At 41.2% G+C, this 128,171-nt stretch overlaps 4 protein-coding genes across 9 annotated transcripts; 1 reads left to right on the plus strand and 3 right to left on the minus strand.

Annotated features, from left to right (window-relative positions):
- Positions 1-8,996: 8,996 nt before the first annotated feature.
- osbpl5 (oxysterol binding protein-like 5) lies at positions 8,997-49,193 on the minus strand. Of its 2 annotated transcripts, XM_083973205.1 has the most exons (23): positions 48,881-49,193; positions 37,013-37,074; positions 22,707-22,862; positions 22,374-22,447; positions 20,937-21,017; positions 20,497-20,598; positions 19,832-20,035; positions 18,894-18,978; positions 18,601-18,763; positions 14,761-14,974; positions 14,400-14,584; positions 14,179-14,260; positions 13,345-13,443; positions 13,040-13,136; positions 12,768-12,866; positions 12,245-12,342; positions 12,013-12,102; positions 11,519-11,655; positions 11,144-11,323; positions 10,920-11,049; positions 10,550-10,664; positions 10,352-10,454; positions 8,997-9,741 (listed from the first exon to the last, which is right to left on the minus strand). In XM_083973205.1, the coding sequence occupies exons 3-23, from the start codon at positions 22,840-22,842 to the stop codon at positions 9,606-9,608; spliced, it is 2,610 nt and encodes an 869-aa protein (XP_083829331.1). In that variant the 5' UTR covers positions 22,843-22,862; positions 37,013-37,074; positions 48,881-49,193; the 3' UTR covers positions 8,997-9,605. The 2 variants fall into 2 exon arrangements, with proteins under 2 accessions (XP_083829331.1, XP_083829332.1); XM_083973206.1 differs by lacking the exon at positions 22,374-22,447.
- A 1,789-nt stretch (positions 49,194-50,982) lies between these two features.
- LOC310987649 (receptor-type tyrosine-protein phosphatase eta-like) lies at positions 50,983-74,940 on the minus strand. Of its 5 annotated transcripts, XM_083973997.1 has the most exons (35): positions 71,775-72,016; positions 71,305-71,565; positions 70,917-71,174; positions 69,501-69,761; positions 69,113-69,370; positions 67,705-67,965; positions 65,511-65,771; positions 64,492-64,752; positions 63,980-64,240; positions 63,624-63,884; positions 61,808-62,062; positions 61,255-61,524; positions 60,755-61,027; positions 60,323-60,586; positions 59,491-59,751; positions 59,104-59,358; positions 58,468-58,728; positions 58,007-58,267; positions 57,651-57,914; positions 57,168-57,446; positions 56,792-57,055; positions 56,313-56,576; positions 55,949-56,098; positions 55,527-55,749; positions 55,259-55,374; positions 55,054-55,141; positions 54,920-54,964; positions 54,601-54,688; positions 54,206-54,296; positions 53,835-53,911; positions 53,506-53,640; positions 53,303-53,419; positions 53,054-53,214; positions 52,724-52,859; positions 50,983-52,613 (listed from the first exon to the last, which is right to left on the minus strand). In XM_083973997.1, the coding sequence occupies exons 1-35, from the start codon at positions 71,854-71,856 to the stop codon at positions 52,455-52,457; spliced, it is 7,182 nt and encodes a 2,393-aa protein (XP_083830123.1). In that variant the 5' UTR covers positions 71,857-72,016; the 3' UTR covers positions 50,983-52,454. The 5 variants fall into 5 exon arrangements, with proteins under 5 accessions (XP_083830123.1, XP_083830122.1, XP_083830119.1 ...); XM_083973996.1 differs by lacking the exons at positions 50,983-52,613; positions 52,724-52,859; positions 53,054-53,214; ... (3 more) ...; positions 54,206-54,296; positions 71,775-72,016 and adding exons at positions 72,721-72,978; positions 74,909-74,940 and having other exon boundaries at positions 54,673-54,820; XM_083973993.1 differs by lacking the exons at positions 50,983-52,613; positions 52,724-52,859; positions 53,054-53,214; ... (2 more) ...; positions 53,835-53,911; positions 54,206-54,296 and having other exon boundaries at positions 54,673-54,820.
- Positions 72,538-90,840, minus strand: LOC310987348 (receptor-type tyrosine-protein phosphatase eta-like; the record flags this gene model as incomplete). The annotated part of the gene is made up of 6 exons (XM_083973545.1): positions 90,630-90,840; positions 78,487-78,508; positions 78,143-78,310; positions 77,585-77,845; positions 73,109-73,369; positions 72,538-72,566 (listed from the first exon to the last, which is right to left on the minus strand). The coding sequence occupies exons 1-6, from the start codon at positions 90,693-90,695 to the stop codon at positions 72,538-72,540; spliced, it is 807 nt and encodes a 268-aa protein (XP_083829671.1). The 5' UTR covers positions 90,696-90,840.
- A 26,081-nt stretch (positions 90,841-116,921) lies between these two features.
- On the plus strand, positions 116,922-124,371 carry ptpn5 (protein tyrosine phosphatase non-receptor type 5; the record flags this gene model as incomplete). The annotated part of the gene is made up of 12 exons (XM_083974471.1): positions 116,922-117,194; positions 117,850-117,972; positions 118,107-118,202; positions 118,352-118,608; positions 119,442-119,634; positions 120,064-120,148; positions 120,503-120,582; positions 120,734-120,871; positions 121,000-121,110; positions 122,301-122,461; positions 122,826-122,939; positions 124,278-124,371. The coding sequence occupies 12 exons, from the start codon at positions 116,922-116,924 to the stop codon at positions 124,369-124,371; spliced, it is 1,725 nt and encodes a 574-aa protein (XP_083830597.1).
- Positions 124,372-128,171: the final 3,800 nt, after the last annotated feature.

The raw sequence follows: 128,171 nt of genomic DNA on the forward strand, positions 1-128,171 counted from the left end.
ACACACTTCAGCATTGTACACACAGATATTCTTCTACCGTACCATAAATCCACATTTTTACAAACAAGTTTTTTCCTTATTTATTTTTTAACTAGAAAGAAATTTAAAGGCAAAGCAAGTTACAAAAAAAAGTGACACTCAGCTCTGATCGGTGCCAGCAGCCTCAGTGACTCTTTGTCTCCTCCACCCTGTTTCACATTTCACATTAAATCAGACTGAAAACTGGGCGCAGGCTGTGAGCTTTGCAGTATTCTCCGTACTTATTTCAAAATCCATTACGTGTGACTCTGTCTGAAACATTTTCCCATGAAGGCAGAAACAAATTATTATTCTGTTTTGTGAATCAGTATGTATTTGAAAATGTAATTTTGCTCCTTGCGCTCCAGACGAGAAGTCCCTATGATGTCATCTCCTATGGATGTCATCTTTAATGAATGCTCTGTATGCCGACACCCTGCTGTATGTTAAAAACATACACATCCTGTGAACCAATTGCAAAAACATAGACGCAGATGTCTAGTTTTTCCCCATGAGGTGCACAGATCTGTGTTCACACCAGTCAAAGGTGGGTGTATGGCCCATGTGAGCAGTGGGAACAGGAGTTTGTGGTGTAGCTTTACACACTCCCCATGGACATTACTCCAGCAGGAGAGATGGAGCCAGAGATTAGGATTTCCCCCCTTTATTTTATACACATATGAAAAGTTGGAACATTTAAGTATGAAAGATGATATCTTGGCAAAAAAGTAGTTCCACATGCTCTTAAAACTGTGAAACATTAGATGACTTAATGCTGTGGCTTTTCACGTATGAATGTCATAGTGCACACTGACAGCACCACACATACACACACACACAGAGGGGTCTTTCACTGCGGGACAGCGGGAGTCTGCACAATCCCTGCTGAAACAGAATCTCCTTTTTTTCAGCCAGTTATCACATATGTGTGTGTGCGTGTGTGTATGTGTGTCCATGTCAGCTATGTGAGCCAAAGGACAAGGGGCAGGGACGAGGATGGAGATGTTCGGGGGGTGTAGAGGACATGAAGGGTGGGTGGATTGTTGGCTAATGAGTCACTGGAGCCTCCTTCAAAGCCGGCTCTCCTGCCCCAACAGCCCCTCCAACACCCGAGCAGGGAGGTCCACTGGAATCTGGGCCTATGGGCGGAAGAGCTGAGTGGGCAGGCCACATACAGTGTGTATATACATGGATGACAGTAACACACATACACACACACACACAGTCTCACACCCATACATACACTTATTGTGTCTATAACTAGGGTCAGAATCTCGCCACAGAGGACACGGCCCCTGTAACAAAGGCTCCTACTGTAGGATATCTGAAGGGTGCATGTACAGTGTGTGCTTGTCTGTACTTTGTGTAAGTGCAATGCAATTTATTATCTTTCCATAGTGAGCTGGCAGTGGCACACACACACTGTAAAACTGTGTGTGTGAGGAAGATGTCAAGGAAGATGTTTGGTGTTCTTGTGTATCTATATGTTTCTTATGTCAGTGCAATGTTCTTTCTTCTTTCAATTTCATTTTCCTATTACAGTAGAAGGGTTGCGTAAAAACTCGGTCCAGATGAATGCGTATGTTTGTTCATAAACATCACATCACAACCTGCTGGCAACAAACTGTCACATCTCTGTGCTAATGCTGATGCTGATCCTGGTAGCAAGTATGACGTCTGTGTAGGGTTTCAAACACACACACACACACACACACCAGCTGTGACCTCATGTCACAGCTTTCTCTCCTCTGCTTATTAGATCACCAGCAACTGTTTGACGAAGAGAAGAGAAGAGAAGAGAAGAGAAGAGAAGAGAAGAGAAGAGAAGAGAAGAGAAGAGAAGAGAAGAGAAGAGAAGAGAAGAGAAGAGAAGAGAAGAGAAGAGAAGAGAAGAGAAGAGATCTGTAAATACAGAGTTGATTTAGATACCATACAGAACATACTGTACAAGTAAAAGGTCATTTCTCCGTTCACGTGATAAAAAATTATGTATTGCTCTCTCTTGTTTGTGTTATGCACTCTGCTTTTGTTTGGGCAGAACACGATGGCCTTTTTTCTATGGGTGATTTAAAAGAGTGGTGTTGATGGGTGTGTGGTAATAAATACCCTTTGACTTAGTGTGTGATTGTCTTGTTAAACTGTGGGACAGGATAAGTGCTTAAGGACAAGACTCAACAAGTGCTGCAGCTCTGCATTAAAAAAAACCCACACACACAGGGCCAACATGGCAACAAATCAAAGCATGACAGTGCACTGCTTGTAATAACTGTATTTGTGGGTTGTGTAATGGGTGGTTAGTCTCTCACCGAGTTCAAGTACAGGTAAATCACTACTTGTTTTATAGGTTGGTGAGAGACTCACTATTTTTGACATTTCACAACTCCGCTACGATGAATCATTTATTTTATTAAAGTAAAGATGAAAAAGTTCTCATTGGCTGCCCTCGTTTTAACAGGTCACGTCTACCTGTCTGTACAAGAGGACCACCATGCATCCTTTGCATGATGTTGGTGGTTGGCATAGCGAGAGGTAGGCAGGGCATATAGTTACAGTCGTCCCAACAAATCAGTACTTGCCTAGAAGGGTTTTTTATAGTGAAGCCAGATGATTCATTCTTTGAATCATCAAAGGCCAAGTTTAACGAGTTATTTGAATTTGGTTTCATCACCCCTTCAAGGAAACAGAGCAGGTGAGGCTCAGTAAAAACGAAAGTTTACAGAGATTGTCTTACACTGACACCAAACAGGGTCTAAAATCAAATACAAGTAAATACATAGACTATTGGTTTATGTTATTTTGTATGGAAGTGTAAGGTTTAGCGTTAATTTTAAGCCAACAGTGACGCTAGGCTCCTTAAAGCAGAAGTAAGCGGAATGTTTGTGTTAATATAAGTCTTAAAGGGACAACGAGGAGTTTTGGAAAAGCGAAGCGTTTTCTTTTCACACTACACTTATGAGCCTCTTCGACCGGCGCAAGACAGACTCATGTTTTCATTCATCAAGAATTAAAGTCAGAGGTTCGAAGAGGTTCAGTTACCGTCGTAGTCCCGACCATAAACGGCAATACGGCGGCGTTATTCTCATGAGCGTCCGCAAAACCGAAAGTAAGGAAACGCTGGTCGGCTCGACCAGCATTTCCACCATTAATTAAAATAACAAAATAACGATAGAGACAAAACGATATATTTATCGAAAATGGAGCCATTAACAAGTGTGGGCATAGACTCATCCACATTAACGTGAGACTTTTTTATAACCAAATAGAAACTCCTCATTGTCCCTTTAAATAGTTAGCTATATCTTCCGACAGCAATCACTTATATAGAGTGTTTGGTCTGAAACACGGGTCTGTCAGTCACTCTGCTCTGCTGTAAGCCCAGGATAAAACTTTCGTTGTATCCTACAACCTTTATCCAATGAGGAGAGAGAACGGCATAAAGGGGCGGTCCTCTCTGTGTGTGCAGCCAAGGGATGCGCGTGAATGTGGTGACGTAGGGACGAGGGCGGGGACTGCAAACTCCATCGGCTGAAAAGGAAGTTAGCCAAAACGACCGGATCGCTTACTTCTGCTTTAAGTACACAGAATAATGGAAAGTTTTAGGGTCTGTGATTCCATGGCAACTAAGCAAACTTCACCTGCTAATGATGACCATGTGTTACTGTAAAAAGCTCAGCAACAAGCAAGCAAAATGACTTTAAGAGGATAACATTGAGTAAAACACAAACTGTTGTAAATGTGCAGTACTTAATTTACTGTACTTACTGGTTAAACGTTGCTCCCTACATTACACTACTGTTCAAATCAAGGGCGCACGGTGATTTAGAGGTTTATTTAGCGGAGCTAACCTGACAACATCTGATCTTGCGCAGCAGCAGAGATAAGCACACACATTGCCTCAGGGTGCCCCAGACTGCCAGTCCAGACTCCCTCCCTCGTCCTCTGGAAGACAAGTCCGGGCAAGTTCCCTGCCTCCCCCCCCCCCCCCCACCCCAACATGGTTCAGCCTCTGTGGGACGGGACAGGCCTTAACTGCTGCAACACAGCAACTGACAGTGCAAACGAACCAACCTGCCTCCTGCTGCACTTCAGCCAAAACAACCAGACACACCCAACTGCAGCTGGCCTCACACCGAGTTTACCTGGGGATAAACTACAGAGGAGGAGGAGGAGAGGGTGGAGAGGGCATAGATCACAGGGAGAGAGAATAAGAGGATTATTTTTGTCTCAGCGGGGCTTAGTAATGGGTAATATAAAGTCACCTCATGTTACTGTTCATAACATGACCAATTTCTGTTTCTGATTTAATGCAGCGGCTCAACATTTTTTTTGAAATACACTTGTTTTGTTTTCTTGCAATGTAAGACGAATAGATCAGCCCCACTCTCATGACCCTATGCTAAATTTGGAGATGTGAAATGTCATAAAATAGGTTACATAATACTTTAACACACAATCTTTCTTTGTTCAGAGGTCTTAAATACTTGTTCTATTTAAGTCTTCTGATGATCAGCTGAAGTAAACAGTGGAGCCTGTAAACATCATGAATGCATACATTGTATTTTATTGCTTGCTTTGTTAATTGGTTAATTTAAGATATTTGGATCCTAATCAGACAATATGAACCTTTTTATGTCACTGTTGTATAGGATGTGTTGGTTTATTAGGGGGAAACTTAAGTAAAGAGAAAAAAAAGGAGAAAGTCGAGGTGGCTGATGTCTCCTTCCGTCTGACACAGTGATGTTTGAACGTTTCCTGCACTGTGTCTGCTGAAGAGTTTGCACCCTTCATTCATCCAGTGCCAGGAGATGTAAACAGAGACCCACCAACACACATGGACAAAGACAAAGAGCCATCCACAGGAGGAGAAAGTGTTATAAACTAAATATGTCACACACAAGCTGAAATGAACCTCCTTTGACGGATTGCTTACTGCCTGGAAAATAAACACACACACACACACACACACACACACACACACACACACACACACACACACACACACACTCCAATGGCCTAATTCGGACTGTCACTCCTTCCATCAGCCCCACACATGCTGTCAGGCAGCACAATGGTCCAGTGTGCACCCACTCAAACATCCAGCTAACTCTGGGGAATGGAAACAAGCTACGGAGGAGGAGATCACCCCTTGATCTTTACCCTGCTACCAAACTGCCCACTCTGCTGCTTCCCCTCCCTGTCGTCACCATGTTTACCTCTTTTTTAGAGAGAAACAAATGATGGTACAAATATGGATTTTTGAGATATACAGTTGAATCTGGACTGCTATTGGCCCAGTGAAGTTTGGATATAAACCCTTTGCTTCAGTCAGTATTTGCCCCAATAAAGTGTCTTTGTGTAAGACACATTGTTCTGGCGCTGACCCCTGGCTCTGACCCCAACATAAAGTGGAGATTGAAATGAAAGTTCATCTAGAGTGGCTCAGGGAGTTTGAACCAAAATAGGGGGCAAAATCAATGCATGGCATTTTCTTTCATGGTGACTCTGGACTGTTACCCATTCTCATTCTCCACGATCTTAGTGCAGCCTTTGACACCATCTCTCATAACATCCTCCTTGACAGATGAGCCTCCGTTTGAATCACCACCACACGTCCCTGAACTGGTGTAAATCACATCTCTGTGGCTGCACTCAGTTCATCCAACTCAAATCTTCCCAATCCCACCCATTTCCAGTTACGTCCGGTGTTCTCCATGATCAGGTTCTGTCCTGGGGCCCCTGCTCTTCATCAACTAACCTCCTCCTGCTTAGTCATATATTCTGTAAATTTAATATCCATTTCCAATGCTATGTGGATGACACCCAGCTCTACGTGTCCACCAAACCTACCCCCACCCACTGTAAATTCATCCATTTCCAATGCTATGTGGATGACACCCAGCTCTACATGTTCACCCACTCGCCCACCTCCCTCTCCGACTGGGTACAAGAAATCAAAGCCTGGTTCTCAACAATGTGTAAAAAACAACATTCCCACCATTGGTACCAAACCAGCCTTGACAAAACTTGGCAGCTTTGCACCACTCATAACTGTTCAGTTTCCCCCTTCCCATCTGGTCATGAGTCTGGGTGTCATTCTCGACAGCACACTGCATTTCCAAGCACACCTTAACAATGTTGCTCGGTCTATTTTCATTTAACATTGATCACCTCCACCCATCTTTCAGACCAGTATTGCTGCAGTTCTTGTTCACACCCTGGTTACATCACGCATAGACTGCTGCAAATCTCTTCTCTTTAGTCTGCTTCACAAGTCCACACACTAACTTCAACTGCACCTGTATCATCACCCGAACCTCCTCCACTAATTACGTCACCCCTACTTCATCAACTTCCAGTAAAATACTTCAGACTTCAAGTTTCTGATCCTCACCTTTAACCAATAACATTGACTCTTCCCGTTTTCCAATCCTGCCTCAAAACTCTCTGGCATATGACCAGAAGGATTGTTTTTTTTTTCTTTTCTGGTCACCATATTCCTTTGTTTAATTGTGTTTTATTTATTTATTTATTTTTATTATGTTTTTTCCTTATTCATTGTAGTATTGTTTTAACTCTGCCTTGTAATGTGACATTTGGTGTTTCGAAATGTGCCTATATAAAATGTATTTTTTATCATTATTGTTGAATAATGACAGTGTAATGTAGCATCGCTGCAGGCTGTGTTGATGTTTAGATTATTAGTTTTAGTTGTGTAGCCTTCGGTGTATAAAAGTGTTTGTATGTGGTTAATAATACATAGAATGCTTTAGGTGACAGATGAAAAGTTAATATCAGGTTGAACCACACCAAAGGCTCCAAGTAGTTACAGTGAGCACTAAACCACAAGCACATTCCTCTTCAGTAGTTTAATCTCTGTTTGGATAGACCTGACTCTCTGATATGTCAGGTATTCACCTAATCACACTTCAAAGAGATTCTCTAGAAAGCAAAATGACACTCTGTTGTGCCATCGCTCACATCAACACACAGGATTAAAGAGGAAATAAAGGACTGTTTAACTTTATAAGTGTCACCCAAATCATTTTCTTTTCTTTTCTCTGTGATTTTACTTTTTGGGATATGTAATATGGTGCTGTTGTTTTAGTTAATGTTTATGGACAGTAGTGTAGTGGCATCACTAGTTGAAAAGTATTGGCGTCTTCCTCTAATAAAGCACCATGAAATGGGCAGCAGCAGGGCCATACACATACACTGTCATGACAGGCAGCAGAAATTTGCATACACATGAGCATTTTCTAAAATAAATTTCTAACCACTTAAACCAATTAAAATCCACACTTTGTAACTATGTTACAATAACATTATCTTAACATGTAGGCTACATACAGTACTTGTACTTCAGGACATCAATCACTCCTCAAACCTACTGCACTGTTACGAGACTCTTTAACACAACCCTGCTACCCCTCACTGGGGCTTAAATCTGTGTGTGGTAGATCTGTTGATCCATGTGGCGTCTACCAAGAGATTTTCACCTGCTCAGGTTCAACTCTCAGGCTCGTGCTCACGGCTCTACACAGTAACCACATCGGTCAACCACTCACCACAGTTCTCATGTAATTTACACCAAAAATGTTGCCTCCCCCGTCTAAAAAAGAAGTTGCTGAGTATTGTGTCTGTGTGTGTGTGTGTGGGCTGCTGCATGGATCTTTGTCACATCAAGGGATTCAAAGATCTTTGTGTAGTTTTGTCTAGTCTGACACTGTCTTTCATTTAAACCCAATATAATGCCTGGAATTAGCAGCCCGGCTGCTTCAGTCAAGATATGACGAATATTTTGCCCACGTCAACATCTCCCTCTGGTGGAGAATATTCAAATACTTTTTTTTTTTTTGAGGACAGTGGATGCACTTGTCCTTTTACAGTAAAGACACGAATGAGTCAAGTCAGCAGCAGGGTTAAAATGTTTTACTGTAGTGCTACAGTATGCAACAGGTATGAATGAAAACATCGGGCAACATCATTACTCTGTGGTTTTGTTCCATATGACAAAAATATCTGGCATGTAGAATCCCAACGACATGGCAGTAGAGTAGAAAAGAGGAAAATAAAGAAAAAATAATTAAAAATTAAAGTGTGAATAAAAGCATTCAAAGAGTCGACGTCCTTCTTGTGCTCTCCGATTCCCTCCCGTCAGGTAGATCAGTACTGGCAATGGCGACTGAAATTCTAGGGGCTAAAAACCAAGATCACAGACCCGGCTCTGTTTTAGCACAACTCGTAATGGCTTACTCGCACACATGTGCTCCCTCACACTGACGCATACGCACGCACATACATAAAGTATGATCAACCCCCTGCGACCACGGGAGAGTGATTGTCACCCCTGGTCTTTGTCCTCCAAGCTGAATTAGATTAGGAAAATCAAGGTTAATCACCCAATAAATACATTCTGAAATCTCTTTTTGAAACAATGACCGTCAGACAAATATATACAAACTGATTAAAAGAATAAACAAGCAACTCATTACTAAGTGTTTACATCTTCAAACAGTCACTTGAACATGGTGTGAACCAAGATGCACACACTCAAACTCCTTCTATTAGGCCAAAGAATCAACATTTTTTCTTGTTTTTTCCACTTGTTCTCTCTTTCTTCCCCCACATTCTGCTTCTTTACATAACTGATTGTACACACTAGTGTCGTGGTCTAGACCAAAGCAGTGCTATGCTATTATCCCTTCAGTTACAGCACTACAGGCACACAAATTCAAAGACACTCTGTTTGGCTCTCTGCCCTGCCTCTTTCCCATGATCCTTCCTTCCTGTGTGTCACTACGAACACACACAGTGCTCCCTGTAAACAAGTACTCTTTGATCTTTCAGATTATAAATACTGTTTTGGTAAAATCATCATCATCAAAAGACGAGACAGAGTGTATTTGAGCGTACATCGATACAAAACACAAAGAATTGCACTGTTGGAAGATTTTCCGTCTTCGTTTGTTTACGTTGTGTTTTTCTACTTCTTCTTCTTCTTCTTCTTCTTCTGCTTCTTCTTTTTTTTGGCTTCAGCGTTAAGGCCCAAAATCTGGAGTGGAAGGGGAGAAGGAGAAGTCCAAGCGGTGATCTGCCTGTGCCCATAGGGCCTACGGTAGGTATGAACAACACACATACAAGCACACTCACAGATAAACAGTATTGCAGGGCAATATAAAAAGACACTAAGGAATGGTGAAACATCCTCTCTGTCATTTCTTTTTTTTTTTTTCAAAATCATTCTTCATTTTAATCATACATTTCATCTTTTTTTTTTTTTTAGCCGCGCTTGCCTTTCATCCCTCCTTTCCTGTCCAAAGTGCATGGGTGCCGGTGGTGTTTCAGTCTGGCTACACTAGGGGGTGCCGTTCCTCTCTGCAGATGACTGACAGGCGGTGGCTGTGGCTGTGTTTATTGCTATAATGTCCGTGCTCTTCCCCTCTTAGAGGAAACAAAGGGACAAAGTTGCTCCCCTGACACTGATCCGAGGTCTGTCCGGCCCCCCTATGCTGATTAGAGTCTGTGCTTTATGGAGGGATCTAATGCCAGATCAGTGCCAGAGGGAAACTCCTCCCTGAGGAGTGGGCTCAGGTGAAGACGTAGTTGAGGAGGAGCTGCGAGAGGAGCAGAACGCAGAGGATGAGACAGTGACGGCCTGTTATCGACACGTTGTCTTCTGTCGCCCTCTGACGAGCCAGCTGACGACTCAGAGCCACCAGGTTCCTACAGGGAGAGAGAAGGGTCAGGAAGAACACGTGTTAGACCGTTCAGCTGCAGTTTATTTGACACGTCTTAAAGGATAAGGCATTTCGAGACTGTTTATTTTTCAGATTTGTGGTTATATTCTAAAGACTTAAGGAAAATCCTTCAGTTACAAAACTGATCTGAGAAGGAAAAGCCACCGTTTGGTTGACCGGCTCAGTTCTTGTCACAGTTAAATGAACATGTAAACACTGGAATTGTCCTTCAATCTAAGAAACTCACTACAATAGAAGCACAAAAAATCTCTCAAAACACAACCCGGTAGATCTACAAGGTTCTAATTACATCTTGAATCCAACAATTGAACGATTGATATGCATGCATGCAATAACAATAAAGGAATAAACACAAACTACTGTGCTTGTTCATGCCGTGAAACAAATAGTCATTTTATGAATTTAAATTGTTTGTCGATGCAAAATGAAGTCAGTCACCAGTCATGACACCTTATGCTTTAATTTGTGCACAACAGAAAAAGTAAATATTCAGTAACATCATTACTCTTTGGAAGGATATTTACTTCTGTCTTCTTCTGTCTTTACCAATGTATGTGTAAAAGTTTTATTCTCACCTCTGAATATCCTGCTGAGTCTTCTGTATAGACGTGATGGAAGCCTCGATCAGAGCGATGTCCTTCACCTCTTTACTGCACCGTGCACACTGGTTTGAAAAGCCTGGGCACAGAGCAGGTAGGCCATAAGACTTGGGCCATGCATTAAAAAAATGTGCATTAGCGAGGTGTGTGTTTGTGTGTGTGTATGCACCTCACCTTCATTGTCCGAGGACTCGTGTGTGGGCTCTGGCGTGGTGCTGCTGCTCTCTGTGTTCTGGCTGCAGCTGGACGGCTGGCTGCTGGCCTTCCTGTGCTTCCCATTCACCTCAGCCTGGGCAGAGGTAGAGGAGATTTTACTTTTAAGTAGTTCAAACTTCACATATGACAACACCTGGATCGGGATGAAATTTAACTCTCTGTGCATCGCTGTAGCAAATAACAAGTGAGGATGAAAAGGGCTGATGTCTGTGCTGAAATGTCAGCGGCAAAAGGAAGTGAAGCAGCCTTCACTATGACAAAATGTCAGTGACAAAGCAGTAATGATACAGAAATACAGCTCTGGTATTTTGTGACTAGTCTGTCTGACCTTCTGCTGGCTGGCCCAGCTGTGGCTGAAGGACAGTCCGTTGTGTTGTCTCTGGCTTCTCTCGTGTGTCTGAATCACTCCGTCCTTCTCGAACTGAACCAGGCAGCGCTCGGGGTCCCACGGTCGCGTGCTGCCAAACATGACAACATGTTAGTTAGTTCAATCTGTGCACATCACGTTTGGTTGAATGAGAACATGTTTGCTTGGTGTATGCGTGTTCATACTCCAGGTGCCTGTAGGTCCACTCTGAGGTGACGGGGTCCTGATGGAAAAGTCGTGAGATCCAGGGTTTCTCTCCTCTCTCCCTGGACTCTCTCCGCTGAGCTTCCTCCAGCACAAACTTCTCCTGGGTGGCCCGCAGCTGGTCCCGATCCATGATGGCACTGGTCACGTGCTGCCACAGTCTGCCAAGACAGTGAAATCAGATGCAAATGCGGTACATGTTGTTGAAGTAACGACTAATCCTACTAGTTACCAGTCCCGACCTTTGCAGGTAAAAATGTTTGTTGTGAAAATGCTCTTTTACAGCATTTCCATTGTTTGTTTACTCCAAAGATCCACTTTTAAATCAAGTGTTGACACAGTTGTGTGGTTTTTACCTTTCAGACTCAAACTCTCCCTGCTGCTCCATCTGTACCACTTGTCTCTTGAGGCGGCTGTTGCGGATGTCTGCACTAGGGTTCCACAGCGTCTCCTGGTGGCCCGAGCGCTTCTCGTGAATGAACACTTCGTTGTCCTGATTACAACAAAGGCAACAAAATGTTCAGTACCATCACACAGACACCACAGCTAACTATGTTAATTTATAGATAGACTTTATTAGATAGACAATATATATAATATAATGTTGATGTTAATTTTTTTCAGCTCGTGTAGTCAAATCTCCCTCTCTTTTTCAGACAACAACAGTCTCTGGTGAACTGTGAGAGCCCCTCTAAACCGTTACTGTGTGTCCCCGCTGCTCTTAAACCTTTAATTACCAATTCTGCCTCTAATTACTACTGAGAATTACCGAATTGTCATGGGCAGGGAGCGAGAGGCAGAGAGGGAAAGAGACTGGAGTCAGCAGGCAGAGACAGTGTTAAACTCTCACCCAGTGTCCGTCGACGTTGGCCATCAGCTCCTCTCCCACGAAGATCTTCCCGCTGATCTGATTCACGGAGCAGGAGCCTCCAAGGAAAGGCTGCAGAGACAGTCATCGAACACCTTCACTAAAACTGCTCTAACGCTATTAGACGCAAACTACTGAACCAGCAAAATCACAAAGCAAGAAAAAAAACAATTAGTCGAGCTAAATTTACACAGACAATTATTTGGAAATATACCTTTAGTTTGAATTCCAGCTCTGTGAAACATTTTGTTTTCTCACACTCAATGGTCACCTTCCCGCCGAGCTCTAGTGTCATAGTGCCATAGAGGATTCCTACAGGAGACAGTATTACAGTGTATCATCAGCACAGAATGCAAAACCCTCCTATTGGATGGATAAATGCCAGTTACAGTGTTGTAATATAATATATTAAAACCTTACAGCCCAAACTCAGCTTATCGTAATATCTGTGATAGGCGAGTTTATATATTAAGCAATGTATTAAGTGTATTGTATTAGAGCCATCTTTGGTTATGTAAGACTGTCATTAATGTAACAGCATCAATGGACCTTTTGTCCTGTTCTACAGTATCTTCTCCACACAATACAATTCACAGTAGTCGTATACAAAGAGATGAGGCAGAATGAAGGAGATTATATTTGTCATGGGAACATAGGGCCGGTGGTAACGTAGCAACGAGAGCATGAACAGATTTAGTGATGGTTATGGTCATCATTATCTTCTGTAAACCTGTTACCTTTGCAGTGAGCGTAGGGCATGGTGATGACATACTCCTCGTCCCTGCCAAAGAACAGCAGCCTGGCTTTGCCGTCCAGGATGGCCGACAGAGAGTTACCTGTCACAGCAGAAGGACGGAGACGCTCATGATGTAAGAGACACTGAGAGCCATTGATTTTGCCTCTGAAACCAGGCTGGGAATTTATCTCGACTCCAAAATGCTGTTCAAACCTTTAACCGCATTGTCGTGCATTGGTCTATACTGATTATATATTGTATAATACTGCGTACCATAGAACTTGGACTTGGCCAGGATGCTTCCACTGATTGAAAAACCATCCTTCCTGTTGCAGATATAAAAGGCAGAGATGGGCGGATGGTGCGACACCTGGCAGGGGGAAAGGAGGCAGACATTGGAGCAGCAGAGTGAGAAAGAGAGGTGTCATATATCCTCTGGCATGAATTGCATTTTACACGTGTTGCCGTTCACAGGTGTGTGTGTGTGCGCTCTGTGTGCTTGTCAAATTGTGCAGAACATTTCACACATGGGATGAATCACATCCGGGTGCACGTTTCAGTTATGAATCTGGTTTAACCTGTTCGGCTATGTAGAAAGTGCAGCTGTTGGTCTGAGGGTGAAGCCAGCAGCAACGAAATGTTTCTCCCAGAATTGGATTGTAAGGCTTCTTCAGACCCTGAGAGAAAAACAGAGACGGCAGCATTAGTATCAATGTAAGATCAATATTTGTTTTCATTTCTATCCAAGATTACTGTTTCTTTACAGTTAACCAACACCCGGTGATGTGGACCAATTACAATGCGGACAACCCACAGTGTCACAGATTAAAACAGTCAAGTCGCAGACATGAAGCATTATGGAAGACACTTGTCTGCACTCTGCACTTGGTAATTCAGCAGACAAACGCCAGTATAGATTAAGACTGGTCTCAACCTACTGCATGTCTCTCAGAGGTCATCAGCCCCAAAAATGTTGAATGTACAGGAACTATAATAAATAAATCCATAACAACTGGAAATGAGTTTTCATTGCAGAGACTGACCATGTACCAAATCATTTGTCAAGTGTCAGAGTAATGCAGTGTCACAGAATGTCATGTTAGAGGAAAGTGAACCTGAAAAAATGGTCTAAAAACTGCTAACACTAAGAAAAAATCATTCAGTGATCCCAGAGCATGACAGGAGAGAGTGACTACAAACTGAAAACCAGAATGAGGAAGCATCCATTGACAGGTCTGGTAATCAGCTGAAAACTGGGTCCTTAGGTCTCTTCTCTCCATACTTATACTAGATTTTATTTAATTGTAGTTAATTTAATCATCTTTAAAATAAAAGCCTTTATCCAAGAACAGGTGTTGCAGAAAACAAGGATGAGAATATTAACAAGCTATCTGGGCATGAACAAATCTTACCTTAGGCTTCTTATAGAAACCAGACAAGTACCATCTCAACACCTGCTTGATCCGACCATATGCGCTCTCCTCCAGCACAGCTCTGTGGTGAAGGGACAGCGAGACACAATTGTGAAGAGATTCTCCATCTGTCTTTCTTTGAAGAGAAATATTAAAATATGCACACACACACACACACGCTTTCTACTTTAAACTATTTATAAGACTCTTAAGTCACGAACTGTGAGAGCAGGTCAGCGTGGTAGTAGTAGTCAGACAGCTTGTCCAGGAAGGAGCGAGGCTCCAGGATGAAGGTGGGCAGCACCACCTTGGACAGATCCATGCCCGGCCGCAGCTGCTTCAGCAGGCCCCAGATCAGACCTTTGTTCTCCTCTGACACAGTTTCCACTTGGGACGCCTCACCGGCCTGAAGTAAGACACATAGACAGAGGAAGGGGCACATGAGTGAGGATGATGGTGTCCATACATAAACTAACATTGGCTACGACAACTACTGTACAATGTTCCTTGTTTTATTTAACAAAATGGGTCAAATTAAAGGCGGAGCTCTCTGCATACACATCTATGAACTTGAGGCCTCACCTCCGCCATCTCCTCTGTGCTCTGCTCTACGTAGGCTGTGGCCTGTGGCCCCGGGGACAGCTCGTCTGATTGGTCCATGTCGCTCTCCTCCGTCAGCCTCCCACCATTCTCATTGGCCGTAGTGTCCCAGTCGTCATGAGCCTCGCGCTCCGATTTGTCCGAAAAGCCGTCATGATCCATGTGGTGATTGCCCAGCAGCACTGTGTCATTCAACCTAATAGTAACAGAGGAGAAGTGAACAACAAGGTTAGAACTGTATTTAGCGACACTGATACTAAACCATTTCCCTGCTACTGCACATCCACTCGCTGATTAAGCCCTGAAATCCTACTGAGGAAATGCTGTTCAAGATCACATACCAAGACTAATAACATCAGAACTTAATGAGGTGCTTCCGGAGTTAACAATTTTACATCTTTAATGGTAGTGTTTCAATAGATTTTGATTGGCCACCATGACTTTTACATTTGGCCACCCAAATCTGATCAGTGCATCTCTGAGTGAAAGTGAATATTTGTTTAATTTGTTTAATCCGAAAAAAAAAAATCCCTTGTGACCCTGATGAAATGTAATCCCTACATCCTGTTTCAAATGGACGTTTGTTGGTCCCCAACGCCTTCACAAGGGGACAGACAGACCGCCTAAAAAAAACATAATACCTCTAACCCTGTTTGTCACGAGCACAGAGGTATAAAAAGCTTTTTGAATGAATTTGGTAAACCTGATCCGTCTGGTTGCCGGGACAACCAGGGCACTACCTCATCCTCATCATCCCATGATTCACACCTCCCATTAACCTGGTCTGAATGTGACGGGCTACAATCAGGGCACTGTACACAAAGATGGTAATGCATTCACATTCAGGTACTTTGCATACACACACACACACACACAGAGTACACACACGCCCACAAATGCACACATACACGCATACACACAAACCAAAGTTTAAGAACAGCAATTTCAAAACTGCATCTGGTGCAGAATTATTATTTTCTCACTGTGGAATTTTCCACTCTTGAACAGATCAAACCCAGACATCAGGTCAGTCAGCACTTTACCAAACCAGAGCAAAGTTAAAACAGAGAAACACAGTGAAGAAGAAAGCCACACATCAGCTTATAAACGGTCAAAGAAAGGAGAAGTGAGACTAGCAGAGGGAAAAGAGTGAAGGTTACATCGACAGCTATGAAGAAACATTGCTGTTCAAATCCTACAGCCGTTTCACAGATCCAGACAGTGGACGTCTGTACAAAGCACACTCAGTGTGTGACTCTCTCAAAGAGACTGTCACACACATTAAAGCCATTTTTAATAATAAGCATATCTAAGCCACGCTTAGAGTCCACACAAATACAGTCAAACATTATGACGTGCAAGACGACTGTAGTGTGTCATGTTGAACCACCATTCAGGGATGGGATTATTATGGTTACAGAAATCAAGGAATCGGCTTGTTTGAGCAAACAACAATGGAAAAGAGTTCAATTTTCAAAATGCTGGAGGGCTCAGCAGGGCAAACCTGCACAATCACATTCCTGCGTACTCTGTGAATCCCTAACCAACCAGTGATGTTACTTATTAACCCAAACACGCCCTGGAACAGAAGCAGATTGTCTTACCTCAGAGACATGCAGCATACAGACAAACTCTTCCCCCAGAAATCAACACACCATCAATGATGTTAGCAGATAGTCCAACCAGAGACACAGTCTGTCCTTATCTCTTCTCCAGAGTGGGTGGTTATGTTTTTAATCTACTGTCTAAAAAGGTGCAGTGCCGCTTCCGTCTCTCTGGCACACCTGCTTCCTGAATGTGTGTATGGGTGTGTGTGTGTGTGTGTTTCTGTCTGTGTGCAACTGTGCATGTGAGAGTGAGAGTGAGTGTGTGTGTGTGCAGGCTGGCAACGGTTGTGTTGCTGCCGTCTCTTTTCTGGGTGGGGAATGGCTCACACTCTACTCCATCTTCCTGCTCCTCTGTCTGTCATGTGACTGCACGGGCTGCTGCGATTGGATGCAGGCGGGAGGAGCAGGGGGAGGAGGGAAAGCTGGGATGGATGGAGGAGGTAACCAGGGGAGGAGAGGGGTGGGGAGAAAAAAGGACGTCTAATGTATGATGCAAACAGTACACAGACACTGATGCACACGTTCACGCAGAAATGGGGGAATAAGTGGTGCATGAAAAGACTGAATAATCCTCAGCAGAGGCACTTTAACCAATATTATTACAAATTCATGAGAAACAATACAATTCACAGCAACAAACAGCTGTACCTTAAGAGAGAGCTATCTTCACAGCAAACTAAAAATGGATGCTGTTCACGTTCGTAGTCAGAATTGCCACAGTCTCTCATTTCAAACTCTCCTTATAAAGCAGAAGATTTTACAGAGAACATAATTGTCAGCAGCAAATCCTGGCTGGAAGAGTTTCAGACACAGGGTTTTTTTGTACACTCAGTGAAGCTGAGCTCAATTCAAGGAGTTTACTGGATCCTAATGTTCTAATGCAAAAAAAGATGATTACATGAGGGGATCAAACTAGGACAACATCACACAATGCTCTGCACTGTTGAGCACAAGAGAGGAGTCACACTGCAATTCTATGCAATTATTCCACAACATTCGTCAACAAAAAACGACACACTTTTCCTCTCTATCATCACACACAGACATACATGCACCGACAACAGAGATCATACACACAGGTAAGGCCCACAGATATCCTGAAGTTGTGTATTTTACCTGCGCTAACAAAGCAAAATGAAACAATGTGAGACTGAGCACGGGGACACTGCTGAGATGTTCCATTTGCAGAGGAATTGATTCTCAAGGGTAAATCAGCTTTTGATTTTGTCGTTACAATGTGGCGACGTGCTGCTGGAAAGTTATTTTGATGCATTTCTATTTTGAAATGAGGACTCAGTTGTGTCGACTCTGTTGTACTCGACTTTGATTTTTCTGTTTGTTTATCATCATCAGACCTTTCAAGTCTTGGATAAGTTTCCACTTCACTTTCTATTTTAAACCAAAGAATTACTGCTAATTATTTTGAAGACGGGAAACATGGTTTTCAAAATGGGCCCCTTAACTTAATTAAATGTTTGATGGTCAGGAGCTGGTTGCCTTGGGCAACTGGGCAACTATTACGGTCAAACCTTGATTATGATTAATCATGGCAGGATCTTCTATTTCTAAATAATACTATCCCTGTCTAGTGTAAACATACATTACAGAGTGAGTAGCTTCCTAAAGACAGTGGTAAAAGAGTGTGATTATACTGAATTTGTCATTGCATTTTAAACTGTAATTTTGTTCAGTGGGTACATATTCAGATAATATTTTTGGAAACCTAGCTTTTCCTATCCTGCGTGTCATTCCCACCTTCTCTGCCTCCCATTTCCTGTCTCTCTCTCTCAACTATCTTGTCCATTAACGGTAAAAAAGCCCCAAAAAATATGAAAAAAAAGGAATTACATATGATGTTACTAGCACTACATAGCATAACATGGCTAACCTTCATCGGGGGCTGGTGTTTTGCATTTAGCAAAGAAAATCTCTGAGTGGTCACGTTTCCACAGATGTGATTCTGAGCATAGATATTCTATAGAGACTCTATTTTATATCTGGAAATTTCTGGATTCTGCATTAATAAGACAAGTGTCAATGTGTTTGGGAGCAATGCCAACAGTCTTGTGTGTAGATTGGCAAATGTAACAACTTGGAGTGTGATTACAGGAAATGTAGACAATGCAATAACAGCAAGTAATGAATGTGAAATGGAGTTGAATTACTTTACATTTGAGTGACTTTCGGTGTATGCAGCTGAGTGTATATTACTCACTGTAGCAGCTCCGTGTCAGTGAGTGCAGTAGACTGCAGCAGGTGGAGTATATGGGAAGACTCTGAAGACGTGCTGATGTCTCCTTCCCTCGCTGCTTTGGCTGTCAGCTTGTATAGACTTGAGCAGCTGAGAGCCAGCTCCAGGGCATCCATCCAGCACCGGCCTGAAGAGACAGATACATTTAAAAGATGGAAAGGATTGGAATACCTTGAATAAATCCTGCCTGTGAAAATAATGAATTAAATATGCGAGATCGTACACTTCCCGCTGAGGCAACCGCACACCAGACTCACCATCAGACTCTGAGGCAGCTCTGAAGATCAGGTAGTTGCTGGGTAGAGGCTGTGTGATGGAGCCAACATTTTCTCCTTTGGGACCCTGAGCATATGGATGAAAGAGTGACTCATGCTTCATGCAACTGCAGTTATGTTGTACCAACAGAAATAAATAGCTCTCTGAGGGGCCAGAATTGAGCACAATGGAGCACTGAACAGAAATATTATTACTTAAAAATTAAAACTATGAGTGGTGAGAGTTAACTCAAAGATAGATTTTTTTCGACTGCTGACAAAACAGCATTAAATTAATTGCTTTTTCATCCTGTGTTGCTTAACTGAAAAAAATTAAGTACCATCAGTTAGACAACAGCAAAAAAAATCTGTGGAAAAGAGCTTCTTTTTTTTTTAACAGCTCAGTGCTTGTTACACAACTGTATAATACAAAACAACCACTAGGTGGCACTCATGTCAGAATCTTTCTAATCTTAGATACATGTGTTTATACCTGGTTTATACAAGCAAAACCCCTCTTGCAAAAGAGCAAAATCAGACTTTCCTGACACTTACATCTTGACATAATAGTTGTACAGTTATCCTTGTGTTGAATAATTCTGTTTATTTATATCTTAGATGGTATAAGCAAGACCACTGAAGCAGTCCTGATTATCAGTTACGGTAACACTTTATAATAAGTACACACTATTGCGGTAAGCATTAGTATGTAGTTTATAAACACAGTTTAGAATGTTTTACTCATCATAGATAAGCACTAACTGTATTTATAAACTACATACTAGTGAGTATTCATGCATTATAAATGAAGAATTTAGTATTTATTAATGCTTAACTAATTCTTAACAGTGTGTAATATTATTATTATTATTATTACAAAGTGTTACCTCAGTTACTACTGGAGCCATGGAAATAATATTGAGCCTACAAACATGTCTGACCTTGACTGCCCAGATGGATTTGTCCAGTGGGTGGTAGAGCTTGAAGCAGAAACCGTCCTTCTTTGAGGGTCTCTCTATCAGCTTACATGCACTCAGGAGCACGGTGCCCACCCAGTGGTCCGTTTTGGGGGTCTTATAGATCAAAAGAACTCCAGGCTTTAGGGCACACCACAGCTTGGTCCAACCCTTTAAGGAGCCACGTATCTAAAGAGCAACATGGATAAAAAAAAAAAGAGAGAGATCATTTGATTTCAGTATGAGAATATCTAGGAAACCCAAGGAGTGGGATGTTATTTCACCATGAGATGAGATGTTTTGCAGAGTTGCAAAAGAATGTATAACAAATGATTTGCAAATTACATCAAGGCTGATAAATACCAAAAGGTTCACAAGATAGAATAGAATAGAGAATAGAGAATACTTTATTCATCCCTAGCAGGGAAATTCAAGATAGTCCAGTAGCTCACACAACAATGACAAAAAAGATGAACACAAAAATACATTTTAACAAGTGTTATATAAAACAATTGCAGCAGGAACAAATGATCTCTTAAATCTTTCAGTTCTGCAGGTCAGATGGATGATTTTTCTTTTTTTTTAAGTGTTATTAGTGTGTTGTTAATGTAACTGCTCTCTGTTACACTGTTGGGACAACGTAACTGTACCTTTAGCCAGTTGGACATGATGACAACACTGGGGTCCTTTAGTGCACTGAACATTTCTTTTGTTGCCCGTTTCTTCTCTTGCCTGTAATTCTGCTTTTGGACCTGTGAAAAAGAAAAAGAAAAGACACACACTCACATGAATGAGTCATCAGTCTCACAGGTTAGAGAACTGGGTCTGAAATGCGACACTAGATGGAAGCAGAGCCAAACAATCCAGTCATCATTTAGCCTGTGGTTTTAATCAACATGAAATATTGTTGCTTATTTTTAACACATTATTAAGGGTGACATGTTAAAAATATAATTTAGAAATTTGTCAAAAGATTCCCAGCTGGGGTATACTTTCCCCACTGAGTGCAGAGTAATAGTATGTGAGTGCTACAGTGCATAATAACGCAGGCAGTTCTCACAGCTGTCTCAAGCAAGGAAGGGACACGGACCTTGAGAGACTCCTTCCGGGCCAGCTTCTCTGTAGGGGAGGGACAGTCCTTCTCGACACCATTAAACATCCTGGACTCAGACTGAAGGAGAGAAGAGGGGAGATGATCAGAAAGGGTGAGGAGGAGGACGAAAAGAGAGTTGAAAATAAAGAAAAACACCATAAGCTATTAAAACTGATCCTGGCGTTATATTATGGAAACAAACGATTTAAAAATAATGGACCGTCAATGTTTTAATAAATAGTATACATAAATAGTTCCGTCTTATCAAATTTGAGAATAATGGTGATTAATTTCGGATTTACTGCACCAGGAGTTACCTAACTTGGCCCGCCTGCCTTTTGAACAGAGCATTATTCAATTGTTCCTGTTGCCATGTGGCACATCTGTTCGGCCATAAGTTTGTGTGAAACAGGTGGGTGGCCCCTTTCAGTCAGCAAGGCTACGTAGCAGGCAGCCAGCTCTGATGTTGCAGCCACAAACCCTCTGATCTCCTTGGTTAGACGGCTAAAGGCACCGGCTGATGGTCTCTCCACTAATCGGGTAAGCAGAGATCAGAATCTCAGTAGTAAGTTATCCTGTAATTTCACTGCAATGTGTAATTACATAACCACTTGTTCTTTATGCACTAAATCCAATATGACTCACAATATTATTTGAGGAGCCCACACAGGCACTTAGACTTATCTATTTGTGTGGAAAGAAGCTATTCTTCAGGAGTAGTAGACAGCTGCAACCCACTATAAATGACTATGTGCAAGCGTTTGGCTGTGCTCAGTCTGTCTCATTGTCCCAAAAGGACTCACAGGATGGACGAGGGGGGCAAAGGGCTACAGATGCAGCTGCGCCTGAGAATTATTCCACATATAAATAAGCAATATTGCAAGACAAGGCGAGGCAAAGCAGCAACGGGAGAAGAGACGAGACAATATGCGACCACATGGCTGCCACTGAGACATTTATTGACCACTCCTCATTAGTATTACCAAGGAATGGGCACAAGGTTGTCAGGACTAATGCAGCATATGCAAGAGAAGCAGCACCAGGACAACAAAAGTCCCAGCTGCCACATAAATGGCTTGTGGTGCTAAAGACACAGTTCCCACCATGGCGCTCAAATATAAAATTTCACAGCTTTTGCATGACTTTACTACACCGGTTTCAGCTTTTTGAGTTAAAAAATGTGTGATTCTGAGTTTATTAGTGCTGCTTTCTACAAGTCTACATCTCAAACAGTTCATGATCCACTTGTTAAACCACCCTTATATTTCAGGACCTCTACACACAAGGCCTCAACAATTGTAGTTTGCCGTTCTTTAACTTCTTGTATGTGTTTCAGGTTGTAGAAAATAAATCATCACAGATATCAAAAAGGTAGCTGCACCCTGACCCGACGAGTCAGTTACAGAGCTGCCCAATCGAAAACTCTCATCTTACCTTGCTGCCTGGTGATTGGGCAGGACTAAGTTCATTACTCAGCATGGAGAGACCGTTCCTGTCTGTCTCATTGCCTGGTGGGAACCCACAACACACAAGTCACATACAAATTAACTCATGTGAATAAACCTGCTGACAGACAATTAAAGCAAGGCAGCCCCAAAAGCAGTTAAAAAGCAGCAGCTGAGGTTCTTTGATTGGTATGAGATAAAAAAAAAAAAACAGTAACACATAGTACGACATGTCATTTAACAGACAATGGAATCACACGTCACTGTAATATCAGTCATATTCACATCCCATGTGTCAGGTGTGATGTCTCAGGTCTTTTACCTGGGCTGAGGTTGTAGAGGTCGTTGTCTCCTCCATAAGACAGGTTCCGCGTGAGGGTGCGGGGGTCAATTTTGGGTGGGGAGGTGGCATTGGGGCACAGAGAGAACCTCCGATGGAACAAATTCTCCTCCTTCATCCTGACAACCTGCTCGTCCTCTGCAGACGGAGAAGCAAAAAAAAAAAAAAAGGAGGGGAGGGATAAGGAGGAAAGGAAGAAGGAAACAGAGAGAATGAGAAAGAAAGTTCAGATAAAAACAAAAGAACATTTAACAAGTTCAAATATCAATCCGATGCTTTCATTCTGATGCACTGGAATAATAGAATTTACAAACATGTCAATGGAGCGATCCATCCTGCCTCAGTGTCCCTTTCCTTGAATCTGATCTTACTCGTTTCCACTCCCGTTTGACACCAACTGTGAGCTCTCAAACGCCATCCTCACTCCTCCGCTGTGTATATCCATCTCTCGGGAACCCCACACTTTCTCTCCTCCCCTCCACTAACAAAGACCTACTATGCCAGGACATGTCAGCCTGTCTACATAATGGCACTGTGCGTGGCAGTGACAAGCAGTTCAGACTGCACATTGTCAGAGTATATGACAGACAGAGGGCCCAACCACCCAGTCTACAGAGACTCACTGTCCGACACGACCCCCACCACCATTACCACTATTCCTCGATCCATCATCGCGCCGGTCGGCCTGCAACAACAGGCCTCCATCTACACCAGAGAGAAAATACTGGTTTCTTCCCTCATTCCCGTGGTATCCATCACAAGGATTCCTGTCCGCTAATGAGATGCGCATCTCGGCACACACACAAGAGGACAGATGCAGACATGTGCAGGATCAAGCTGTGGCTCTGCAGCTTAACATTGTCACTGTGCTGTAATTTGCAGAGGTGAGTGGATGAGTCATATTTTTAGGCTACTGTGTCTACAGAAAGAGGACAAAGATAAAGACACACATACACAAACTATAAATCCTGTACACAAGTCTGCACATAAAGTCAGAGTTGTGTCTTCTGCACCTTCTGTAAGGATGTTTTGTTCTCTGATACCCGGGACACGGTTTTCTCCTCTACTGAGCTCTGTCACTTCTGTCAAGTTGCCAAAAATTCATAGCGTGTTATAAATAACTGTCAGGGGTCACGGCCGTTTCCAGACGGATCATTCTGCTTGTTCAAATGGGTGCCGAGCTGATCATAGCAAATCAGGGCTGACGGTAAAACACTGAGGTTAATGGAGCGTAACTGTTACCACCTGGGACTGTCTGAACGGCCACACTGTGCTCCGCTCAGATCAATATAATCCTATTCATTTTCTCTCAGTGCGCAAACACACACAGTAGACACAAGACCCCTCTGACTCGCAGCCTACAGAGCAGTCTCGCCCACTGGTCCTCAATTACAACATCCAAGAAGAGCGCGTTACATAAAAATTCATTCATAGAATATTCTCACAGACCGATTCATCTCCCGACTCTTCCACGTTGTTGAGTTGGTGCATGAGGCGAGAGCAGAGGGCTTACTGCCACTGGTGAGTGACACAAGTAAAAACCTGTGGGTTGACAATGTTTGAAGTGGAAACTGCATGTGATGCTATAGGAGGCATGACTGTAAACAACTGAGCCCTCCCTCCACTGGGTCCTTACATATTTAATATACACAAGAACACTCACATCCGTATACTCGTCACGCCACTCCCTGCTTCCCTCTATTTTCCTTTTCTGCCTCTGTGACTCATTCCCTCAACTGCTTGACTCTCCTTTTTAATTTCTGATCTTGCAATCTCCTCTGTGCATTTCTTCCTCCCACCCTCTCTTCTCTTTTGTCCTCCCAAAGAACCAGCTATGAACAACCCAAGATATGACGGTGAAAAGGTAAATTTGTTCTTCCCGAAAAGGAGCCTTATTTGTCCTTGTGGGGCAGGTCTAAAAATAGAAGTCTATTGCTGCAGTGCATGTGCATGTGTAGCACAGTGCTGAACCCTGAGTGCGGTGCAGGCTGCATGGAAAAGAGCTTCGAGCTTCGGTATTACAGAGCAGATAGCACAAGCCGCGGCTGCCAAACTGTACAGGCACACACACATACATAGAATTAATACCACTTACAGTAGAGGCCCTAAGGCGGGTCAAGATGTGGGCAGACATGCAGACCGACAGGACCAACCAATCACAGCTGGTTCTGACAGCTGCAGGGCGGGATTTGTTGGGAAAACGACTGTGTCCGAGCACATTACGCAGTCTAGACTGAGCATGGGTGTGGCATCCCGGCATACTTAATGTGTTTGTGTTATGTGTAGGGCCCTTCAGTTGAGCCTATACAGTGGACATGCCGGTAGAGAGCGTGTGCACGTTGCGTGAGCGTGTAAGTGTTGAATGACGTAAGCGTAGAGAATGAGTGTGTGTCCTGTGCATACGTGACTGTGTGTGTGTGTGTGAGTGTGCCTGCCTCGTTGCTGCAGACTGGAGGATTACACATGCACACGATGTAGTTCCAAGGGCGAAGAGAAAGCCAATCTCAGCAGTAGCTAGTGGTGGAGCAGGCCACTGAGTACACGTAACACACAAACACACATACACACACAGGTGACGAATTAACAGCAAAACATGAATAAATGAGTCAAGAAACATAATAAATGTTACACTGATGCTGCACGGAGGTCATTTCTAAACGGCTTGATAAGTGTGCAATTAATATTAATTTTACAGTCGCCAGATCTCAATTTAACACACCTCCACATGGTCACACAGCAGTTTATCGACTAACATGACGGACGTATGGTGTGAAAAGTGAGTGTTATATTTTGATTGACTGGATGGTAAAAGCAGATGCCTACTCTTGTTGTGTGTACCTGTCTCATGGTAAACAAGCTGACGTTAGCTTGAGTGAACATTGCAAAAGCGTTGCAGAGCTGCCGTAATTCACAAACAACTGCTACATTTCAGGACATTAAGCACTGAAACTCACTCACCCTGAATTCTGCATACAGACCTGGATGCGTGTCTTTAAGCTGCTTGGATACATTTTTTTTACTGGCTTTTTATTGTCTATGACTTGAACTTGTAGATCCATGTCAAATACAAAGTATCTCCAAACACCAGGCTTGCTTGTTGTGTTAGTTTTTTTCCACAAGTCACTTATTGCTGCATCCGTGATTGCTGCTGCCATCAGCGTGTCGTTGTTATTGTTAACTGTGCCGCCTTCCTTCTCTATCATTTGCTTACTAAGATGCTTGCAGGGTGATTACACTTCCCACATCAGTCCCTGAAGAAGTCAGATCTCCTTATCTATTGCACTGTAGAAAAGCAAGGGGCATCACATTTATAATTTTGGCAGAGACTACCACTCTCCACATCATCATCCAAACACATAATGAGGAAACATCTTTCAGTGAAATGTTGCTCATTGAGTTCCTGAGAGTTTATGAAATACTATGCCCAGGAGCATTAAAACACATCCCCACAAATACCTGCAGATGCAGATACGTTTGCCCTTGAATGTTCGTAACAAAACGTAATAAAATCAAATGAATGTCAAAACATAAATCTAAATAGTTGGCGCCTATAATCCTCTGAGGGTAAGAAGTGCAGTGTTGGTCGTAACAGAAGTAAGAGAGGACTTAATAATGTGAAATGGAGAAGGTGCCACCGTGAGGGGAAACATAACTGGGCATCGGTAGCAAAAGGTCATTTACATATATCAGTGTGACCCTCATAAATACACATGGTGATGACGGTTTACCTTTTGTGGCCTGGTCAGGACACTGAAAACACTGAAATGGGAGGAGGAGCCCTCTTGTCTCTCCAGAGTAAAAAAAAAAGTAGGGTTTTTCCAGATCCCATTTATTTTAAATACGAAGAGAAAAATGTGAGAAGCTGTCCAGTGGAAATTCAAGGGCAGTCATTCTACCCTTTGGTTGCCCTTCTGTTAATATTGAAACGCCACATGCAATCATGCTTCACCTCAGCTCACAAGAGTTTGCCCAGCTAGGCTAACATTAACTTCATCTGTGCTATGCAGGTGCTAAACTAATGTTGACCAGGTGATATGAACATCTCGTGGAAAAGATAAGAGTAAAGTAGCAGCACCAGCACGGTCAATAACACACATTCCTGCGTCGCACATTAACCTTGAACTATGAGAGGGAGGACAGATAAAGCAACAACAACAACAGTGTGCGGCCCACAGCTACCTTATCAAGGTGGAAGCACTGTGCCCCATGTGACAGCAGGTCACATGGGGCACCCTTGATTTCAGTAATCACTACGCCAACTGGGAGAAAAGCAGAGGGAAAAAAGAGGGAGGTGTCTGGAAGGAAACATGTTGACATGTTCTAACCTGTATAATGTTAATACGCTTTACTAACTTTGAAAAACACAAGTTTTCCTGTCCATTTCATTCTCCTAGCCACACTGTGCCATAGCTTTTAACATCCCCTAACCAAAAAAATCTAATTACAAAAATCAATCCCAGTGTTTTTTCCAAAGCTCTGCTCCTGTCCACTATTCAATGTTTTCCTTCTGGGAAAAATTCAAACTTCACACATGATGATGTCCAGCAATCCTAAATAACGATGAAACCAAAGCTATCAACCCTTCCGCTATTTTTGGTGGAAAATGTCATATGGAGTTTAAGTTCCCCAATTTAGCACTCATGGTGGCCCTTCACCCTCTGTCCCCTCTGTCATTCCTCGCTAAGGTCAAACAGCAGACAGACGTGTGCGCCCAACACACACACACACACATTTCAGTAAAGTGGTGGTCTTCAAAAGCCACAAATGAACATACTACACACTATATCACCACCAGATTGAGCTGATATGGTGATGGTTAACTATCATCTACGATATTTGTTTACAATACATATGGGCAACTGCCTGTGGTAACTCGTGGGCTACAGAGCAGTATTATAGTAATATAGAGCAGTACTAAGTCATTTTTACTAATTTTGAGCTCAAAAACTGATGTTTAGTCATCTAATTACATGTAAAAGTAAATACACACACCAACACACATTCAAATCATCAAAACAGTTATAGTGCAACAGCTGCTCATAATAAATTTGTATGAATTATGAGGAAAAAGAATACATAAATAAAGGGTTGAGTGAGAATATACCATGGATTTATAATACATCCATGGAATATACCCACAACACCGCCATCAGAGTATCAATTTCAAAAGGATACTTTGTTTAGAGAGACTAAACAATGCTACTGCTACATAAATACACTCTCGACTCGATAAATACACAGAGGCCAAATAAGTTTCTGTGTGTGTGTGTGTGTGTACATGTGTGTCTCACAGTATGGATTCAGCTTGTGTGTGAGAGTGTGAGAGCCTTCTAATACCAGCAGCCAGCTGTTCCTAATATAATGGCACAGATTAAGTCCAGACGCTCCCTTCATCCTTCCATCTCTCCATCTCTCCTCCCTTCAGCACCCCCAACCCTGTTAACCCCCTCTCCCCGGTGACAACAGGACTAATGGATGGCCACATGACCTAGATATACACCAATGGGCTGTCGCCAAGCACTGTATGTGCATCAGCAATGAAGCTAGCAACACACTGTAGCAGACAGACTGTTTTTTTTTACTGTAAAAAAGAAGAAGAAAGAAAATAAATGGGAATCATTTCATCATCATGGGAAGAGTGCAGCACACGCACAAGAAGGATGTGCAGACATTTATTCTTTCATTTGCTCATCTGCAGTGCCTCTATACTCTTCTATTGCAGCACTTTGTTCAGACGCATTGATTCTATCCTCACAAGACCCACCTGTTCAGTTTCCTTTATTGGAACAATTATTATTGGGGGGAAAACACATCCCGTAATCAACAATAAAAGTTGACCCCGGGGCATGCATGGTGTTTAAGCATTATCCATAGTGTGGCTGAAAGCATTAAGAATCGAGGTCAAGGCACAAACAAAGCTGCCTGGGAGTGGGGACACATATGCTCATTCATCCGACTGCAGTAAATCAAACTTTTATAACAATCATTCCCAGGAAATGCATACATCCGCCTTGACCGAACCTAAGCAGCAGAAATATTTTAAGCAACTGTCACAGCTCCACCACTCCCGTGTTAGAAAAGTTGACCTGATTTTTTTTAAAGGCAGAGTTAGTCTTAGAAACTGGTACCGTCTACCATCCACTTTTATTTTTTATATTTAAAATATTTAAAGAATATCTTCTACCAAGTAAAAGGGAAGGAGAAATCTAAAAACTGTAAGTAGTGTGTCTAGGAGGACGTGCAGAAGGCAGAACTAGGTCTACTGTTACTGTTTAAAAAAAGCAGACACATGGTCTAATTTTGTGGCACTCTGTGGGAGGATGTGTGGTTTAGTCGTTCTATTCTGAGTCTTGCGGGGGGAGCAGGTATATTTTAAGGAATGCACATGGAGAAAATGCTTTCCACCAAGACTTCCCATTAGATCTTGCTTAAAATAGGAAACCCCCTTTTACATCTGCGGAGACTCGGGTGGTCCATAACCATGGTAAATGTTAACTACACCTTTGTAAACCCAACATCCATCCACCCTGTCCTACTCAGAGTTCCCGTCCCCTCCCCTCCCTAATAGAGGGGTTGGGACTGTTGAGATTGAGATGACGCTACCAAAAATGAAGAGAAGGGGAAACTTTTCTAAAATTAAGCACAACATTATTAGATGCACATTTTTAATCAGCTCTCTGCTATGTAGTTTGCTGCACTTATTGCAGCTCTTATCCTTCCCGTGAAATGAGAAAAGAGCCATTAGTGGAGGAGTTATTATTTACCCCCCTCCTTTGCCTTGATCTAGTTTAACTGGTCCTCTTTGAATTTTAATTGTATGCCCCTGAGCAAAGAATTTGTCACTTGGGCACAATGCTTTCACTATTCCTTGAGCTTCAGGTTAGACTGGCAGGGGAAACAGCCTCCCTCTGTACATAGAGCAGGTTTCTGAGAACAGAGAGTTTGGTCAGGGAGGAGGGAAGAGCAAGGTAAACATAGGCTGCAAATGATACCTTGGATTCCCTTCGAGGGGGTAGGAAAGGGGCTCGGATTCAGGTACAGGCTGCGGGTGAAACGCAGGGGTGCAAATACAATCAATTATGCATCTGAGAACAGAACCAGAGATACAGCTACATGAAAACACGAGCACAGATCCAAAACTAATCCTAATCAAAAAAAAAATCTCTCTGCTTCTGCTTGTGTGTGTTTGTACTCTCCCACCCCCCCCCAGACACCTTCCTGTTACAAATTATCACACTGTACAAAACGTCTGACACCATGCGCACAGGCTCTAAAGCAAGCTGTAGCGTATGAAACAAAAAAGAGTATCACCACAAAAAACACTAACCACACTGCAAAATGTAGAGCTGCTGCTTTCATTACAGGCTCGTCAGTATCATTTTGTATTGTTAGATGTAACATGTATCTGCATGCATACTGGATCATCGGAGAATGTCAGACACGCTTAGTGAAAAGTCAAGTTCAGTCACAGTCCATCAACAACAATGTTCAATGTGGTTATATTCCTAACTGATTGATGAGGCAGTTATGTCGCTCTTTGAAAAAAAAAATTGAAGTGAGAAAAAAGCTGTGTTCATTTATCCCAAATTTCTAAGACAGAAACTAATATCACTGAATTTCCTCCAACTCGTTACACATGGGCCTCCATTACTTTGCATTATCATTCCCTGAACAATAAATCATACAGCTGCAGCACCACTTGCTCGAACAGTCTTATTTATTTCAAAGACTTCAGACGTATTACATGCAAATCTAAAAATATAATTTGCTTTGCATTTTCTTCACATTTGCTTTCATAGAATAAATCTGAATTAGAGAGCATGCCCCCCCGGCACACACACTGGAGCCATGTTTGACCCGGCAGACCAAGCCAGCTGGCTGTCTATACGGTTGGATCCAGGCCAGGAGTGGTGTGTGTGTATGTGTGTGTGTGAAAACCGGCCTAGCCAGGCTGAGCTGATGAGAAGGGGTCCAGCAGTGGTGCCAGCATGGCTCCCTTCGTTTACATCAAAGTGCAACAGACAAGAACGCATGCACACACGTGTACACACAGAGAGACGATAGCAGAACATATAAAGTCTCCGTGGTGAGACTCTGCAGCCGTGACTTTGACTTGCACTGACGCATCCTCACTCGAATTCATTCTCATGTTGCTCCACTCGGAGCATTAAGGACACTCTGTGTGTGCAGCACCACTTCAACACCATTAAGGACATTCTCATCGTCAGCGGAGGGAACCTGATACAGAAACACATCTGACAGCACTTTCTGAACAAAAACATGCATCTGCCTGCACACTGTATCGCACATACAGTACAGTACATTGTGATGCAAACACACACTGATCCAGACTCCTAAACGTACTCAAGATTCACTAAATCAAGATTACAAACAGTCTGTGGGACCGGCTCAGCCATCTTTAACTTCTCCTCTTATCACCAGCGAGATAGAACAGAAAAGAAGTGGACTGTGAAGATAAAACTGCGGAGAGGACGTAGTAAATGATAGTTCAAAGAAGCATGACTAACTAAGAAATGTGGGCTGGTAACATCAAAGCGTGTGATCTGGATCTCCTGCCTGCCTGCCTGAGAGAATCTGATTGGTAGAAGTAGAGAGGTGATTTCCCTCTCTACCCAATTAATTTTCAGCCTTCAGAAAGGCACCCCGACCCCTAATTGCATCAAGGGAGAGTCAGAGGTCAACAGCAATTTCACAACCCTCAGTTTTCATTGTGCAGATGTTTGAGAGCCGAGCCGGGTGGGGCGTTATGAGAAAATGTTTGATGGATACATGAAGGTGAAAGTAGAAGAAATGTCTTGGCAGCAGATGACTGTGCTTATTTACCAGAACAGCAATTGCTTTATGACAATATCTAAGAGTTTGACAACAGCAACAATTTTCCTGTTAAAGTACCCCGAGTCTACACGACACCGCCTCACTGCTCTAAATGTCAGACCTGCATTTCCACTGTCAAAGCTTGAAAAAGTCAAGGCATGAAAAAGCAACATATCGGTTAATTTTACTTATCACATTGCACTTTAAATTATATATAAGGGCTATGTAAATTGGATTCCCTGCTCCACTTCAAATCGCTGCAGCATTTTAAAGGCCCTGTCTGGCCTTTTTATATAGCAGAGACCCTCTGTGACAGAAAAGGAAATAATGAGCTATAGAGGTAGCAGTGAAATAGATATAGACAAAGGGGAGAGAAAATGAGCTTGTGTTTGATTAAGCCAACTCAGACTAGAGCCTGGACAAAGTATGGTTCTCAGGGGAGGGGCTGTGGTGAGGGCAGGGGGGGGGGATCCCCTGCCTGTCTGCTGGAGAGACGAGGAAGTGTGAGGGGCTGGGAGGAAGATGTCAGCCAGCAGAGACCTAGAATCTGCCTGTATCCTGACTTGACAGAGGAAGGGTCATTAAGTAATGGATAATAGATGACAAGGTGTTGGATAAATGATTTTAATTAATGATGCTAAAGTAAAAAAGCAGCCCAGTGGGAGGCAGAGGGTGGGAGCCCATCATGGACGCCTTATATTAATATCACATTTAATCAACGACCAGCTTCTAAAGATGAGCATATTCTGGTTTTTATTTGGGATGTCCAGATCACCATTTTTGTCATGCAACTGAAGCGGTATTAAACTACACAGCACACAATATCAGTGTGACTACAAAACAAAAATGCTATTTATACTAAAGCTATCGGATTTTATGGATAAAAAAAACATAGTAAAAAGGTGAAGGATCTAATGAAAAACAAGCAGCAGATGTGTTCTTTATCATGTATACAGTGGGGAAAATAAGTATTTAATCCCCTGATTTCATTTGATCAAAACCACATTTACACTAGATCAAAACAACCTTTATATGATGATATTATTTCTGTTTATTGTTGATATTCTGTCCCTCTCTGTAAAAAATAGACTTGCAATAAAAACTTTAGACTGTGTCCATTCTTAGGGGAGCAAACTTACAAAATCAGTAGGGGATCAAATATTTATTTTCCCCATTGTATAAAACAATAATATATAAATGAGTCAAAGTCTGACCTATTGCATTTTCAGCATAGGTTTGGACACCAAAGAAAAATAAGTAGTTAAATCTGAAAGCACAACAAGGCCTGTTCTCCAGCACACAACTTTAAAACCTACTGTCCCGTCTTAGATGTCTGACAAGTCCCTGATTCTGCCTCAGGTGAAATACTTACATCTCCCTCTGTTCAAAACCATAAAGTGACCAGCAAGTCTTAAATAAGACACATTTTTAGAGTGTTTCGGTTTCAATCCTTTCAGAGCCTCTCGCAATATACCAACACAGCATACGAGCAGACCAATCACATACATTAATCTACACTTGTGATTAACTCCAATCACCTTCTGGAAACTGGTGAGATACATGAGCTGCTGCCCTCCTCCTCCCACCTGAGATCACAGCTTGGGGGGTTCTTCTCAATGAGAAACTGTGAGAGAGGGAACAAACCAGCTTCACACCACCTCTGTGACCGGCCAGAAACTCTTCAAAAACAAAAAAGCTGGCTAACCGCTCTGTATTGGACTGCTAGGTGCTCTCACACCCAAGATGAATGGATACTGCCACAGCGAGACTTGCTCATGATTTGTACATTTTATGGGAAGCAATTGGGTCGACCTGCAGAGAGTGCAAGCTCTCCCCTTTGTCTCCACACATACTTGATAGTCATGTCACAGGCTGGCAGAGGAGACAAATGAATTTAATATAATGAGGTTGGACTTTCTTTATAGATACAATGACTGAGCAGCCACGGTGTGTTACACAGAAGTGTGGTATACCAAAACATTTTGACAAGTCACTGTGTCTTGTAAAGTAGTAGACAAGAAGTCATGCAATATGGAAATAATAAAATAAAGAGGACTGCTGCGTCACAGTCAGACATCAGGAGTCTGTTAGCCCTTTGCAGCAGGTTTTACGTTCAGAGTACGCAGGACTTCCTGTGAGATTTTTTCAACAGCACGTGTGTCAACAACGGTAAAAACTGTCCAATGTTCTAAGTGTTAAAGCAAAGTTTAAGTTATCTATCCTGACTTTGATTATGTTTTGGTCTTATAGGGGAACCATGCATTTCATGTTTTTGTTTTCTCCAATCTTTTACATATTAAATTCTGAAAATATATCATAATAATTCATTTCATTTATTATGAGCAGGATGAAGAAAACTTATGATACCAACTGGCCCTTTCCAATTCTTATTGTCAAATGTTTTGTTTTTATGTAAAGCACATTGAGATGCCCCTTGGTATGAAATGCGCTATATAAATAAAGCTGCCTTGCCTTGCCTTTCTTAAAACAAAAGAGCACACATCAGATGAAATGCCAATTGACAGCCACCAATATACAAAGAAAAATAAAAAACAAAATCCACAACCAAAACCTTTCAAGACAAAATGTTTCTATATAAATTCCCCACCTTTTTCTTAACTGAAAAAAATCCTGAGAAGGTAACACAATTTAAAAGAAAGTCAGGCTTAGACTTGCATATTGTTTGTTTAAGATTATTATATATTTAAATGATGCTCCAGTAGTGATTAAGCAATTATAATTATGGTTTGGCTAAACAGATCAACACTTCCCACGGCCTGTCCATCCTCTTGCTCTCCCTGTCTGCCACCTGCCCTCTCTGTGTCCCGTCATCCACCACTGATGGATACGTTTATAGAGGCTGGCAGCAGCTCGCAGGCTTTTCATCGACAGACACATGGACTAATCAGAGTGCTAATCATACACACATTCTGGTGATAGGGTGGATCCTAATAAATAGTGATAGCTCTCCTAAAGATGCCACTTTGCTTTACCTTTAAGGGTCAGTGTGACCAAATGACATAAAAATATGTTTTCTCACTCTCCCTGGGTGGTATACTATCTACAGAGTCTTATTGCAGACCGTTTTGTTACACTTCTACTGCCCCGCCCCTTAATGAAATAAAGATCTACCTTTTCATATTGGTGTGTTGCACTTAGTGTCCTTATGCTGTTTCACAATAGGTTGTTTTTTCCAGGCATCACTAATATACTCAGAGACTCTCAGATCACACACAAAGATGGACGGAGCCACTCTGCAACCATCAGGAACACAATGCCTCCCTCAGTGTTGATCTCATTAAATTACACTTTGCTTTGCTGATCAAAAGGGACTGCTGGGTACTCTGTTTTCTGTGAATGGGTTTCTACAACACTCATTACAGATGATATTTAGCATTACTAACACCCCCTTTATTTGTTATACAACCAATTTGGACTTACTCAGACCATGAATGAATGACTAGATATTCATATCCTGGCTCCAGGATGATATTGTGTAACAACATATGTGTGCCTATGCTAATTAAGGGTATGACCCATAGACCTTATTATCCTGACCTAGATCAAGAAATGTATTGATGAAAATGATGATAAGCATTACACTCTTAGAAAAATAAACAAAGGAGAGCATTTCTACAACAGTACTAGATGAAATGAAAGCTGAATCAGTCCTCACGGCTTTAGCAAAGGTTGTCAAGTTGCTATTTTAACTTTGCAGTTTTAACACTGATGACCTCTGCACAGAATAAAAAGCTGAAGAAGTTTGCCAGATGTGTGAGATAAAGGGACAGAAAAAGGTTTTGGTATTTCAGTGTGTGAGTTGGAGGAGATGTATGACTATTTTCTGCTTGTTGTACTTTCCACTTGTGTTAACCTAACTGTGATGATCACAGTATAAAATTCAAAAAGTGTTGCTATTGGGTGACTGACACAAACAAAGCCGAGCCAGAGTGATTCACTGCTGATGTGCTAGACTGGACGCGTAGAAAAGAATAAGACATCCTCCATCTGTTGACTCACAGTACATGAACATTTTAGATTCCATGCTCAGTGAGTGGACGACGTGTGCGTGTGCACTGTGCACAACACCGTGCTACCGTGCCTTCAAACTGGAACACAGATAAGGAAGCTATGTAGAAAAGTGATTAAATCAGTCGACGGGGAAAATAAACTGTCAAGTATTTATGGCCATTATCTCACTGTCGTAGTAAATCAGATGGTCTGAATGTTTGTGGCTTTAAACGGTGGACAAAACTGAGATGAGAGAACAATCTGAGCGTGAGCTACTGGGTGCAAGTTCAGACCCATTTTGCCTGGTTAATGTGTAATTTACTGTTAAACCTCATATGTCTTCATGCCTCACACACATGCCAAGATAAACAGCTTGGGCAAGGCTGTATCCAAACACTTCCTGTCTGATATAAGCAGGCAACTTGCAAGTGATGCTTTTCTTTCTTTTTTCCCCCCAGAACTACTGCAGTACAGCCTGCAACTAATGGAGAGCTGGAAGGAACAGCAGAGCAAAAACATTTCTAACTGAATATAAGTTTCAGGTTACCAAAAGCAGAGATGTGATAGTAAGTGTCTGTTGATTGGTGTAATAAGAACACCTGGTTTCCACTGGACAGATGTGCTGAACAGCTGATTGCCTCTAGTATTGACCGACATACATAAAGACGCTTTATTCTTCCAGGAGAGACCAAAATACACAGAGTAATAAGGATGGTGGGCTGAAAAAAGAAACAGCAACTAGTCATTACACGTTTTCTGCCACTGAATGAAAGCTCAACATGTTCTCCAGGCGCACTGCCTGTTTTAAAGCTTTGTGTATCTCTCTGAAGTATCACTCTGTATCCAGCTGTCCTCAAACAACCCCAAACATTTACTCCCTTCTAACCCAAATGAATCTGACACACCCTGTAAGCTGCCGAGTTCTGTCAAACTGTTTCTTTTCTTACAACGCTGCACTGTGTGCCCTGCTCCGGCTTTGCAACACTGACACACAACTGCTCACAAGGACGAGCACACAGGTCTCCAAAACAGCTTTAATTTCACAGCTACTTTATCGACACAGGGATGGAATAGCTGCAGAAAGATAGCTGAAAAAATCTAATGAAACTTGGCATAAACAGAAACTACATCTGTTTCACACCTTAAGAGACATGTCCTAATTCCTCCTCCTGCTAAAAAAGTGAGTTAACCCTCCTGGTAACGCTGGGTAAAAACGTGTCCGTATTTGTGTCGAATTCTGAAAGTAGGCAGACGTCTAGGTTCACATATTAAACCTTAAGCAACATGAACTGCAACATGTAAACGGCACCAGCTGGCTCTGTAACTGAAGCTAAACAGGTAGCCCATTTAATTGAGCGTATATGCATTATTAAGGCATTAAACAGGGGTTGGGGATGGGGGGGAGGTGCTGTGGGGGCCCTGCAGGTGAGAGCTCAGCTTACCTTTCACCTGAGCCACAAGGGACACCGCATCCAGAAGCCTTTGTGGGAGCAGCCTGTCTCACCTGCAGCAGAGACAACACAAAGTTAGAGACAGGTTTCACCATTACTCACACGCTGTAGAAACAGACTAACCGCCGCGCTACCGGAGTCTCGCCTTCTTCTCCCTCGCTCCTCCTGGTCACACCACAGCGCTAAGGAGGGCGGGGCCCCGCACAGTCTCAGTCCTAAGAGAGCCACTGACATCACTCTGGGCTAAGTGCACACTTGTGTTTACACACACACCACTGTCAGTTACAATTAGTCCATGTAGCTTATGTAGGCTTGGTATGAAAGGCCCAACGGTAAGTGAAACAGTATAAAAGCATGATTACAGTATATGGTATTTCATGTAGAGAAAAAGGATTCTACTAAGTGCAAGTTTAGATAACAGAAACACAGCAGGAGTCACAACCAATCACAATCCATGAAGACTGGAGGTATCTGACAGGTGCATGGGAATCCATTTTTAATGAACACACTTCTTATTCCAATTTAAAAATTTGCCCTCTCATTCTGAATGGCTGTACTCGACATATAGTGTATTGTTTACAGCTAGAATACATTCTTATTTCAACATCCCATTCTGGTGTTTTGTTTTCCCTTGAAATGCCTCTTAATCCTGCCAGGGCAAAGAACAATGCATTCTCCAACAGCTGGGATGTGTGATAAGCCACAAATCCAAAAAAACCAAAAACAAAACAACGCACACATCAGTTCATACAACAACATCCACATTAACACACACACACACACACACACACACACACCCTAATATACAATAAACGCATTAATATGAGTCCCAGTCCTAGATTCAGAGTTGCTTCCACAAATGCAATATTGTACTCACTCAGGGCAAAGTGATAAATATATAAATCTTAAAAATCTGCATTGCACCGAAACATTTGCATAGTAGAAGTTTGTCTGTATAAAATTCCAGCTATATCTTCACAGAACCCATATATCATGGATATTTTTTGTTGGATTATTACCACTTCACACAGCCAGCAGAACTTCTGCCAACTAAAAGAGAAATCACAAATTCCCACTCCGACAGCCTCACTTTACCCAAGTTTTCAGTGACTCTGTTAACCCTGCATGACATGAAACTAAACTTTAACAGTTTAAAAAAAGGACTTGCATGAATCTCTGCAGATGACGACGAGTTAATGATCTGATAGGAAGCCAACAAGTGTAATGGGTTGGGGCATAGGGGTGTTATCCGTGCCTTTAAATCCAACTGCCGAGCTAAAGGAGGAAGCCATAACACTTGAGTATGTCTAACCTAAATAAGAAGTGAACTGAGAGAGAATCCCGGGGCTGACAGCGCTTGAGGGACAAAGACAAAGGGGGGAGGTATAGTGCAAAGGAGATGTGAGCCAAACGCAGACAGCAGCTAGAGGAAAACAGAAAGACACCGAGAGGGGAAAAAGATAAGATAGGCTAATTTATGACAATCTCTGGGGGCACGCCTTTATCAAAATAATAAAACACTACTGATGTGTATTTGTTTTTCTGCTCCAGACAGATTTGTATGACATCTGAAACATAACTCAAGAAAATGATAAAAATAAAAAACTGAACAAAATGTGAAATACAAAGAGAGAAAAGTGAAGGAAGACACTGTGACCCAGAATGTGACATGGTTTGGATGGAGGGACTCCAGATCTCCACCACTTTCTCTCACACACACAGTGTCCTACATTCACTTTCTCACTCACACCAGATGTGAAGTATCAGACGAAGCATGTGCCACGTAGAAACGACATTTGTGATATTGCATTCAGCACATGGCGAAGGATGAGGAGAAACGTGCACAGCACTGGCTCGAGGAAGCTATAACGTTCGAAACTATCACTTACTGCAGGGAGCTGTGGTGCTGCCAGTGTCTTTTATTTTTTAAATTCTACTTGTAGTCTCAGGGAAGCGAAGCCAAGTAAAACTCAGCAAGGACACAATTAGCCACACCGGCACTGCAAATTGAAAACTATATGGATTGCGGATGCGTGAAACACTGCCACATGCATATTGTATAACCAGCACTTTGCACGCTTCTCTCCAAGCATACAGCTAAGTAACATTTACATCAGAGCACCGAGCTGGCCAACTTTCCCAGGAGAGAGCCAAGACTGACTCATAGGAGTGGTCCAGGTCCAGGCCAGATCCTACCCACTGATTTATAGTTGTGTCTCTGGCTCAATTAGGGAAAACAATAGGAAGGATGTGTGAGTATTTGAGGCGAAATAGGTACTGCAACCAGTGAGAAACTCATGCAAAACTAACAACCAGCTGATCTTCAATAGTAGACATGATTGATGTGATGTGAGCAAAATATCATTACAAAATGTTTTGAATAACACAATATATAAAACTGTTTGTCATCTAATAACCTGGGGTTTGTTAACTGTTATCTGGTTAACACACTGCCACTGTGTTGTCTGCATGATTGTGGTTACAGTATGTCTTGTGCTTTGACTGATGACCTTTTTACTAAAAAGCCTGAAGATAAGTGCCTGGATAACGCCTGGATTTCTATTCATAACATTAAACCTTCAAAAGTCAAGCATCTCATCAGCCGTCAGCTCCACTTCCCTCTCCATCCATGCGTGGCCACTTATCTTAATGCAATTTCGAGCTAAGGTCACATATGGTTATGCAGTAAAGGTAGACAGTTGACAAGAGCCAGATATGAAGTCGGTGTCTGAGGTCTTTTCAATTAATTGATTATTAGGCAAAGTCCTTCATCTGCTTCTGGATCACAGACTCTAATCCAAGTGGACAATAAAAGCTGATAATTACAAAGTCCTGCGGTATAGAGTCGGGGTGGGCAAACTTTTTGGCTCAGGGGCTAAAATGAGTTTTAAAACTTGACAGACGTGCTGGGCCAGCATCAGATGGACGTTTGTGTGAACTAATATTAATTACATGTAAAAGACATTACCTAAAATTTAAAGAAGACTTACTGTACATTCAAATTACAGAGCAGTATTGTTGGTCACCCTTTTTTGCCAGTACATCAAAGTTTGTGGTATTTGCTATAACTTGATATTCAACTGGCCGGATTAAAAAGCAGGCCTTAGTATGTCCATGCCTGGTGCAGAGTGATTGTTTGTCCAGTTGAGCTAGGGCACACCGACGGGGAGAAGAGCATCAACCTAATCATTCTCCCTGCAAGGGTGCAGAGAAATCAGAGGCCTGAGACACCAAGGACCCAAAGTGAGCACTCACCGATCATAATGATGGCAGATTAGGCTAAATGCAGTGGCACTGGTTCCAAGAGCACTCTGCATTAAATGCACTCAAATGCCTTTGAGGCTAATTATTGCTCATCACTTGTTCTCCCAAACTGTTCTCCTGTTGTCAGGGGAACCAGGTTTAACTCCTAAACAGGTACCAACTCTTCTCAGGGATCCAACAAAAGGAGACGAGCAACAGATGGGCCCCACATCCAAATTATGAGGTTTAATTTGCATTTTGTGAAAGTTTTTGATGAAAAATTAAGTTTGTAACTGTGCTGTCTGAGGAACCTCACTTTGTACATTTGACACTGTGTCACCTGGCCTTTTTGCTTTGTACAAAGAGGCAAAGCCAATATTAATACAATATCTTGCGCTAAACATCAAGTCCATTTATGTTAGTCCTCTTCTCATTGTGGAGCTCATGCCTCTGTAAAAAATAATTGCCAAAATATTAACGGCAATTCATCTTCACAAGTGAACTGCTGCTCTGGGCGGCCAAGTTTTTAAATTTGGCTGCAATCTCCATTAAATGTTACAGAAGCCTTATTAGAGACAAAAACTGCAGCCAGAGGGAGGACACGGTGTCTTAATACCCCATTTTTAAAGGAGACACAGGTACGACGTGGTTCTACTGAACGTTATGTAAGTGCCAAATTTCAGTTTTAGTTTGCTCCGTTCGCTCTCTCTCCCACGCTTACCCACTCTTGCCAATGCTCTCATTTTAACATCAATATCATTAAATTAATTTTCCAGCTCGAACCGTTAACCAGTGTCTACCAGTGTCAACCAGGGACACTGTGGATCCAATCACATCGACCACCAATCCACTTCACTGTGTCAATCTGGATGGGCTAGATAAGGTTTTCTTTTTTCCACTGCGCTTCCTCCCGCCCGACATTTTACATGTGGTCAGTACAGGAATGTATTATTTATTGGCCACATGCAAAACATGTATGTAAGTGGGTAGGTACTCTCCTGCAGCTTGGTAAAAAAAAAGATAATATTTGAACATCGGCTTCGAAGCTGACACATGTGAACCTGACATCATCAGTTTCCTAGTTTACACAAAGGTTAGTGGAGCAGCCAATAAACTATTGTCAGCAGCTGAGTGTGAAAATTATAAACATGACAGGAAGAGGACGGTCACTCGATCACTAAAAGAAGCTTAAATGTCAAAGCCAGCACTCCATCACAAAACCATCATAATGTGACATTAAAAGAATTCTCTCTGACATTTTAGAAAAACAGACTTGTTTGCTCCCATACCGAGAGTCAGGTGAGAAGATCAATATCAATTTCATATCCCTGCATTCAGTAAAAAGATCAAACCAAGATGTATTTATCCAAGTACAAAAGAGCGGAAGCAGAGGGGAAAAGGCTGAAAGCAGGGAGACACAAACACTGGAGGGGGAGATAAATGCTGCTGCACTGGTTTTCTATGGACATTTTCATAATTTCTTCCTGTCCTGTGTTGGAAGACATTTGAACCAACATAATCCAAACATGCCACGATGGAAACTACAGCCCTTTTTGTGGCAACTTATCATACACACTGGCTGAGTGTTAAATACCCAAAAGGCAGATTTGGGGTGTAGTACCACTTTAAGACTGAAATCAGATGATGATCCCGTGTCATGGAAACTGTCCATGCTCTGAAACCTGAGGTCTTTCTTAAAGGTTAAGTCGATGCTTGCTTTCTTGGAGCAGCTTGGCAGTGATGGCTATACTTGACTGTCACAAGTTTCCTTATAGTGTAACTTAACACAAGTGTCACTTTCTCCACTCACCTGACTACTACATTAGGAAAACAGAGACTGCGGGCTTGTAAATAAGACGTTGGCACTTACGTATTAATATTCTAATAACAAAGTTCTGGTATTGAAAGTTAAGGATTATCTGTAGCCAATGAAATGCCATGATGTGGTCAGTAGCCAGATGCCAAAAATTAGAGCCAATCTCACTAGGTCTGCACGGAGGACCATGATGACCTCCAAAGAAGGCTTTAATGGGCTGATGTTAAAACCATGACATAACCAAACCTCTCAGCAACACCTCTTTCATAATAAAACGCGGTGAAAAGTATGTCAAAAAAACCTACAGCAGCCCAGCTGTAAACTCAACACAGACACTGCAGCTTATCCCTTGAAACTGCAGATTATAGGCATTTGACATGGGTTGTGCACGGTGCCAATCGTTTTCTGGAACTGGACAAAGTCCCTGTACGAGGCCCGCCATTCAGAAACCGGCTTCAAAACAAATGCAGATCATAAGGACGACTTGTGAATCGCAGCCTCAGACTTGTAGGTACAGCAGAAAACTGATTACAGTGATCATGTCCGTCTCTGCCAATCTGATCTGATTTAAAGCGGATGATTGCTAAAACTGATTTTAATTTATTTTTCATGCAGATTATTTTTCATCTGATTGACATTTTTATGTACACACTTAATATTTTTATATTCATAATCCTAAATGTCTAATTTGCTGTGAGAAAGCGGGGGCGACAGTCTCTTTTTGATCCATAAGCTGATCACTGGTTCAGTGTTTAGCTAAATTGTTGATCACTGTGTTGAAAACAAAACATTATAAATATCCAGAGCACAGCACACACGTAGTGAAAGTTACCTTATAACACACCTTACATCAAACCTTGCTGCTCATTGTGCAACGAGGTCAAAGCACTCGTTCCACAGTAAAGTTAGCAGCTTTTTACTCAAGCATCGGCTCCATACATTAAGCCACGGATGAAAGAGAGAGAGGTGAATATCGATTGCAGAGGCGCTAGCAGCCGTGAGAAGGCTCCTGCTGCCACTACTGCCTCTGAGAAAAGAAGAGCAGTGGATCTATGGTGTTAAAGCTACTCTATAAATACACCAGGCAGCTACCCAGCAGGATAGAAACAAAACATCGAGGGGGTCAGGGGGGTTAATCGGAAAACCCTGAATTTGTATGCGGGATGAATATGGTAAGCAAGAGGCTGACAAAGAATGAGGAGCAGTGTCATCCTTGGAGTACAATTTGATGCAGTCCTTTTGTTTTTGACGATATAAAAGGTTACAAAGATTATTTGCGATGAACTATTAAAATGTAACATTAAGGGCTCCTTTAATCTGTATGGAAATCCTATAAAAGAAACAAAAACATTTCCAGGCAGACATACACTGTGTCTAAGGCTCAATAACTGTTGTAATGAGAGGGTTTCTAACAACATGTGATGCCAGCACAAAACAGTAATGTACACAGACATTACAGTCCTGATGTTAGCATAAAGAATAATACAACAGTTAAAGTTGACCCAGAGGGGATTTGCATCTCAGAAACAGGCTTAACAAAATTCATATCGCTATCTTTCAACATCTTAATTCTTACCATACATCATAACTTGTGTTGTCTCCAAGTTTAACGATGCAGCCATTAAATGACTACAACTATCAACGTGTGGGAGGATGCCTCTGTCAATCAGTCAGGCTGCAGGAAATAAACTGTCCCTTATTGTCCTGACTTGCAATGCTGAAGGATGGCAAGAAGTTCGTTATAATGGCACTGTGAAGTTGATGTTTGTCTGGTTTTTATCCTATATGACATCTGACATTGTGTCGTAATTAGTATAAGAAGAATTGAGTTATTGCCAAAGATGTGCTTTGTGAAGTCACAGAGACCGTGATGAGATGATAGCTTGGGGTCACCTGTGCAGAGTTATTAAAATGTCAAAACTTTTGTACTGTGACAAAATTGAGGAGTTTTCACCTGGAAAAAGTGCCATTCTGTGAGAAAGGACTTGTTTGAAGACTCGTTTCAAAGGCCAACTCACAGCTCAAAAGTAACTTGGTAACAAAAAAAACAACAACAAAAAAAACTCTGCAAGACCAAGAAAGGGGAAGGGAATCTTGGCACAATAGATGCTGCTAAAAGTGCATCTGCTCTCTCGGGGCAGAGAGACAGATTCAATATGGAGCAGTATTAGCCTAGATTCCCCCCACTAGATGTCGGGGAAAGCATTTATATCTCTGGGGAACTGGAACAGCACTGAGCCACTTATCAAACCCTGGAGTAGGACACTTCCATTGTTAAGGGCAGTCGGACTCAAACTCACAGTTTAGTGGTCAGGGCATCTTTTGGAAAACCACTAGCAGGGATTTTCACACATCAAACACTTACTGTGCCCTTTTTTCCTTTTTGTTTTGGTGAAGATTGCCTTACAATAGTGTGAAGTGACATTATGTTTGAGACAACCTAGCCTGCCTCCAGACTGCTTCAGCACATTCCACCTGATGTGGAAGTTTGCAGCATCAGGCCAAAGCTTCAATTATGATTGCTTGTTGGTTCTTCTCACTCTCTGGCCTCTTCCAAATGTTCCTCCTCATCTCACTTTAAATGAACTATTATCCATTGTTTCATCTCTTCCTGTATCTGCCAATATTGAACGGTGGTCATGGTGCAGCAGTGTGTCAGCAAAGACACTGAGCGTGCACCGCATGTGCAGTTTAACTGTGAACAGTGACCATATGCGAACGCTTGAATCTCCTGTTGACAATCTTTTTGTGAAGAAAACAAACACATCACATCACATCACCAGAATGTGTGGCTTGTTACATTGCACTGATGGTCACATATTGATCAATATCAAAAATGTAATTTAATGCCACCGTTTTTAACTGAAATACAATTGAGGCGACACAGCATGCTTGTTTGACCTCAAGGATACGCACTTTGTGGTGCGTGAAGTCTAAATACAAACACTGTTTACAACAAACCTTTTCATTTTAATTTCAACAAGTGCATTCATTAAAGACTGAATATATAAATGTTTGTTCTGGTTCTAAACAATTATTTATATTTGAGTCGAGAATTGGGTGCTGCTGTGTGCAACCGACACAGCACAACATTTTATGATTATATGGCTTGTGTAAGGATAGTCTAAATGTCAGTAGTGATGGCTCAGTGTGTAAAGCTGCCCTTCCCATTTTCCCCTGAATTCTGCATAAAGCCGAGTCAGCAATGTTTTTGAAGAATGTTTCCATCCTGGGACTTCATCGCCAGAATCGAGTGCTTTCATGCACTTCGGAGACCGACATTTTACTTTCTTCTAACTTCCGTTATAAGATATGAAATTGCACTTGCTGTGTCCCCCGATTCTTTTTTTGAATATATGGGGTAGAACATGAAAAGGGTAGACTTGTTTGCGAACTTGCATGCAGGAGCTGGCAGATCAGAAGCACACTCTGGCTTTCTGTGTAAATGGGACGGTGAGATGGTTCTGTTGCCTCTTCAAAATGGTAGAAAAGGTTTGTTGTGCTTCCAGTCTTCGTCAGCACAGGTCAGCTGCATAGCGTCCAATGGATATCCCTCTGCTTTTTGTCCAGCTCTAAAAGTCTGAACAATTTCCAATACGTTATGTAACACAATTCCACAGCGGGATTTGTAATCATTGGAGTTTGAATGATACCCTGAATAACAAACCCTGAATGTCAATCCAGTGCTTTTATTAGCACATGTGAACATCATGGGTGTATGTCTTTCTCCTTGATCTTACAACAGCATGGAGCACACACTTTGCATAAGGCACTTCCAGGGTGTGGTCTACCCCTCAGGAAATGCATTTGAGCTTCCAGTTTTTCCAATAATGCAGTTCAGCTTGTCGCTTTCGAAGCAATGCATTTTATCTGCATCACATGCTTGCATTTTTGGCATTATACTGGACACTTTGCATGCAGCACTTTAAGGTGTGGGGGCAAAATGCCACTGAAGAAGGCACTAGATAACATTTACGCTTCTCTGTTACATTCCCCTGCTCTTTGTAATGTCTATCTTTTCAAATAAAGGCTAAAAGAAAGATCAAGCTGATCTTTTAAAATATTAAAACAATTCTGACAGTGTGCAACTAAATTCCCAAAGAAACATTTCCTGATTCTGACATGTTGACACAGGGCAACTTCTTTTTTATAACATATTTTTCTCTCTTCTAGGGAAAATGGATATTAGAGATTTGACTATAAATGAGGGTAGGGAAAGGAGAGGAGCGAAGACCTCGGCTCTTAAATCCCTACACCAACCAGAACAGCCCTGGGCAGATTCTTCTGCAGAGTCACATCGACAGTATGTGGTTGGTCATGGTATTTTTTCTGAGTATTCCTCACAGCAAAGCGTGGAAGTTGGGACATCTGTTGCTGTGTCTTTCCTGCTAGGGAAAGCAGTGATATAAAAAAAAAACAGTACTAACCACCCACAGAAAATGACTCAAACAGCTCTTCACATGCTCACCACCCTTTTCTTTTTCCTTCATTGACTACCACTCTCTTCCCATTTGTAATTCATGGCAGGGCAAAGCCAGAGTTCTAGTTGATAGGCTTAGGGACCAAGACCATTAAATGTCCCTGCCTGATTAGTGCAAGGTAGACTGTCACATGGCATGACCAGACTTATGTGGGTAAACCAACACACTCCCATCATTACCAAAGGTGGGCTTGAAAAACGGTGCATATTAATTTGTTATGTTACAGATGATTAAGACCAACTCAGGTGAAGGTCATGAGAAACAGTATTTGACACAACACAGACATGATCAGAACCAGGTACAAACAAGAGTGGTGTTTGTTGTCATTGATCTCATGACCTCTTTCCAATAGCCACTCTGCAATAATGACCTTCAAATGTCTGATATGTTACCATCTCTACTATTGATACCCCTTGCTGTCTGACATTTTGCGGTCATTCAATATCAGATCAATTTTTGTCCAATGCAAGTCTGTCATTGAATCCTAATACTCGATATTAGTCCTTGATTGTTCCATATAACTTAATCTAAAAAACAGAGGCGACTTACAGTAGAGACAGATCACAGGAAGGTTGAAGCAATAGAGCAGATCAAGACTTTGCAGAGCAATGACAAAAAAAGAGAAAGTGGGAGAACAAAAGCGAGCCTGTTTATCTGTCTCTCTCGATTGCAATTTCCCAAGCATCACCTCACATTTCACTTCTGGCAGTCTGGTAATCATTTCCTCTTGTGCTTAGATTGCCCTCTCTTGAGATTATTTTTTCCAGAATCGAGCGACACATCCGTGTAAAGCCTTTTAACTATTAACTAAAGTGCACTTATGTGTTATTCTCATCTCGAGCAAAGCTCAACTCCACATAACACCACACACAATTAAAGATGATGAGCTCTTCTATCTTTGTCTGCATGGGGGAAACGGACAGATGGATGAGGTGAAGTGCCACTGTGAAACCTCCACATTTAGTCATTATCTCGTCATGATCAAACAGGTATGGGCCCGACCTGTGTCGGATTTTTGAGGCTACCTCTGATATCAGTATTTCAGGTCATTGTTTCCTTTGATTGACACCACCAACCTGCCAATGGGACTAAGGCGGAAATCTCAAACATACATACATACATAAGAATGTTCATTGATATGTATGTCCGATTTTATAGAAAAAATATATAAATCTCAAATCTCCAAAGGTAAAAAACAGGTTACTTCTGTTGTATACACACACACAAAAACATCACCTACTGCCCTACATGTTAATTTGCAAAAGGTCTCTGCAGAGAAGCCTGTTGACAGTCATGATGCTGATGCTGGTGCTGGTATAGTGAACAACACATGACATTATCTTTACAGCAACACTAGAGTTCAACCAGGCTGAAGACGTCTCAGCCCAAACCGCATTTTATGACACATTTAAAAGGCTCTCCTTTAAAAACCACGATGCATCATATGTTCAGGTTACATAGGCTACTACACTACTGCACGCAACACGCCGGGTACTGCTGCACTCATGATGTAACGACAATGTTACCGACTAGGATATATATATATATAATGATTCCTATGAGTAATAATGGTTGTTTTGAACCACCAATTAATCGCAATGCTTATTATTAATGCTCTGTTACACGCGCTGTAGCGTAGGTTAACGTTATGATCTAGTTTTCATTATTGCGGTCCAATTTGCCAATGCACTGCCAATGCAAGGTGATAGCAGGATGGGAGATGAACGTGAGGGAATCGAGCACCTACAGATGCTTGTCCCCTTTTTTTTTCTTGTCATCGGCTCGGTTACATGTATGGTTGCCATGCAAACAAGTGACAGCCGAGCAGTGAGCAGTGAGCAGCAGTCGCATGGGGCTACGGTGTGTGTGTGTGTGGCTGTGCCGCTCCGCTAACGTGGAGATAAGGGCTTACTTTCGGTGGTTAAGCTAGTAACGTTAGCCACTACCCAGGCAGCAGCAGCAACAGCAACAGACGGCTAAAAGCCAAACACACACAGATAACGTTACTATCTCCATTGAGCACATTCCTTTTGAGTAACTACAGCGTCGTTACAATGCCAGAAAACTACCGTGTGTATCATATGTTCAAAGACAAATCACACACAGTAGCCTGCTGCCTAGTCTCCTTCTCCTTCTCCTCCCTCCCTCTCTCCTTCCCTCTCTCCAGTGCTGCTATCCGCTAGTTAACGTTAGCTTTAAGTTAGCACATTAAGTTGAAGAAATACAAGTAACGGTCGCTGGAAACAACCAAGTATAAATCTCCGCGTTGCCGTGTTGCTGTGGTGTAGTAAAGAAAGACAGCAGATGAACTGAACTCACTCTTTGTCGACCAGGGTAGTTCATACAGTTGTTTTACGAGCTTCCTTCCCAGTCCAGCGTCATAACACGGGCGGGGGGCGGTGGTGGTGGTGGTGGGGGAGCAGCGCCGGGGCAGTCAGTCAGGCGGGCGGGCTAGCGGGCTGCGCGGTGCGGCGCGGCGGTGTAGGCGGATGGTCGCAGTCGGCTCGGCTGGAGGAGTACTTGCTCCGTTTCAACATGGAGAGCGAGCGAGCGAGCGTGGAGCGGACTACTGGATCCTCCTCCTCCTCTCCTCGCCTCTCCTCTCCTCGCCTCCTCCTCCTCCCGCTGCTGCTGCTGCGGTGAGTTCACCACCAGGCTGTTGACTGTCTGACTGCCTGCCTGCCTGCCTCCTGCTGTACGGGGGGGCTCTGGCGCCCCCTGTGGCCGCGGCGAGGAACTACAGCTCAGCACTACAGCAGCAGACACCAAACACGGAGGTCAGGTGGCCAAACCTCACAGGGCCTGACATTATTGTCAGGATAATAACACAGTTTTTATCCTAACTTTTAAATATATCACCATGGGAAAATGGAATATATTGCATTTCAAGTAAAAGTCAAACAATATTATGTTTGTTATCTGTCTTTATAACCTATGATGTGTGCCTGCTGCTGCCTTTTTTGGCCAGGTCACCCTTGTGAAAGAGGTCTTAAACTCAATGGGTCTTTTATCTGGTTAAATAAAGGTTAGCCTAAATAAATAAATAAAATAGGCTAAAATAATTAATTAGGCATCAATAGTAAAATGGTTCAAATGTAAACTGTCGAAACATTAGACTTTGATTCTGTAAGACCACTGATTAGCCATCTCAATGGTTCTTATCAGTTTCATCATTTTATTGGATCATTGTTATCTACTATAATGCATTAATAATTAATTAATAATCAATCTTTGTAGCTGTTGGACTGCTTTGTGAGAGCTGTAAAAAACAAACAAACCTGCTAATATTGGAGACACAAACATGCACATTTTGTACCACAGTTCAGACATCTGCAGCCACAATAAACTCTTATAGTTACTCATCACAATAACAAGTCTGAACATCAGGTCTTAACTTAACTCAAAGCAGGTCCCCACAAAGCTTTGTGGCCACTTAATACAGCCCACTTCATCTTGTATGACAGTTTTTTTTATTATATTTTCAGAGAATCCCAAAATAAACCTATTACCACCTCAGTCAGAAGCATAATCCATTATGGCGGATTTAGTGGAGCATTTAGCATTCAAGCTCATCATTAAATTTGGATCACCCAGTTATCGTTTGTCCTATTTTAATTTTCTATTTGCAGGTTGGATCGCTGTCATAATGGCTCCAGCTCTCTGCATGCTATTTTATTGCAAATCAAAGCATTTCATATACAGGGAGCTAGAGAGAGATATTCAAATGCCAGATCTATTTTTAGCACCAACTTGTGGATCTAAGAGACATGAAAGAAGTACAATGAGGGGGAGTGGATGTAAAGAAACTGGTGGTAAGGGAGGAAGGGCACTGTATGCAATTTGAGAAATATCAGGCTTAATGAAGCCAACATGCTGACAAAATGTTGAGTTCCCTGTGGCTACAGTCTGAGAATGATTACCCACCAAACTCCACCATAATGTAAAAAATCCCCAAGTACAGATCTGATGTGAGCCTTAAAATTAGACGTTTTTGAAGTCTGTGCAAGAAATGCTGTGTAAGGTTTTCCCCCATGAAGCAGAAGTGTTATTATTTATTCATCCTTTGAGGGTGCACTTTGCTACCTGCAAGCTCAAAGTTGCTCTGAATAATGCAGAGGTGTGCCAGCACAATTCTCCTGTTCAGCATGCAGCATATTCAGTTGCTCTGCTCCTTTTAATACATTGACTGAAACAATCTAAATACTTTTTGTATAATGAATTCAACAGGAATGCAATTGCTGACACACAGACTGTGCACATTTTCACATTAGCCTGTAAATTATTACACTACAGTACATCATCTGAGACATCATCTTTGGTATTGTGTAACACTTAAAGTAAAAAAAACATTTTAAATATGTTCACTTGCACACAGACTCGTACCACACACTACACGACCATACACGTACATGGGGTAGAAATCTAGTAACATCTTTAATCCCATTTTGTTTGACAGATTGAAAGATATACAAATATTAAAATCTTGCTCCTTTTATATTCATTTTTTTTGCATTGTACCAGCAAGCATCTCAAAAAGCATTTCAAAAACATCCTTAAACATCATATCTATTTGCCATTCTTGTTTCTCATTGAAAAACCCAAGTGCTTTCAATCTTTTTAAGTATACAATACGATCCAATAAAAATAAAACATGGGCAGCACATATTTGTCTTTTGAAAAAAATGTACCTGCCTCATGGAAAATTCTGCTCTTTAGAAACTGAAAATAAAGTTTGTGGTGGTCTGATGGTTTTGACATCACAGGAAATGGCCAGCTATGCAGCAGGAAATGATATAACATCGTTGTTTCGAGGAATGTACACTGAAAAGGACACTAACACAAAACAACTATGGATGCGACTAAGTTCACATTGACACAGTATGGATTTTTTAACATCACACCTCCAATACCACCAATAACATGTTCAGTTGTCATAATTTGAGTTCCTGAGCTATTGCTTAATGCAAAACATCTCTTTAATTTCCAAAAAATATATCAAAGTAGGACTTGAACAATCAGATGCACAGTGAAAAGACAAAGGTCACAAACATTATCATATAGAACTGGCCAAAATGTAATTCAAAGATACTGATAAAAATAAACATCTCATAGTTTTTAAAGATGGACAGTGCAGGAAGACAAATGCATCCAGTGCATTATTCACTACAGTGCATACAAATACAAAAGATTACAACAAAACTCCTTCATTAAAAGGCATTACACAGTTCAAACTGCCTTAAGAGGTGCAAAAACTATTGGCTGTACAAACTGACAAACTTCAGTAAAATATGACATATACTGGCGTATCTTTAAGGTTCCTATGACAAGGTAAAATCACTTTATCTTTTACTTTTTGACTTACATGATGAAAACAAAAATAAGAGTGACAGCTATTGGTCTTATAGAACACAGGTTTTTAAAAGGCACATGGTATTCATATCAGCATGTTTATCAAGCCATTCTCAAGATTATTTAATTACAATATTTTCCTTATAATAATACCTATACAGCATCCAACATATTACCTGAGCCAAAGATGTAATCATCAGTAAGTCATATACAGTAGTAAGCAAGCTGAGAAAAACAACTGAGCAAAAAAGTATGTAATTATGAGACAGAATTTTAAGAATAATCAAAGTCATCTTTGGTCAGTGATTATGTCCACTATGTACAGTTTTCTCCTTTGTCAAACATTCAACATTTTTAACAAATAAATACAAGAAAAGGAGATTTAAATCCAGAAAGCTACAGGGTCCTTCACAAGAGCATAACAGGTATAAAAAACAGAAACAGTTGCAGCACAATCTATTTAAAGTGTTCCCTTTACAAATGTCTGCACAGTTTCTTGCTCAGAGTAAAGAGAGAAGCAGAAGACCTGAGCAGTTTCTCTGGCCTATGCATCGTGGTACCCGTTTTTGCGGAAACCTTTTTTGGGTTCTACATTCTCATAAATAGAGAGCGCAGCGGTGTTTTGATAGATTAGATCCACGTTGGTTCCAGTTCTTGCCCTGATGATGTCCATGGCGCACTGGTTTAAGAACACATACTGATCCTGCAATGAGACCAAATGCAAAAAAGTTTGCCAATGCTGCAGCATACTGATCATTTCAAACAACATGTACAGTAAAGGGTTAAAACCCCCAGTGAGTGACTGCACCCTACCTCCGTTTGCACCATTAGGGGCCGGTGCATACGCAGATCATGAACGATGCCATACACATCCACAATGTTTTCCCTTTCTATCTGGAAGATCAGACGATCAATGGATATGAAGGTGCCTGTGCGGCCAACTCCAGCACTGAATGTAGACAAAGTAAACACATGGACAAGAGGGAAAAGGGAATAACAGGTAAATAAATTTTTCTCCTTTCTGAAACAGTTATATAGTTAACGGTGTGTGTGTGTGTGTGTGTGTGTGTGTGTGTGTGTGTGTGTGTGTGTGTGTGTGTGTGTGTGTGTGTGTGTGTGTGTGTGTGTGTCGTTGAGTCAAACCTGCAGTGGACCATAGTGGGAGAGTGTCTGGAGTATTGGTCCATGTGCTCTCTGACCAGATGTCTGAAGCTGATGAGGAGTTCAGTAGTTTCTGGTACCCCATGATCGGGCCAGGCTGTGAAGTGGAAGTGACGCACTGCACGGGTCTCTGCTGTTTTTACCTGAAGAACAAATAACACACAAACTCTTCATACATGTTAAATTGCTTTGTTGTTTTTTTCTGGCATAACATTACATCTCACCACTTACGTTTTTAACATCAAAATCTCTGATGGTCCAGTCATCAAGTGGTATTTCAGAGGTTGTTGTCACAGTAATGTTGTCAAAGTGCTTTGTGTCAGAACTCCAGTACTGCTCGCATTTTACCTGGAAAGGAAAGACAGAAAGTTATCGCATCTATGTGCGTTAGCGTGCATGTTGCTGCTAGTTGTGGTGTTTGTGTTGGCACTCACCCGACCCTGTTCGTTACAACGTGTCAGCATGACAAGGGTCTGTACATTCTTCTCCCATATCATCCTCCAGAACTCGTTGACTGTGGTGGGCAAAGGACCCTGAGCTGCAATAAACTCCTTCCTGGAGTTGTAACCCTGCCAAACAAAACATCAGCCCAGCCCCACAACATAAACACCCATCCTGTTCAGTTTTCTCTGAGAATCTCAGCTGCTACAAAAAAAATCACCATGTAACAAGATGGAAAGATGGTAGCATGGAATTAAGCAAAAGAATGAGCAGGTTTGTTTTTAAAAAGCAGACAGCTGCCCCTACAAATGTCAGTACGCACCGGCATGTAGTTAGCATTGATGTAGTCGTCATAGGGACTTCCATGGATTATAGAGAGTTTCACCCTAGAGGAGTCATCTAGGAGGTGAGAGAAGAGGGTAAATGGAAAAAATCTCCAATGTATGAAATGTTATAGCATGTTCAGGTTTCTGCAATGTGAAAGGAGTGAAATTGGATGAATTTTCTCAGCGTATTTCCAAACACTGTTATTGCATTGAAAAATGTTTGATAACTGTATGTTTTAATGTCCAAACAAAAATGGGATAAGATAATGGTAGTAGATACACCATGATAGGCGATGATGATATAGTTGAAAAAGCGATGAGTGTTACTGTGGAGAGCAGCAGAGGTGGATTTGTTAAGGAGACTCACAGGGGAGCACGTTGTTGTAGCGGTTCTTGGGCTTATTCTCCAAAGTCAGAGCACTTGTTTTCGACTGACCCGTACCAACAAGCTTCAGGTCCTGTACAAGAAAGGGGACAAAAAGCGACTCATAATTGGATGCCTCGATTTACACCCAAAATCCGGTACATGTGCATCAAACCAGGAGAAACCTAAATGTCAGTAAGGAAGCAAAAACTTTTTAAAAAATCCAGTTACTAATCAATTTCATGGTCAATTAATTGCAATTCCATCCCTTAATGTGATTAATCATATTACATGACTGAATCAATTTAGAATAAAGATCAATGTTTTTTTTGTTTTTTTTTTATCAGTAACTGGCTGCTATGAATAGACACATTTTCTTTCAGGAGTTAATGTTTCACCTCAAACTCCTCAGCAAAGCCACAGTTGGAGTCTGCTTTCTGCTTCTTGTAGTAATCCTCGTAGTCCTCCATCCTCACAGCCACACTTCTGTTCAAATGAACACCAGAGATATGTTTTATTCAGAAAACTATCCCACTGCCCGTTCTAGCAAGGATGTGTAAGATTTCATAGTTCTGATTATACTTTATTATTTGCAGAATCTATACTTACACTTTGGCTCTGTTAAAGGAAAGAGGAGAAAGTAACATTGACTGACAGTTTTAACTTTTGTTTATTAATTTAAAAGTATAATAATATGGTAAGAATAAAAAACCTTACCTCATTGAATGAATCTGGATGTCTGATGATTCTTTGGTGGCTAACCTATGGTTCATAAATAAGGAGTTTAGAGTGAACACCTATATGCACTGACATAATAATGATTTTTTTAATCAACTATGATGATGACAAACCTTTTCCAGTAGATAATGAAGCCAATGAGGATGATGAAGAGAATACAAAAAATCCCCAGTGTTACTCCAATAGCAAGGCCAATGACAGCTACAATGTTGACAAAGATTGGGACAGGGAAACATCAGAAGAGGTCAATGAGTGTTTCCTATCGTTATCAGAGTGTTTAATGGTAAATCAAACAAATCAAACGTTGATTCTGGGTACCTGGGTTTTGTGGGAGCACAACAATAGGATAGAGGTTTGTTATTGAAACCAGAGACCCTTGGACAACCACAAACCCTTCTTTTGTGTCCAGACGGGTGAACAACACAATGGCATATCTGCAGGATAAAAGAGATTTTCCTTTATGTTTTATTTTTTATCAACACAGATCTTACATTCAGGCTTTTTTTGCTCTGTGACAAAAAATTAACCTAAAATAACTAATGCTGTATCATTTGTTGAATATACACAGTATTGTTTTTGGTCTTACTGGTATTTTCCATTGGCATTCAAAGGACCATTTGTGTAGCCATGCCAAGCCTTCGAAGTGGTTCCATCACCTACTATGATCTCAATATCGTCCTCTTTAGTATTGTCCTCTCCACTGCGCGATCGCTGAACGCTGACCTCTTTGATTGTTGCAAGATACACTTTAGTCTCTCCTGCCTTCCACTGATCATATGTTTTCTCCAAGAACGGTGTCAAAGTGTCTCCTGAATAGAATTACCATTTGGTGTTAATCATATGAAACACATACACAAAAAAGTAAGAAATACTTTTACCACACATAAATAAATTGATCTCCAGGATACAGGTCATGCACAACAAATTGTCTCTTAAGCATGAATGGATTAGGATAATGTGACATAATTACAAAACACCCTGGCATTAAGAAAAGAAAAAGAGACCCACCAGGGGAGCTGTCTGTCACCAGCACCCCAACATGTGTGACAGGCCCATTGGTGCTATCCAGCAGCGTTCTGTCAATCTGAAGGTAGAACTTGTCGTACACCCTCTCAGTCACCACCAACAGTGACTCATAGTTGGGTAGGATGTGCGGAGCTTCAAGAATGAAAATTATGAAAAGATTTGTTTTTGAGAACTTTTTTCATATATCATACTTAAACACTAAAAAGTAATTTAAAACTGTGAGGAAATGTCTGTAATAAACGTATGTCTTTCAGCAACAATAACAGTAATATTAAAGTTTTTGCATGTATCTCAAACATTACAGTTACAGTATGTAAATAATTCTCCTCAAAACAAAATGTCCTACCTGTAATGCCTGTGCGGGAGCTGCAAGACACAGAAATACTGGGCAGTCCACAGCTCAGCGTCTCCACACTCAGATTGTAGTTAGTAAAGTGCCGCAGGTTGGACACAATCTGATTACAACAGGTGTTTGTGGAGTTGATCTCGCTGCCGTTTACCCTGACCAGGAAGCCAGAGTGCAGGCCACTGGGTTTGGTCCAGGACAGGTTGATTGTTGCATTTGGTTCGTCTGGACCGACACAGTTTATGTCTGTCACTGGGCTTGCCTCTGCATGACATAGAAGTAAATATTAAAAGCGTCAATTATATTAAAGTAGATTAATCATGTTGGCCAAATATATTTGTTTTCCATGTTCATTCATGTCACCTTTTGATTAACAACAAAGTTATTAATTTAAAGAACCTTAAAAACACAGAAATAAACACGCATGTGAAAACATGAAAAGAAATGAAGGGAAATGAAATAGTTGTTTATGATCATACTTGTGCAGTTGTAATTTGACGTTGGAGCACTCTGTGTCCCGTCACACGCCTCTGTGGTGACTTGAAAGCTGTAGTTGGTGCCAGGCGCCAGGTTATCGATAGTATACTCATTTTGGTCTGTGTTTTCACTCTCGCGCCCATTTTGGCCTTGCCATGTCACAATGTAACCATAGCATTCCTTGTAATCAGCAGGGCTTTTCCACACGAGTATCATGTTGTTCTCCTCTGTCTTTCGCACCGCAAGAGACTCCACACTCAATGGCTCTGTTTGTTTCAAGATATTTAAAAGGTGCAAATGTTACTCCAGATAGTCAAGGTGAGAGAGAATAGCGCTCGTGTTTGATCATTGCTCAGGTACAGAAATAAAAGCTCTTACTTGTAGTAACCAAGGAGATGTGAACCGCCTCGCTCTCAAAACCCAGGGGACCCACTGTTGTAATGGAAATGTTGTAGGAAGTTCCAGGAAGCAGGGAGGCAACCGTGTGACCGGTGGCGGTGGTGTTGCTGGTTGTGATGTCTCCTCTCCCATGGGATTGTGTGCTGATCAGTTTGTAGAAGAATGAAGCACCACTCATCAGAGGGGCTTCATCCCACCTAATCGTAATTGAACTGGTCGTCTTTGTCAGGAACTCAATTGGCCCTGGGGGGTTGGGGACTGGGGTTGGGGGTGAGGAATGGAATTAAAACACGTTAATATCAACAAGCAGAGTGAAGTCTTACATTCATCATCATATTTTAATGATTGTACTGCCCCTTCACCAGTGTGACGCTCGAGAGGTAAGCTGTAAGCTGTAAACTGTTTGACACAACTAAAAAAAGTTGTCAGCTTACAGTAACATACTGTATTTATCTTACTTACAAGTTGCACTAGTGACGGGTCCAGATGTTCCATTGAAGGGTCCACTATGAGACACTACTGTGGCTGTGTAAAGCCTCCCTGCAGACAGGCCATGAAACAGAAAGCTGGTGGTGGAAGAGTTCAGCTTTTGCCAGTTGTCTTGCGAGGAAGTTTTGTTTAGATGAACCTCGTAAGATTCCACCACCCCATTAGGTTTGTTCCATGACACCAGGATTGAACTATTGGACCTCTGACTGGAGATGCTGGGTTGCACGGCCTCAGGCTCTATAAATGTGCAGAGGGGGGAGTGATTCAAACTGATCAACCGCAATGACAATGTCAAATAGAGAAGCGGAAATGATAGGTGAAAATCTTACTGGTGTACTGTGAGATGGCTTCTGCTTTCCCTTCGATGCCATTCTCTGCCCTGACAGAAATATAGAAGGTGCAGTTGGTCCCAGGGATGAGCCCTGAGATCTGGGCGACCTCTTTTTCTACGGTTTCATTTTTGGAGCCACAGTCTGTTGTCTCAATTCGATACGTATATTCCCTCTTGTACTCCAATGGTTTTGTCCAAGTCAGATTTATAGTAGTCGTGTCTAAGGTCTCAGCCTCCGGCGATCTAATAGCAAAGGGCCCTACAGACAGAAAAGAGAGCATTACTTTTGAACACATAAACATTGAGCTTGTGTCTTCTTTCATATTCTGTCAAATTAGCAGCACTGAATAAAAGGTAAAGGAAAGATGACAAAATGTTTTTTGCTTTTTCAGCTCCAGCATAATAATAGTGTAAATGTCCAGGGATAGAGAATGTTAAGTTTGTTAGATGTATTCATACGTGTAAAGTAGGAGACTGTCACAGGAGATGCCTGAGTGCCATCTGCTGTCCGTGTAGTGACAGTGAAGCTGTAGTTGCTCCCAGATGAAAGTCCATTCACTGTGTCTGTGAGATCTTCAACTACTTTCTGATCAGAATAGGAGCCATTGCTGACTTGCACTTCATAGGTGTAATGAGGTTTGCTGTGAGGTTGTTCCCACTCCAAGGTCACTGCATTTGTGGTGATGTCTGTCTTTGTCAAATTAATTACAGCATATGGTCCTGAAAAAGTAAAACAGATTAAACACCAAAGTTAAATCAGATTTTTTGGTAAAAAACAACAACAAACAAACAAACAAAAAACTTAAAGACATTATTAAATAAATAAGCATTGGGAGTTGATGTGCTGCAATAACTGTGTGATTATTCTCACTTGGTGCTTTTGATTTTTTGTGCATCAAGGACATTTTATTTATAAAACTAAGATTAAAATAGTTTGGCACCTACTTCTTTGACAGTTAATCTTTGAGTCTTTGAATTTGACCTTTTTTTTCCTTTATCTTTTTTTAACAAATTATTATCACTGTTTCACATCTGCCTACTTGAACATATGTAACAAGTATCTCCTTGGGGCCTGTCACTAGTAATCACACTCACTTGTATAGTTCTCTGCTGTCACCGCTGTGCTCTGATAGTGAAGCACGCCTACAGTAACAACAGAGATATTGTAGGGGCTTCCAGATTCCACATTGTCCAACAGGAACCAGTTGTTTGCAGTCAGATTAAGGCCATGAACAGAAGACACACTGAAGTTGTAATTAGTATGGTTCATGAGATCTGGAACTGGCCAGGTAAAATTGATGGACTCCACTGTCTGAGACTCCACTGCAATGGGGCCAGGAGGGGTGGGAACTGAAAAACAGAAGAAATACGATTTCATTAGAGCTTAATTCAAAGAAACATTCACAAAATAAATTGTCAAGATAGAAACAAAATACATGCAGTGCACATAGATTTATGAGACACAATCTTGTTTTAACTTACAAGTTGCGTTGCAAACTTTTGCGCTGTCAGTCTGAAATCCACTTTTGGTGGACACCACTACACAGTAAAGCACTCCCGGTTCCAGGTACATAAATTTTACGTTCACAGTGTTGTTGGCCAGATCCGTCTTGTTTTGGAGGAACTGATCTCCTCTATACAGCAGGACATTGTAGGAGAGCACCCCCCCAAGTGCTGGTATCCAGCTCACTGACATGGTAGTTGTGGTCCCAGTGAATGTGATATTAGAAACAGCTTCAGGCCCTGTAGGGAAAAAGACATAAATTTAATGTAATATACATTTTGATTATCTTAAGTATCCTAACCCTAACCCTAACCCTCTAACCCCTTAACCCCATACGTTTTAGATCTCTGTCTATTAGGCAGGGCTGTGTAGTGACACAGTAATTGTAACATAGTTATTGTGTTCTAAAATGTTTAATGACAGACTTAACATTTTATCACAAGACCTGTATTACAAACTGGAGGTGTGGCATTTGAAATATGTGGGCATTTAATAGGCAGGGCGTTCTACTGTAATAGACAACTCTGTTGCGATGCATTATAGAAACCGTGACCTCTAGTAATTTTAGTGATTAAAGTGGCAAGAGACAAGTTGTTGTTTTTTTACTTGAACTTATAATTAGGAATTAATTGCACAATTGATTGCACAATGTAATAAGGATAGAAATACAAGACTAGAATCACAAGCTGTTTTCAGTGTACAATTTTCCAGGGAACAAATGGAATAACTGTGAGATTGTTTCCAAGTAATACCACATAGTTGTATCCCTGTTGCATATATAAACACATTTCAGAAACTTTGAAGACATACTTGAGAAACTTGATGTGATTTCCTCTTTGGAATTGACCCCCCCTACAACTGTAAACACCTGAAAAGTGTACAGTTTTCCAGGGGTCAGATCGAAGAAGGTATAAGTCTCTGTCTTTGTTTCATTTTTCTGAACCTCTATGCCGTCCTGGAGCGCTATCACCAGGTAGGAGTAGGAAGGCTTATAATCACTTTGATTGAGCCACGTCAGCCGGATGGCTGTTTTGTTCACTTCACTCACTGTGAGGTTGATCACTGCTTTGGGCACTGCAGCAAATACAGCAGAGGGTTATGTAAGGCCAAAAAACCTCAACAGAAAATGGTATTTGATATTTTTGTGGTTTTTGGATTTGTGTATGTAGGATATTATCAAGTTAAAGTAGCACATGACCAATTAAGGCTTCAGCAGTGTGTCTGCATTTAAAAAGGTCTTACTTGTATAACTGAATGTCTCTTCCTCCGTGGATACGAGTCCTGAGTCTTCTCCTATTATTGTGGTGACACTGATATTATATCTACTTCCTGGCTCCAGGTCCGGTAAATCAGTGCTGTTATTGTCAATTGTTTTGTTAACAGGTTTTCCTGTGGCACTGTTGGCTTTAATTACGTATTTGTAATAGGGTTGGGCTCCATGCGGGTATTGCCATTCCACTTTGATTGAGGTGGTGGATTCAGTACTGGCTCTAAGGTTCAACACAGGGTTGGGCACTAGAAAGACGACAAACAAGATGGACATGTTAGTAAAAAAAAAAAAAGTAAGTAGATTAGAGGTGAATTCCATCAATAACATAGAGTAACATCTGAAATTTGCAGTATTATAGCTGCTAGCAAGAAAAGACATTGGCTTGTGTAGGCTATATTGCGAGTATGAATTATATCACTGAAAGCAAAAGAGACACTTCTCTGCTCTTTTGTGCCTCCTTTGTTGTACTTACAAGTGTAAGAAGAAGCATAGACAGCCGTGCTCCTCAAATCTTGGGGTCCAACTGTCACCACTGTTATATTGTAACGTATTCCTGAGGACAGTGGGGACAGCACTGTGGTATTGAGTGCTGTGTTATGTTGTGCTTCTCCAACCACAGGCTGGTAGATGATATTGTAGCTGATGCCTGGAGCATTCTCCATCTGGAGAGGAATTGCCCAATTCAGCTGCAACGAAGAGTTTGTCCTCTCTATGATGTTAAGGGATCCAGGAGGTGTGGGATCTAAGAGGTGTGAAAGACAGGTACAGGTACACAATGTTTTTTTGTTTGTTTGTTTTCAGTAACTGCATTGTCCAAGAAAACGAATGCAACTCTGTAGGTGTACTGAGATACAAAGGCTAAACGTTGTTGGCTGTCAATATTTAATTGTTGACTGATTGTATGCAGTTTAGTGGTTTGAGTCCATTAAATTAACTACATAAAACATGTTTAATGTGTAGGCAGCTCTAAGGATGTGATCAATAAAACCCTATGGAACAACAACAGAAAACAATGTTGAACTTACTAGTTGCAAGTGAAGTCAGGTCAGATGTGTTGCTTAAGTCTCCAGCTAAAGCTGTCACTGTGACATTATAGATTCTCCCGGGTTTTAAATCATTAAAGTGGGCTTTGTTGTCAGCTGTGTTGATGGTATTAAAATCCTGCAGCATTATATTTGAGATGTTCACCACATATTGATCAACATTCCCTCCAGGTAAGTCCCAGCTGATGGACAGGTTTAACGTTCCTTGCCCTGAAATGTTCTCAGGTTTTGTGGGCCCTGTGCAAAAAAAAAATAAGTAGAGGCTGTTTGTTTTTCTTATCATTGCATTGTTAAAAAAACAAAATATGGTGTCACACACAATATATGAACAAACTGTAATTATTAGATAATAGGAAACTTGAATGAGAATGGGCAGAGACTGCTCATGAAGAAACCTCACATCCAAGCTACAGCCTAAGCAGATCCACCATGCAAGTATAAGGCATGCATCAATGCCAGCCACTCCTCCAACTCAAAGGTTATCCAGCTTTTCCTCACATCCTTTGACAAAGCATTCTCTGTCTCCAACTAGTAAACTGCTGTAGATTAAGTGGAACTGTCTACGGGCCCCAGCAGCATAGGCAACCATTCTCCCTTCCACATTTTCATTGACTCTGGAATTAAAATGCTTTCACCTTGGGCATGAATGATATCAAGATCATCATGCTGCACAAGAACAGCTTCATGACCAAATTACCTCTATCACTACCATTTCTCTACTCAGCACCTTGAAAACAGCCTTTATATACTGTACATCATGCTTGCAAAACTCACAGCAGGGCAGTTAGATGCAGGAGAAATCTTGGAAGCAGAGGAGACACCTTGATTGATCTCATTTCTGTTGATGCTGACTGTCTCCGGTATTCTCTTTTTATTCCTGCTTGAATTCAGCTCCTCCCTGAGACCTGTCACCAAACAGTTTGTCGTTGCCTGCTTGCAATCGAAGACCTACAGTAAATGATATTTGCACATGACGGACCGCAAGTATCCACCCCAGATCAGCGCTCGAGGGGTTGATAGACAGAGTCTCACTGGTTGATAAGAAGTTTAACTCTCTCTTGGCATTGAGAAGATCTATAAGATGGGCCAAAAGGTCAAAACCCCACCCTGTATTTCCACTGACAGCAAGACTCTTGACTGTGTCAACTCATTAAGATACCCCAGGTCCACAACCACCAACAACCTGTCACTTGACAAGGAACTGGACCACCATCTTGCGAGGGCCACTGTAGTGTTAGCCAAGCTGCTGTAGCCAAGACAGTGTGTTTCCACAAGCCCTAAACTGGGCACACAAATCTCCAGGTCTAAGAAGCCTTTTCTCATCAGCACACTACACATCAGCAATTCCTGTGCTGCATCCTGGTTACTTGGCAGGGAATATGACCTAACGAGAAGTCAGAGTAAGTGTTCATTCCTCTAGTATGTTTGCTATGCTGAGCTGCCAAACATAGACTCCGACAGTTGGGAGAGCATTGCAAAAGACTGCAGCACAAAGACAGACTGTTGCTGTTGGATCTAGCCATGGTATACTCCCTCAATACAGAAGATAGAGACACATATACAGTATGAGAGAACTATCTCCTGTGTGGGGCTGCACAGCCACGATCATCACTGGAACTAAAACTGACAAATATCTCTAATGTCTAAACAAATAAATACACAAACAAAATACACACTGAAATTGTGAAATACCAATTAGAAACAGAGCCACAACATAATATCCCTAAACATGCTTATGTGTAGTTCACTTTGTGCAGCAAAATGGAAAGAAAAAACATGCATGTAAATTATTACTTACTTGTGTGATGTGAAACACTGACGCTTTGTCCCTCAGTATGATTGTCATCTGCCACTGCAGTAACATCTATTGCATACTTAACACCAGCAGTCAGCTCAGGAATGGTTATAGATGTTTGAGACACATTGGTAGTGTGACTGTCATTTCCATTTGTCCAGTGTACTCTATAGAAGAAGCTGTATCCTCCTGGCTTGGTCCAGGTCACAGAGATAGAGGATGTGGTGAAAACTGTGACGCTGAGTTCACCGACTGGCTGAGGTGCTGTGATTGAGGGATAAATACACAATGAAGAGGAGGAAAAAAATGACAAGGCATGCTGAGCATCAATAAACACATGCTGATATAATGTGGCTTACTTGTAACTGTTGTCAATTTTTTGGTATCTCCTTTTGTCTCATTGTCTCCAGCAACAGCTGTGACTGTGATGGTGTATGTTGTACCAGAGATCAGATTTGGCAGCACAGCCGAGGTGTTACTGGTGTAAGCAGTCATTGGCAATCCACCGCTTGTCCACTGTACTCTATAGGAGGAGCTGTTTCCTTCTGGTTTAGTCCACTTTACAGACACAGAGGATGTGGTGAGATTTGTCACAATGAGATTTTGGACTGCTCCAGGTCCTGAGAATGAAGGATAAATTCACAATGAGGAGGAGAAGAAAAAAGACTTCTGTCTGTGGCAAGCGCGCAACAGGAGAGCACAGCAGCACATACAAACAAGCTACTGGAATTCAAAAATGTATATGTTACTTGTGACTGAGGTGAATCTATGAGGATCTCCTTCTGTTTCATTGTCTCCATCAACAGCTGTGACTGTGATTGTGTATTTAGTACCAGCAGTATATCAACCACATTTACAAATGCTTACTTACTTGTGTACTGAGTGACAGTAGAGCTCTGTCCCTCAGTATGATTGTCATCTGCCACTGCAGTAACACTGATTTCATACTGGACACCAGCAGTCAGGTTACTAATGTGTATAGATGTTTCAGACACATCTTTAGTCTTAGTGACATCTCCCCCTCTCCACTGTACTCTATAGAAAGAGTTGTTTCCTTCTGGTTCAGTCCAATCCACAGACACAGAGGATGTGGTGACATTTGTCACATTGAGATTTCTGACTTTTTCAGGTACTGTGAGTGAAGGATAAATTCACATTGAGGAGGAGAAGAAAAAAGACTCCTGGCTGCAGCAAGTGCAAAACAGGAGAGCACAGCAGCACATACAAACAAGCAACTGCAATTCAAAAATGTATATGTTACTTGTGACTGAGGTGAATCCATGAGGATCTCCTTCTGTCTTATTGTCTCCAGCAACAGCTCTGACTGAGATTGTGTATTTAGTACCAGGGATCAGCTCTGACAGCACAGTAGAGGTGTCATTTATATAGCTGGTCATCACAGCTCCACCATTGTGCCACTCCAACCTGTACTTGAACACCTCACCAGGAGGTGAGGTCCAGTTCAGAGAGATGGAGGAGGTGGTTTTGGACACAATATGGTGGTTCCCAATTATACCTGGTCCTATAGACAAGAGAGGAAGAGAGGGTGTGGAAGTCAAATCTGTAATGTGAGATGAAAACAGCATCGACTACAGGAACAAAAAAGGGAGACAAGTAGTCACAGCCAGACAAGTAAACTATGGACAAGAAAAAATCTTTAAAAATTAAACAATGAAACACAAGTGCTCAATACAGCATCAGTATAACTACTCCACCCTCCTGTCAGGGTACAATCCTGAGATACATCAACTTCCCCTTTAGGAGGACATGTTATTCACATCAGCCTCTGAAAGTCGTCCTGCTCATCATCATTGCTCAGTCTCCTCCACCAGGTCTCCTCAGCAGACTTCCTGACACTATCAACCACATTTAAGTGCTTACAGTACTTACTTGTGTACTGAGTAACAGTAGTGTTCTGTCCATCAGTATAATTGTCATCTGCCACTGCAGTAACACTGATTTCATACTGGACACCAGCAGTCAGGTTACTAATGTGTATAGATGTTTCAGACACATCTTTAGTCTTAGTGACATCTCCCCCTGTCCACTGTACTCTATAGAAGGAGCTGTTTCCAACTGGTTCTGTCCATTTCACACACACAGAGGATGTGGTGACATTTGTCACAATGAGATTTCTGACTTTTTCAGGTCCTGTGAGTGAAGGATAAATTCACATTGAGGAGGAGAAGAAAAAAGACTCCTGGCTGCAGGACGTGCAAAACAGGAGAGCACAGCAGCACAAACAAACAAGCTACTGGAAATTAAAAAAATATATTGTTACTTGTGACTGAGGTGAATATATGAGGATCTCCTTCTGTCTCATTGTCTCCAGCAACAGCGGTGACTATGATTGTGTATTTAGTACCAGGGATCAGCTCTGACAGCACAGTAGAGGTGTCTTTTATATATCTGGGTATCAGAGCTCCACCATTGTGCCACTCCAACCTGTACGTGAACACCTCACCAGGAGGTGGGGTCCAGTTCAGAGAGATGGAGGAGGTGGTTTGGGACACAATATGGTGGTTCCCAATTATACCTGGTCCTATAGACAAGAGAGGAAGAGAGGGTGTGGAAGTCAAATCTGTAATGTGAGATGAAAACAGCATCGACTACAGGAACAAAAAAGGGAGAAAAGTAGTCACACACAGACAAATAAACTATGAACACAGAAATTCTTAAAAAATGAAACAATGAAACACAAAACAGGGCGGAGGATCCAGGATCAGCAATAATTGTATCCATCATCTTACTTGTGTAATGAGAAATCTGTACTGTTTCACTTTCTGTTTGGATATCTCCAGCCACTGCTATGACTGTAAAACCGTACTTCATTCCAGCAGTCAGCTCAGTGATATTTATTTTTGTTTCATTCACATTGTTCCTCCAGTCAGCTGTTCCATTAGTCCACTCTACTCTATAAAAGGAGCGCTCTCCCTTTGGCTCAGTCCACGTCACATACACTGAGGATGTTGTGATGTTGGGCAAACTGAGGTTCAGGACTTCTTCAGGCTCTGAGAGGGAAAATGTGTGATATGGGTGAATTAATTACTTTGAATGATCAATCATCAAAGAAGAGACATGTTGCCTCAGCAACAATATCAAGCTGCTTCAATGCAACTGGAGGTTCAATTAGCATCTTTGTACATCATCTACTTTTTCATGTATCCAAACCTCTTCACATAGATACCCAGGGTCAATCTTAACAGCTGACCAACCACTTTCTCTGACGTGTGTGAAACACAAACCGCAGCTTGACATAGAGTCTGATTTTCCACTGAAAGATCAAATGTAAAATCAACCCTGTGTAATAAATTTCTTTCATCTGCTGTATCTATGAACTCACTCTCTCAGTCTCTACCCAGAAACATTAGCAAGAGCGAATGGGCAACCACAAAACTGGACAAACCAAACTCAAAGCTTTGCCTCACTGCTGAACTGTCTCATTGACACGGAGGTGTGGTTCAACAGCATCACTGCAGCTGATGCCCAACACAGCATCAGTACAACCACCAACTACTCCACCCTCCTCTCAGGGTACAACCCTGAGATACCAAGAGGACGTGTTATTCTACACCTGAACTTGTCTCACATCAGCCTCTGAGAGTCGTCCTGCTCGTCATCATTGCTCAGTCTCCTCCACCAGGTCTCCTCAGCAGACTTCCTGACACTATCAACCACATTTAAATGCTTACTTACTTGTGTACTGAGTAACAGTAGAGCTCTGTCCGTCAGTATTGTCATCTGCCACTGCAGTAACACTGATTTCATACTGGACACCAGCAGTCAGGTTACTAATGTGTATAGATGTTTCAGACACATTTTCAGTCTTAGTGACTTGTCCCCCTGTCCACTGTACTCTATAGAAGGAGCTCTCTCCTTCTGGCTCAGTCCAATCCACAGACACAGAGGATGTGGTGAAATTAATCACATTGAGATGTTGGACTGCTTCAGGTTCTGTGAGTGAAGGATAAATTCACATTGAGGAGGAGAAGAAAAAAGACTCCTGGCTGCAGCAAGTGCAAAACAGGAGAGCACAGCAGTACCTACAAACAAGCTGCTGGAAATTTAAAAAATATATTGTTACTTGTGACTGAGGTGAATCCATGAGGATCTCCTTCTGTCTCATTGTCTCCAGCAACAGCTGTGACTGTGATTGTGAATTTAGTACCAGGGATCAGCTCTGACAACACAGTAGAGGTGTCATTTATATATCTGGTCATCAGAGCTCCACCATTGTGCCACTCCAACCTGTACATGAACACCTCACCAGGAGGTGGGGTCCAGTTCAGAGAGATGGAGGAGGTGGTTTGGGACACAATACGGTGGTTCCCAATTATACCTGGTCCTATAGACAAGAGAGGAAGAGAGGGTGTGGAAGTCAAATCTGTAATGTGAGATGAAAACAGGATCGACTACAGGAACAAAAAAGGGAGAAAAATAGTCACACACAGACAAATAAACTATGAACACAGAAATTCTTTAAAAAATGACACAATGAAACACAAAACAGGGCGGAGGATCCAGGATCAGCAATAATTGTATCCATCATCTTACTTGTGTAATGAGAAATCTGTACTGTTTCACTTTCTGTTTGGATATCTCCAGCCACTGCTATGACTGTAAAATCGTACTTCATTCCAGCAGTCAGCTCAGTGATATTTATTTTTGTTTCATTCACATTGTTCCTCCAGTCAGATGTTCCATTAGTCCACTCTACTCTATAAAAGGAGCGCTCTCCCTTTGGCTCAGTCCACGTCACATACACTGAGGATGTTGTGATGTTGGACACACTGAGGTTCAGGACTTCTTCAGGCTCTGAGAGGGAAAATGTGTGATATGGGTGAATTAATTACTTTGATTGATCAATCATCAAAGAAGAGACATGTTGCCTCAGCAACAATATCAAGCTGCTTCAATGCAACTGGAGGTTCAATTAGCATTTTTGTACATCATCAACTTTTTCATGTATCCAAACCTCTTCACATAGATACCCAGGGTCAATCTTAACAGCTGACCAACCACTTTCTCTGAAGTGTGTGAAACACAAACCGCAGCTTGACATAGAGTCTGATTTTCCACTGAAAGATCAAATGTAAAATCAACCCTGTGTAATAAATTTCTTTCATCTGCTGTATCTATGAACTCACTCTCTCAGTCTCTACCCAGAAACATTAGCAAGAGCGAATGGGCAACCACAAAACTGGACAAACCAAACTCAAAGCTTTGCCTCACTGCTGAACTGTCTCATTGACACGGAGGTGTGGTTCAACAGCATCACTGCAGCTGATGCCCAACACAGCATCAGTACAACCACCAACTACTCCACCCTCCTCTCAGGGTACAACCCTGAGATACCAAGAGGACGTGTTATTCTACACCTGAACTTGTCTCACATCGGCCTCTGAGAGTCGTCCTGCTCGTCATCATTGCTCAGTCTCCTCCACCTCAGCAGACTTCCTGACACTATCAACCACATTTAAATGCTTACTTACTTGTGTACTGAGTAACAGTAGAGTTCTGTCCGTCAGTATTGTCATCTGCCACTGCAGTAACACTGATTTCATACTGGACACCAGCAGTCAGGTTACTAATGTGTATAGATGTTTCAGACACATTTTCAGTCTTAGTGACTTGTCCACCTGTCCACTGTACTCTATAGAAGGAGCTGTTTCCTTCTGGTTTAGTCCAATTCACAGACACAGAGGATGTGGTGAAATTTATCACATTGAGATTTTGGACTGCTTCAGGTCCTGTGAGTGAAGGATAAATTCACATTGAGGAGGAGAAGTAAAAAGACTCCTGGCTGCAGCAAGTGCAAAACAGGAGAGCACAGCAGTACCTACAAACAAGCTGCTGGAAATTTAAAAAATATATTGTTACTTGTGACTGAGGTGAATCCATGAGGATCTCCTTCTGTCTCATTGTCTCCAGCAACAGCTGTGACTGTGATTGTGAATTTAGTACCAGGGATCAGCTCTGACAACACAGTAGAGGTGTCATTTATATATCTGGTCATCAGAGCTCCACCATTGTGCCACTCCAACCTGTACGTGAACACCTCACCAGGAGGTGGGGTCCAGTTCAGAGAGATGGAGGAGGTGGTTTGGGACACAATATGGTGGTTCCCAATTATACCTGGTCCTATAGACAAGAGAGGAAGAGAGGGTGTGGAAGTCAAATCTGTAATGTGAGATGAAAACAGGATCGACTACAGGAACAAAAAAGGGAGAAAAATAGTCACACACAGACAAATAAACTATGAACACAGAAATTCTTTAAAAAATTAAACAATGAAACACAAAACAGGGCGGAGGATCCAGGATCAGCAATAATTGTATCCATCATCTTACTTGTGTAATGAGAAATCTGTACTGTTTCACTTTCTGTTTGGATATCTCCAGCCACTGCTATGACTGTAAAACCGTACTTCATTCCAGCAGTCAGCTCAGTGATATTTATTTTTGTTTCATTCACATTGTTCCTCCAGTCAGCTGTTCCATTAGTCCACTCTACTCTATAAAAGGAGCGCTCTCCCTTTGGCTCAGTCCACGTCACATACACTGAGGATGTTGTGATGTTGGGCAAACTGAGGTTCAGGACTTCTTCAGGCTCTGAGAGGGAAAATGTGTGATATGGGTGAATTAATTACTTTGAATGATCAATCATCAAAGAAGAGACATGTTGCCTCAGCAACAATATCAAGCTGCTTCAATGCAACTGGAGGTTCAATTAGCATCTTTGTACATCATCTACTTTTTCATGTATCCAAACCTCTTCACATAGATACCCAGGGTCAATCTTAACAGCTGACCAACCACTTTCTCTGACGTGTGTGAAACACAAACCGCAGCTTGACATAGAGTCTGATTTTCCACTGAAAGATCAAATGTAAAATCAACCCTGTGTAATAAATTTCTTTCATCTGCTGTATCTATGAACTCACTCTCTCAGTCTCTACCCAGAAACATTAGCAAGAGCGAATGGGCAACCACAAAACTGGACAAACCAAACTCAAAGCTTTGCCTCACTGCTGAACTGTCTCATTGACACAGAGGTGTGGTTCAACAGCATCACTGCAGCTGATGCCCAACACAGCATCAGTACAACCACCAACTACTCCACCCTCCTCTCAGGGTACAACCCTGAGATACCAAGAGGACGTGTTATTCTACACCTGAACTTGTCTCACATCGGCCTCTGAGAGTCGTCCTGCTCGTCATCATTGCTCAGTCTCCTCCACCAGGTCTCCTCAGCAGACTTCCTGACACTATCAACCACATTTAAATGCTTACTTACTTGTGTACTGAGTAACAGTAGAGCTCTGTCCGTCAGTATTGTCATCTGCCACTGCAGTAACACTGATTTCATACTGGACACCAGCAGTCAGGTTACTAATGTGTATAAATGTTTCAGACACATTTTCAGTCTTAATGACTTGTCCACCTGTCCACTGTACTCTATAGAAGGAGCTGTTTCCTTCTGGTTTAGTCCAATTCACAGACACAGAGGATGTGGTGAAATTTATCACATTGAGATTTTGGACTGCTTCAGGTCCTGTGAGTGAAGGATAAATTCACATTGAGGAGGAGAAGTAAAAAGACTCCTGGCTGCAGCAAGTGCAAAACAGGAGAGCACAGCAGTACCTACAAACAAGCTGCTGGAAATTTAAAAAATATATTGTTACTTGTGACTGAGGTGAATCCATGAGGATCTCCTTCTGTCTCATTGTCTCCAGCAACAGCTGTGACTGTGATTGTGAATTTAGTACCAGGGATCAGCTCTGACAACACAGTAGAGGTGTCATTTATATATCTGGTCATCAGAGCTCCACCATTGTGCCACTCCAACCTGTACGTGAACACCTCACCAGGAGGTGGGGTCCAGTTCAGAGAGATGGAGGAGGTGGTTTGGGACACAATATGGTGGTTCCCAATTATACCTGGTCCTATAGACAAGAGAGGAAGAGAGGGTGTGGAAGTCAAATCTGTAATGTGAGATGAAAACAGGATCGACTACAGGAACAAAAAAGGGAGAAAAATAGTCACACACAGACAAATAAACTATGAACACAGAAATTCTTTAAAAAATTAAACAATGAAACACAAAACAGGGCGGAGGATCCAGGATCAGCAATAATTGTATCCATCATCTTACTTGTGTAATGAGAAATCTGTACTGTTTCACTTTCTGTTTGGATATCTCCAGCCACTGCTATGACTGTAAAACCGTACTTCATTCCAGCAGTCAGCTCAGTGATATTTATTTTTGTTTCATTCACATTGTTCCTCCAGTCAGCTGTTCCATTAGTCCACTCTACTCTATAAAAGGAGCGCTCTCCCTTTGGCTCAGTCCACGTCACATACACTGAGGATGTTGTGATGTTGGGCAAACTGAGGTTCAGGACTTCTTCAGGCTCTGAGAGGGAAAATGTGTGATATGGGTGAATTAATTACTTTGAATGATCAATCATCAAAGAAGAGACATGTTGCCTCAGCAACAATATCAAGCTGCTTCAATGCAACTGGAGGTTCAATTAGCATCTTTGTACATCATCTAATTTTTCATGTATCCAAACCTCTTCACATAGATACCCAGGGTCAATCTTAACAGCTGACCAACCACTTTCTCTGACGTGTGTGAAACACAAACCGCAGCTTGACATAGAGTCTGATTTTCCACTGAAAGATCAAATGTAAAATCAACCCTGTGTAATAAATTTCTTTCATCTGCTGTATCTATGAACTCACTCTCTCAGTCTCTACCCAGAAACATTAGCAAGAGCGAATGGGCAACCACAAAACTGGACAAACCAAACTCAAAGCTTTGCCTCACTGCTGAACTGTCTCATTGACACAGAGGTGTGGTTCAACAGCATCACTGCAGCTGATGCCCAACACAGCATCAGTACAACCACCAACTACTCCACCCTCCTCTCAGGGTACAACCCTGAGATACCAAGAGGACGTGTTATTCTACACCTGAACTTGTCTCACATCGGCCTCTGAGAGTCGTCCTGCTCGTCATCATTGCTCAGTCTCCTCCACCAGGTCTCCTCAGCAGACTTCCTGACACTATCAACCACATTTAAATGCTTACTTACTTGTGTACTGAGTAACAGTAGAGCTCTGTCCGTCAGTATTGTCATCTGCCACTGCAGTAACACTGATTTCATACTGGACACCAGCAGTCAGGTTACTAATGTGTATAAATGTTTCAGACACATTTTCAGTCTTAATGACTTGTCCACCTGTCCACTGTACTCTATAGAAGGAGCTCTCTCCTTCTGGCTCAGTCCAATCCACAGACACAGAGGATGTGGTGAAATTTATCACATTGAGATGTTGGACTGCTTCAGGTTCTGTGAGTGAAGGATAAATTCACATTGAGGAGGAGAAGAAAAAAGACTCCTGGCTGCAGCAAGTGCAAAACAGGAGAGCACAGCAGTACCTACAAACAAGCTGCTGGAAATTTAAAAAATATATTGTTACTTGTGACTGAGGTGAATCCATGAGGATCTCCTTCTGTCTCATTGTCTCCAGCAACAGCTGTGACTGTGATTGTGAATTTAGTACCAGGGATCAGCTCTGACAACACAGTAGAGGTGTCATTTATATATCTGGTCATCAGAGCTCCACCATTGTGCCACTCCAACCTGTACATGAACACCTCACCAGGAGGTGGGGTCCAGTTCAGAGAGATGGAGGAGGTGGTTTGGGACACAATACGGTGGTTCCCAATTATACCTGGTCCTATAGACAAGAGAGGAAGAGAGGGTGTGGAAGTCAAATCTGTAATGTGAGATGAAAACAGGATCGACTACAGGAACAAAAAAGGGAGAAAAATAGTCACACACAGACAAATAAACTATGAACACAGAAATTCTTTAAAAAATGAAACAATGAAACACAAAACAGGGCGGAGGATCCAGGATCAGCAATAATTGTATCCATCATCTTACTTGTGTAATGAGAAATCTGTGCTGTTTCACTTTCTGTTTGGATATCTCCAGCCACTGCTATGACTGTAAAATCGTACTTCATTCCAGCAGTCAGCTCAGTGATATTTATTTTTGTTTCATTCACATTGTTCCTCCAGTCAGATGTTCCATTAGTCCACTCTACTCTATAAAAGGAGCGCTCTCCCTTTGGCTCAGTCCACGTCACATACACTGAGGATGTTGTGATGTTGGACACACTGAGGTTCAGGACTTCTTCAGGCTCTGAGAGGGAAAATGTGTGATATGGGTGAATTAATTACTTTGAATGATCAATCATCAAAGAAGAGACATGTTGCCTCAGCAACAATATCAAGCTGCTTCAATGCAACTGGAGGTTCAATTAGCATCTTTGTACATCATCAACTTTTTCATGTATCCAAACCTCTTCACATAGATACCCAGGGTCAATCTTAACAGCTGACCAACCACTTTCTCTGAAGTGTGTGAAACACAAACCGCAGCTTGACATAGAGTCTGATTTTCCACTGAAAGATCAAATGTAAAATCAACCCTGTGTAATAAATTTCTTTCATCTGCTGTATCTATGAACTCACTCTCTCAGTCTCTACCCAGAAACATTAGCAAGAGCGAATGGGCAACCACAAAACTGGACAAACCAAACTCAAAGCTTTGCCTCACTGCTGAACTGTCTCATTGACACGGAGGTGTGGTTCAACAGCATCACTGCAGCTGATGCCCAACACAGCATCAGTACAACCACCAACTACTCCACCCTCCTCTCAGGGTACAACCCTGAGATACCAAGAGGACATGTTATTCTACACTTGAACTTGTCTCACATCGGCCTCTGAAAGTCGTCCTGCTCGTCATCATTGCTCAGTCTCCTCCACCTCAGCAGACTTCCTGACACTATCAACCACATTTACAAGTGCTTACTTACTTGTGTACTGAGTAACAGTAGAGCTCTGTCCATCAGTATGATTGTCATCTGCCACTGCAGTAACACTGATTTCATACTGGACACCAGCAGTCAGGTTACTAATGTGTATAGATGTTTCAGACACATTTTCAGTCTTAGTGACTTGTCCACCTGTCCACTGTACTCTATAGAAGGAGCTGTTTCCTTCTGGTTTAGTCCAATTCACAGACACAGAGGATGTGTTTAAATTTGTCACAATGAGATTTTGGACTGCTCCAGGTCCTGTGAGTGAAGGATAAATTCACATTGATGTGGAATAGAAAAAAGACTCCTGTCTGCAGCAAGTGCAAAACAGGAGAGCACAGCAGCACATACAAACAAGCTACTGGAATTCAAAAATGTATATGTTACTTGTGACTGAGGCGAATCTATGAGGATCTCCTTCTGTCTTATTGTCTCCAGCAACAGCTGTGACCGTGATTGTGTATTTAGTACCAGCAGTATCAACCACATTTACAAATGCTTACTTACTTGTGTACTGAGTAACAGTAGAGCTCTGTCCCTCAGTATTGTCATCTGTCAGTGCAGTAACACTGATTTCATACTGGACACCAGAAGTAAGGTCACCAATGTGTATAGATGTTTCAGACACATTTTCAGTCTTAGTGACTTGTCCCCCTGTCCACTGTACTCTATAGAAGGAGCTCTCTCCTTCTGGCTCAATCCAATCCACAGACACAGCGGATGTGTTGAAATTTGTCACAATGAGATTTTGGACTGCTCCAGGTTCTGTGAGTGAAGGATAAATTAACATTGAGGAGGAGGAGAAGAAAAAAGACTCATGTCTGCAGCAAGTGCAAAACAGGAGAGCACAGCAGCACCTATAAACAAGCTACTGGAATTCAAAAATGTATATATGTTACTTGTGACTGAGGTGAATCTATGAGGATCTCCTTCTGTCTTATTGTCTCCAGCAACAGCTGTGACCGTGATTGTGTACTGTATTTACTACCAGCAGTATCAACCACATTTACAAATGCTTACTTACTTGTGTACTGAGTAACAGTAGAGCTCTGTCCCTCAGTATTGTCATCTGTCAGTGCAGTAACACTGATTTCATACTGGACACCAGAAGTAAGGTCACCAATGTGCATAGATGTTTCAGACACATTTTCAGTCTTAGTGACTTGTCCCCCTGTCCACTGTACTCTATAGAAGGAACTCTCTCCTTCTGGCTCAATCCAATCCACAGACACAGCGGATGTGTTGAAATTTGTCACAGTGAGATTTTGGACTGCTCCAGGTCCTGTGAGTGAAGGATAAATTAACATTGAGGAGGAGAAGAAAAAGACTCCTGTCTGCAGCAAGTGCAAAACAGGAGAGCACAGCAGTACCTACAAACAAGCTACTGGAATTCAAAAATATATATGTTACTTGTGACTGAGGTGAATCTATGAGGATCTCCTTCTGTCTTATTGTCTCCAGCAACAGCTGTGACCGTGATTGTGTATTTACTACCAGCAGTATCAACCACATTTACAAATGCTTGCTGTACTTACTTGTGTACTGAGTAACAGTAGAGCTCTGTCCCTCAGTATTGTCATCTGTCACTGCAGTAACACTGATTTCATACTGGACACCAGAAGTAAGGTCACCAATGTGCATAGATGTTTCATACACATTTTCAGTCTTAGTGACTTGTCCCCCTGTCCACTGTACTCTATAGAAGGAACTCTCTCCTTCTGGCTCAATCCAATCCACAGACATAGCGGATGTGTTGAAATTTGTCACAATGAGATTTTGGACTGCTCCAGGTCCTGTGAGTGAAGGATAAATTCACATTGTGGAGGAAAATAAAAAAGACTCCTGTCTGCAGCAAGTGCAAAACAGGAGAGCACAGCAGCACCTATAAACAAGCTACTGGAATTCAAAAATGTATATATGTTACTTGTGACTGAGGTGAATCTATGAGGATCTCCTTCTGTCTTATTGTCTCCAGCAACAGCTGTGACCGTGATTGTGTACTGTATTTACTACCAGCAGTATCAACCACATTTACAAATGCTTACTTACTTGTGTACTGAGTAACAGTAGAGCTCTGTCCCTCAGTATTGTCATCTGTCAGTGCAGTAACACTGATTTCATACTGGACACCAGAAGTAAGGTCACCAATGTGTATAGATGTTTCATACACATTTTCAGTCTTAGTGACTTGTCCCCCTGTCCACTGTACTCTATAGAAGGAACTCTCTCCTTCTGGCTCAATCCAATCCACAGACACAGCGGATGTGTTGAAATTTGTCACAATGAGATTTTGGACTGCTCCAGGTCCTGTGAGTGAAGGATAAATTAACATTGAGGAGGAGAAGAAAAAGACTCCTGTCTGCAGCAAGTGCAAAACAGGAGAGCACAGCAGTACCTACAAACAAGAGACTGGAATTCAAAAATGTATATGTTACTTGTGACTGAGGTGAATCTATGAGGATCTCCTTCTGTCTTATTGTCTCCAGCAACAGCTGTGACCGTGATTGTGTATTTACTACCAGCAGTATCAACCACATTTACAAATGCTTGCTGTACTTACTTGTGTACTGAGTAACAGTAGAGCTCTGTCCCTCAGTATTGTCATCTGTCACTGCAGTAACACTGATTTCATACTGGACACCAGAAGTAAGGTCACCAATGTGTATAGATGTTTCAGACACATTTTCAGTCTTAGTGACTTGTCCCCCTGTCCACTGTACTCTATAGAAGGAACTCTCTCCTTCTGGCTCAATCCAATCCACAGACACAGCGGATGTGTTGACATTTGTCACAATGAGATTTTGGACTGCTCCAGGTCCTGTGAGTGAAAGATAAATTCACATTGAGGAGGAAAACAAAAAAGACTCCTGTCTGCAGCAAGTGCAAAACAGGAGAGCACAGCAGCACATACAAACAAGCTACTGCAATTCAAAAATATGTTACTTGTGACTGAGGTGAATCTATGAGGATCTCCTTCTGTCTCATTGTCTCCAGCAACAGCTGTGATGGTGATTGTGTATTTAGTACCAGCAGTATCAGCCACATTTACAAATGCTTACTTACTTGTGTACTGAGTAACAGTAGAGCTCTGTCCCTCAGTATGATTGTCATCTGCCACTGCAGTAACACTGATTTCATACTGGACACCAGCATTCAGGTTACTAATGTGTATAGATGTTTCAGACACATTTTCAGTCTTAGTGACATCTCCCCTTGTCCACTGTACTCTATAGAAAGAGCTGTTTCCTACTGGTTTAGTCCATTTCACAGACACAGAGGATGTGTTGAAGGATGTGACAGCGAGACTTCTGACGGCATTGGGGGCTGTGAACGACATAGAAGTGGGATAAACATTACGGGATATATGGGATATGTGTGAGAATAATTGGTTGTGTGAGAGACTTTGGTTTAAACGTGAGGGAACTTAATTAAACAAACAGGTAATAGTGCTAAATTCTCATATGCATATTTATTTATTTTTAATCTATTTAATTCCCACAAAATATACTTTATTAAAAGTAAGATGTTGCAGCTGTCAAAATGCATTCTTGCACTCATCTTTTCCATATACATCTAACAGATTAAACTCTGGAACATAAATTAATCAACAAAGAGACTTACACAGTGTGACAGTTTCATGGCAATTAATAGAGCAATGAATAGTGATCTCATAGACAGCTCCAGGAGTCAGACCAGTTAGTAAACTATTCACAGGGTCACCTCCCCCAGTGGATATTGTGCAGTTTGGTGTAGGTGCAATGCTGACTGTTGTATTTGTTTTATTTAATCCTAGGGGAGAGAAGAACAAGAGGAATAGGGAACACAACAAACAAACAATCAATGGTGTCAAACACAAAAATCAGTGCTGCGTCAGGTCTTGTATTTATTTAAGTGCAGAGACAAATTAACAAGTCATGTAGTGTACCTCACTGATCAAAATTAAGAAAAAGCAAGTTCATATTTACCCGGACACTGTGCATGGGAGTCCTGTGGAGATGAAGACAGAGAAAAGCAAAGTAGGTCATGTTTGCACCAGCAGAGGTCAGCATTTAGTTTCAAACGACTTTGACGCACCAACTAGAAACTCAGCCTAGTCACTTGGCATCAGTGAATTAAGCAACAACTTACAGTAACAGGTCTGTTACTAGAATAATTAAATGTAACTGTTGTGTAAATGTAAACTATGTTTGTTAGATGGCATCATTTGTAACCCTTGTTCACACATGCCATAAGAAGTTGTCCTTCCTATGAAGAAAAACATTTGATGCATCTGGACAGGTTCACTTTTTTCTGCTTAATCCCAATATGAAGATTTAAATTATGTTTCAATGCCTTCCCATACAATTTAAATTTGGTGGATATATTCTAAACATTTTACTGGACGGTCTATCAAATTTACAAGAAAGGCTGCTTGTATAAGGCTGAAGAAGGCTTATTTAATTCAAATATTTTCTCACTTCAAACTACAAAGCCTTTTATTTACCATTGGTCCAATGGATAGATTTATATGTTCACACCATAAGCACATATAATGAAATCCACCTCTAGTTCTAACTTATTTATTTTAAATTACTACGAAGAAACAAACTATTTAAAGCAGTTTTTATATCATTTACCAAAACACGTGATTTTTACTTGTGCTAAGAAACATGCAAAAGGTCAAAATTATGGCGCAAACTCTCAACCGATGATTTTGTGTCAATGAGTACAAGAAAGTAGACCCTAATACACATCGATCAGTATTCATTGTGTTGAGAGTATAGGACTTCCCTCTTGTAGGATCGCATTTGTATATTTCATTTCTCTCCAACTCAAAAACAACTATTAACAAATGCTGATCACAGCAAACAATAAAATCACATACTTGTGCATGTGACCAAGCAATTTCATGTCCATACAGCTCAAACTCTGCCTTTCAACTGTGGTCACACCAGTATCCTGCTATCAGGACTAAACACACAGCCCTAATTCCATTAATTAATTATTAGCTTAAACTTAAACAGACTAAAATCACTCACTGACAGGTTGCTTTTCAGTCATGTTTACCACACAGCTAAACATTAAATACATGCCATCATTGTTCAAACCTGCATCCTTCTCTCCCCAACAAAGATCACAGATCACAGATCAATTATTAACAATGAGAGAATATACTTTACCATTATTCATTTAAATATACCAGTGTGCAAATATGTTTCCTTGTGTTCCTTGTGTGTGGTATTGTACATAAAAAAAAAATGTAGAGTGAATTGTAAGTTTTATATGGAAAAAAGCATTACAGACGAAGAGATTCTAAAAAATTGCTATTATCTAACCAGGAAGCTGAGAAAGAAAAGGTCCATTCTGTATTAAATGTTGCCCCTTTACCCACCCATCCCAGGAGACTGGTGTCCTCACATGTCCACACATAATTTTTCCTTTTCTATTCACAGCAGTGACCCTGCCCTTCCTCCCAATCCCCTGAGACTCTATTCTTCTTTCTAAAGGACAAGGATGCCACGCACAGTGGTACACCAGAAGTTCAAGAGTTAGGTACTGTGAGGGCCTGATGGAGAGCCTTTACATTGTGTATGAGAGGGTCAGTCACTACAATAGAATATGCCAAGCATTGAGAAACATTAAGTGTTTTCATGACTAAGTTTTACATAATCTCAGATAGCGCTAGTGGAGACGGGTGTTTGAGACTTTCACATTGGCCATAATTTAAACATATAGCATATAGTGGGCAGAGTTGTAAGATCTCCTCTGTCTGCAGTTGGGTTTGGACATTGGTTGGTTGGGATGCACAAAAATCAATCCCCTAGTTTGACAAATATATTCAGGAAGTATAAATTAAAGCAGAAGTAAGCGGAATATTTGTGTTAATATAAATCTTCAATAGTTATATCTTCCGACGGGAAACACTTACATACAGTGTTTGGTCCGAAACACGGGTCTGTCAATCACTCTGCTCTGCTGTAAGCCGAGGAGAAAACTTCTTGTATACTTCCTTGTATCCTACAACCTTTATCCAATGAGGAGGGAGAACGGCATGAAGGGCTGTGTGTGCAGCCAAGGGATGCGCCGCGCGTGAATGTGGTGACGTAGGGACGAGGACCAATAGATCCATGACGAGGGCGGGGACTGCTAACTCCATCTGCTGACAAGAAGTCAGCCAAAACGACCAGATCGCTTACTTCTGCTTTAAGGTGTTTAAATTTTGAATTTGATAAAGTGCTAATAATTGCCAAATGTATACTGTTGCTTCTTTTGGAGTGTGAATTTTAACATCAACATCATTTGTGGCAATTTACTCTATTTTCTCAACCAGTAAACAGGTTGCCCATGCAACAAAAGCCTGATACAATGTTAGCTTATGATTCCTCTGTGCCATTATCCAAAATCTCATATTCAACACACCGCCTCTTGGGATTAATTACATTACATTAAAAATAAGTATAGCCTATTCAAGTTTGTGTAACTGACTGAGGACGCATCTTTCTCCAGGACTCCTGGTTGTTGTTTTTTGTGTGTGTAATGTGGTCACTTGCACACCCCTAAAGAACTGTATCACCAAGTTCGGCAGCAATTTGCCAGGGGTTGCTGACAGCAAACCCCGGCTTTCAGCCTCTTTTAGCTTTGCTTACACATTTCCTGAATGGCTCATCACTCTCTTTAACTCTTATTTCCAATCGAAACAAGCAAAACATTCTCCGCAAAATTGTAGCTTGTTGCTTGTTGTAAAAAGAATAGTGTGTGTCTGTCATGCTTGCTAATGGTGCTATAGTATTAATCACCAAACTACTGCTAGACAGGCTAGTTAGCAGGATGAACAGGAATGTGGCACCTGGCTAAAGTGTCTGATATTTTCCTCAGGCAGAGGTGCAGACCAAAAGAGGGGAGAGTAATTACAGCTGCATTCGGTGTAACAGAAAACCTTGTCAGTGAGTTTGCATGGAAATTACCAAGGACCTAAAATTGACAAATGGACTGCATGCCTACTAATGTCTGTTAGACATGCGCTTTTAGCTATGTGGGGTTGCCATGAAAAAGATATGAATATCTGTGTAGCATTTGAGTATGTTTCTATTGTCCCCAAATCGCCAAAAATGTTTCATGCAATAGTATGATGGGACATTTTTTAATAATTCACCGACTATCACTCTTAGTTACCAGAGACACAAGTTTAGTGTAGCCTATTCAAACCTCAACAAGAGTGTTTAGTAGTTGAGACATTTTATAAACTCATTTTACAGAGCAAAACTGCACCACTGTTGGTGTCCAAAAGAAGTGATAATGAATTAAACTATTTCAGGTCCACAAAAATATGGTAACGGTCACATTCCAGTATGTGAAAGATGCATCTTAACACAATGACAATCTCATGTTTGCATGTAAACAGTCATGTTAAACTGACCTCTGGGGATGCGATCTCTCTGAGCCATGACTCCCGAATGTTTAATTTTCCTTGGCCCTCTTCCTAAGAGTCACTTATTTTCTCTTGACTAAACAAACAAAACAATGTCTCAAGCCATTATGCCTTGGCACTAGCTCAGAGAGCAATAAAGTCCCAAAGTCTCATTTGGGAAAAACTGCCCCAGAAACACTAAAGTTCAAATCATGGACATCATTTTTGTTATGAATCATCGGCTCCACCCATCTGGACATCCCCCCCTCACTGCTTTACTTACTTTATTTTATTTTTTTCTTACTTTAACTTTATTTAACCCTCATTTCTAGCCACATGGGCTCATTATGGTTTTTATTCTTTCAGTCTTAAATGTACATGTTGCATTTTAAAGCCAAGCTTCTGTCCTGTTTTACACCTCTCTTTTAGAACTGATAATGCTGACTTCTATGGTTCTGATGCTGTGCAATGCTGCTTTGTCTATTGCCCGTATGTCTGTCACTGTACGTAGCCTATTTCTATTGCTTGTATGTCTGTCACTTTACTTATGTCTATTGCTTGTATGTCTGTCACTGTACTTATGTCTATTGCTTGTATATCTGTCACTTATTGTATTGTTGCTATACGTCTCTATGCGCACTTTTGCCCAAGACAAATTTCCCCTTTTGGGGACAATAAAGTTTATCTAAAAGAAAATACAAATAATGTACTTTTTGCTACTACACACAGCTCAGAATACGAAGATTTTCATTTCTTATTACTAAAGCCATTAGACATTAAGCAAGGGCGATATTGAGTTTGTATTGTGAAACTGGGACTCAGCCAATGACCTGTTTGCCCTGTGTTCTGTATCTGTGCCCTCTGACTGGGCCTGTCTGCAGGAGGAGGAGGAAATGGCTGTACTGACCACTATATAAACATTACATCAACCCTAAAGGCAGGCTCTCTGAATCCCTCTCATTCCTAACAGTCTGCCTTTGCTGCTCACCTCCTGATAACGCCCCAGTTCCTTCCTTCATAATAACACTCGGACCCAAAAACAATCAAAAAATCACCTTAAAAGCTATTTGCTCAAGAATCAACCTACTTAACCTTAGCTTCTCATAATCTGATAACTTGAAACAAAAACAGGTGGGGAAAAAAATTGCACAGTACATTTCTCCTCCTTGAATTACGCAAAGTTGCATGAGGTTGTGGGGTTGCTGATGGTGCCCTTGTTGACTTGCTGAGTGGAGGAAATGGATTCCTCTACAGCTGTAAATTATGCAAAATAATGTTATCTGATTCAAACTGAAATGTGTGTTGGGTGTGTGTCTGCGTTTGGGTCTTGATCATTAGAAACAAAAATGCTGGAACCCATAAGTTAAATGGACCATGTGTGTATGTGCCTGTGCGTGTGCATGAGATTTGATACCGACAGCTTCATCAGAGCATAACGGACAATAGTTAATTTGTTATATATTAACTTTAAATACAAAACGTAATATGCTGGTAAAGGCTGCCTTCCCTAACTTTAATACATTATCTTAGTTTAGTAGCCTACAGCCTGTATTTTTTAAACCAAGCTGCCTTTGGGTTTCTCAATTTCTACCAATAGTGGCCATTGGCAAGTTGGCACAGATGACCTCAAAATTAAGCCTGACAAAATTAATCATACATGGATTTTTGAAAGTTTGTTTATCCATCACAGCAAATTAACAAAGCATCAATGCCATCAAATACGTTGTGACGTAATATGTCAGAACACTGTTGTGCATCAATCTTTGTATTTCATAGTGAGACCACAGTGTAGGTGTAGCCTACTTTTAATAAAAATCTGATGAAATAACATTAAAACATCGTCCATATTATGTGTGGTGAGATTTGGTTAAGTTGTAATCCTCACTTTCTTTTGTCAACCTCTAATAAATTGGCAGATTGTTCTCTATTTAAAGTTCATTGCCTCCGTAGTTTCTCATGCGCAGACTACTCATTGTTTCTGTGTTAACATAACTTTGTGGCACTTCCTGAGCCTACCCAAAGACCCCTGATAGCACATCTGAACAGCATGAAGGACTCTAAGGTCAAGCACTGGGCTGTACTTCATACTTCCAGTTCTTTACATTCAACCATCACAGATTGTACTGTTCCTTCCTCTGCCGTGCCATGTGTACTCCTCTCAGGCAACATTTGGGTTTATTTTCCATTATCAAACAATCTATTTACCACTTAATATTTAACCACTTACAATTTCAAACTCTTCAGTCCATTTTGCTTTGAACTGCTTAATTTTGCTCTTCAAAAATCAACAGTCTTTCACCAGCACTAAGTCAGTCAGAAGGTTTATTACAATATTCTGTGTTGATGATCTGCAACTTTTTACTGCATGAAATTTGTTTCTAACTGCATTACCTGACATGGCAGATTGTACCAATAAACACTGGCATCTTAGCCATTTGGCTTTACTGTGCAGTACAACATACAAAAAGAAGAGAAACCTCTATCACATGGTCTTAACGAGTTCTGTTGCATTAAGCGACAGTTGAGTTTTTCTGTGCTTATACTGTATATATTAACCTATTAATCAATTTCTACTTAATGTAAAGTATAAGGTGAAATGGATGCTCATTAGTTTTCATTTATAATGTCGTAGCTTAGTCTGATTAAGTTGTATATTATGTATAGGTCTTTTTTGTGTTATATAAGATCAAATAGAGAAATATTTGTTCAGTTTTCTTGAATTAATTGCATTGAGCTACCTACCCATGGCCCTTGTGGCATCTGTTCAGTTTTTAGGTTTGATTACACATTTGTAGTCAATATAATATAGGATTTGCAGTGTAATAGCATTTCAGTGAGAATACAAATGGCATATCACTCCATGAGAGAAATCCAATATGGGCGTCTTCATCTGAAATGCTATAGGAACATGAATCATAAAACAATGCCGAAAGCCATGTCTAAAAATATCCACTGCCTCCAAAACTCCCTGCGCATGGCAGCTTTAGCTATGACTGTTTTGTCTCCAGGTATCAGCCTCCCACACCACAGTCCTGCTGCTGCTATCGTGGGCCACATCAGAGGCTATGGAAATGAGTGACGTAGTATTTACTGTCCCCAGCACTGTGCTGCGCTGTTCAGCCTGCTGAGCTGCTGGATGCAGATACCCATCAGAGTACAATTTACTTGCCATTAGAGCTTCCTCCTAGTGCTGCTGGCAATGCAACAGGAGGAAGATGTGCATGAATGCATACATATCCACACCCACAAGATCTGAACACATAGGGCTGGGTTATCACACTGATCAGAAGTCAGTATTAATGTTCAAAATGTGTTAAAGTGGAGCGTGGGGTGTGATGTGTGCTCGTCTTCTGAGGGGAAAGAACGAGAGAAAGTGCTATGTCGGTTTAGTATTATTAGTGACTGGCCTCTTCATGGTTAAAGGGTGTGATTGTGGCCTTTAAATTACATAAAAGAAAATATGACTAGCCTGTATGCTTTCTGTGCTCTCAAGAACAGTGCATCCTGGGATAAGCTGCTTCCTCGAGTGGCATTAAACAACATGGATGGTTTAGAAACTGTATGTTTCCTCCTTTTAACAATCGTTAAATTTTACATTTTATATTCGACTCTCTTCACTTCTACCAACTTTGGCTCTCTCATATGCAGATGTATATGAAAAAGTGCAGAGGCATTAAATAATTGACTCTACTAACCACCATCAACAACCACGGCCATGCCACGTCTTCATCAAGTAATCTTAAATGGTAAAGTTTACAATACAATGTCAATGTCAAACATCTCTAAGATGTTTCCTTTCATGTTTTGTAATGAAAAGCTGTGATAACATGTCCTTAAAGCACTGTCCACTCACATTTTTGAATGCACAGAAGCCAATGTTATAAACAAGACTAGCTCAAACCCTAGTTTATTACTGGACAGTGTATGTTCAGTGTGTGACATTGAGGATGTAGTTAGAATATTACTACTATTTTCAATGGGGAGCAAAACACTAATTAGCATAATGACATCATTGCATAGCATTTGCATTCTGATAGAATATTACTACTATTTTCAATGGGGAGCAAAACACTAATTAGCATAATGACATCATTGCATAGCATTTGCATTCTGATTAGTATGAACTCATTTTAGCCCCTTATCTGTTTGCCTCTCCTAGCATCTGTTTGCCTCTCCATGTATTTATACTGTATTTCCATAAAGTTGAATTCTTTTTGAAGGTGTTCTCATTTACATGTTTTTATGTTTCTGTTGAACAAGTTAGATATAGTGAGTGACCCTTTAATAAGTAGTCAAAAGTTGCTAATGTTTGTCCAGACCGTGGCTAGGTGTATTGTTAGGTGCTGTAACTATGTAAACTGCCTGTAAAAAATGACAACCTAGAAACAATTAATTTTTGAAAGATCCATTCAACAGACTAGTCTACAGCCATGCTGCTTGAATACAGACATTTCAGCACCTGGCTGTCATTGGCACCGAGCAACAACATACCACAGAAAGCTCTGTCTGTATATTACTGTAATTTTGACATTTTAAATCCTGCTTGATGCACTGTATCATCCAATTTGAAAAGCCGGGATAACCAAGTCATAGAGAGACAAGTAAAACAGGAAAAAACTAATAATTTTTCACCCCCTCTTAAGCCTTGTCTGGCCATGATTCGCTCAGAGGACACTGATGAAATGATAGCCATCTGCTGACAATAAGGCCTTTGAGGCTGAGAGAGGAGCCTATGTCTCATTTACATGGACTGGGGAACTGTGACTCTTTGTAATTCATTTTGTACAAGCTGAACTTCCAGCCAGCCTGGGTCGAAGGCAGCATGTTTGGGGATGTAAATTTGAGACTGGACAGCCTTGATATGGTTGAATAGTGGGTGGAAAGTGCAATGTCCCACAAAGGAGGACTTGATTTGTGACTTCTGCTTTTTAGAACAATGATTGGACGCAAGACAAGGAGGCTCATGCTTTCTAATCCAGATACTGTAGAGACAAGTACTTGTGTTCAGAAGGGCGTCAGACCTCAAGTCATCACACGTCATCCACATTTCACATCAGCATAGGACACTAAAACAGCAGCTATAGCAAAAAAGACTGTGTGGTCATCAGACCGAGTCCATGGGCACAGACGGCAGTTCTTTAAAGTGTTAGAAAACATAATATTTCCTTATTCCAAGATGTTTCCCACTGATAGCCACATCACCATGGTCTCATTTCTGCAAACTGTGAGGAGGCTGCAGACAGAGAAAGACACAGTGATGGGAACAGAGAGAGGCTCCATACATGATAAACTCATGCAAAGTGTTGTACTTTTCCTGGGTCATTAGTGGGTGAGTGTTAAACTTTGCACGCACTTTATCTTGACAAGCCGTACTCTATTTTAAAACTTCTTTTTAATCCCACTTCAAAGTGATTTGCATGATGACAAAACAAAAACCATTACACAAAAAGCTCCTTAATGTTAGAGTACTTGATGTTGTGTAGACTGAAAACATGGCTGAGAGAAAAGACAAAATCATTAAATGAGTCCAAACAAAAAACTGGATTATGCATTAAGATGTGGTGTGTGTGGCCTTCAGGTGTCATCCATCAATCAGCCTAGCTGAGCATCGTAAGGTGCAGAGCAGACTGACAGACTTTAGCCTGGACTGTCTTACAGTTAAGTTGGTTGTTGATGTTTTTAGTGGTTGAGCTACTCCGCAGTACATGAATGGAAAATGTCAATATTCAAAAACTTCATTTACTGTAAGGGAAGCGTCAGATTTCCCCTTTATGAAACTTCCTTCAAGCTTTCACCCAAACTATGTTTCCATGTTTGTCATCACACATCACAAACTAAATTCAACATCTGACGCTTTCTGAAAACTGTCAAGAATAATCCCTGTGACAGTGCAAGTCAATGTAATGGTTATGAAAGCAAACATAAGCTGTTGTCCTTAAATTGCTCGGGTGTTAAATGTCATTTATTAGGAAATTATGAACAACAACTCATCCCTCCCTGACTTGTTTCCGTGACGTAAGATAGGCGCAAAGGCGTTGCAAGTGTTGGACGCTAACATTCTCCATTAACTTCCTGTCAAACGCTCAGACACAGGTGTGTACAAACAGGTGACAAATTAAAGGAAAAACCTGAAAAATCAGTGGAGAGGACAACAATGGCCCCGTTCATAGGGCAGAAGGGTTCACCCAAATTAAGACCTGTGAGAGATTTTGGACTCATACGTTAGACAGTGCTCTCCACGGCCAAATGAAGAAGTGTTGTTACGTGACAGTTTTCAGAAGCGTCCAGAGAAACCTATGTCAAAGAGCATCAAAGCTCCTCAGGCAACAGATCATTGAGACAATTTTATGTAGGTTTTTCCTTTAATTTGCCCCTCTTCTGTATATCCAGGTGAGAGCTATGAGGAGAGAGACATCAATATACTGTCATGCAAGTTTAACAGAATAAGACAACTACAATGATACTACTAGAAAAAGGATAATAAGGGGTAGAAAAAGGGGAAATCAACAGTGCAAAATAGAGTCGTATAAAAAAATACATGTGTTTTGTCTCACATAACCCGGGATTATGTGTTATCTACGTTAACATCTTGTCACAAAAATATCCTATCTCAAAATGCCTCTAATTATCTAGTAAACATGTCGGAATAACCTGCTTCAAAGGTTTGTGTGAATCGATTCCATTAGTTCCATCTTTCCTCATTTAATATGTTGAATATAGTTTTACATAAGGTAAAAAAAAAAAAAGTTTAAAAAACACACACACACTTTCACCTGTATACTGTATATATTGTCCTCAGTAATTATTTCCAGGTGTCCAACAGCTGAGACAACCAGGACTCTAATCCCTAATTTTATTTTAAAAAAACATCATGTTTAAAGTGTAACAGGTTGGGAATGATACATTCCCAGCTGTCGTGTGTCTGACTGTCCAACTTTAGGAGAAATCCTGATCATGAGTCTCAGCCCAGTGATCAAAGACAAATAACCATGTATTCTTTTTGTTTCCGTAATGTGAACACAAAGTAAATCTTTGACTGAATATAACCTGGTTGCTTTATGAGCCATCATCAGTCTTTGAACCTGCCTTTCTCTACTGTATCAAAAAAACAACTGTGCTTGTGGCTGCCTCACATTTGCATGTGGCCTCCGTTGATCTCTGCTCAACACATCTATGCTTCATAGAAGTTGGCTACATTAATTGACCATTGTGCCTTTACTTCCTACTGAAACCAACAGTTACCTTGTCACTCGACACTTGCTACCAAATATCAGTGCATTTCATAAAAAGACACAACAAAACAGAAATATTAACTTGACTAGAGTCTTCTTAATTGCTATTTCTGCATCTTTTGCTTTATCTCCCAATCCTCAATGTAAAAAAACAAACAATACAGATCATAGTGGGAAAAAAGGGGCCAATTAAAAAACACATGTTGCAATGTGGTTTTGTCCTGAGGAAAATGTTGTTCTATCAAGAAAATACTGAACAGCTGTAGGAATAGAGGCACAAGATGGACAATTTCATTTTTCACCTTGTTTCTCTGCTACTGTCCAACTAAATTAAACTATGAGCGCTTTCTAAACTAACTCTTCTTTTGGTGTGTCCTGGTCAAGGTGTGGCAAACATTGCAGCTGCCAATAAACGAAGCCATTTCTGACTGCAGTGACGAGAAGTTCCAAAAACGGCAATGACTGGTGTCAAAGGCGTACATGTGTAATTATTCATCCAAATGCCCTTCTCTTCTGCCACTTCTGCAATTAAGTAGCCTACATTCTCAGCATTGGTTTATTTATCTATACTTTTTTTCTTTACAAAAGAACTTGGCACATCATAAACAGGACGGTTTATTAGGTAACAACTAAGTCAGTGTGTGTGATTCCCTGGTGTGATGATTCGAGGCTGCAGGACTGACAGGGTCACTGAGCTGCACCTCATTCCTTTCCTGACCCCTTTGTGTTGGCCACACACATCCTCACATGCCATTCTCCTCTTCTGTCAACTTTTCTGGTTCTCCAGAAAGACCAGCGGGACAAGGACAGGTGGCTCTGTGGCTTGCTCTGTGCCTCAGGCTTTACTGTCTGTTATGCAAGTTTGGGCTTAGATTGACCTAATGATTAATATTTATCACACACTGGAATCAATGACCTGTTAAATCCTGAATAAATCCTTAACCATGTCATCTATCAAGCACTTCATCTGAGTATCTGCTTTAATGACCACAATTGGAATGAAGAACTGAAAAATGTGATAAAAGAACAATGTCCAGCTTTGACTAAATACATTCTCTCCACATCTTCTTCCAGTAAATAGTCCACTATTGTTAAACTGACTTGAAGGTCGGCATATTAATTACTTGTGACATAAATATGAATCCAATTAAAACCCTCAAAGGTCCATTGTTCATCTTATAATAAGTCATGACAATCTCGGACTGCCACCGGGAGCAAATCAGTTTCTAACGGTTAGGATGTATTTTTTCCTGTTTAGTTTGTAAACTTTCCTAAAGCAACCACCGGTTCGAGGTTAAATACTTTTACAGCTACCTGCGCAACAGGTGCAGTCACACCCGATAACAAACGACCTTCACCATCCAAACAAAGCGCCCCGTTGTCGTTTCAAATGAAAACTTCCAACAACAACGAAAAAGAAAGGAAAAGAAAACCCACACCAGATTAGTTTAGTTGTGTTCAAACTGGAGATGAAGGAAGGTCTTCTTACCCTGAGGAGAGCGATGAAGACCAGGAGAGTCCACGAAGAGACGCTGGAGCGCAGCAGTGGCTTCATGATGCCGCTCGCTCGGGGTTGGGGGGAAAAGATTTTGGAGCCTCTTTCTACCCGCTGAGAGCCTTCATGTCCAATATAGCTACTCACTCAGACCATTACCTGTAGACTGTTTGTCACTACTAACGCGCTCCGTGAACATCGGGTGAACTGAAAAAAAAAGAAAAGAAAAAAAAGAAAGCGAGAAGGGGAAACTTTCTAACGGGGAGGAGGGGCGGCCCGGCGCGTCACTCGGGGAAGTTGAGTGGAGTTGCTGCCACTCCTCTCATCCTCCTCTGCTCACAGGCTCTGCTCCACTATCTCCCACCGATGTGTCACAGCCTCAGCTCCACTGCTCTAAATGGAGGTGGGGGTCCGGGGTGAGGAGGTGGGGGGGGGGGGGGGGGGGGGGGGGGGGGGACTATATGAGGAAAGGGCTGCCCGGTCATGCAGAAATGAAAAAGAGTCATCCCACATTCTTGCCATAACTTGGCCACGCAGGGTGAAGGAATGTATCCGTGGTGGGGTCCTTTTACTAACACCACACAAAACCGAGCGAGCAAAAGCAAATGTTTTTTAATAAACGTCCCTCAAAGTTTTGCAGCTTGCCCCAAATCAGAGAGTTCACATGAGCAGGGCCATAGCGAAGAATGAAGTGCTCGGGGCAGGAGAGGGGACCTCAGGCTGAAGGACACATGGCCTCTTAAGGCTTGTCCGCTTAAGACCAGATAAAAGTTTTTGGTGATTTTCATAAGCAATAAAAGACTAAAGTTTAGCAATTATAAGATGAGATAGCCTATATTTTTGATCAGGTTTGTTTGTCTATCATGTAATTTTCTGCAGGTTTTGAGAAGTATAAAGCAAAAGAGACAAAAACCTCTGTTAATCGAGTTGGAACTATGTTATTCGTTTTGCCTGTAAAGTTAACGGGATAGTTCAACATTTTGGCATATTGGCCCAATGCCATAATCCCTATAGTTTTAGGAGTAGTTTTGTTACCTTTAATTGTCGATGCAAACTATTTTTAGAATGGCCGAGCCAAGCCGTGAGCTGCTCAGAGCTACGCTACATTGGATAATGAGATTTCTTGGTTTCCCTCATCAAACTCATCAAATACACAATCAGACGACTCCAAAATGGAATGGAATCTATTCGTGGCGGACATAATGAATGTATGGGAAACACTGCATGTCCCCAAAACTTATCAGGCAGGTCTCCAGGATGTCAAGTAGCCAATGTAACAATTGCCGATGAGAACCGGTGTCAAAAAGGAAAAAAGAAAAAAAAAATGATCACGGACTTCATGATTGATTACCATGGCAATGATGAAGCTTCGATTTTTTTGGGTCAGCCCTACTCTCAGGTAATATTGCTTAATTAACGACAGGGGGTGGAGGGATAAGGTAAGGCTGCAAGGTGATGTCCTTGTCCTTGTCCTACGTTGTTTATTGGAGCGGAGAGCCACGGGATCCAGCAAGATGAAGCTGTCCCTGTGTCTTTACTCTACTCACGACCTAAAATTTATTTTTCTAAATTTATTTAGTACGAATTAAGTTGACAGTTAACACTACAAGTCATAAATGTCATAAAATAGTTACACTATTATAAGAAAGTGTATGGGCAGCACAATCAGATCTGTGAATCTTTAATAATATCACTTAAGAATATTAGCCTATTATTTTTCATGACTGACTATTTTAATTTATAAGTTTGATTATTTTCAAATCACAAATTGACCATCACATCTTCCAAGACTCTAAGGCTGCATTGTCTAATCAGCAGTCCAAACCTCAAACATAAATAAGAGTGTAACCTGCTCTGGTGGTAGAGCGTATCGTCCACTAATCAGAAGGTTGGTGGTTTGATGCCCGGCTCCTCCAGTCTGCACATCTAAGTGTCTGATTGCCTGATGGCTGTTCATCGGTGTATGGGTGTGGTATGTGTGACATATGTGTGTGTGGATATGAAATGTATTATAAAGCGCTGAGAAAATGCTGTGAAAGGGCAGTATATTTACCAAACACAGACATTCCTTGCATCTGACAACCAGGACTCAGGCCAGAGTTCATATTTTTTCTGGGTAAATGATTCATGATTGTTAGTACCAATGAAATAGACTTATTTTAGTCAGAGGTCAGAGAGGTCATATAAACCGAATAAAGATTCAGAGACTGAATACTAGAGATTTGCACTTGCTCTAACTTTCAACACCTCTGTTCTCTCTCCTTTAAAGAATTGTGAATAAAACAAAATACAGGAGTGTGCGATAAGGACTCGCCGTGTAGTCTATTTATAGAATAATATAATCAGCGTTGTCACATAGCGTTGTACAGGGAACAAGCAAATACCAGACACATCTTGAGCACGGGTGTGAAAACGGACACTTTTTGTCTTGACACTATGTAAAACAAAAAAACAAAAAATACATAATTATAGTAACATTAACAAAGTAAAAAAAAAAAAGGACTTGCAAAGTGGAGTATTAAAAACTCCTCTCAAGCCAAGATGATGGTCAGAACCTGCTTACTACTTGAGCATTTAACACTTAGGTCCAGCCCTTCAGCTACATATCAGTATTTGCAATTTGACATTTGAATCCCTGATATAATATTCAAATAGTCTCTGTATGATAGACACAGAGCTCACTGGGAAGATTACAGGACATGTTGAACAATTGGCAGGTGCCCAGGTGTGAGCGCCGGTGCGTCCATCTGACGAACATCTCTGCCTAACGCACCGCCGATGGTGCCATTGTGGCAGCCGGAGGGTTGTCACCCTTCACTGATCTTGCGGTCTCTTAATCCCGGAAACATTTACAGTATTTTACGTAGAGGTGAACCAGGGTGTGGTGTTTGGCTGTAGGAAGTAATGATCTATTGTGGACATTGAAACAGATGGTCAAGTTCAGCTCTCATGTTCTCCTCCAGGTGACTGAGGGGGTCACTCACTTGACTGAGCTGTACCAATGGTTTTGTGTACATAATTGTACCTACTGTTGTTGGCTTACAACTCATTTTATAGCTCTTCTCTATACAACTAACTTAACTTAATGGTCTTTACTTTCTTCCTTTGAGACCTTGGACCGCACATATTCAGTAGAAGCCAGGCGCACCCATTTGTGGATGTAGTTGTTGGCCAGTCCAGTCCATCAGGAAGGCAGAGTGGAAATGGAAACAAGCACAGTGGCTCCCTCGTTTCCCTTAAAGGTCTCATGTCCACGTATCAGCGTGCTGTCAAAGTGGCTAGAAACCCGTACTAAATAACATCCGTGACCTGCTTTTACCATACGAGCCTGACCGCTGCCTGAGATCCGCCGGCGCAGCCTTGCTTACGGTCCCGAGGTCCCATCTTGTCACTAAAGGTGACCGCCCGGGCCTTTGCTGTCCGTGCTCCACAGCTGTGGAACTCCCTGCCCGGTGATCTCAGGCAGGCGAGCTCAGTGGCTTCTTTTAAATCTCTTCTTAAAACTCACTTTTATCGATTGGCCTTCTCTTAATTTTGTTTTATTATTGTTGTATGATTACTTTGTTGTGGGTGGGTGATTTTTAAATTTTAAGTCCAATTTTATCTCTCTTGGTGGTTTTATTAAGTTGTTGCCAGAAAATATTTGACCTGTTTTATTTCTGTTGTTGTTGTACAGCACCTCGTAACTTGTTTTTGAAAGGTGCTATATAAATAAAGTTATTATTATTATTATTATTATTATTATTATTATTATTATTATTATTATTATTATTATTATTATTATTATTATCTTGTGAGTTGTTGCTGAGTGAAAGTGAAATAATTGTTCTGGCATAACCAGAACAATTGGCATTTGGGTTCTAGAAGCTCATTGCTCATTTTCCGATTCCCAGGGTTTTATCAGCATCTGCAATTTATCTATTTTTTTTTGCTTTATTTTATCAGCATCTGCAATGCAATAGATTCAACTGGACAAACTAACAACTGAGCAACAAAACATGTGACAGTGCGTTTCTAGTAAATTAAACAATCAGTTTAGTGATCACATTCTCTCTGTAGTCAAAATTCTGTAAATGCCGTTTTATTATAGTTCATTGTATCACTCTTGCCAACTTTGAATAAAAGGCTCTGATTGGCATGACCTGTCTCAGGACAAAAATGCCATTGTTGAGAATGAAAAGGGAAGCTCCTGATTGGACTGTTTCTAGGGCACCAGAACATTACTGTAATATCCCTTGTAAGAAACTTTGGTCAGTCATATTGTTGGACAGGTGTAAATATTTCCAAGGCTTCTCAGAGTTTCCCTGACTTCTAGAGTGGCAGACTGCAGGACTTAATTCATTTTATACATAAAAACTGAGATGTTGATTTCACTTATAATAGTGGGAATAGATTGATTAGGAATCAGGAAGAGATGACAATGACAGGGCATTAAATAACAAATAATGAAAAAAAACATTTTAAATAAAAGAAGAGGGGGATTTTAGCGAGGATAAAATGTCAGATCCTGATGGGGCAACTACATGTGATGCTCTCAATTTTTTTGGAACCAGACCATTGACATTTTGTGGAGTACTGTGGGAGGTTGAGTGGCCAGAGCATGAGAGTGGAGGGGTGTGTAGAGCAGACAACTAGGTTTATTTCAGCAAATGTTCAACAGGTCAACAAAGGCACATGTTGCCACTCTCCATGAAAAGAAGGTAGAGTTCAGCCTCTAATTTAGTTTTAATACGCTGCACATGTGGGTACAGTTAAAACAATACAAAAGGTAGGTGGTGCCAAGATAAGTTGTCAAGACAATTTTACAATAAGAACAGACAAGTTATAATAACAAAATGTGCATCTTTTACTGGCACACACAACTCTCCAACATGATAACCCAACTGACTTGTGGCTCTGCTGAGGTAGTGCAATGCTAACTGCTTGCCCTCTGTGGCAGTCATTGGTCATTCATCTTTATTTTTCATACTTCTGCTTGTTTACAGATCTAAAGTATTAATAAGTACTAAACTATCCATTATTATATTTCCAGAAGCAGCCACACCATCCTCTTGGCTTCGTTGAAAGGTAAGACAAATATTTTTAATTACACTGAAAGTGCTCGGCTATGTGGTTGCCCAGTTTATTTTGGGTGACAACAATGTTGACATACTGACAGTATAAATATTAGACTGAAATGACTAAAAAACAAATGCTGTCCAAAGTGTCCATATTAATAGTAGTTTATGATGAAATTACCCTGCTGTCCATGCTATACCAGATTCCATACAAATTGTGATATAGTCACTGACCAACATTGTTTATTCTACTTACTCACTTATTATTACCTAATAATTTACAGTAATAATTGTACTACACTATAACTATGAAGCTTATACTACAACTTGGTATTATTCTAACCGTTATTTCATGCCAATTTCTTCACATTAAAACACAATTACTGTAATAAATGGCCTGCTTGATCATCATTTCTTGCTAATATCTTCACATTACCACATAAATAACGCCCTGCAAATTTAAGCATTACTTTGTAATCTTACAAAAACATCAGGGGCAGCATGTATTTTGCTGTTGACCATGTAATAATAAATGTGAGGTAGCCTTCAGACACAGGTTGTTGACTGGACATTGTAGAACAATGTGATGTAAACAAAAACTGCTGCTGCTGTTTGAGTAGCGCTGTATGTACCACCACACTGTTAACTTCAGTTCAATCAGCCTGTGATGTTTAGGCCCAAGGCTGAACTATGTTTATGAATTCATGAAGATACCATCCAGATACATACATACCAGATCCCAAGTCCCCCTGCCTGCACACTATCATCATCTCACACATGAAACGCATTGACTCTTGATCGAGATGGCGGGAGACATTATACAAACACAGAAAAAATACATACTTTATACTGTACAGTGTACACAGCAACAAACGCACCAATGGACAGAGCAGCAGCCGTGCATAAAAACAGCCAAGCATGCTGCAACAATCCCCAGAGGATTACATAACATTTCCTTGGGAATGGTGGGTCATAGTGACCACTTCATATCATCTCTATCTCCATTAGCCAACATCAGCAGACCTCTTTTAACAGCCATTATGAAACTGTCAGTCACAAAGCGATGGCAGCTTCGGCATCCCGTGTACTATTTAAAGGTCAGAAAATCAGCCACTCACCACAGCACATCCATAGTAATGCAACACAAGTATTAAGAGGATGTTAATGTTGCACAAACGTGTCAGAGCAGTTCTCAGCTAGATAAGACCATCTCTGCTATTCTGAAGTGCAAGGTCTTTCTATTTTGTGAAACTTTTATTTCACCCAAATCTGTCTTTTGAATGTCAAGCACTCAACCCCCTGCTAGAGAGGTAACTGTATGATAAGCATATAACTGGCTTTAGTCAGTTTCTGCTGTAGGTAAAAAACGTACAACATTACTGGAGTGAATCTACTTCTCTTATGATTTTTATGCTCTAATAATGTTGATTTTGTTGAACTCCCAGCTCCCATGTCACCATGTCCCCCAATCGCAGATGTGGAAAGAACATTGTTTAGGGGATTTTCCAGTTGCCAGTTGTGAGCAGGAGGAATGACAGTTTTTTTGTGGGAACCTACTGAGCCTTACTTACTAAAAAAGTGATTTAGTTTTACATGGGGTTGTGTGGGAAAGTCATTCATGGTCAGTATAACCTACAGTAGGTTCATCATTCCCAGTTAGGACAGCTGACCTAGAGATATTATGTGTTGTATGGCGCCACTGAATCAATCCAATATCCATTTATAATATACACTTAATGTAGAATGTTTTCAGTGGTTTATCTTCCTGTGAAAACAACATTGTACTTTGATGCTACACGTTTCAGCAATGATCAGATGAACTATTCACACTTGCGCACCACTTTCTGATTCAAAGTATGCAGGGGCGGGGCGGTGCGTGGCGCAGTGGTTAAGACGGCCGCCCCATGTAGAGGCTACAGTCCTCAACGCAAGCGTCCCCGGTTCGAATTCCGTGTCGGGCAGACCTTTCCTGCATGTCATTCCCCGATCTCTGCCTTCTCCTTTCCTGTCTATCTCACTATATACTATCAAAGTAAAAAAGGCAAAAATGCCAAAAAATATACTTTAAAAAAAAAGTATGCAGGGGCTAACACTTTGAAAATGGTGTCATTTCAAAGAACAGTGCTGCCACTCTTCTGCTTCCCCTCTGTTACTCACAGTGAGGAGGAGAACGTGGTTGTAGGGTTATATGCTACGGTGCTCAGCTCACACTTTTCACATAGGCTCACAGAGGCCAGGTTCACATTGCAATCGCATGTTAAATAGTCTTGGGCGTGACACAACACACGCTATGAATGCTTGAATGCAAAAAAAACGTTCCATTCAGTTGTGTTTTTTTCCCCAAATAGTCTGAAACACTCCCTTATTATTTTGCAACATTTTAGAAGGTCTTTGAAATTAGCGTCCCTGGATAAGCAGGGAACATAGAAACCATGGTACATAGGGATGACCCCGTAAACAGCTAGCCTTAATCCATCTACTGTAATCTAATTCAAGGAAAGTGAATGCACGTATTGCTCCTGAAATATTAGCACACAAAATGAATCTATAAAGTTTTATGGCCGTTTTATTTCCACTATTTGGACGTGTTTGTCACGACAGTCATGTTCATTTACCCACAGTCAATGATGGGAAATGGAAACACAGAAACAACAAGTAACTCATAAAATGCAAACCAAATGTAAATGGCTGTTGATTTAGTTCTTCTCCTGTATTTTACATTCATGAATCACCATTGTTCATGATTTTGTTTTCATGGGTGACATGTAGGCCTACTTCAAACAAAATATAATGCAAATCTGACCGTCATTGCATTGCTACAGTGAGATGTGTACGTAAATGTTACAGTCAGTATGGGGACATTATTAATCCTGTTAATTTGCCTGAACAAACTCACAACCTGTTGATGCTTCTTTAGAATAGCTGTTTTTCCTCGCAGTAATTTTGAGAGTGATGGTGTGTGTGTGTGTGTGTGTGTGTGTGTGTGTGTGTGTGTGTGTGTGTGTGTGTGTGTGTGTGTGTGTGTGTGTGTGTGTGTGTGTGTGTGCGTGTGTGTGTGTGTGTTGGATTCTGACAATAAATTTCTCCCAAAATTCGAAACAAAAGAAAATAAATAAATCAAGCAAAATGCAGAATAAAAAAATTATAATGAAATATACGAAAATACAAAATATGTAAAAAGGCAAAGATGTAGGCTATCTGTGAAGATTGTCTGTCCTATGTCTTTCTCTGTGTGCTGGCTTAAGAAGGCTGGCTTCTGCCATGGAGGTTTCTCAGCAAAGTCAAGTAACACAACCATCACATGAAGAAAACCCTCTGAGTCTTGACGCCTTTTTAGTTTGACTGACCTTGTTTTGTATCTTCGGTTTGAAGCAGGAAAGTGACACATGGAGCAAAACAGACAAAGCAAGACTGTGTAAAAGAAAAGAAAAGTAAAGACTCGACAGAGTAACGATCAGAGCAGGAGGATCCACAAAGCACAGACGAACGAGTGGCAAGAGGGCAAATCAGTTTGTTACCAAAGTCGAAACCAGAAGATCAGTCCAAACACAGAGTTATCAAAATCACTGGGCTAAACTCGCTGTCAAACTGAAACTGGGTCAAAATCTCAGAGGTCAGGGAATACACAAAGAAATGCTCACTGAAACAGACAAGACAATCTGACACAGAGGGGTTAAGAAAACGAGGGGTGGGGAGAATGACACACAGGTGAGAGACATCAAGGTAATCACAAACAGGAAACTCGACAGGAAGAGGGGAATGACATAGACAGCTCACCAAAATAAAACAGGAAATAAACAAGAGACAAGACAGGACAGAACCTAACACTAAACAAACCCAAAGGGTTCTGACAGACAGCTGGACAGGTCAGTGGGTAATGCCATTGACTTTGGGATGGAAAGTTGGGGTACGTATCCCACTCATAGCTGCTAGTAGGCTATGTTGCAAATGCAAAGAAGAAGAATGTTTATTTGTAGTTTTTGAGTACAAGAGGCAATATTTTTTAATTGAAAAGAATATTTCTAAGTTTCTAGGACAAAATCACACACTGATGTGCTTTCAGTGGTATATATTTGGATAATTTCTATAGCTGTTGGTATGCCAATGATAGTGAATAGAATTTTATTTGTGGCTCTAAAAAATTCATATGTCCAAAGGAGCTGGAGACCTGAGACCACAAGATCACAGGAGAACTATAAGCTAACGTGATAAAGACTATATGGTGATATCAAAATGTACAGTAGTCATTCTATAATTAGGGCCCATGGACATGTCATGTCCAAGGGTTGTGTTCATCAGTTCTAATTAAAAACTAAAAAAAAATAAAAGTCATGGCACATGATCCCAATTGAGCCACATGTTTCGATATATAATTTGACTGGGTCCTCTTAAAGGTGTAGGAGGAGTAGCCTATCGAAATTTGGTATGGAAGATGAAGAAGAAGAAGAAGAAGAAGAAAGATGCGAGATAACAATAGTACCTCGGAGCAGGAGCCCTATAGCACTAATAATCAAAGAACAAACTGAAGGAAAAGAAGTAGGAAGAGAAAACTAAATGGCCCGGTTAGATAATATGGTGTTATGTGTGTGTGTTTTTTTTATGACATAGGCCTATCTTAGTAGTAGAGTAGCTGGACAAAGCTTCAAAGGGAACAGAACCAGCAGACCAAGAAGTTCAAGTTCAGACATGAGTCTGAAAAGGGTTCTTTGGAGTGTTTGTTCTCCTTGACAGAAGTTAAAAGCAGGAAAGAAACCAAAGCATTTCAAGTTCCAGACAAAATATTGAAGACAATGGGGAAGTTTCCCTAATAAAACCAAAATATATTATGGATGTGTATGTTGGCCATCAGCCACAGACTCAAACTGGAGGTGTTAATCAGGCCGTTCTACCCAACATGGAAAGGCCACTCACATACCAATTTCTGCTGATCTAAATTATATTTTCGATACACAGAAGTTGTGCTGTTTGGCTATGGGTGGCTTTTTTATGTTTTGGAGTTGTTTTGAATTGTGTATTTGATGAGTTTGATGAGGGACAGGGGACCTGTACCGTTCACCTCTGATGTGTTTGCTGAGCAGCTCGCGTCTCTGCCCTGTGGATCTCAAGACAGCACGCACTGATGATTGGTAATGAACCTACCCCTATGACTATAAGGATATGGCAATAGGCAAATTTGCCAAAAATGTTTAACTATCCTTTTAAGACTTCTAATTTTGCAGCAGCAGACTATGTAGTAGCTATACAGCTTGGTTATGAAGCATTTAAAAAGCATCCTCCCACCAATTCCAAACTGTGAATGCACCTGATATTTCACATGGGAAATTATTGAGAGTTAAAAGGGAAAACTTGAATGGATTTACAATGCTCAGAACAGCACCAAACGTCATCAACAGTACAAACAGGGTCCCAGCACATAATACAAAGCATCAAGTTAGCTTTGTCTGGTTTCTATTGAAAAGAGACAAAAGCAACTCACCCACTCACAGCAACTTTCCATGTCCAGCATAACGTCCAGGCACTGACAACACACGTCCGAGGCCGACTGGCAGCACAAATATTCAGTTTCAGCGGCCATTGGCAGGCAGTGACCACAAATGATTGACCACTCGAACCCCCCCCCCCCCCCCCCCCCCCCCCAGATCCAGCACATAGACGCCACTGGCATCTCTCCCGCTTTCACTTTTCTCTTTCATTTCCTTCAGTTCGTCCTCGGTCAACTGGGTCTCAAACTGATAGGGGCGCCCATCGAAATGAAACCAGTCGTCGTTGTTCTCAAACTCCATAAACTCAGCCGTGTTGTCCCTCCTGTGTCCGAGTGAAGTAGAGTCTCGCAGCTCAAGGGTGGAAATGTGTGATTATTATTCCATGTGTAACACACTTCTGTATTACTTACAGCAGTCTGAAAAGACAAACAGATAAACACAGGCACACTTAGTTGTAGCCAGCTCAATCGGACGTAAACTACTAGGCTACCCTTGTAGCTGGACTTCTCTCAGCGGATACACTTGTTGCCACGACAACAGGAGCACCGGCAGCAGCGGCAGCGACGGTGTAACTTTCAACGTTTAGCAAAATACGAAACAATTAACACTATATAGCCTAAACATTACAAAACAACTGTGTTAACAATATAAACAACAATATTGTGTTAGCACGTTAAGACTATATTCATTTACCGGCATTAAGTTAGTTTAACATTCAACATTCATTTGACATTCAAAATATAAACCTATTATGTGCTTCAACCGTTTGGGTGAACGATGTCAAACCAACTGTGCAACATATAGATTAATATTCCTCATCTGCCACAAGGCTTATTTTTCAAATATATCTTTTTGTCAATTTTTTACAATTAAAATAAATAAATAAACGTATTATACTCCCTGACCATTTGACCTCATGATGTCAAACCAACTGTATAAGACAGATATGAACATCCCTCATCTGCCACAAGGCTTATTTTTCAAATATATTTCTTCGGCTATTTTTTTACAATTAAAATAAATAAATAAATAAACGTATTATACTCCTTGACCTTTTGACCTCATGATGTCAAACCAACTGTATAAGACAGATATGAACATCCCTCATCTGCCACAAGGCTTATTTTTCAAATATATTTCTTCGGCTATTTTTTACAATTAAAATAAATAAATAAATAAACGTATTATACTCCTTGACCTTTTGACCTCAAGATGTCAAACCAACTGTATAAGACAGATATGAACATCCCTCATCTGCCACAAGGCTTATTTTTCAAATATATTTCTTCGGCTATTTTTTACAATTAAAATAAATAAATAAACGTATTATGCTCCTTGACCTTTTGACCTCATGATGTCAAACCAACTGTATAAGACAGATATGAACATCCCTCATCTGCCACAAGGCTTATTTTTCAAATATATCTTTTTGTCAGTTTTTTACAATTAAAATAAATAAATAAACGTATTATGCTCCTTGACCTTTTGACCTCAAGATGTCAAACCAACTGTATAACACAGATATGAACATCCCTCATCTGCCACAAGGCTTATTTTTCAAATATATTTCTTCGGCTATTTTTTATAATTAAAATAAATAAATAAACATATTATGCTCCTTGACCTATTAGACATAGCCTAATAGTTTCCTTTTCTATTTGGGGTCATTGTCCTGAGTTCCAAATAATGGTTAAGAAATCAGACTTCTTTTTTTCCTCTTATTTTAGTATTATTTTCAAAATCTTCATGGCACAAAAATATAACAAATGTAACATAAACAAGGCAGAACTATCAGAACTCTATCATTATTTCCTTTCCTTATTCTTTCCTTCTGTCCTGGTACCTATGGGTAGAAAAATATTTATTTTTAGAATTAGAATTATTTTTAAAATAATTCAATTCAAAATAATTCAAAATAATCCAGTCACACATTTTATTTCCATTAGGCTATTTCACGTAACTTTTACCTTGTGTCAGGAAAAAAAAGTCTCAATAGGAACATCTTGACAGTAATCTCTGCAGAAGTGAAATTGTAAAAACCTTATTGTAAAAAATAGCCGAAGAAATATATTTGAATATTTAACCTTGTGGCACATGATGGATGTCTGTATCTGTGTTATACAGTTGGTTTGACATCATGAGGTCAAATGCTCAGGGAGCATAATACGTTTATTTATTTATTTTAATTGTAAAAAATAGCCGAAGAAATATATTTGAAAAATAAGCCTTGTGGCAGATGAGGGATGTTCATATCTGTCTTATACAGTTGGTTTGACATCTTGAGGTCAAATGGTCAGGGAGTATAATACGTTTATTTATTTATTTTAATTGTAAAAAATTGACAAAAAGATATATTTGAAAAATAAGCCTTGTGGCAGATGAGGAATATTAATCTATATGTTGCACAGTTGGTTTGACATCGTTCACCCAAACGGTTGAAGCACATAATAGGTTTATATTTTGAATGTCAAATGAATGTTGAATGTTAAACTAACTTAATGCCGGTCATACATTTACAGTATCGACATATTGACAACATACTAACAACATATAACAACGGTCGCTAACCGCTGCTACCCAACTCTCACTACATTTTAACACATTTAACGAGTAGCCTAAACACAGTAACGAACACAACTGCGATTAAACAGAAAGTAGCAAATACACAGAAAACATCTAAACATATGGGTGCTTGTGTAGACTAACGTTAGACTCACCTGAAAAGACAAATAAACACACATAGTTGTAGCTCAATCGGACGTAAACTACTGTTGCGGCTGGACTTTACAGTGCTCTAGGCTGGACTTCCTCTCAGCGGCATGGATGTAGCTCAGCGGATACACTTGTTGCCACGACAACGGGGGCCCGCAGCAACCACCCGTTGCTACCTTACGTTGTTAGTCCAGCCCATGGTCCAGCCTGAATCAGGTGTGTCTACTCTACACAAATACACAGACTAATATGACCTGGGTGCCACACATGCAATGCAGTCAAAGTTCCTATGTATCTTGCCTATGAGTTTACAAAAGTTAATATCGAGTGTTCACAGGGAAATGAACGGAATTGGGCATTTCTAACTTTAGATATTTGCAGAAGAAAATCACGTAAACAAGCGCGAGATTAGACGCGATCTATGCGCGACGTCACACGCGAGACGACGTTTGTTGCCGGAAGAGACAGTGAAGCAGACATCACAGAAGGGACAACAAGGCTGAATTTATGCAGTTTGAGAACAACGACGACAGGTTTCATTTCGATGGGCGCCCCTGTCAGTTTGAGACCGAGTTTACCGAGGACGAGCTGAAAGAAATGGAGGAGAAAAGTGAAAGAGGGAGAGATGCCGGTGGCGTCTATGTGCTGGACCTGGGGGAATCAAGTGGTCAGTGTGGTCACTACCTGCCAGTGGCCGCTGAAACCAGATGTTTATGCTGCCAGTCGGCCTCGGGCGTGTTGTCTGTGCCTGGACGATATGCTGGACGCGGAAAGTTGCTGCATTTATGTATACGTATGGAGAGTGGGTGAGTTGTTTTTGTCTCTTTTCAATAGAAACCAGACAAAGCTAACAGATGTTTGATGCCTCTTGCTGGGACCCTATTTGTACTGTTGATGACGTTTGGTGCTGTTCTGAGCATTATTTGTGGCTATGAGTGGCTTTTTGAACGTTTTGGAGTTGTTTTGAATTGTGTAGCCTATTTGATGAGTTTGATGAGGGACAGGGGACCTTAGGGGACAGTGGCTTTTTGATTGTGGTTTGCGTGTGGAGAAAATAGACTTGCTAATGTTGCTACAACTAGAGAAGCTAGCGGTCAGCGGTCAGCAGACTTCATCTCTCGAGGGGGGGGGGTCTACTCGGTGTCATGGTGCGTTGGACCATGGGTCACGCCGGAATATCCCTTTAAGACTTTGTGGCCTTGACAACTCTTGTTGAATAATCTTACAGTGTCACTAAGACACATACGAGAGAACTGTTAAGGAGGAGTAGCTTGAAGTGTGATCAACAGTCACCACCAAGGCACAACAGACCATAATGGACTGAGACTTCCAACAAACAGAATGTCTACTAAGTAAAGTACAAGTGGCGCAACGCTTTTTAAAAGGCACGCCCTTCAAACAAGTGAAATCATCGTTTCTGTAGGCTATACTTCAACTGGGGCTGCACAATATATTGTTTGAGTATTGCCATTGTTTTACTTAATACAAGTATCTCTGAACCAGCTCCATACTCTGCTTAGAGTTCTCAACAGGCATGAAAATTAAAACCCAACCCAGCCTGACCCACTAGTGTTGAAACCTGGACCCAAGGTAGCCTAACTCACTATTTCTATGTCAGCCCAAGCCAGCGAGTCCAGTAGGGTTGGTCTAGCCGTCCCAGACCATTGAGAACTCTAGCTCTATTCAGCTCTCTCACTTCTAACACCAGGAGGGGATCGGCTGCATTATTATGTGGTTGTAATTTAATCAGGAGGTCGTGACCCAGTCTGACAGGATCCATACTGTGAGTTTCATGGAGCGTTGTGGTGGAGCCTCCATAGAGACTGAGCTGGAGGTTACAGAATGTTCATCATGGTCAGAATAACAGGCGCCATTTTTATTTCATTCCCTGTGAAGACTTAAGAACATGTGAAGACCTGTTTAACCCACAAATTTCACAGGACAGATAGTAACGCAATTAAAATCATTCTGAGCTGGAGAAAGTAATAAAAGGCCAAAAGAGCTGACTAAAAGCAATGAGCTGTAGCACTAAATGTGTCAGTGAAATGGATAAAATAACTTTGCGTAAACACTACAGTTAAATTGTATGATGACCCATTTTTCTGTTATTATTATCTTTTTAAAGAATAATAGGTTGGTAACTTCTACAGTGCGGCCTATGTCACTGCCTTATTCCCATCAGTCACCCCACTAATGAAGCTACAGGCCTGTGCTGCTGCACTTCCCCCACTAACACCTCTGTCTTTTTAGTCATATTCTCGCTAAAGACACTTAGTTAAACTTGTCAATCTACAGAACACATTACAGAAGTGTGAATTACACTCCCTGTTTGACTTTACGCGGCCACAGGGCAAAGCGGAAAAGGGTTGTTCCCCTTTATATTGGTGTGTACTTTGGGGAGTTTCTAATTATACTTGTGCAAAAACAAAAAAGATTACAGCCACTATCTTAGCAGGATATTCTGTGACTCCACTCTCAATCTCTCCATCTGCATGACTCTCATTTTGTTGTTTATCTTGGCTAAATGGTCATAATTGCCACTGTGACCCATGAACATGTTTGTTTACATCTTTGCTGTCAGAGCTTGTTGTTTAGATTTGAACGCTGGAGTAAACAGGGATTTCCAATCGAGCATTTGAAATCCAGTCCAGTCTGAAGACCCTTGAAAGGATCACGCAATCTTTTGAGAGGACGTTACAAACAGGGGTGGCAAGGCGAGGTCGCTGTGACTGAGCCCTGCAGCCAGGGCAGAGATTCACTGGAAAGACATCAATCTGCACACTCCATTAAAAAACTCTATTAAAGACATCAGGTTTCTCAATATCTTCTGCCCCCCAGATTGGTCTCAGATAGACGCTTGCTCTTCTTTCTCTTTCAAAATCACACACACACACAACATACGAACATAGCAGTCACTTACAACAAATACTGTACAGTACATCCTGCATGTTCAGTATCTTTAGTAGAGTATTGGCCCAGCAAGCACACACCCACTTTTATGCACTCATTCACAGATCAAAAAAAACGTTTGACTGATTTACACTGCATCACATAAACACTGTAAAACTGTTTATAATTCTCTATCACCTACTCGTGCAACTACTCTTTATTTTATTTTTTTCTGTAAATACCATAGTATCACTGTTGGGACAGATTGGTAATGTTTTATTTTCTTCCCGTCATAGCCATGAGAGCTTTGCACATTACGTTTTACAGTAAGTTAAACTATATCGCTCTTTCCCACCATGGTCATGTTCACATCTCTGTTCCACTGCTGGCAGAGGCATGTCTGAGTATTTTACATAACAACACAGGAAATGGGAGGACTACTGACAACTTCTCTCTGACTATTTACTGTCATTTTAGTTGGAGTATGCAAAACATCAACCCACTGCTGTACTGAGAAAGGTCTCAATTGTTTTTCATAGTAATATCGTAATGCAATCTCTCTCTCTTTTTTTCCTTTTTTTTGTTTGTTTGTTTTAAGGTTGCCTTTAACATCTGGCCAGGGACAGCTGATTAAAATTAGTCTGACTGGCTAACTCTGGCTCACTTACAGTTCTTCCTATACTGTTGATTAGTGTTGCATGGTCCCTGTCAAATAAACCAATAAATAAACTAATAAATAAAAAAGAGACCAAGTGTGAAGTGGGAAGAGAGGGAGGAATAAATCAGGAACTAATGAAAAGCTAACAGTTACTGTGTAACTCTGCATCAAGGACTACACAGATAACAGATAATGGTGAGTTATATAACAGCAGTCTTAACTGTATTAATAAACCAGTGTTTAATGATTCCTTAAATGTAAATTTGCAACATTTAACTAATAGCTAATTAATAGCATCATATCACATATTACATGTGTCCTCTCTCAGATTTAAGTGGTCATTAATTAAAAGAGCACTTAGGCAATTCAGTACTGCAGATCCATTCATTCCAAGAGTTCACATGAGAGAGGTTTCAAATAGATTCTAAAGCAGCAGTGACCAGGATGACTTTTACCCTAAGCAACTGGATCAACTGACATTTCCTATAATGCAGCTAATCGTACTGTATGTATTTGTTAGACCCTCCCTACCTGATGTAAAGCCAACATTTCTTAAACCCCTCACCCAAATTTCATGTGTTTATGTTTTAGACAGTTCCCTTTAGTTTAGCAATCAGTATGTTCAGTAAAATGATCTTAATGTGTAAATCAGTAAAGTTCCTCTTTAATTTGTTCCCTTTTGCTTTCACATGCACAGGCATGACATGACAGTGCACAACCGTGCACGGTGTTACCGTTGTACCAAGTGTGATGTCTTATTTGTATTTAGCTTGTACTAGTTCTTTATTTCATTTAGCATTCCAGGAAATAGCATTTCCCTTTAGATCTTTAATTCTTTGTAGTATCAGAGTGTCTAAAGGAAACAAGGTGACTGCGGCAGCCTGCGGTCATCATATGAACACTTTACAGCTCCCTGATTACCTCTAATGCAAATGCGCAGCAAGATTAGCTGCCTGTCTGTGTTAGACTGACTGTGTTTTGTGGCTCCAGATAGGCAGGCTGGAAGCTGCATAGCTTTATCTGACATGTGACATGATGAGTCACAGTCAAATCTGAGATTGGCATCGGTTTTGTAACAGACTGGGGGACTTTAAGATTATTCAACTTTGTAAAACTCAGCCCACTAAATATCACTTCTCCGGCATGCAATAATGAGGCAGACTCAGCCGGGTCAGTCAGACACCAGCAGTGAGCCATTAAGGCCACTAGATGCCTCCATTCTTCTCCTCTCTTGTCTTATTGATATACGCAGATTTATACATTTATATTGGTATATGTGTATTATACATACATACACGCACATGTACTGTACTGTGTCTACTGTATATTATTTACTCAAATATTTCCAGGAAGTAACAATTCTTAAACTGCTATTCATTTATCTCCCTATGTTTAAAATCACATTAATTCAAATATTGTATTAGAATAAAATTGCTCGAGTAAAAAAAACAGGGTCATTGTGGCTCACAGTGAGAGAAAGTGAGGAAGTGATATAACAGTTGGATGCTGTCATTGTATCTGTTAGGGAACCAGACATTTCAAGGCCACTGGATATCTACCTCTTTTTCTTTATCATTAGTTAGGTTAGATGATGCCTTAACACTCACCATTTAAACTGTGTGACAATGACCTTGTGTGTGTGAGTTAGTTATTGTGTAGAGATGAGATCATTTAGAGAAAAAAAAAAAGGGGGGGGGGGGGGTGAGGAGTAGAAGATAAGGAAGGACAGAGGAGTTCATTTAGTTGATTGGAGCGAGGTGAGGAAGGCGAGGATGTGTGGGAGAGATATATGGGCGGAGAGGAGAGCACTCTGAAGTGGGTCATAAATAGTGAAGAAACAGGGAAGAGAGACAGTGTGAGAAAAGTCTGTTCAATAACATGAATTGTAGTTTAGCAATCAGCTTAAACGGTAGTGGTCACAAGAACAGAATTGAGCGGTAAGTAAGAAAATGAAGGATTTTGAAGGGAGCTTCATGTTTTGTCAACAAGACTGAGCATAAATTTCCCCTCAAAATCTGTGCGTGATTTGACCTATGTCACGGGTCAAGCCTCAGAGGAAGCAGTTTGGGAGCATTTTTGTTGCTTTCTTTTTTAAATTAATCGCTCAGATGAATATACTCTAGTGGCCTAATGTGAAATACATAGACTATATACAAAGGTGGACATACAGCAGCCTCCATGACGTCACCAGACCACAGGAGCTCAGTGGGCTGCTGCGCTGTCACCATCTTGGCAGTACCTAAGAGAAGTGGGGTGTAGCGACTGAGACGTCTGTGCATGCCAGTTTGTAGCAAGCATACCGTCACCCAGCTGTCACTCAAAGCGGCATGCCCTCAATTAAGTATAAATTAAAAATCTTGAATAAAATTTTAGCGAGTGACCCGTAAAAATGAAGCCCCCAGAACAGTTTTTACATTTGTCTTTTTAACATGGGTTTGTCTTTGGTGCCATGCAAGGAACTACATTTTTTGGCACTTCCATGTTGGGCCACTTTATTTTTTGTTGATACAGTAGTTGGTTGAATTAGTTCACTATATCCTCCCACCATACACTTTACAGTGTAGGCCAGACCACTCTGTTGTCCCACAGTTTGTCTCCAGGTTCAGTCTTATTCTGCCACTAGGTATCGGCTGCCTCGGGTTGAATAGGTTAAATTATGTTGCCATGTGTCTGCTGGATATGTGAATGCAGAGTTGACTAAGAAGTTATCCTAATTGTATCTGTGAACCAATGCACAGTTTATCCATTTTTTCTTATCATCAGAATTATTATATTAAACCATAAACTTTGTTATGCTAATAATTTAAATTTGATTTTGAAAAAAAAAATGATGTAGTGTTTGTGTTTCCCCATATTTGTGTTGATTAAATACTGGTTGTTTTTTTTGCCGGTCAGTTCATAAGGCTGACAGGGAAAGGCTACCATATGGCAAGACAGGAAGGAGGGAGAAAGAGAGCGCAACACGCTAAAGAGGGGAGAGACAAGAGATGACAGGAGGTTGTAAGGAGAGAGAGAGAGGGAGGAGCAGAGTCAGAGGGGGGAGAGTGTAAAAAGCAAAGAGGCAGAGCACGAGAGGATGAGCAAGAGCAGTGAAAAAAACACAGGGATAGCAAAAATGATGGAGACCGGAAGAAGTGTATAGACCTGGGAGATGATGATGAGTTGCGTTGGTGGGGGGAGGGAGGGAGAGAGGGAGAGAGGGGCGATCGAGTTGAGTGAGAAACAGGGTGAGTGAGGTGGGTGGCAGAGCCTACAGCTTGGAAGCAGAGGAGGTGACAGTGGGGGGTGTTCACTGCTCAGTGATGTGTTATGATCCGACCCCCCCGACTACACACACACACACAAATGTGTTTTTGTCACTTACGAGGACAATGACTTGACTGGAACGTATCATTGGGGAATTTCATAAAAGCTTGTCAAAATATTCTATATTTTTTTCTCAGAAAATGATCAAAACCAACAATGCCCCTTGACTTTCTGATGTCGCCCTCGTGCTTTTTAAAAAGAGGTAAAGAGCGTATGTGTGGAGAACTATTTTCAGTCGTGGATGAATACACGTCCAGTGCTTTACTGAGTACAGGACAGGTATATACAGTAAGTCAGCGGGACAGTGAACATGGGATTCAAACTAAAACTACAGTGCCCATGTTCACTGTAATTAAGGGAATGTCGTCGTCATGATCGGTGTGTTATAGTTTTTGGGCAATGATGGCATTAAAGAATAAGCGACACCATCCTTTTAGCAAAACAATAATTTTTGGTGGTACATATGGTGCTGGTTTTGGTATTCTTATATGGTTTATTATTGACAATAATTATGATGTGAAATATGACCAGTTTTGCTCTTGGATAAACCACCCTAAAAGTTTATCCAGTGGGAAAAACCTTTTGGAGCTGGGTCCCCGTAATATGACACATTGATGTCCCCACAATGTGATAAATACACACACATAGTCTCTCTCTCTCTTTCTCTCTCTCCCTCCCTCCCTCCCTCGCTCTCCAACTCCCTTGCTCGCTCTCCCTCATTCTGGCTCTGTTGCCAAGGCTACCGTACAGCCTCTTGCTGCATATACCTAGATGAAGCTGCCGCCTGTGGATCTCTCTCTCCTCCAGGATACAAACAAAAGAAAACCCATCAGACTTTCATACCTCTATCTCTCTTCCACACACAGACACACACACACCCACATTCGCAGATTCTGCCTTTCTCAACCTCACGCACATCCTTTGCCTCTCTGTCTCTCACTGTCGGTCTGTCTCCTTCTCCCATGCAAACACATTCGTTCGTCTCCCAGACAGAGGAGCAGTAAAGGGATTGGCGTGGTTCTTGGTGTTTGGCTCCTGGTCTTTGGCTCGGAGGGAGCGGAGCGGCAGATGGCGATGTGAAGACGGGCTCAGCCAGGTAAGAGGACTTATCCTAACCAGACTTAAGGCTCTGTGTGAGTGACTGTTCCAGCCCTCCTCTCCTCCCTGTGTCTCTCCCCTCTCTCCCCCTCCGTGGCTGTGCGACATGAGGTGAATACCAATTCCTCAGCAAAGCCCCCACGGTTCATATGGCTGCTGCGCTTCCCTGGCTGTAAAAAGGTAGGGATGTGTGATGTGGGCTCTGTATGTGTTTGTGTTTTTTTGTTTGTTTTTTTTCTATCTCTCTCTCTCTCTGCTTATTAAAACTGATAATTCTCCAACAGGTTGGCTCTTTGATGCTGTTATGAATTGTGTATTTACTGTAATTTATTATCATTATCATTATCATTATTAATATTAATATTATTATTATTATTTTTCAAACCTTGATTTTTTTTCTGTGTTGTATCATGTCTGTGTGACAATGTGGGAGTTACCAGAGAGAGATGCAACAGTCCACCTCCCTGGGTGATTCATTACTAATCCATCTAGCTCTGCACTGTGTGGCCGCTCTAGCTCACCGTAGCCATGTACGTGATATGAATGGTGTTTTGTCTTAGTATGAATGACTGCCAGAGAATGCCATTCCTGCACTGGTGTTTTGATGCAGTGCAATCATGTAATACAATCATTTGTCACAGGGAATCCAGATTTATCTCTAACAGAAACTAAATCAATTGGCTATGCAGCATATTTCAATTATTTAGACTGTATAGCTTAGGCTGAAGTTTCTATGTGTGTTAATGAGATTTCACTTTGAAATGCCCCTGGAGCTGCTGCAAGAGATTGTAGGAGTGTATGTAAACAATAGAGCTGATTGATTATCTGTCTCTGTGATATACCGGAGGAAGCTGCGGGCTCGCTGGCTGTTTAATTTTAAGGTCATTTTGAGCTTACGTGTGTATTAATATCAAGGTTTTTCTTTTCCTGTGTGAGTGGGTTTGTTTGTGTGTGTATGGGAGAAGTAAAGGTTGATGAGGCAGGTCTTGGCCCTTGTGACTTTATCTCACATTACCATCCCATCATCACTTTCAGTGAGAGCTTCCTCTTACCTCGCCTCCCTGCCACATGAGCACTTGAACGGCACGCTCGATACTTCACTCGTCATGAGCTTTGGTTCACCTGGAAACAAGAAATGCTGCTATAGGATAACAATTTGATATTTTGCTGTAACGATTAGTACACAAAGAAGCGTTTTTAAAAATAGAGTAGGAAATTGGAATACCGATTAGGACACACTGTCTTTCCAGGCGGAGACGCTGGAAGCATCAGGGATGTCCATTAAAACGTGAGCCAACTGAGCCATGAGCCAGCTCACCAAACAGAGCAAAACAGGAGAGCATGTTAAATTCCTTGCGTTCCTGACTCCAGGAAACAGCTTCACACAAACTGTCCCAGGAGATAGTCACTCCTGGTCCTGTGTTTCTCCATGGGTTTAAATGTATGGCTCTATTTAACCTCAGCTGGATGTTGGATGCTTTGAATGGATGCAGATCAATGGAAACACTACGCGCATAAGCACACATACATACACTGAGGGGGTGGTGCTTGTAAAGGCCTAAAGACAGCAGACCTTCAGCGAGGAACGAGGCTGAATCAGCTGTCAGCTTTGACTCCACAAATCCATTTGGCCTGCTTCTACATGATTCAGAAAACACTATGTTTTAATAGAAATGTTAACTGCCAATTGACGTTCACTAATCACAAGACTGTTTGGAGGTGTTCTGCTGCGATATTCATCTTCACATCGTGTTTATTTAATGTCATATTGCTAAAACACTTTTCTGTATGTTACTAAACAGTCACCTTCATTAGTTTTATTTTAAACAATACACCAGATACCTAATACACCAGATGGAGCTGAATCACGCATTGCGTTTAAAATGCACAAGATAAGAAATCCCAATAAACAGAGAGATGTGGTCAAAATAGGTGTTGGTTTAATATTTTTGTGAAGCGTTACATCTTATAGCTTCAATAAAGAGCTGGAGTAAACAGTAAATGAAACATGTGAACTAAAGCAGTTTTAAGAATCAAAGAAGGAACAAAAGAGAAACAGTATACTGGATGCAGTGCTGTGCTTGCCACTGTGGACTGAGGTCATGTCCTCAGTATATTTCCTGGCTATTTTGAATGTTTAGAAGGATATTACATTTCATTTTTTAAATAATTATATCCTTTATATTGAAATTGTGAAACTATAGACCTATAAAAATGATTTATTATTCCCACAGGGAGCGAGACAAAGCTACAAAAATACTAATAATATATTAAATGGATAGTAATTAATATCACAATATGAGTTTATTTTTTGCCGTGGACTCATGACCTCAGTAACTCCAAGTCCTAGCTATAGCCCTGGTTAAATATACCAGAGAATTTGTCAACAAGCCCTCAGCAGCAAAATGAAGTGACTGAAAAACAAAGATATTTACCTCAAAGAGTGAAAGCAAAGAGAGGCGGGAGTCTTCTGACAAACCTGGATATTGTCACTGCTCTCCCAGTGCAGATGTATGTTTGTGTTTTTCATTTTTCATGCAGCATGTTGGCCAAAGTGTGTGTGTGTGTGTGTGTGCATGTGTTTGTGTGTGTGTGTGTGTGTGCACGCTACAGTATGTTGGTTGCCACAGTTACCAAAACGCCAACCTCACTGCGTCATTGCTTCAGACAACCTTCACACAAAAAAAGAGCTTCTTTTCCTCCCATTCATCCCTCGATCCACTCATCTACCTGTCCATCCATTGTTTAAAAATGGAAGTGCACTGAACTTTCTCCGCTTTCTCTTATACAACACTATCTGTGTGTGTGTGTGTGTGTGTGTGTGTGTGTGTGTGTGTGTGTGTGTGTGTGTGTGTGTGTGTGTGTGTGTGTGTGTGTGTGTGTGTGTGTGTGTGTGTGTGTGTGTGTGTGTGTGTGTGTGTGTGTGTGTGTGTGTGTGTGCGCGTGTGTGTGTGTGCGCATACTTTATATGTGCGTGTACATTGTATGTATGCACGTTGCCATGGCTACAAGCCTGGCGTCATCACTTCAAAACCACCTTCGCAGCAAGCAAAGAGAGATAGAAAAGCAGCTCCCCTCAGCACCCCTCTGTTCACCAGTTTCACTCATACACAAAGACACACACACACACACACACACACACTGCTGGTGTGGTCTCATATTCCGCTGAGCTCACACCGTTCATTCAACAGGGTCCAGTGGCACAGAAGGAGAGGAGGAGAGATGGTAGAGAGAGAGAGGAGGAGGAGGAGGAGAGCAGCGAAGGCTTGACTTTATGCATACCGATTGGACTGGAGCAATCTGAATGTATTTCTGAGGTCGGCTGTTCAGTTTGGCTCGAATCATCCTCGCCTGTTTGAGAGGGAGAGAGAGGAAGAGACAGAAAGAGAGAGAGAAGGGAGGAATATTGACAGTTTACTGTGTCACCTTACATCACCATCCACCGCTCCTGAAAGCACAGCTGGGAGCTGACAAGGGTGCTACTCCGATCCATCTTTAGATGAAACTGGATTACTAACCCTGTCTCAGTGTGACCAGTTGAATTTGAGTCACAAGGTGTCACTAGTGTAGCATGTAGGGGACAAAACTGTGAATATTTAAATAACCTGTAGCTCCTGTTTTATCTCGGAGTAAGCCAGATGATGCACTGTTTGGATCTTGTCTTCTGTCCTTCAGATTCAACGCTGCTGCACAATGGCTGACAACGGCTGGTTGCTACAGGATACAGGATTTGACTTGATCATGTGATCTGACTCTCTCCCCAGTTCCCTGCCATCTATCATAGGTGAGTCATGTGACCGGCCGTATAGTTTTTAAAGGTAAAGTAAAAGGTAAAGGTACTTTATTGGTCACATATACAGCTAGTACAGTGAAATTCTTTCTCTGCATTTAACCCATCCCTGAGGAGCAGTGGGTTTATTCCCATAGTCCATCTAGACGAACTTTCTTGTGCAACGTCAGTCCGTAGCCATTGATGAAACTTGTTCTAAACTCAGGCACTACAAATTTAGCCATCAGCAACACATTCACACAGAAGCGATATGTGTGCAAACTAGTACACCACCACTCTCACAAGCCCCCACACTGACACATCCACACAGACCACGTGGCGGTAATCAGCCAAATATACAAAACAACCTTTATTAATGGTTGAAGGACAAAAGAGAAGGGCAGAAAAGGGCTTTGAATACACTGCTGACTGATACAGAGAAGCTGCGTGTGTGTGTGTCTGTGTCTGTGTGTGTTGCCTGTGTTGTCAGTAGATGATAATGCTCAGGAAGGATGAGAGAGATGAGAGCCACTCTGTTGCCAAGGCGACGGACAGGGCTGTAAACACGCTACCCCTGACTCATCTCTCCACAATAGAGCTCTCTCTCTCTCACATACGCACACACGCACACGCATGCACACACAAACACTCACAAACACATTCACACAACAGAGTCCAATCTGAGCGAGACAAGAGGATCCGGAGATGAGAGCCACTCCAAGCCGCTTAGCTATACATCTGAATAGGCCTTTGGAATAAACACAACCCTTTCTGTCATATACACGCTCATTTAAAAACACACAATCACACACACACACACACACACACACACATGCAACCTGACACAGCTAGCACATCACTGAACTGGAAATCAGTAGCATATGGAGTTTTTGTATATGTCTCTTGCGTGCATGTGAATTTGACCAGCAACAAAGACCAAATTTTTTTTTTTTTTATTAAAAATATGATGATTACTTACCAAGAAATTTTAATGGCCAAGTGAAGTCTGTGCGCTAACTTGTTCACACAAGGCGCCTTTGTAATTCAACACAATGAAACAATTACAGTAAAAACAACACTGGCCTTATAAGGTGTTAAAACAACACACCCGCTTTCTTTTTTGTCAAGACACGTTTCAGGATAGATAGATAGATAGATAGATAGATAGATAGATAGATAGATAGATAGATAGATAGATAGATAGATAGATAGATAGATAGATAGATAGATAGATAGATAGATAGATAGATAGATAGATATGGATGACTTGTCAAATATCTTAAAAATAAAGGAGCCTCATTCAACAGGGGGATAATGACTCGCCGGCTGAGCAGCTGCACCCGTTCCCCCACTGAGGACTCCATCTTCCTGAGGCCTGACGAGGACTCCGTCTGGCTGGATGAGCCCACAAAGGCTGAGAAAACAGGCGACGGAGCCGCCCCTAAAAAAGATGGACTCCCAGAATGCAAAGACAGACCCACGGGCGGCCAAAGCCCACAGGGAGAGGAAGTGTTCATGCACAAGGTGTACGCACTGGTGATCGAAATCCACTGCTGGGCTGCACTGTTTGTCATCTCCCAAGTCACGGTGTGTGAGTGGCCCTCAGTTGTGGAAAAAAAATGAAATGGGGGAAAAAAAATGGAGGGAGGAAATCCCCACTGACTTGTAGATGTTCTTGAATGTGTGTTTTCTCTTAAGCACAAGCTTTGGTTCCTAGCTCAGCATGTAATGCAGACTGAAAAATCCAGAGTCGTGTAATTGCAACATTAGCAATTCAAATGACAGCTTCACACTTGAGCACCGGGTATTCATTCAACTTGACCCTTATTTTTACACATAGATTTTCTTTTCATGTGCATCATTACATTGTCATATTCTCTAAAGTGCTTTATTCAGGGGTTACAAAATACTTCTTCTTTTTAGCTAAAAGTGGACACCCTGTTAGTATTCATATGCTGTTCCTATTACTGTCTCCCTTGACTTCATGTTTGATGTTCAAGAAAAAAAAGGACAGGTGCAACATTACCATATGTAGAAGAAAAAAACGGCCTCGTAAATGATTATGACACCAGGCTGCATGTGGTCAATTTACATATTTTGTATGCCTGCACGATAGGCCATCTTCTTCTCTTCTCTGTCTGCTTTCCACCTGAGAGCAGCCACAGCGCTGCCTCCTGATTACCACCAGTGCATGAATGACTGGAGCTGTGACGATCTGTCTTCCCTGCTTTTCTTCTCCCAGGGATACTGGGTGTTTTTTGTGATGGAGGGAAACGGACCACTCTCTTCCATCTACAAAGCCCTGCAGGTCATCGACTTCTACCTTGGCTTCATCTTACCGTGTCACCCGATCTTTGGAGTGGACGTAAGTGTCCGTCCTGGTTCTGACCTTGAGCTGTTGCAGTTTGTTGTTGGATGAAGACCTCGAAGGAACAAAACCCTGAGGATGTACCTTTTCCTCACTCCCTGTCTCTCTCTCTCTCTCTCTGCCCTGGCCAGTCCATGGTGCTGATGAGGGAGGTTGTAAACACCGAACAGCACAACTGGGTCGTCCAGGGCACTGCAGGCATCGGTGTGGCCATCTGTATTATCATGGTAAAACCTACTTTTTTCTCCTTTTCGAAAACTCCTTTTATGCAGAAAATTTGATGTAGATTCCCAACTATGAACTAGACCCACTGAAAAACACTTGCCCTACCCCCTCATACTGTACTCTCTTCTGTCCTGTTCTTCTGTCTCCTCAGGCCATCCACATGGTGTACAAGTGGCGCTTTGGTTCTGGCTTGTGGTCATCAGAAACGGTAGCGAGGGACGTTGGCGATCGGCGTCAGTCGGTAAGCCGCCAGCCGTCCTTCACGCTGTCAGAGTGGACGGACGCTCAGGAGGATCTCCTGGACTTGGACCCTGTGCCTCAGACGCCGGTCTTTGACATAGGTACCGACACCAGGACGGAGGGAGACGCCGCCACCCTCACTGTCACACCCGTGGGGCTTCAGGAGAGGTTAGAAAAAGAGGATTTTTTTTAACTCAGTTTTTATTTAAGTTTCATTCAAAATCATGTACAGAATCATATTCATCATATCTGCTGTTTCATACAGAAGGTAACAGTTATGGTACAACAAAAGAGACGGAGACTACAGTAGTATAGTGACAAAGAAAAATATCAAATAAAATAGAATAAAGCAAGATGAAATAAAAGAAATAGAATTATATCAGTATACCCATAGCAGGGCTCCACCTTTTAGTGAATATATGTTTTTGAATTCTCAAGGAATATGTTATTTGTTCCATTTGATATATTTCCTCTATTTTTTCAGTCCACATATTGTGTGTTGGAGGGTCAGGCTTCAACCACCTTACTGTAATGCATTTAATTGCGCTAGTAGTATCTTTAAGAGATATTTTTTGGCTCTTCCTTCCATACCTCTTGGTAATAGACCTAGTAGGGCCACCATTGGGTCCATTGTAATATTTCCACCAAATATTTTATTAAGTTTTTCAAACACTTCCTTCCAGAATGCTTCCAGTTTTGGGCATAGAGTATTATATGTGGGTCTGATTACCAATGTGTGGGCCACAGTTTCTCCAGCATTTATTTGAGTGTGTAGTGCTAAATTAAGCTGTAATTTCAGGTGTCCAAAAGAACCTCATGACTACCTTCCATTTAAATGGATCTCCATACATTTGAATTAGTTACCAGATGTACTTCACTACAAAGAAAAAGAGGATTTTCATCCGTCTGTGTATACATGATTTTTAAATCCATATCGTCACACCGCAGACGGTTACGATCGCTTCTAAATGTATTTGTCTGATTGTGTATGTATCACACAGGAGAGGCTCCAATGTTTCCCTGACCTTGGACATGTGTACACCAGGCTGCACCGAGCCCTATGGCTACGGAGCCCAGCTCTCCCCGAGAGACCAGTCAGCCAAGGAGTACCTCCGCCAGGGAACGCACGTCCTGACCCCTGCCATGCTACACATACGGGCCATGGATGACCAGAGCCTGCAGGCGGAGTTTTATGTGAGTGCAGCAGCAGTAGCAGTAGCTCACCCACCTACAAGCTTTAGATTAACAGAGACTTCACCGGAAAAAATACACACTCTGGCACACACATAGACCAACATCCAGTTCTGCACACACCCGTAAGCTTTTCCGCTGTTTAATAGTGGGCGATGGAAGACGAGATGGAGGACTATTTGCATACAAATCAAACCTCTACAAAGTAGTCCAGCATCTGGTGGGCAGAGAGATGCGCGTAAAAGATCATACACATTTTTGCCCACAGCCTTTCAATTACGTACAATCTGACGGCAACAGTTTAGATGACTTAATGTCTTGGTTATCATTTCATAATGTTTTGCTGCCTTGTTGAAGGCAAGACTAGGACTTCCCCTACATTTCTGCAAGGGCTGATTGTTGTTGCGCCCATTGTTCTGTGTCCATCGGCAGGAAACTCCCATGAACTTCGTGGACCCTAAGGAGTACAACTACCCAGGGCTGGTGAGAAAGAATCGCTACAAAACCATTTTACCCAGTGAGTACAGCTGCAACATGAGTTTGAACAATCACTAAAAAATGGATCATGGATTTATGAATTTTGTAAGAAGCTTTTTTATGCTGCTTCCCTTTAATAATTTCACACACTCATCTACTATTTAGCACTGATGAGTTTTGGAAAGGTCTGTTTCTGTTTCACTAGATCATTGATACTCACACTGAGACACAGCAAACACACAAAAAACATGAAACAACCTTGTAATAAAACTCAGCTGTAATGTGTAATACAATACACATGCATGAATAATAGCTTAGATGTTTCTCTGCTCTTTTTTAAAGTGCCACACATCTGTCTCTCTTTTCATGATGACTCCATACTGTCCACTTCCAGATACACACAGCAGGGTGATCTTGAAGTCACTGGATGAAGAAGATTTCCTCATGACCTACATCAACGCTAATTATCTCAAAGTAAGTGAAGATGTGTGGATTCATAAGTCCCAGCTTTGCTCTGCCATGTGCTTTAACTTTTATTTGTTCTCCACAGATCTGACCCTATGTTCTCTGTGTCCCTGCTCACAATTAGTAGAGATAGATATGTGAAACAATTGTGTGTGTACAGGGTTATGGAGGTGAGGAGCATGCATACATTGCCACTCAGGGTCCCACCGTGAATACAGTTGGGGACTTCTGGAGGATGGTGTGGCAGGAGAGAAGCCCAATTATAGTGATGATCACCAACCTGGAGGAGAAGAACGAGGTCAGTTTGGAGAAATACGAGATAATGATGATGGATGCATTAATGGATAAATGCAACAGATAATCTAATAATATAATGGGTATAAAAAAATAATTAAAAAACGTACTTGTGTGCCCGGTGTTCTCCAGAAATGTGCAGAGTATTGGCCCGAGGACACTGTGACCCATGAGGGCATCGAGATCACCGTCGTCACGGTAACTCAGGAGGATGACTACAGTCTGAGGGTGTTCACGCTGAAGGTAAAATACAGAAAGACAGTTACTATGTCACAGAATCAGGGTGGATTACTTAAATCAACAAGTTGAAGAGTTGAAAAGTGTTTTTGTTGGTATTAATTGGGATAAAGAACTTCTGCTAATGTTGCAGGTATTTGGTAATATAAGTCAAAGAAATAAAAATGTGACCTCAGGATGGGGTTAGATGAAAAGGAGTGGGACATGCATGCATGTGTCTTTGTGTGTCACAAATGAAATTCCATTTACTTCCATTGGTTTGGGATGAAAGGAGAAATTAAAATAAGCTGGACAGAGAAAACCGAAACTCAAAGTGTAATGAGAAAACTGTGTACAGCTGAGCTAAATCTCCAACACATGCTGGATTAGGTGCAGTGTATCTGTTTACGACTTGCTGTGTGTTGAAATACTTATTTTTCAGATAATTGTTGTGAAGATTAATATGAAACTATGTACTAGAAAGTAAAAGTATTTAAGCGTAGTCTTGTCTGCCATCAACCAGGAAGGTTGGAAACACTACCCAATATCTCCTCTTGCCAAAATAAATGTTTTCACTTTCTGTTTCACCAGTTTGTCAATTTTCCCACACACTCACCACATGTGTGTGTTGTTAGATACCCAATGTTCTCTGATAGCCATACTTTTTCATTTCCATTCATGTGTTCATGATGAGTGCTTTATATTTAATGTGGGGTCACTGTCATGGTGGCACTGGCACTGGAGTGAGCCAAACATAATAATTCAGTAAATGCAGCCTGCATCTGATTAGTGAGCGCCAGGGGATCATTATACAACTGTGCTCAGAGTTAAAAGCTTGTTGTTTACTCAACTCCTCTGGTTTATGCTGTCTGTCTGTAGGATTAATAATTATTGTCAAACTGACACTCAGAGAATAGAGGCAGCGGAGAGATCTGATTATGCATTGTACAGTATGTATGAGCGAGGGGAGAAACAGACTATGTGAGCTTGTCTCTATAATCCTCACTCTCTTTTCTTGTCTTGCTCTGCATTCATTGTTGTCGTAGCAACTAACACCAAGGTAACGATCTGGATGTACATGCAGAGCAACAGGCTGATCAAAAATCATTCTCAGTCTGTCTGCGCCGTGTACGTGTGTGTACACAACATGTTCACATCCGTATTTCACGCCCGTGTGCCTGTCTACGTGTGTGTGTGTGTGTGTGTGTTTGCATCAGTGTGATGGGGAGGAGCGCACTCTGCAGCAATACTGGTACACCTCGTGGCCTGATCAGAAGACCCCAGACAAGGCCCCACCCCTGCTGGAACTGGTACAGGAAGTGGAAAAGGCCAGAGAGAAAGCTCCGCCCTCCAGTGGCCCTATAATTGTCCACTGCAGGTACAAAAGCAGCTTGTTTTTGATGCCAAGACAAATAAGGAGCCGATGTTCAAGACATTAACTATGTGTTCAGAAGGCTCTGAGTCAAAATGCTGATGATGAAACCTGTTGAGAAAATAAGTGTATAGAGAAAAATGTTATTATAGACACCACTTGGCACTCTTTCTGGAAAAAACAAACAAACAAACAAAAACATTTGTCCCTTTACAATCCTCTGCTGTCTGATTTCCCTAGGGGATATTTGGCATCAGTCAGATTAGTGGGATCAGTGCTAATCAATACACTGATCCATCCATTTTCTTTGTCCCTACCCCTCATCTATCCCCTCGCCCCCCCTCCTTCACCTCCACCTTATTCTCCGCAGTGCCGGAATTGGTCGAACTGGCTGCTTCATCGCCACCTCCATCCTGTGCAAGCAGCTAAGGACTGAAGGTGTGGTTGACATCCTGAGAACCACCTGCCAGCTCCGTCTGGACAGGTGAGATATTCTAAGCTCGCACACATGCTCGTGTGTCCATCTTTAGCTATTGTGACGTAGTTTGAGTTGATTTAGTTCCAAAACACAAGCTAAGTCACTGTGGGGTTTACCGCAAAATAAAGAAATATAGTGAAAATGGATGTATGTATGTACACCAACAAACAGTCAAAATACCAATCCATAAATTTGTGCTTACAAACATCACTCAATGTATTTAGACAACTTGTGCAACATAATTCAAGAACCAAAACTCAAAGCTCTGTGTAGCAGTTAATAACTCTCACATGAGTATTAATGGAGCAAATACACACCATAAAATGTTTTGACAGTCAGTCACACGTCTGAAAAAGCACAGGTGTGTCTAATAACTTACCCAGCATGCACGGTAGCTGTGCATGGGCCCACTTACATGGAAAGCAGCCGTTATTAGTGTTATTAGTTACACCTGTGTTTGGCAAGTCTGAATGTCATGGTCTTTTGTGTTACAGTACATGGGCTATTTGAGAAAATGTGACGAACCATTTATTCTTCGCTGGAGCTGTTAAAAAAGTGACCCAGTTATGTAGAATAGATCATAATAAAAAATGTTTATCAGAGCAAATTCAATGCATGAGGCATCAGTACAGTATAGACAGCCACAGTAACAACAGAAACAAAAAATTGGAAACTGCTGTACATAAACAAAAAAGCAATGTATGCAGAAACTATAAAATGTCTGTATTATTTTATTCTAGCTTGATAATTTTCAAATTGTAAGTGAGCAAACTACAGGCTACAGCAAGGACCCCTCATAATAAAAGGAGTCTGACATGCAGTTACAAGACACTTTAGCTGATCATCTTGATAAGAGGATGAATAAAACAGCCTGACTTGGCAGCAGACAATGCCTTTGATATGTGATGTAGATGTAGCATACAGTACCTTATGCCAGCCGTTTTGTAAACCTGTGTGAGGCTGTACTATGTTGGAAGTTGTGCTCCGGGCTAATTGGTAACATTAACTGAGTGACAAATCAACCCATGTTGACTTATGATGGCACACAGCATCCTATGAGGACCATGGAAGACAAATTCCATAGTAATCCATCCAATACCTCATCTATCTACTCAATACCATAAAAAAAACTTCATGGTGAAGTCAAAGGATCTACAAAATTAGACAGATTCATCCTCTGGCAAACACGAGTGTCTGTATTAAACTTTATCATAATCCAACTAATAATTGTTGAGATATTTCAGTCTGATTGTTGAACTGATTAACATGCACTATCATAGATGAAGTAAATTGCTTTTTTTTCTTCTTCTGTCTGAATTGGTTGTTTTTCTGTCTGTTTGTCAGGGGTGGGATGATCCAAACGGGTGAGCAGTACCAATTTGTGCATCATGTCCTCAGCCTGTTTGAGAAACAGCTGCCTCACACCGCTGAGGAGTAGTAGAGTGAGCGCTACAGCTAGACCGAGACACACCACTGTACACTGTACCGCCTCTGGTGGTATGCACCACTGTACCTAGCATCATCTCAATCTCACCCTTTAACAAGTTCCAACCATGGTAATCTCCTTCACCCAAGACAGGCTCGCTCAGACAGGACTGAATGGCTGACGTGAAATCTGTGCTTATCGTATGTCTTTGAGCAGAACAGACAAATAACCTGCAACCCTGACATCATTTCATTTGCACTGCTGAGGTTTTTATCACGTTACTGTACATGAGTCTCAAGACATCAAGACCTTGTTTAGTACTTGGTCTGAAATACGCCCCCCCGCCCTGCCCCGCCCCTCCACATACTGTATGTACAGCGATCGAAAGGTTAAAGTGGAGCCGAAGTATCATCAGATCACCTGCAGTCACGAGGTTATTGTAAGGAGGAAATTCAAGTTCAGTGTCCTAAAGGTAGTGTCAGTAGTAAGGGCCCTTTACAGTACAAGTGCCAGCATAAATTAAATCTACAGAAATGATCAAATGCCAGCCTAATATTTAACTCTATATAGATATAAGATTAAATATCAGTGACTTAATATCTGGCTTTTTCTCACTGACTCTCATTGACTTTAATGTAAAAAAAAACACAAAAAAAAAAAAAAATGACAGATGGCCTGTTTCAACTTTTGATGCATTCAGGAGCCACCTCATTTTCAGGTTGCATGGTGCTAAGTGTTCATTAAAGGCATGTGCAATGTTATGGAACATAGGAATGTATGACAATTAGGTTATTAATTAACTAATTAGGATTTCTGTGCAATCTACAGTATTACACTTTTACCATGCTGCCTGTGCAGTCCTCATGGCCCATGATGTTTACATTAAACAACTCCTGCTTTTAAGGCCACATAGACGTACACTCAGAGGCGTCACAGAGCTGGAGACACTGAGGGGATAGAAACCAGAAATATCAGATACTGTAATCAACAACAACAAAAAAGCTGAAATTCTAGCATATACACACAAAGATGTTTAATGTAGAGAAAAGCACCATGCTGCACCATAAATTGATGAAAGATGCTCACATTAAGTTAATGTTCTTGGACATGGCCCATTATCATCATGAGGTTTCCCATCCTCAGAGTCATGTGATCTGTGACGCCTCGACTTTCAACAGTAGCTTGAACACATCTGTAAAGTAAGAAGCCCATGATTGTTGTATAGACAGGCCAGGCCTAATCTGTATGAAGCACAATAGACCAACTAAGGTTGTCTCTTTGATGTTCAGCTGTAAAAGTTCTTTTTTTTCCTGTATTGTGTTTTGATTGTGTTGAGTTTAATGGATTGCATGTGCTGTATGGGACTCCATAGGTCCACAATCAAAGCGACGTGATTGGTTGTCCTGCTTTTTGTTGTGTATAAGGGTTTAAGCCTACTATATTGCTTGCTCTCGGCCAATGCTTTTGATACAGTTTGCTTTTGTGAAACCAACCAGAGATATTTTTAGAACATTTTGATACAATCCTTTCAAGTAGATGCCTTGTGTATATTTCCGTTTACACCATGATGGAATGTAGCTCATACTGTGGATCAAACCATCGGTTTATATTGCAAGATTTGACAGGACAAAATGTGACAACTACCTAAGTTACCTTACAGTACAGAAGATAAAAAGATTATGTTCAGTCTTCAATATTATTACTTTATGCCTTTAGGCTTTGCTTTAATATGCTTTGCTTTCTGTGTATATGTTTTTATTGTTTTCATGGAGAATTTTACCTCAGACTGAGTTTTTTACGCAGTCCCCACACTCTAGTCCACCTGTGACTCTAGGCCACTCTCAGTTGACAACATGAGAAACAATTGCTATGTGTAAGGCAGCTAAAACAGTGAAGACCGTTTTCTATGTAACAAAAATTAAACAACGACTTCTATCTTGGCTTAGTGCATCAGATCAACAGCCATGAACATTATCAGAGGATGGAGTTAACTGTGTGCACTTGGACCAATTTATAAACATCAAATCAACTAGCAAACTTAAAACTGCCAAAAAAAAAAAAGGATTACCTTCTCTAGGAACACGGGACTGAGATGAAGAAGAAAAGCTACAATCTATTGTCAGACTTTTGACATAATCCTCTGATAATGTCCAGTGTACCTAACTGAAAATATTTTATTATGACTGCTTGTTTTCAGTGCTTAAAACTGGTCCTCTGATGGCAATCAATATGAGGATGAAGTCCTAGCCAAACAGTCAGACATACAACCAACCAGCAAACAGTATTCCTCTCCTCTGCTACAGTATTGCTTTAAGTTGTGAGTTTTTGCATCCAAATAAAGGTAGATTTTCATGAACCTGTGTTTCTCTTGTGTTTGATAGACTGAGTGAAGTGTGAAGGTGTGTGTCTGCACTGATTTTATGTTGAACTGCTTGGATTCTTTTATTTTGAAAATCCCAATACTATAGAGTGCAGTTCAACATCTGTACCACTAGATGTCAGTGTGTGGTGCCTAATCGCACCTCCTGCCAATAGTGCTACCACGCTACATTCAATTGCTTACTCACCAACACACTGATGGCACAGCATCAGAACAAAGGCTTTCAGTCAAACAACAGAGGAAGATACTGATGATACTGAATTCAAACACCCACTCACTACAGCTGGTTTAGTAAGAATGTGATAAATGTGTTAAATCAGCGTTGATATCTCATCAATCTCTCTATTAGGTTAACATAAAGTATACATTGAAATAGGCCACTCTATTTTTCTGGAAGCCTGGAAACACTATAACAGCCCAGCTACAAGGGTGTTTTCACTTATGCTCCATGTCTAGAGCTCTTCTCAGGACTGTGTGAGCTGCACACACTCAGCTCAATTGACATCTTCAGCACTCCCCTGTGAGTTTTTCTTGTTAAAAATGACACCTTTATCATCTTCAGTGCAGAGTTTGGTGACATCATGCATTTCCCAGCACAGCTTCACCCAACTTCTACCTAACCAGAGATCTAATCTACTAAGCTCAGTGAAAACAACTCTGTGAGTGTGCACAGGGCCTTTGAACCCTTATCAGAAACAATCTAGAGTTAGTATGTGTTTTTAAACTTTTTTGCACAAATACTGTTACATGTTTTATGTTAAAAATGACTATTATAATTTGATCTTCTTTGTGTTGGTTTTATGCCAATGTCAATGTGGGTGGACCACATAGTACATTATCTTAAATAACCCGAAATAGACCTAAACTAACTGAGAATGACAGCTCAATGGCTTTCAGATGCAATTTGGTTACAGTGTGTCATGTGTGAGTCTCATGAAAGGCACAGTTAGCACAGTTAGTTTTGCCTGTATGAATTGTTCTCAAAATGCTCTTTACACCATATTTTGGAAAAGAACAACATAAAAGCACTGTATTCACTTTTCCCCCCTTTTTTCATTATATCTAATGATTAAGAGTCTCTGGACTGCAATGATTTTACAAAGATGAAATGTGAGAAAAAAAATTCTCTAAAGCATTCTTCTTACTAAAGCAAATAAATAATTTAAAGCATCATTATACTGTAGTAGTACCTTAAATCTCTCTTTTATTTATAATTCATTATATTTATGATAGATGTAGCTAGTCTCTTATTGCTCTGAAGCGTCAGTGTTGCCCATCATTTGTAGGAAGTCGCTTGGGGATAAAGGCGTTTGCCAAACGAGTAAATGTAAATTATATGTAATTATTGTAATGTTTGCGTCACTAGCTCGCTGCACCATGTGAGCGTAAAGCGTCTCCTTTAAAAAAAAGAGAGAAAAAGAAGAAAAAAAGT

This window comes from Trachurus trachurus (genome assembly GCF_905171665.1).
Source record: "Trachurus trachurus genome assembly, chromosome: 6".
NCBI classification, from domain to species: Eukaryota; Metazoa; Chordata; class Actinopteri; order Carangiformes; family Carangidae; genus Trachurus; species Trachurus trachurus.

Excerpts from the sequence above, each read along its gene's own strand:
- LOC310987649 (XM_083973997.1), bottom strand. The coding sequence starts at position 71,856 with ATGAAGTACGGTTTTACAGTCATAGCAGTGGCTGGAGATATCCAAACA. Across the intron at positions 71,566-71,774 it reads ACAGATTTCTCATTACACAA|GACCAGGTATAATTGGGAAC; the intron begins GTAAGATGATGG and ends TCTTGTCTATAG. Across the intron at positions 53,420-53,505 it reads GTTGTAACGAACAGGGTCGG|GTAAAATGCGAGCAGTACTG; the intron begins GTGAGTGCCAAC and ends TTTCCTTTCCAG.
- osbpl5 (XM_083973205.1), bottom strand. The coding sequence starts at position 22,842 with ATGAAGGAGGAGAATTTGTTCCATCGGAGGTTCTCTCTGTGCCCCAAT. Across the intron at positions 20,599-20,936 it reads CCCGGAAGGAGTCTCTCAAG|GTCCAAAAGCAGAATTACAG; the intron begins GTCCGTGTCCCT and ends TCTTTTTCACAG. Across the intron at positions 14,585-14,760 it reads GCACAGAGGAGATGGCGGAG|GCCGGTGAGGCGTCCCAAGT; the intron begins GTGAGGCCTCAA and ends GTCTTACTTCAG.